Source organism: Sciurus carolinensis, chromosome 1 (assembly GCF_902686445.1).
Source record: "Sciurus carolinensis chromosome 1, mSciCar1.2, whole genome shotgun sequence".
NCBI classification, from domain to species: domain Eukaryota; kingdom Metazoa; phylum Chordata; class Mammalia; order Rodentia; family Sciuridae; genus Sciurus; species Sciurus carolinensis.
In genome coordinates this window covers 197582147-197718238 of record NC_062213.1, presented here as the reverse complement: position 1 = coordinate 197718238, position 136092 = coordinate 197582147, and the positions used below count along the sequence as shown (strand labels likewise).

The 136092-nt window shown below is 56.4% G+C and overlaps 6 protein-coding genes across 20 annotated transcripts in view; 3 read left to right on the top strand and 3 right to left on the bottom strand.

The window, feature by feature from the left end:
* Szrd1 (SUZ RNA binding domain containing 1) overlaps positions 1–7402 on the top strand; it is a 25435-nt gene extending 18033 nt beyond the window's left edge. The window contains exons 2-4 of one of the 4 annotated variants that reach the window (XM_047525569.1): positions 1947–1996; positions 3521–3775; positions 5028–7402. In XM_047525569.1, coding sequence (XP_047381525.1) covers positions 1947–1996; positions 3521–3775; positions 5028–5130 — 408 coding nt within the window. In that variant the 3' untranslated portion in view covers positions 5131–7402. The remainder of the gene's footprint in view (positions 1–1946; positions 1997–3520; positions 3776–5027) is intronic. The other 3 variants (XM_047525578.1, XM_047525590.1, XM_047525584.1) reach the window with 3 other exon arrangements.
* A 1343-nt stretch (positions 7403–8745) lies between these two features.
* Positions 8746–36174, bottom strand: Spata21 (spermatogenesis associated 21). Its single transcript, XM_047527723.1, has 13 exons — positions 36046–36174; positions 33410–33564; positions 30052–30277; positions 28369–28658; positions 27963–28011; positions 23214–23683; positions 22877–22965; positions 20925–21062; positions 18808–18879; positions 18571–18688; positions 10267–10442; positions 9291–9468; positions 8746–8803 (listed from the first exon to the last, which is right to left on the bottom strand). Exons 1-13 carry the CDS (start codon positions 36172–36174, stop codon positions 8746–8748), a joined length of 2148 nt encoding a protein of 715 aa, XP_047383679.1.
* A 7701-nt stretch (positions 36175–43875) lies between these two features.
* Necap2 (NECAP endocytosis associated 2) lies at positions 43876–57404 on the top strand. 2 transcript variants are annotated; one of them, XM_047519336.1, is made up of 8 exons: positions 43876–44002; positions 46753–46853; positions 49322–49426; positions 49509–49590; positions 50403–50511; positions 52744–52918; positions 56323–56407; positions 57218–57404. In XM_047519336.1, exons 1-8 carry the CDS (start codon positions 43911–43913, stop codon positions 57264–57266), a joined length of 798 nt encoding a protein of 265 aa, XP_047375292.1. In that variant the 5' UTR covers positions 43876–43910; the 3' UTR covers positions 57267–57404. The 2 variants fall into 2 exon arrangements, with proteins under 2 accessions (XP_047375292.1, XP_047375287.1); XM_047519331.1 differs by having other exon boundaries at positions 56320–56407.
* A 7143-nt stretch (positions 57405–64547) lies between these two features.
* Positions 64548–106735, top strand: Crocc (ciliary rootlet coiled-coil, rootletin). Of its 6 annotated transcripts, none has more exons than XM_047555862.1 (37): positions 64548–64562; positions 69666–69807; positions 71444–71598; positions 75771–75956; positions 76045–76128; positions 76200–76261; positions 76343–76508; positions 76984–77090; positions 79710–79946; positions 80357–80453; positions 80934–81017; positions 81352–81585; positions 82221–82420; positions 84880–85062; positions 86078–86222; positions 86764–86910; positions 87236–87466; positions 88153–88346; positions 88591–88718; positions 89907–90076; positions 91616–91795; positions 92417–92551; positions 92907–93050; positions 93343–93581; positions 94031–94190; positions 95750–95917; positions 97022–97412; positions 100443–100612; positions 100712–100832; positions 101092–101255; positions 102319–102534; positions 103093–103317; positions 103940–104089; positions 104364–104543; positions 104645–104776; positions 105415–105573; positions 106253–106735. In XM_047555862.1, the coding sequence occupies exons 3-37, from the start codon at positions 71464–71466 to the stop codon at positions 106337–106339; spliced, it is 5811 nt and encodes a 1936-aa protein (XP_047411818.1). In that variant the 5' UTR covers positions 64548–64562; positions 69666–69807; positions 71444–71463; the 3' UTR covers positions 106340–106735. The 6 variants fall into 6 exon arrangements, 5 of the variants coding, with proteins under 5 accessions (XP_047411818.1, XP_047411801.1, XP_047411792.1 ...); XM_047555845.1 differs by lacking the exon at positions 64548–64562 and adding an exon at positions 65190–65315; XR_007109126.1 differs by lacking the exons at positions 64548–64562; positions 106253–106735 and adding exons at positions 69071–69196; positions 104853–105023 and having other exon boundaries at positions 105415–105552.
* A 764-nt stretch (positions 106736–107499) lies between these two features.
* Mfap2 (microfibril associated protein 2) lies at positions 107500–113335 on the bottom strand. 4 transcript variants are annotated; one of them, XM_047555887.1, is made up of 9 exons: positions 113205–113335; positions 110917–110991; positions 109850–109936; positions 109627–109653; positions 109455–109535; positions 109298–109342; positions 108519–108606; positions 108233–108306; positions 107500–108032 (listed from the first exon to the last, which is right to left on the bottom strand). In XM_047555887.1, exons 2-9 carry the CDS (start codon positions 110957–110959, stop codon positions 107929–107931), a joined length of 549 nt encoding a protein of 182 aa, XP_047411843.1. In that variant the 5' UTR covers positions 110960–110991; positions 113205–113335; the 3' UTR covers positions 107500–107928. The 4 variants fall into 4 exon arrangements, with proteins under 4 accessions (XP_047411843.1, XP_047411828.1, XP_047411829.1 ...); XM_047555872.1 differs by lacking the exon at positions 113205–113335 and adding an exon at positions 112972–113029; XM_047555873.1 differs by lacking the exon at positions 113205–113335 and adding an exon at positions 112820–112954.
* Positions 113336–115763: 2428 nt separating this feature from the next.
* Positions 115764–134115, bottom strand: Atp13a2 (ATPase cation transporting 13A2). 3 transcript variants are annotated; one of them, XM_047561718.1, is made up of 29 exons: positions 133940–134115; positions 127612–127706; positions 127347–127529; positions 127204–127262; positions 126934–127048; positions 126608–126687; positions 125582–125659; positions 125342–125411; positions 124613–124747; positions 124466–124532; positions 124259–124390; positions 122824–122979; positions 122220–122330; positions 121929–121975; positions 121651–121839; positions 120436–120642; positions 119907–119999; positions 119668–119827; positions 119452–119572; positions 119228–119352; positions 118470–118630; positions 118253–118369; positions 118082–118161; positions 117762–117914; positions 117586–117682; positions 116776–116999; positions 116545–116696; positions 116264–116433; positions 115764–116183 (listed from the first exon to the last, which is right to left on the bottom strand). In XM_047561718.1, exons 1-29 carry the CDS (start codon positions 133947–133949, stop codon positions 116046–116048), a joined length of 3525 nt encoding a protein of 1174 aa, XP_047417674.1. In that variant the 5' UTR covers positions 133950–134115; the 3' UTR covers positions 115764–116045. The 3 variants fall into 3 exon arrangements, with proteins under 3 accessions (XP_047417674.1, XP_047417682.1, XP_047417689.1); XM_047561726.1 differs by having other exon boundaries at positions 116264–116359; XM_047561733.1 differs by lacking the exon at positions 116264–116433.
* Positions 134116–136092: the final 1977 nt, after the last annotated feature.

The window sequence follows — 136092 nt, the reverse complement described above, 5'->3', positions numbered from 1 at the left end:
ATTCTGACCAAGCTATACAGTGGGCACAGATTCTCTGTGTCTGTCAGTCAGTTCACAGAAGCATCCAGGTCATTCTGTTCTCCTACTTGGTGAACCATGCTCCAAGCTGGAGTAAGAGGCTTCGCTGTGGTGCCTCCCCAGCCATCCACAAACTCGCGATGCCCTTGGAGTCTCGTGTGTTGTGCTTGCCCAGATAAGTCTTAAACCTAGCTCAGCACCAATCAGGATGAGTGTCAGTGAGGCTGGATTCAAATCTAGCTTCGTATGATTCCTTCTGACTTCATGTTGTTTATAAGAGGTACACATAAGAAGATGGAAAGGTGTTATGACCAAACTAATGATAAACCATTTAATTTACTAGAAAGAATAATTTTTCCCACAGTCGTTGGCTCAAATGAATCAGTAAAAATTTAGGAGGTTTGACTAGAGCTAGCAGCTTGCAATGTACCTGTGAACTGTAGAATGCAGGGATTTGTAGGACTTAGAGCCCTCGTGGAAACCGGCCATGAAATGGATCCCAGCAAATCTCAGGACCTTCAACCACACTGCTGAATGTTTTGCAGGTGGTGGACTTCTTTGAAAATCCCATGTATCTTGCCAGTCAGGGTTTCCCAGCCTTAGCACTATTGACTCTGGGGGCTAGTTAATTCCTCGTCGGGGTTGTCCTGTGTATTATATGAGGCTTAGCAGCTTCCCTGGCCTCTACCCAATAGCAGTTTCCTCTGGTAGTGACTGTCAAACATCTTGACTTTGCCACTTATCTCCTGGTGGGTGGAACCACCCCTGGCTGAGAGTTACTGCTCAGAGATTGGCTATCCAGAGAAATCCATGATTTTGCTTACAAGTTCTTCCGGTTGCTCGATGATTTTGCCCCCAGTGAGTAGGACATAAAGAAAAGCAGTGGAACAGCCAAGAGCTGGGAAGTTTGGCCTTTGCCCTGTGTGTAGTGTCCCCCCAACCCCCATACACGTAGGCTTCACAGTTCCTGTGCTGGGGCCTGTTGCCTCAGTTTGCCAAGGGTACCTACCTGTGTCCTGTTCATGACCGGAAGTTAGGCCTAGCACGATGGGAGTTCAGGACCAGATGTTTTGTCCTTCTCAGCCTGTCTTTTCTCTGCTTTTTTCTAAAGTGGTGGTGTTGTGTTAATTGGGACCTGCCAGGCTCTAGTTCCAAGAGGAATCCTGTCGTCCCTTCTCCTGGATGCACTAGGAGACTTATGAACTTCAGTTCTATAAATACTAGGCTTCTGTTTTACTGTAGGCCTTTGACTAGGTGCTGCTGTCACAGCAAAAGTTCATAGTCCATACCAGTAAAAAATAGATTATTCATAGTTGATATATGTGACCATGAAGGAAAGTGACAGGAACCGTTTACCCCCAGGAGCTGGTGATTAATTGTGCTGGTGGGATCAGAGGACACTCATAAAGGAGAGGAGACATTTGGGTTTTGCAGGATAAGGGGAAGCTTGCCAGGGGGGAGAGCTTGGCAGCCAGGTGGAGCAGCACCAGGTTCTGGGTTGTAGCAGCTCGGGACTGCCGTGGTGCAGAGTGGGAACAGGAGACAGGAGGTGTGGGCGAGGCTGCTCCGAGCTTAGATGTGGTCCCACAAGCAGCTGAAGGGTTTTGAGTGGGGAAGTGACATGATCACACACATTTAGAAAGTTGATTCGAGTGACTCTGAGGGATAGGGCAGAAGTCTGGAACCTGTGCAGAGAGCCCATCTGGACAGTGTCTGGAATCATCGCTGTGGCCATGGACTAGGAGATGGACCCACAGAGGCAGACAGGAGCCCAACCTCTGAGCCTAGTGTATGCCCGTCATCTCAAAGGACACAGTCATGTGTCCCTGGCTAGAGAGAAGACACTGCCCTTAGCTCTGAAAATAAAGACATAAGTTTTTATTCGAGAGAGATTTTTTCCACTTTTTATATACATTTTTTTCCTCTAGGAAATAGACAGACGATTGGAAAAAAAACTGAAGATCACACAAAAGGAGAGGTAAGGCTGCTGTCTGGTCTGAGGACTTGTGCTCTCTGCCGAGGAGAGCTGAGCAGTCGGCGCTGTTCTCTGGCTGGCTGTTAGGTGTAGCAGGCCAGGCTCCCGGGCAGCAAACCCTTCCCTCCCAGTTGGAGACCAGGGCATGGTGACTCAAGGCTTTGGGAGTGAGGCTGGGGTGTTGCGCCTGCCTCTGACCTCATTAGTCCCCTCGCGTGAGGTCATCTGGTGGACAGTTAAGGTGATAAGTTGCAACATTTAAGTTTTTAGGCCTGGCTGTGCCCAGTTGCTCCGAGGTTTGGGGTAAGTCGTCCCTTCTGGACATCAGTTTCTTCCTCTGTGATATGAGTAGTTTGGACAGTTGATTTCCCTTGGGCCGTGGTGATTTGGCAGTTGAGGGCATCCTGCAAGGAAAGTGTCTAGGAAGTTGAGAGACCTTTAAGGATAGCTTTGTTCCCTACCCCAGAGCAGAGGAAATGGGTTTCCAGAGCAGATGACAGTTGACTTTGGGCTTAGGTAGCCTGTTGGTTTTTCCCAGGGACAGGTAGCCGGAAGGAGGGTAAGACTTTGGATTTGCCCAGTAGGCTGCACAGTGTTCCCCAGGGGACTCTGGCTCCTTGTCTGTCTCAGCAGGTGCACTCCCCTCATCACAGGCCCCTGTCCCCATTGTTCCTGCTGCAGAGTTCCTCTGGTCCCTACCCCTCCTGATAGCCCTCCATCTGGAAAAGGCCCCTGTGGGCCTGCTGGTTCTGAAGCTAGTTGACAGCTTTGGGAGGGTTCTGGTGGCTGGTGTGGGTGGTCATTCCTGCCTTTGTTCCTTCCCTCCCTGTGCTGTTTCCCCTGTGTGCCAGTTTCACCTCTCCCTGTGGACACGTGGCCTTGATGTGCATCCCCAGCTTGGAGCAGTGCTTCTCTTTTGAGCACTGCCAAGCCCTGTCTAGGTTCGTCCTCCTTCCCAGCCCCGCCGCTGTCCAGCAGGCCAGAGCCCTGGTGAAGGAAGTTTCTCTGCTCAGCTCCTTGGGACGACTCAGTCGTCTGGTGTATTGGTCTCTGGGAGACAGGTGGCTCTCAGCAGAAGGCTGAGGCAGTGTGGTGCAGGCTCCGGCAGTGTATGGTTGGAGCCCATGTGGTGGAGACCCAGGCTGGCCACCAGCCTCTGACACTGCCCTGCACAGGGAGGCTGGGACTTTAACTGGTGTCATTGGATTCTGAACATGGAATGTTTTGCCCCAGGGGTCAAATGGTGTTCGCTATACCCGTGGTAGACATGGAAGTCCCAGGTTGAGGAAGCATTCTGGCCCCTGGCCAGGGGTTAGGGCTAAGCAGCAGTTCCTGGGTACTGCAGAGCTGGTGACAAGGTGGCTTTCTTGAGATCCTTCTTGAGGGTAATTTGACTGTCTGGTCAGAAGCCAGAGACTGATGAATAGAGTTAGTGGGGAGAGGGAGGAAGGTTCCAAGGTGGGCATGGGCGTGGAGGGCCTTCTGGTCAAAGGTAGGATTTGTGAAGCTGTGTTTGCTCTTTGTCAGCAGGAAATCCAAATCTCCTCCCAAAGTGCCCATTGTGATTCAAGACGATAGCCTTCCCACGGGACCCCCTCCACAGATCCGCATCCTCAAGAGGCCCACCAGCAACGGTGTGGTCAGCAGCCCCAACTCCACCAGCAGGCCAGCCCTTCCTGTCAAGTCCCTAGCACAGCGGGAGGCTGAGTACGCCGAAGCCCGGAAGCGGATCCTGGGTAGCGCCAGCCCCGAGGAAGAACAGGAGAAACCCATCCTCGACAGGTGCGTGTGGCTGTGCACCCCAGGGGCAGCAGCAGCAGGGCTGGCTGTGCGCAGAGCAGTGAGAGGCCCGCGGGCCCGCTCAGTCTGCACTGCAGTGGCCCGGCTGGCTCTGGAGGCTGGGCGGGTGTGGTCGGCGGTTGCTGGCATGCTGCCCCTGCAGTCTGCAGGCACAAGGGCAGTGCTGCGCAGACTGCAGGCACAGACTTCGAGTCACAGTGTGCCACTGGAGAGCCACTAAACCTGTCACCTGATCTTGGTAAATCCCTGCCTCCCCAAGTCATCACGCACGTGTGTGAATGAGCAAGTTGCCAGAGGGTGCTGAGCCCTGCATGGCTGTGGGGAGCCCCCAGATAGGTGCTTCTGTGTTATAGTCTGGGTCTCCAGTAGCCCACTGTGTGAATTTTTAAATTCTTTTTTACTCTCAGCTGTTTTTTTCCTAAGTTTGTCACTTCCTACTAAAGCAGTATTTGTTCAAATGGTCTAACTTGAAAGGGCCTCTTTGATGACGTGGTATATTGGGATTTGAAGGACTAATCTTTGTACTTTTTTTTGGTACTGGGAATTGAACCTAGAGACACTTTACCACTGAGCCCCACCCCGGCCTTTTTTTTTTTTTTTTTTTTTTCTTCTTCTTCCAGTTTTGAGACAGGGTCTCACTAAGTTGCTGAAAATGCTCTCAAAGTCTTATAGTCCTCCTGCCTCAGCTTCCTAAGTCACTCAGGATATAGGCATGCACCACTGTACCTGGGCCCTGTCCTTACTTTGAAGTGACATCTGTTATCTGTTTTCTCCTCTTGGCCCTCACCTTCCCGTTTCCTTCATCTTCTCTAGTAATATTGGTGAGCCGCTAACTACATGATTTAGGGAGAGGCACAAGGCAGAAAGCTGGCTCACGCTGAGCCTGTGGCTAGGGGTCTTTACCTGGCCAACACTGGAACGTCTATGCCAAATGGTTCTGTGGAGGATGTGCTGTTTGTGGCCACTGCCTCTGGACAGCACAGGCTCCTGAGCAACCCCCTGCCTCCAAATGGGGAAGAATGCTGTGGCTGCTGAGCATGGACCACCAACCCTCCCCACCCAGACCTCCCAACTAGAAGATGCCCCAGTCTGCTTGCCAAAGAGCAGGCTCATGGAACCAGAGTTAGCTGATAACCACTGTGACTTCTGCTCTAGCCGCAAGCATGATTGATTTTTATGATTTGGGGGCATCTTTTATATTTTGCTTCAGTCCTTCCTCTGATCTTCCCTTCAGGCCAACCAGGATCTCTCAGCCTGAAGACAGCCGGCAGCCCAATAATGTGATCAGACAGCCTTTGGGTCCTGATGGGTCACAAGGCTTCAAACAGCGCAGATAAATGCAGGCAAGAAAGGATGCCGCTGCTGCCGCCGTCACCACCTCCTGGGTCGTCCGCCACGGGTCGCACTGCCGTGGCAGACAGCTGGACTTGAGCAGAGGGAACGACCTGACTTACTTGCACTGTGATCCCCCTTGCTCCGCCCACTGTGACCTTGAACCCCATGCACTGTGACCTCCCCCTTTACCCCCCTTCCCACTGTGATTGGCACATCGACAAGGGCTGTTCCAAGTCAATGGAAAGGGAAAGGGTGGGGGTTGGGGGAGGGTTGGGGGTCCCACCAAGGACTCAGAGTAGAGAGTCATAGACAGTGCCACTTGGCCACTTGGGGTAAAGCCAGTGCCAGCAATAACAGTTTATCATGCTCATTAATTTGGGATTTCAAAACACAAATGAGAACTCCCACCTACCCGCCCCCAAGTGCATGTCTTCATCACTTAAAAAGTAAGTTCCATTTGAAAATATCCTTTCCTTTTTTTTCCTTCCTATTTTTGTTTGTTTATACAAATATCTGATTTGCAAGGAAAGTGCATGGGAGGGGTTTTAGCAGTTTAATGAATTTTTAATTGAGAAAGGGTAGTTCGATAGTCTACTTAAAAATGTTTCTGGGAAATTTGCTAGAAACATTAACCAATAGGATTTTGGTGAGCTTAGCTTCTGTATTCCTACTGCCGCCCAGAAAAGGGGCAGGGCTCTGCAGCCCCAGGACAGATGAGCACCCCATGCCTTTACCTCCCTCCCCAGCTAGGTTCCGGGCCTCTTGGCCCTGCCTGGAGACAGGGCTAGCTCTATAGGCTCAGAGAGCCTGGGGAGGGTGCCAACCCCACCTCTAGTATTTTGGGAGATAGGGAAAGTGACAGACTTCCCCTTCCCCTCCCCCTCAGGGTGGCTTCCTACCAGCCAGGCTTGCTACTTCTAGAGGAAAGCAGGAAGCATCAGAGAGTGAGGCAGAACTCCTGGCTTAGGAGTAAGGGATGTGAGGCTTGTCAGGTGTTTAACCGCTGTCAGCACAAGAAGACCAGGAGAGAGTCTGGCTCCAGGACTTCGGGCCATCTGCTCAGTGTGGTCAGTAGTAGATGGACCTGCCCCTCCAGCAAGGACGGAACTCTTAAGGTCTGTGAGCGCTCCATCTCCATTGGTGGCCTCAGCTCAGTACCTACACCTGGTATGTTTCCCGTGTGAAATCAGTACCTTGGGAGCAGGCCGGTCTGAATAAAGTTGGGAGAAGAAGCATTGCAAGGATGGATGGCCAACTAATTCCCAGTGGCCTAGGCGTTCTTCACCCCTATTTCCAGAGTGAGGACTTGGAATGAAGATTGTTTTTCCTCTCCCTGGAGCCTGGAAAATTGCTTTGGCTCCTTGGGCAGAATAGGCTAGAAGGCAACTGCCCAGAGAGCATCTCTGCATAGCCTGGCCCCTCTCAGGCCCTCTGGTCTCTCCCAGTGCACTGCACCTTATGCCTCAGCCAGCCAAATGGCCTCCCCACTCTCGGCCAGCAGGTAGGGTTTGGAACGGTTGGCATGATTTTGGATTAGGGCATCTTTTGGCAGCCCCGATGGCAGGCTAGATTTTCAGGCTCATGCCACCTCAGTTCATGTGGTCTCAGCCTTGCCCGTAAGTGGTAGGCCAGGCCCAAGTGTGTCCCACAACATCTTCCCCTCAGGAGGAAGGGCCAGCTGTCAGTTGAGTCAGTGACTAGTCCACGGCACAGCCTTAGAACCGTGGGAAGCCAGGAAGTGTCCGGGAAGGGATGAGAGCAGAGCTCAGTCGCAGGAGGAGCGGTCACCTCCAGGAGTGGACAGGAAGAACACTGGCTGCTATCTTAATGTGCACTGCCCTGACCAAGTGCCCACCTTCTAAATGTCCAGTGCCCATCCTCAAGTAACAGTGATTTCTGGCCCACGGTGAGACTGTCCTTTGAGTGGGAGAAGGGTGCAGAGGTAGTCCAGGTGGGAAGGCCTGCAGTGCCGATTGCTCAGCCTCTTGTCCTGCCTGCTCCAGCAGGAGCCGAGGGTGGGCTGGCTGGTGGGGCTCTGCAGATTAAGAACCTGGCAGGGACTGGTGCTCCCATGTCCCTCTGGCCAAAGATGGGGCTGTCACCCACGTGCCTGTCACCACAAACCAACAGTCACACTTTGGCTTCCCAGGTGGAGAGGTGGCAGGCAAAATGAAAGAAAAGAAAAGAGGAGACTATTGTGTCGGGGGAGGTGGGAGGGACAATGGGAAGACGGTTTGGATTGTGTGTGTGTGTGCGCGTGTGTGTATTTTTGGGTTCGTTTTTTGTTTTTGTTTTTGTTTTGGTAGTTGTCTTTCATTAAGTGCTTTTTTTTTTTTCTTTTCTTTTCTTTTTTTTTTTTTTTTTTTTTTTTCTTTTTTTTTTAAGTAAGTTGCAGGCTTTGGCTTGGAAATCCCCAGGGGGATGAGGGGCAGGAACCTGAAGGTGCTGCCCCTTTATCTGCCTTCATGGTACTGTCCCTTCCCCCAGCTCCTCCCAGACCCCATGAGCCAGGCCACAGCCCTTCCAGCTAACCGCTTCCCATGAGCCACTACTCTGATGTCAGCCTATAACCAAAGGAGCTGGGGGTCCCGGCCTGGTGACCAGCCCTTCTCAGCCCACTCAATCAGGGTGCTCCCCACCTGCAGGCAGGAGGCAACACCCTATCTGCTACCATCAGCCCCTTCCAGAGCCCACCTGCCCCGCCCAGCCCTGCCCTGCCCAGCCATACCCTGCTCTGCCCCATCTGGGGGTGCTCTGCTCAGGGATGGGCCGGCAGGGCTGCACCCAGCCTCCCTGGTAAGCAGAGACTCGAGAAACCTCTGGGGTCCTGTTTTGTGGTCACGTGATCCCAGGGGTGCACATGGGCCCCTTGGGTGTCTGAACAGAAGGGAATGGGAGGGAGGGCTGCACCCTGCAGTCTTGCTCTGCTGATGTAGAGGGCAGCTGCCCACCCCCACCCCACCCCACACCGCGGGCTCCTGAGTCGGCAGATTAAGCATTTTATAAATTGTATTTTAAATACATGTTTTAAACTTGTCAGATCCTTGTCCTCATTGAAACCCCTGGCCTGCCTTCTTCATGTGGCTGTTTATTGAACCCTGGGAGGGGCTACCTCTGCTCAGTCCCAGGGAGAGACTCGGTTGGGGGAAGGGGCTTGGTGGCATGTGGATTTGGGAACAAGGGCTCCATTTCTTAGTGCTTCAGGGAAGGAGACCCTGCGTCCTCGGGCTCTGTCAGGAAGATGGTGACTGATGCTGCTTCCTGCTCTTCCACAAGGCCGTCATTGCCTTTGTGGGGCTCTCAGTCCAAAGGGGCGATACGAGTCTGAGGAGGACCCCACTCTGCATCAAGAGTGGACAGAAGGCCAAGACTTGACATGCCCAGGGCACCTGCAGCAGGCCACGCCTCGCCTCAAGCCTGAAGGGGACTGGGGCCCTGCACTTGGAGGGCCTAGTAGGGAGAGGAATATCTGGGGACCTTCCCTGTAGCAGGCATAGAGGCTGAGGTTCTTGGTGTTTATTGGCTTACCAGGCCATAAAAGCCAACTCCAGTAGCCACCCTGCCTGATGGCCCATCTGTCTGCAGGCCTTGAACTGCTCCATCAGGACTCCAGAGGGTCAGTGGGTTCGAGCTGGCAGAGAGCCAAGCCACTTGCCACTGTCGGAGCTGTGTTCCCTGGGCAGGGGGGTGGGACAGAAGTGTGACAGGGAGGTATTTGGTTCTCTGCACAATCCTGCCAGGCTCTGTTGTCCCTGCATGCTCAGGGGAGAGACCTCCTGGAGGCGATGGAGCCCGCTGTTGGACTTGGGTTTAAGTCCAGGGTCCTTTTTCCTCAAGGGGACCCCGCCTCGTTGCTAAGCCTGCTACTCATGATTTGGAGCAAGGCCTTGGAGAAGAGTTCAAAGTCAAGTTATCCTGTGTGGAAATGGGGTGGTGCCAGCCCAGGAAAGACAGTGGCTGTCACCGAGTCCTGGGCACAAGGAGGCTTAGCGCCCTCATCCGCCTGGTCGTGGCTTCCCTCCCATTCCTCTCCCTTCTGCCTGGAGCAAGCCGTCCCCAGACATTCCCTCTTGGATGGTTGGAGTCCGCAGGTGTTGGGCCAGGGGCCTCTTGTGGGAGGAGGTAGGTGGGCCTGACAGGCCCTGGCCCTTTGGACACCCACCTGCTTCCTTGAGGTCCTGACGGGAAGAAGAGGCTGCGGATGTCTGGGCTTAGGCTGGTGGGAGTGCACTGGTCCAGCACATAGTGGTTGCCCTGCTTCCGCCGGACCGTCTTCTTGTCCAGCCGGGGGCAGAGCGGGATGCAGGGCACCTGGGCATAGGGGCTCTGCAGGTTGGCAGCTGGTGAGGAAGTGGGCAGGAGAGGGAATGCTTTAGAGCAAGGCCGGCTTGGGAGGCAGGCAGACCCAAGTAAAACGCTGGCTGCCACGTAGCTGTCTGAGCCTCTAGGCCAGAAATGCCCGCAGTAGCCAGCTCACAGCTGATGAAGGTCAGAGGTGACATCTGCAGAGCATCCAGCTGGCCGGGCATAGAGTAAGACTGTGCACAGCTTCAAAAGGAGCAGATGTGCTCGCTTGTGATGGGTCCTGGCGGGGATGGTAGGCGTGCTCTAGAAAGGCTGCAAAACTCACTTGTCACACTATAGGAGCCTAATAAGTGACACCTGGGCAAAGGAGGCAGCCTTGCCTACTGGAAAGAGCACAGGTTTGGGGATCAGGTGTGGGTGTAAATTTCCCTTTCCAACATGCTATCTGGGTGGACTTGGGCAGGTGCTTAAACTTCCTGTTTCAGTTTTATTCTCTTCTGTAAAATGGGGCAAATACATGTCCACAAGGATTAAATCTTGGCACATCTGCAGGTGGCCTCTCACTGTGACCGACTGCAGGTCTGTCAGTGCTGGGCTGGGATTGCCAGTCTCCACACTGCTCCCTTCTCAGTCCTGGCTCTTAGGGACATCCTGTGCTCAGGGCTAAGGTAGGAGGGGAAGAGTCCAGAGCAGGGCTCGGGGCCAGGGACTGATTATCTGTCCATTTACTGATGCACGTAGTTAAGCCCAGAGTAGAGAAGCAGACCTCCCAGCTCCCTGGGGACATGGGCAGAAGAGGCCGAGCCCCTGCTCCAGTGGGCCCAGGCCCTCACCATAGTTCTGTTGCTTTATCCGGCTCAGGATCCTGAGGACCTTCCGCTCTGAGATTTCAAAGCTGTCTGCCTGCGGGGCGTTGCAGGACAGCTTCCTGCGTGCCCGCAGCCGGCCAATAGCGGATTCTGTGTCTCGAGCTTTGCAGGTACCTTCTTTCAGCTTCTTCTGGTAATAGCTGGGGAGGCAGTGTGGTTAATTCACCCCACTCCTCCTGAGCCCTGTTCCACCTGTCCAGCTCTGGGACAGGTGCACAGCCCAGGAGTTGGGAGACCTGGGTTCTGGTCCTCGCTCTGCCCTTCACTTCCCATGTCCGTGAGCAGTACCACCCTCTCTGGGCCTCAGTGCCCTGGCAAAGCGGGGAGATGGTTGTATACCCTGTCACTACAGGTCACACGAATCCTCTGAGCCTCAGGTTCTTCCTGGGTGCACAGAGAACTTGGAATGTTACTCCTGAGTTACCCATGATTTTGGCCATATTTTTACCATGATGTGCAACTGCACGTAATGGAACCATGCAGCCAGCTCCTGCTCGTCTTCCAGATTTCAGCTGAAGGGCCATCTCCTCCAGGAACCCTGGGTCCTCCACTCTGCTCCTGCTCCTGCTGTAACTTACCTGCCAGAACCGCAAACCCTCTTTCTCTATTTTTTTTTTTTTTTTTTTTCTTTTTGGTACTGGGGACTGAACCCAGAGGCACTTTACCGTTGAGCCACAAATCCAGTTTTTTTTTGTTGGTTTGTTTTTGTTTTTTTAATTGTAGAAGAAACTATCCAATTTTTTTTTTTTTTTTTTTCAGTACTGGGTATTGAAGTTGGGCACTGGACCACTGAGCCACACCCCCAGCCCTATTTTGTATTTTATTTAGAGACAGGTCTCACTGAGTTGCTCAGCACCTCACTTTTGCTGAGGCTGGCTTTGAACTTGAGATCCTCCTGCCTCAGCCTCCCAAGCTGCTGGGATTACAGGCATGCACCACTGTGCCTGGCTACAATATCTTTATTTATTTAAAATATTTTTGTAGATGTTGACAGATGTTTATTTTATTCATTTGTTTTTATGTGGTGCTGAGGATCAAACTCAGTGCCTCACATGTGCCAGGCAAGCGCTCTACCACTGAGCCACAACTCCAGCCCCAGTCTTATTTTTTTATTTTGAGACAAGGTCTCACTAAGTTGCTAAGGACCTTGCCAAATTTCTGAGGCTGGCCTCAAGCCTGCAATCCTCCTGTCTCAGCCTCCCTAGCCTCTGGGATTACTGGCCCTATTTCTTAATTCTCTCTCTTGGCTTCTCCCCCACTACCCTGCAGCACCATTCATTCAGCAAATATTCACCAAGTGTTCATTGTGTGCTGGCCACCAGAGTGGTGGAGGAGGCATACGGGGGGGTCCCTGTGTCCTCGTCTCAGCCCCACCTGTTATTCCAGCCACACCACCACAGCCACTTCTGCAAAAGCTTGTAGCTTTGCACAGGGGCCGTCCACAGAGCCACCTAAGTCATGCCTGGGCTTCTCTGACACATGTGCAGCCTGCAGGTGCAGGGGAGGTAAACACCTGGTGGCCACCCTTGGCCAAAGGAGTCGGTGGCCAAGGTATAAGACTTCTCCCTTTCTTCCCCTGGGCCACCATTCACAGTTCCCAGGAGATCCGGGGCACACCTGACCCAGTAACATGTCCTCATATTGTCTCCCTCTGCTGCGGTCAACCCTTTTCTTCCTCCTTTCCCTGGAAACACTTCCCAAATCAAGGACCTGGACACAAGCCTAATGGGAGAGGCAGATCATTAACAAAGGAAAACAATGCCTCGCGCAGCGGGCGCTTCAAGGGAACGGGAGAGGGTGGGGTCGATGCTCAGGGTGGTCAGTGAAGGTCTCAGATGACATTTGGACAGAATAAGGGAGGGACAAAACCAATGGGCTCCTGGCAGAGGATGGCCCACGGAAAGGCCAGGAGATAAGAAAGCTCAGTGAGCCCTGGGATGGCGAGGCGGCCAGGGGCTGCAGCCTGATTTGTGGGCATGGGAAGAGTCGTGGGCAGCAGAGTGGCAGGGCCACGTCATCTGGCTTTGGGGGCAGTGGTGCCCTTAATGCTTCAGTGTTGGGAAGGCCTTATGATTGGAGTGGCGGCTGTGCTAGTCCCTTGAAACCTGGACTTGGGGCTTCAGTGAGCTTACAGAAGATGGGAAGCCAATCCCAGAGCCTCTCACGGCAGCAGTGTGGGTCTAGACACCCGAAAGGCACCTGAGCAAGACGAGGAGCTACAGAATAGCCACCTCACAGGAGCTGACGGGACCCGAGCAAAGTGCAACTTTCCCAGCCACCAACTGCTCTCAATTTCTTTTCCCCTTCTGTGGGCTGGAACTCAGATGTGGCTGGTGAGCTGGTTTAGCATTGACAGCAAATGGTAGAACAATAAATTGGCAAGAAAGTGGGAGCCGAGCAGCTCCGCTCCCTGCGTGCTGCTTCGTCCAGCTGTCAGCATAGAGAAAGGAGCTCCGTCTCACTCGGACTGTGGTATGCTGGGGCCTGTTCCTTAACCAATACACCAGCCTTGAATTCTATACCCAGCTAAACTACGCAGTAGATGTGAGAGCAGAAGAAACAAGGGCATAGTCATAGGAAATTTTAAACTATGCTCCCCATGCATCCTTAAGAAGCTGCTGGAGGATATGTGCTTCCAGAATGAGCACAAAAACCAAAAAGAAAGGAACAGTCTTCATTTGGAAGACAGATCTGATGCAGGAGAAAGCAAAGTGGAAGGAAGACCATGAAGGGAAATCCCACAAGGGCAGTTCAAGGGCCATGAGGAACAGCCAGTTCAAACTGCATCACTGTGGCTTCAAAGAGAAATTTCCAGGGCAGTATTCTTCAGTGTCTTTCAAATCCAAGAAAAGTATGGGGGAAATGTGTTCCTTGTTAAAAAGGAGGAAGGAACATGTCAAGAAGGATATTCAGAAAACGGAGAATCCAAAACAGGAAAAGAAAATGTCAAGGGTGCACCAGAGCCCCAGGAAACCAGCTCCAGAAGGCCGAAGATGCAATTTCTCCAGAAACAAGAGGAATGGCGCTTTTTTTTTTCCTCTTTTGACTGTGAATTGAACCCAGAGGCACTACCACTGAGACACATCCCCAGCATGTTTTATGTTTTATTTTTAGACAGCGTCTTGCTGAGTTGTTGAGGCTGGCCTTGAACTTGCGATCCTCCTGCCCCAGCCTCTCTGAGTTGCTGGGATTACAAACATCCACCACAGTGCCTGGTTAGGAGGAGAATTCTTTAAAACATGATTTGAAGAAAAAAAAAAAAAAACTCCAGGAAAAATGTTGGAAGATTACCGATGGGTACAAAGAAAAAACAAGGTAATTGTCAACCGAGGAAGTTAAAAAAAAAAAAAAAGAAATTAAATCATAGTACAAGAGGAGCATCCCTAATCCAGATATCCAAAATGGTCCAAAATCTGCAACTTTATGAAAGCAAGTATGATACTACACAGGGAAATTCCCACACCTGACTTCACGCAGCAGGTCACAGTCAAGACAGGTGCACCAAAAATATCATGTAAAACTGGGACTGGGGTGTACTTCAGTGGTGGAGTGCTCGCCTAGCATGTGCATGACCCTGGTTCCATCCCACACCACCTAAGAAATAAGAAGTCCCAACAATTTAATGGTAAGTGTGATCCTGAATTTAAAAAAATAAAACACAAGAACAAAAAAGCTGCAAAGGACATTGGTGGGACAACTGGAAAACTGGGCTGAGGACTATGAGTTAGATTCTACGTAGGACCGTATGTTCAGTTTCCCAGAGTGATAAGATACTGTGAATATGTATGAAAATGCCATGATTATTAAGAAACATACTGAAGTGATCAGGGGCAAGGGGACATAATGTGTTCAGCTTATGCTCAAAGGGTTGAGAAAAACAATGTATTTGAGAAAGAGGATGAGAAGGCATTTGTAGCAAAACGTTGACTCTTGGTAAATCTAGGAAAAGCAAACCTTTCAGTTTATAAACAAGTTTACGAAAGTTTACTGTAGCTGAACACAAACCCTAATAGAAGAACATTAACTACAGGTCCAATAGAGCTTTGAGAATAAAGGAATATTATAAGACCCTAGACCAATACATATGAAAACTAGAAGAACTAGATGAATTCCTATAAAGATGTAAATTACCAAACCCAGCTCAAGAAGACATAGAATACCTAGTCATATAATCACCAAATAAAGTGAATCAATAATTTGATTTTATAGCAACTTATTAATTATTTTTGTGGTTCTGGGATTGAGCCCAGCAACACTCTTAGCACTGAGCTTATCCTAAGACCTTTGAATTTTTTTTTTTTTTTTTTTTTTCAATATAAGTTGTCACTAAGTTGTCGGAGCTGTCTTGGAACTTGGCTCCTCTGACTGCAGCCTTCCTAGTCACTGAGATTATGGACATGAGTCAATGATTTTACATCTTGCAGGATGCAATGGCACGCACCTGTAATCTTCGCACTGTGTGGGGTTGCTTGGGCTTGTAGAGAGCCTTACAAGGTTGAGAGCTGAGGAGAGATACTCGAGGGTAACTAGGTTCCAGTTCAGTCACAGTAGTAACCTCAACTGAATATCAAGAGCACACCAGAGCATCCAGCTGAGATGCCAGAAGAGCCACATCACAGGAGGAAGCACCATGGTGCAGAGCAGCACTTGGCAACTTCTCTAAAGGACAGATGGTAAATGTGTTTGGTTTCACAGGTTATACGGTCACAGTTACCCAACCCTTGTCACGGTAGCTTGCAAGAATTCATACCTAGATAATAAACAAATAAATGGGTTGGGTGTGTTTTTTTTTGTTTGTTTTTTTTTTTGGTTTTTTTTTGCGGTGCTGGGGATTGAACTCAGGGTCTTAGTGCTTGTGAGGTGAGCACTCTACCAACTAAGCTATCTCCCCAGCCCCGGGTTGGGTGTGTTTTGATAAAACTTTATAAAAATGGAGTAACCTGGATGTGGCCAGTGGCACGGAGTTTGCTGACCTCCTGCCCTAGCATAAGGTCTACTATAGACCTTCCTAACAAGGTCGAAAACCAAGATCCACAGGAGAAAGTTTGGAAGTTTAGTCTTATCCATTAGAGGGTCTAGGAAACATCTGGGTTTTCCACAAGTAGGTTCTGATAAAGCAAGAAACCAAACCCACACAAATACTTATCAACCAAAATGTCTAGAACGTGGTCAAAAATCACAAAACATCCATTTCAAGGGAAGAAAGTATCAGAACTGTTCCTGAAAAGGAGCTGATGGCAGACGTACTAGACAGACTTGAAAACAAAAGTCTTACAGATGCTCAAGAAATAGAAGAAGGTCATAAACATCAAGAAAACAATGTACAGCCAGGGGCACACACATGTAATCTCAGGGACTCAGGAGGCTGAGACAGGAGGACTGCAAGTTCAAGGCCAGCCTCAGCAATTTAGTGAGACCCTGTCTCAAAATAAAAAATAAAAAGGGCTGGTGATGTAGGTCAGTCGTAGAATCCCCAGGGCCAAAAAAGAAAAAAAAAAAAAAATGTATGAACAGAATGGAAATGTCTCTGTGTGGATGTTTGCATGAAGGCCACAGAACACCGGTAGAGTCAGAGAGGTCCCACTGCCTGGCATGGTGAGGCATGCTTATAATCCCAGTGGCTTGGGAGGCTGAGGCAAGAGGATCATGAGTTTGAGGCCAGCCTCAGCAACTTAGCAAGGCCCTAAGCAACTCAGCGAGACTCTAAATATAAAAAAGGGCTGGGGATGCCACTCAGTGGTCAAGTGTCCCTGGGTTCAATTCCCAGTAGCACAAAAAAAAGCCATTTTTATTTGAAAGAACAAGTAAAAAGTTGGGGCTGGGGTGTGGCTCAGTGGTAGAGCATGTGCCTAGCATGTGTGGGGTCCTGGGTTCAACCCCCAACACAAGAAAAAAAAAAACCTATGTCTATTCATCCTTAAGTATTAGCCTATATTTTTCTTTATCTATCTAATATATATATGTTATATATATGTACATATATATAATATATATATATATATATATTTTTTTTTTTTAGTTTAGGTGGACCCAATACCTTTATTTTTTATTTTTATGTGGTGCTGAGGATCGAACCCAGTCCCTCACCCTTGCAGGTGAGTGCTCTACCACTGAGCCACCACCCCAGCCTGATATTTTAAAGTAAGTAAGCCCATCACTTCAAGTTAAACGACTGATAGCATTTGTTGCTTATAATGACATTTGCATTTCTGATTAAAATAATTTTTGAAAATATATCCACAATCATAACATTCATACACATAATCTTTTATAGTAGTAAAAATGAATGAACTACGCTGGGGCTGCAGCTGTGGTAGAGTGCTTGCCTCGAAGGCTCAAGGCCCTGAGTTCAATCCCCAGTACCAGAAGAAAAAAAAAATGATGCACTATATCCACACATAACATTTTTTTTTTTGATGAGCTTTGCGGCAATAGTAATACTTACAGATACAGTACATAATTATAATGAAATGTGTCAACATTTGGAATATACACATTTTCCAAATGCCCGATGCATAGGTCACAGAAACATTCTGGGGATCTATCTGCAAGATAGATCAATAGATTTTGATTTAAAAGGGTAAGAAAAGTTCTCCAATACCGATTCAGACTCCACACTGCAACTAACCTTTGGTGCCCCACCCATCAAGTTTGGTGTAGTGTCAAAAAAATATCCACACGGTATGTGGCCGTTAAGTGAAAAAGCTATTACGAGCCTTCCTTTTTCAGTTATATTTTGCATGAAGTCAGATTTTCTCCATGTACTTAACCAAAACAAGTAATTGTGACAATTTTTTTTTTTTTTTTTTTTTTTTTTTGTATCAGAGATTGGCTCTTAACCACCTCCCCAGCCCATTTTTCCTTTTTTATTTTGAGACAGGGTCTCACTAAGTTGCTTAAGCATGCACTAAGTTGCTGAGGCTGGCCTTGAACTTGCCATCCTCCTACCTTAGCCTCCCGAGCCACTGGGATTACACCATACCTGGCCACAGAAGCAGATCTGCATGCACTTGTTGATATTTGAACATTGAGTGATAGCTTTACTCAGTTGACTGGGCCACAAGGTGCTGATATTTGCTTCAACATTATTTCTGTGTGTGTCCGTGAAGGAGCTTCTGGATGAGATTAGCATTTTTTAAAATACATTTTTCGTTGTTTATTTTATTCATTTATTTTTATGTGGTGCTGTGCTAGGCAAGCACTCTACCACTGAGTCACAACCCAGCCCCTGAGGTCAGCATTTGAATCGGTGGGCTGAGTAGAGGCAGCTACCCCTTCCCCGTGCGGTGGGCCTCATCTAATCTGTTGAAGGCACGAATAGACTAAAGAAGAAAGAATGCTTTCTCTGCCTGTTTTTGAGTTGGCCAAGGGTCTTTTCCTGTCTTTGGACTTTGTTCTCTTGGCTCTCAGGTTGTCACTTGTGTTGAAGAGTTGAGGAAACAGGTCTCTATTTGATGAGCAAACTGAGCCCAGGAACAAATCGTTTGCCCAGGGCTACGGAACCAGTGAGCTGCACAGGAAGAATTCCAAAGCCTTTCTTCCTCGCGCTAGATCCCAGAGTTTCCTCCAATTCAGTTTTTAAAACCGTGGGGATCAGTCAGCAAAATGATTTTTGCATTCTGATCTCATTTGATCCTCACAACTGCCTCTGTTTAAAGTTAACATTTATTGAACATCAAGTATTAAAATATGTTCATATTTAAGATGAGAAACAAAGGCTCCAGCCAAAGCTGGTGTTTGGAGATCAAGGGAGGCATCCCGCCTCCAACCTTTCCTTCTAGCCTTGGATGTTTGTGCTGCTTTTGTCTGTGGCCATCTCCTCCTTAAATGCACCACTCCCTACCCACCCTCCTTCCCTGGAGACATGCAGAGGCTATGACCTCTGGACCCAGGCAGTGTCCATCTGATTCCTTTGCTGAGATTGCTAAATGGATACTGCAGAATTCTTCCTGCTGAAGTCGCTGAACTAGGAAGGTGTGAGGATGGGGCTGCCAGTCACCATTCTTCCCACGTGGAGAGAGCCTAACTCAGCTTGAATCCATAGAAATGGAGAGATAAAGCCTTACCGATAACATCTAGTCTCCTGGATCCAGCCATTCCTGAAGGTCCCACCAGTTATTTGAGCCAATACATTCCCTTTTTGCTTAAGGCAATTTTCTTTGGCTTTCTTTCACTTCCAACTGAGTCTTAACAGAGCCTTCAACTGCCAAAACACTAGATGTCACCTTTGTGTCCCCGCACTCCACCCCACCAAACAGGCCCACTCACTTTGTGATCTCCTCTAAGACTGCCTCCGGCAAGGCCAGCATCTCCACCAGCAGAGACAGGATCTCAAAGAGCAGAGTGTGGGGGTTCGGAGGAGCCATGTTCGCCAGGGCATTCTGTTCTGGGGACATGGGATGGTGGCTGCCATTACCACTGGGTGGCCCTGGATGCCACCCACCACCACGTCAGCCTCTTGGCCCCTTCTCCAGCTCCGCCTGCCCTGCGCCCATCCCTACTCACCCACGGAGCAGAAGAAGCGCCTGGAGTCTGTCATCACAGCCAAGAAGTCTTTGAAGTCCACGTGACCATCTCCTGTGAGGGGCGGGCATGGTTACTAGCACGCACTCACTGGTCTGCTCACAGGGGTACTGTACGTCAGTGCCTGGGGTGCGTGGTGAAGCAGAAGGCTGCAACGAGCATCTCCCGGGTCAGAGGCCACCGGACTTTGTGCCTCGGAGGCAGTGGTCCAAGTGCATATCCCAGGGTGACCTCTTCCTACCCATGGGACCTTGGCTAAGTCTCTTAAACCCAGTAACTTTTGTTTTCTTATCTATAGAGTGGAATTATTAGGACACCTGTCTCATGGGCCATAAAAATGAGGTCACATGCTTAGAGCAGGGTCATGTGTGTATTAGATGCTCACTGAATTTCAGTGACTATTAGTGTTGTTACTGAGTGCTCGTTACTGAACAAGAACACTCACCCACAAGACTCCCCCTGGGCCTTCAAGTCCCTGCAGGATCCACCTGTCACCTGTGTCCAGCCTCACTCTGTGCCAAGCTCCCAGGCATGAACCTTTTCCCAGGGAGCCACTTTCTTCCTTGCACAGGGCCTTTGCACATGCCGCTTCCTCTGCCTGGAGTCCTCTCCACCACCCTGCAACTCTTGTAAACGCCCTGCGCCTGCTCCCACCTCATCACTGCTTCCTCAGAGGTCCAGACCAGGCCAGACCTGGCTCCCCATCAAACGCTGTCAGAGACCCCTGTATTTCAACAACCCGCTGTGAATCCAGATTTAATGGAGGTTCTGGGAAGCCAGGGCTGCTTGTTAGTTATGTGCTGTGTCCTCAGGGCTCGAGACGTGTGTGCTTAGTTGACGCTCTTAACAACTGAGGAGTCCAGCACTTAAGCACACGGGTGGGGTTCTCGGTACTCTGCGTGCCTCACAGCTGAGGCCGAGGCTGAGGAGAGGAGGCCCTTGCCTAGGCTTCCTCAGGGGCGGCGCTGGGGGTCAGTCTTGTTCTCTCCGTTGTGCGGTGCTGGGGATGGAACCCAGGGCCCAGGCAGCCGGCAGGCGCCCTACCGTGGAGCTGCAGCTCTTGACTGGTGTGAGGCTCCCCGTGGGCACAGGGCAGCTTCCCGCTCCCCGGCAGCACTCCCTGCACTGGCCACCCACCCCTCTGCACCGCGGTCTCTTCCCTCTGTGCTGGCTGCTTCTGTCACCAGGAATCTCTGTCTTCCACAGCGGCGCTCAGGCTCATCTGCCCTGAGGTCCCTCCCTGGACTCTGCTTCCAAGCCTTTTTTTTTTCTTTTTTTAGTACCAGGGACTGAACCCAGGGGCACTTACTCACTGAGCCCTTTTTTAATAATTTATTTAGAGACAGGGGCTTACCGAGTTGCTTAGGGGCTCAATAAGTTGCTGAGGCTGGCTTTGAACTTGAGATCCTCCTGGCCTCAGCCTCCTGACTCGCTGGGCTTACAGATGTGCGCCACCTAGCTATGTTAAGTGCTCCTTCTATTGACACCTCTTCACTTATATCGGCCCCCTGAGGGTGGCAAATGTGTCCTGCATGTCTCTTGATTCTCAGTGCCCAGCATAGAAATGGGCGCACAGTAGGCATTTAGTAAGCGCTTCCTGGATGAATATCCCAGTGGTTGCTCGCCCCCATACACCGTGTCAGTCCTTGGCCTGGACTGTGCACTCCATCCTTACAAAAGCCTGATGAGGAAGGTACTCTTCTCAGGCCCATTTTACAGATGGAGAAACCGAGGCTTAATGAAGTTCAGTGACCTGGCCAAGGTCATGCAGCTGGTAAAAAGGGAGAGACTGACTGATGCGGGAACACCTGACGCAGCTTGCGTGGGAAGCTGAGGGCAGGGAGATCCTCCCCACCTTGGGGTCAGGAAGTGGGTTCCAGTCCTCTCTGGGTCCCCAGAAGCTGGCACTGAATAGGGATTCAAGGAACCAGGACCTGCTACATCATTTGTGGGACCCAGGGCACAACGAAAATGCAGGACAGGGTCCCCTGCTCGGAAGGTATTGAGAACCCCTAGATCGTGAGAGCGGCGCATCAAGCCAGCGCCGATCCTTCAGGAGGGGCCCTGGCCACCGGGCCTCCCCGGCGGCACCAGCTCACCGTCCACATCCGCGCTCATCAGGGCGTCCTCCACCTGCGCCGGCGTCAGGGAGAAGCCCACCAGGAACAGGATGTTCTTCAGGCTCGGCGCGTCCACCTCACCAGGGCCGTTGAAGATCTCAAAGTAACTGCGGAAGGCTGTGAGGACAGTGGGTTACCTGGGGATGGGGCACCTCTCTTCTCAGCCACCCTCCTGCCCCAAGGCCCCCACGACCACGCCTGCATGCAGGACGGAGATAGTTAGAAGAGCGGGGCGCACCGCGGTGCTCGCCGGTCATCCCAGCCACTCAGGAGGCCGAGGCAGGAGGATCAAGAGTTCAAAGTCAGCCTCAGCAACTTAGTGAGGCCTTGTCTCAAAGTAAAAATGGCTGGGGACTTGGCTCAGTGGCTAAGCACCTCTGGGTTCATTACTGATACTACGAAGCCAGGCCAGCAAAAACTGGTCCCACCGGTGACGTATTTGGTGACAGAAGCACCCCTACTTCAGGCACCTTATGCCATGCCTGGCATTAGGCCAAGCGCTTGCTAGCCAAGTTCTCCATCCTTACGATTCTCATCCCTGTGGGAGCGGAATTCTTACTGCCCCTGTAAAGATGGGGAACCTGGGGGCTGGGAGGCGTGGTGGCCGGCCAGGTCTCTGGACTCTGAGTCTGTGCCCTTGAACTTGTTGTCTGCAGCCTCTCCTTTGCGTGGACCTGGCTTCCAGGGTAGCATCAGTGTTCTGGGCCAGAGCAGAGGACAGGAAGTCTGCCGAGAGCCCTGGAGCAGCCCACATTAACAGGAAAGCCCGAGGAGTGGAGACGGGCAGCCTCGGAGCCTCCGCCTGCAGCGAACCCACTCAGCGGAGCCCAGTGACTGGCTCTGCCATTTAATAAGCCGGGTTGCTGCTATGGCTGAACCATGTCCCCAAACTCAAATGTCGAAGTTCTGACCTTCATAGTACCTCAAATTGTGACTCTACTTGGAAACAGGACCTTTAAGGAAAGGATTAAGTTAAATGAGGTGATTAGGGAGGCTCTGATCCAATCTGATTGGTGTCCTCAAATAGCAAAAGGAAATTTGGACACATGGCGGTACCAGGGATGTGCACGCACAGATAGACCGGTGGGGCCATGGCAAGAGGGCAGCCGTCCGCGAGCCAAGGAGAGAGATGGCGGAGACACCCACCCAGCCGGCCCCTCGAGCGGGAGCGTCCAGCCTCCAGGACTGCTCGCCAGCCAGTCTGTGGGGACGTGGGTTTGGCGGCCCGAGCTGACTGACCGGTGCAGTTCCACAGGCAAGTGCCATAGTCCTGGGACTGCACCCCGCCTCTGCAGGACGGGCATTGTCCGCAGCAGCCCACCTGGACCTCCACGTCCAAATGGCATGTTGCTCCCGACAGCACCAGGGGGCTGCTCTGTGCCCAGAAGAGGACCCCTGCCAAGCAGCCTGCCGGAAGGACGGGGCCTGGCGCCCATGAGTGCCTGCGGGAAGGCGGGCCGCGCTGTCCAGGGGCCGGCGGGACCTCAGGGAGGGCGTGGGGCCAGCCCCAAGGATGGGGAGAGCGGAGGGCACGTGCCTCACCCGGCGCAGAGGCCATGGCTTTTGATTTTTTGGTGGGTGGAAAGCAGTGGGAGGTGGGGACCCGTCTGGGGCTGGTGGCCTTGTCAACGGAGAGGGACCATCTAGGATAGGCGGATAGGCGGGGCTGGGAGCCCTGCGGGCCCACAAGCTTCCACAAAGAGGACAGCAGAGCAGCCTGGGCGGGGAGGCAACAGCCTCCAGAGCCCCCGGACCCTGCAGGACCTGGGCCCCTCGGGAGCCGGCAGAGCCAGGACCTCGAGTCAGAGGATCCCGCGGGAGCAGGTGCGGGTCCGGGTCCACCTCCCGCGCCTCCTGTGCCCTGGGCCAAGGGCAGGCCACGCCGGGGCCAGCGCGCAGGGCAGGGGCTTGGGCAGCAGTGCGGGTCTCACCTTCCTCCTGCCGCGGGGTGAGGCGCTCCTCCGACCACTCCTCGCAGCCCTGGGACAGCTTCAGGAGGCCGCGCTCCTCCGGCTCCGGCCTGCGGGGCACGGGATGCTGCCCACCTCGGCCGGGGCGCCACCCTGGCCACGTGGTGGGGGAGCCAGCCCAGGGGCCCTCTTGGGAATAGCCCTGGGGAGGCTCCCTGGGGCTGGGGGCAGCCATGAGCGACAGGAGAGGCGGACGGGGGAGGACGGGGCGGAAGCCGGAGAGGAAGCAGACCAGGGGACAGGGCTGGGAAACGCGGAGGGGTCGGCCCAGGGGGACCAGGCTGCAGGTGGCCCCTACCGTGCCTTGGTGTAACTCAGGCTCCGGTCGTTGCTCTGGGACAGAAGCTCTGGCCGCCTCCAGCCCAGGTCCAAGCTGGGGCCCGGCAGGACTGGGCTGGGCACTGTGGCGGGGACCAGGGCTCCCATGGGGACCGGGGTTGATCCAGAGGCCATCGCCCGGGCCCATAGAGGGACTGTGGCCGGGGCGGAGGCGGGGGCCTGCAGCAGGGTCAGAGGCAAGCCTGGGGTGGAGCTGCTGGCCGGGGCTGAGCTGGACACAGGGGTTAAGGTCCTCGGGGACTTCCGGGGGGTCAGAGCCCGGGCCCTGGCGGCCCTCCGGTGGATGACTTCCTCCTCCTCCACCTCCAGCAGGCACTTCATGAAGCCCTGCCAGGGGTTCCCAGCGATCTGGGCCGCCGCCAGCTCAGGCTCCTGCAGGCGCTTCTGCACGGGGCTCGGCTCCCTCCTTTCGTCAATGTCCCTCACCTCCTGGGGACAGGGGAGGAAGCCGGGAGGCCTCCAGCTGGCCAGACTGTCCCCCAAAGCTGCTTCTTGCTGCCCTCTCCTCTCTGAGCCCCTGAAGGAGGTACCCCAAACCTCCCATGTGCCCCACGAGGCTCCTAGCTGTGTCCTCCCCTGAGCCTGGCCTGGTCCCTCCCTGGGCCTCCACGTGGTGAACCTCCTTCCCTGCAGGCGGCCTCGTTCCCGCCCACTGACTCCCACCCGACCAGAAGGGAAGCAGCTCAGAGCTCCCAGCCTCTCATCCCTAGGGACCCAGCACCGGGCAGGCACTAGCCATTCACTTCTCTTCATTCAGCACAGCCGGCCACCCCCTGCATTGGTTCCCTCCCTCAGTCAGCAGAGGCAAGAGGTGAGGGCTGTCCCCAAGGCCATGCACATGTACACCAGCACCAGCCATCCTTACGCTGAATCGAAGGCCCTGCTCGTTTTTCCTTTGGTACTGGGATTGAGCCCAGTAGCACTCCACCACCCAGCTGCACCTCCAGCACTGCCCCCTCCTTTTTGAGATAGGATCTTATTAAATCATTGAAGTTGGCCTCTAACTTGTGATCCTCCTGCCTCAGCCTCCTGAATGGCCTGGATTACAGGCAGGTGCCACAAGCTTGACATTCTAAGGCCCAGTCTTGCCACTACATGTTTATTCTTTAAAAGTGGCAGCTTTACTTTCCCTACCGGACTGCCCTCTCCTCAGCATGTAAATGCATTATCTTCCTTGTGTGTGTGCAGGGCCGGGTGCACGCTACCTACCCTCTGTCACCGAGGGACACCTGTCTTCCTTCTTTCGCAAACTCTCCTGACGCCTCAGTCCCTCCAGCTGTGGTCCCCACCCTCTGCTCCTCTTTCACAGCAAAATTACCTGAGGGCGTTGACTGCCCTGATCTTCGTTGCCCCTGCTCCCCTAAGCTGCTCTTGCAAGGCCGTGGCCAGATCTCCACCTGTGTCTGAGGGGACCCCTCAGCAGCACTGGACCCAGATGACCACTCGGTCCTCAGTGGACACCTTCTGCTCTGGACCCCACTGCCCCCTGGGCTGTTCTTCCCTCCTCCGGCCCTGGCTCCGCCTGGCACCTGCTGCCTCATTCAGACCTGTCCCTGCCCAGCTCAGGGCCCCCCTCCCCAAGCGAACACCCCCGAGACTCTGCTCTCTCACATCCACAGCCCCAGTCTCTACACCTCTGTCCTTCCTAATGTCATCCTCTTCCTTGACATCCTTGAGTGTTCTAGAGCAGGACCAGAGTGGACGCCTGGGCATCCCTGCCCCCCCTTCAAGACCCCACCTGCTGCTTTTTTTGTTTTTCCATCTCCTTTCAGCGATGGGGATCCAGCCCAGGCAACCACGCATACTAGGCAGGTGCTCCACCTCCGGGCTGCACCCCAGCCCTGCCCCAACCATCTTCAAGGGTACCGTTCAATGACATTCAGCACCCTTGAACATGCAGCCGTCACAACCATCCATCCCAGCACTCGTTTCACCTTGCAAAACCATACCTGTTAAACAATTCTCAGTACTCCTTCTCCCAGCCCCTGGAAATGACCATTTGGTGTCTGTCTCTATACCTTTTCTAAAGTACCTCACATAAGTGAAACCAGACATTTATCCTTTTGTGAGCCACTCATGTCACCTTGCATAAAGTCCTCAAGGTTCACTCACGTCGTAACATGTATCAGAATCTTTCCTTTTTCAAGACTGAATACTATTCCACTGTATGAATGTGCCACACTTTGTTCTTTCCTGCACTGACTACGGATACCTGTGTTGCTTCCATATTTTAGTTTTTGTGAATAATGATGCTATGAACATGAATTTACAAATAAGTCTTCGAGACCCTGCTTTCAATTCCTTGAGGGGGTAGATTGCTAGATCATATGGTAGTTCCATTTTTAATTTGTGATGGCACTATTTTTTAATTGTTTGAGGGGCGTCATGCTGTTTTCCGCAGTGGCTGTGCCATTTCACATGCCTGCCAACAGCGCACAGGGTTCCGATTTCTCCGCATCCTCGCCAACACTTGCTATTTTCTGTTTTGTTCTGTTTGGGATACTAGCATCCTGGTGGGTATCAGCCAGGAGTCTCTTCTGATTCCTCTTTCTCCAGCCAACTCTTCCGAGCCCCTCAGCAAGCCTTGTCAGCACCACCTCCCAAACCCCATGTGCTTTCTGCCATCTCTGCTGCTGCCACCCCAGTCCGAGTCACACCGCTATCGCAGTGTGTTGCCATGGTCTCTGCCCTTTGACCCCTACCCAAGTTCGTTATCCAGCCAGCTGCTCCAACTGTGTGGCTCCAGCCCAGAGCAGGTCATCTCATGCTCTTGCCTGAAGTCTGTCAGTAGCTTAGCTTAGGCTTAAAATGGGCTCCAAACCTTCACTCTGGCCTTAGAGACCCTGCAGGGTCCAGACCCACAATGCTCCTGACCTGTCTCCCTCCTGTCCCGCTCCAGTCCTCCTTTCCTGCTGAGCCTGACCTTGATGAGCCCATTTCCATCAGGGCCCTTGACTGCCACCACCTGTCCCCAGAATGATCTTGTCCCTTATCTGCGTGGCTTGCTCCTTGTTGTCATTTGAGTCTTGACTCAGAGGTCACCTCAGGGGTCTCCCAGCCTCCGCCGCTTCTCAGGCTGGACTTGCCCGGACCATCCTGTTTCCTGGTGAAACAACTCTGTTCCCATCGGTGGCTCCTCTCCAGCAACTGGATCCTGGGCTCCTTTCACCATTAAACCCCGTGTCACAACTGGTGGATCGTCCTCAACAACTTCTAACTAAACACTCTGCCTCACTTTTCTCAGTGACGTCCAAGGAGAAAGGCCAAGTCTGAATGAATGAATCACTGAGCCCAGAGGACGCGGTGGCTTCTCCAGGTGGCCTTGGACAGATCCAGTTCTCCCTGTTCTTAGCATGCAGTTCTCAAAACTAGCTATGGAATGTGCTGGGAATGAAGGGTTCTGAGTAGGGGCCTGGCTGGACAGCCGGGCTCTGTTTCAGTCCCTCCTGGAAATAGACTGCTTTAGGCCAGCTGGTCCCATTGTCCTGGGAACCTGACCCAGGGGAGCGACTGGCCGGGGCTCTTCAACCAGGGAGGAGCACAGAGAAGAGGCTGCGTCCCCGGCAGCTCTCCCAAGCCAGGGGGACCTCGTGGGACGGCCTGCCTAGCTTTGCCGCCACCCCATCCACTACGTCCACTTTGCTCTCCAGGAGGTCCCTCCTCCCAGCGGCGCCCTCGCTCTGGGTTCCTCCTAGTCTCTCCTCTGCCTGTGTTGTGAAGCCTCCTGGGCGCCCTTTCTACCCGGGGCTCTGTCCACACTCCTTCCCTGCATGGCCTCCTATGGGTCCTCTCTCTCCAAGACGCCAGGGGATGGCCCCAGGGCTCCTTCCCTGAACGCCTGGGGCTACCCGCCCACGACCTCTCGGGTCCCAGGACTCTGCTGGTCCTGGGAGCTCAGTCACCATCCCTGGAGCCCTGGGCAGCCCCCGCCCTGCCTCCTGGCACAGAGCCTGGCGGGCCACAGACACCGGTACACACTGTGGACTCAACCCAGCTCTCTCCTCCGCTCCCCTCTGCTGTCCACAGGGTCCAGCCCAACAGGGCGTGGGGCAGGGTGGGGAAGCAGAGATGCACCGCAAGGTCATTTCCTCTTTCCCTCCGATTTCTCGCTGTGCAGAGTCACATGGTGTTCCTGTCCTTTCGTTTTTCCAACAAATTCAAACTGAGTCCCAACCAGGTGCTGGACGCTGTTTTAGGCTCAGAGCTACTTTATAAAGAGGAGTGGCCATGCTCCTGGAGCTGACATTCTGGCGAGTAAGTAGGTGGACACATCAGTGTGACCCTATTGGGCAAAGAAAGTGCCACAAAGACGAGAAAACCAGACACTGTGCTAGGGGACTGTGGCCGACAGGCACCTTGAGATGCGTGGGCCAGGCAGGCCTTGCTGAGAAGGCGACGTGAATGCTTCCTCGGAGTCAGCCATGAGGATGTGTACCGGAAGGTGACAGGCGCGGGACTTCTCCAGGCACGGCCACGAAGGAGCTCACTGCCCCGTGCGTTCACACCTTCCCCTGGACTCCCAGAAGGCTCCCTTTCTGACTCCGCCCCTTCCTGTCTCCGCCCCCTTCCTGTCTCCGCCCCCTTCTGTCTCCGCCCCATTTCTGTCTCCGCCCCTTTCGGTCTCCGCCCCTTTCGGTCTCCGCCCCCGTCCTCCTCTGGGTCCCCCACGGGCTCGCCAAGCCTCCACGCCCACTCCGGCCCTACTTACTGGTGGAAGAAGAGGCCCCGCTGCTGACTGGGTCTCCACGGCTTCGCCTCTAAATAGAGGAGAAATTCCCCCGTGGGGGAGGGGCTCAACTTGAGACCTGTCCCTGGACCCCTCTCAGGCCCCAGGACACTCAGTCCCACCACCTCAGCCTCACCCCTCAGCCTGCCTTCTCATGCCAGTGGGACCCTCTGTCCTTCATCTTCTGCACACAGGCCCACAGGACAGAGCTCAGCTGGAGCAACTGTGCAGACCCAGCTGTACTGAGACCCAGAGGGGCATGGCCTGCCCAGAGGCCGGTAGCAGGTGGGGAGCAGCTGGGCAGGGGTTCGCATCCCCTGTGACTCCACAGAAGCACACCCTGCGAGGGGCGGGAGGCAGGGCCAGGGTGGATTGGGGGATGACTCACTCTTCTTTGGGGGTTTTAGGTCTTGGTGTGGATGGAAAAAGGAGGATCGCTGTCTTTTCCTCTGCGGTGGTCAAAGGCAGTAGGAGCATCGCTTCCTGGGAGCCGTCTTCGAGATCCTCTGCACTGGGCTCGGGCACGGCCTCCTGTGGGTCGATGTGTGGGATGCCTGCCTCTTTGGGGGCATTGTCTCCGGGTGGCTGCCCACAGCAGTCCAAGGAGCAAGAAGGCTCTGTTGGCTGCACCACGTCTGACGCATTTGCTGCCTGGTGACCTGGTGACTCCAAGTCCGGCTGAAGACAAAGAGGCCAAGAATGGGGCGCCCTCTCCTGGTTCCCAGGGGAGCCGAACCCTCACAGACACCAGTTCCCACGGGCCTCCTGCTGTCCAGGCACGGTAGGACCTTCCTTCCCTCGGTCCTCCCCGACCCCCCAAGACAACAGATGAGGAAACTGGGCCAGAGAGGTCACGGCCACCCAAAGCCATGATCCGTGCCTCCCTGTGAGGTGGAATGGGACCCATCTGTGACCACAGCATCTCAGGAGGCTGTGATTGGAGGATCACAGGTTCCAGGCCAGCCTGGGCAACTTAGCTGCTCAAAATAAAACATAAAGAGGGCTGGGATGTAGCTCAGTGGTAGAGTACTCCTGAGTCCAATCCCCAGTAAAAAAACTCAACACCTCAATAATAAGAAAACAAACTACTCTTTTTTTTTTTCATACTGGGGATTGAACTCACATCCCCAGCCCTATTTTGAATTTTATTTAGAGATGGGTTCTCACTAAGTTGCTGAGGCTGACTTTGAACTCCCGATCATCCTGCCTCAGCCCCGGAGATGCTGGGATTACAAGCGTGCACCACCGTGCCCAGGTCCACTCAATTTTTAAAAGAGGTGGGAGACAGAGATGGAAAAGACAACCCACAGAGTGGAAGAAAAATTCCATTAATCATACATCTGATAAGAATCTAGTATCCAGGATTTTAAAAGAATGCTTTCAACTCAACAATAAAATACTAATCAAATTAAAATAATGAAAGCCAGGTACACTGCCTCATGCCTGTAATCCTAGCAGCTCGGGAGGCTGAGGCAGGAGGATCTCCAGTTCAAAGCCAGTCTCAACAAAAGTGAGGTGCTAAGCGACTCAGTGAGACCCTGTTTCTAAATAAAACACAAAACAGGGCAGGGGATGTGGCTCAGTGGTCAAGTACTCCTGAGTTCAATTCCCGGTACCTACCCCCCCAAAAAACACAACAAACAGCAAATTGTGTACTAGAAGCACATGCAAGTGTATGTCAATTATACCTCGCTGAAGTTGTTAAAACAAAACACCCTACATCTTAGAAATAAATAGAAATTTTGTTTAAATAAGTTTGGAAAAACAGCATACTCTAAACATGTCTTGCAAGATACAGCAAAACCCAGCAGCTCCTGGGTCACCCTGATGTACGACAGCATGGGCTTGCTGTCAAATCCAGTGTGTCTCCATATTATCTGCATCTAGAACCCCCACCTCTGCCCCTGCCACTGTGACACGCTGCGGACAATCTGGGATCAAGACTTAAACTCTCTCTGTGCAGCTCCCGGAGGATCCCAGCCAGGGCACCGAGGGGAGCAGACAGGGCAGGAGAATGGGGGCACCCTCGCCTCCCTGCAGGTCACTCATCCATGCCTTCGTCCTGGGTTACCTGTGACGTTTCGCACCAACTCCCAGGGGTCTGATCCTCCACAGGGCTTGGGGTCTGTTCTCTCTCCTGCTGGGGCTCTGTCTCCACCCCAGGCTGCAGCAGCCCCTCCGGTGTCACAGGAAGCCTGGAAGGTGGCTGCCCCAGGTCCGTCTCTGGCTTGACTTGATGGTGGCATGCATGCAGCTCCCCGGGCCCTTCGGGGGCTGTCCAAGACGATTGGTTCTTCCTGGGGAGGACAGACAAGGGGACACCTCGCCTCCCCAACCCAAGCATGGACTTCTAATGTTTCTTGATAGTTCCAAAGCACCTGCACAGGGCTGGGCACACCACAGGTGCACACTCAATGCTGGGAGAACCCACGAAGGATGGACCTGAATTCCCCAAGTCACATACGCTCTGACATCAGTGATAAGGGGAGATAGGATTTGACAATTTTTAGCATTATTTTTTGTTTTGCAGGGGGAAGAAAGGAACATAAAAATCAGAGATTGAGAGAAGGGGTCGGGGCATGAAGCTAAAGATAGCAGTTCAGCTTGGGATCCGTGTCTCTCCAGTCTCACCTCAACACTCTGTGGTTTCTCCTCTAGCCTTTCCTCCGTGTGTGTGTGTGTGTGTGTGTGTGTGTGTGTGTGTGGTATTGAGAACAGAAGCGAGGGGCACAAGGCAAGTGCGCCACCACCAAGCCACGTCTCCAGTCCTTCTCTTTTTTTTTAATTAATTTTTTCTTAAGATGTTGATAGAGCTTTATTTTATTCATTTATTTATATGTGGTGCTGAGAATCGAACCCAGTGCCTCACACTTGCTAGGCAAGCGCTTGACCGCTGAGCCACATCCCCAGCCCCTACTTATTTATTTATTTATTTATTTATTTATGGTGCTGGGGATTGAACCCAGGGCCTCCAGGCAAGCACCCCACCAAATGAGTTATATCCCCAGCCCCCGAGTCCTTCTTATTTTTCATTTCAAGACACAGTCTGGCCAAGTTGCCCAGGCTGGCCTCCAATTTGTAATCCTCCTCCCTCGGCCTCCTAGTAGCCGGGATTACAGGCGTGCACCACACCTGGCTCCTCTAGGCCTCTTTTGCATATACATATTATTAATGGGGATTTTAAAAATTGCTGTCCTCAAATATATGCATATTTTACATAGTTATATTGCATGTATGGTTTCTTAATCTATTTTTTTAGGGTTTTTTTTTCCATTTTTAACATTATAACCTAAACTTTCCCATACTAAAATCTTTCATAACCTTTTTTAATGAAACTATAAAATTCTGTATTTTGAAATAATTAGCCATAAGTAACCATTTTCCTCTTATGTGAGCATTTAGGAGATTTCCTTTTTTTTAAGTATTTAAAATAACGTGACAGTGACAATCTCTGTGCTTAAAATTTTGCATGTATCATCTATTTTTTTCTTAAAGCCTAATTTTGAGAAATGAATGAAGAGAAAGACAGTCTTTTTTTCCCCCTCTACCATCAAATGACAGTATTTTACTTGAAAAGTTTCTTTTTTCTTTCTTTCTTTTTGGTACCAGGGATTGAACCCAGGGGTGCTTAATCACTGAGCCACATACCCAGCACTTTTTTTTTTTTAGTTATAGATGGATACAATACCTTTATTTTTATTTATTTTTATGTGGTGCTGAGGATCAAACCCGGTGCCTCCCATGTGCGAGGCAAGTGCTCTACCACTGAGCTACAACCCCAGCTCCTCCCCAGCTCTTTCTGTTTTTTTATTTTGAAACAGGGTCTTGCTAAATTCCTTAGGACCTCACTAAATTGCTGAGGCTGGCTTGGAACTTGCAATCCTCCTGCCTCAGCCTCCTGAGCTGGGATTATAGGCGTGTGCCACCGAGCCCAGCTTACTTGAAAAGTTTCTATATATTACACAGGTATTAACTGCCTCTCATCACTACTCCTCCTCGCAATTAGAAAGAAAGACAGGGGGTCCTGGGAGTGTGTTTCCACTATTCCCACTTGATCTACCATTCTTTCTTTCTTTCTTTCTTTTTATTTATTTATTTATTTTTTGTGGTGCTGGGGATTGAACCCAGGACCTTGTGCTTGCGAGGCCAACGCTCCACCAACTGAGCTGTATCCCCAGCCCTGATTTACCACTCCTGTGCCCTGGCACACTCAGTCAGAAAGAGCGTTTGCCATCTAGCCACTGGGTGTGAGCAAGGGTCACAAAGAACTGGTCGCCACTGGTGTCTGGCCCCGAACTGGCCATTGTGAGAATTCCAGCCCCAGGGAACTTCAGGTCTGGATGCACCACCACGACCTGTTGGGTCACCACCCTAGACCATGAAATCTTTGATTATTCTATAGGATTTGGTGCCATCGTAGTAGCTTCAACAAGCCAACTCAGCAAAGTTCTGACAGGCCTTTGGTGCATGCTTCCAGTATCGCTCCAGCACAATGGTCCCATGCTGGTCTCCAAGAAAGTGCTAAGTGGCTGCCAGGAATCTGGGGCAATGGCTGCCAAAGTGACCAGGAAAGACAGTTTTAAAGCAGTTTAAACAAGTTGTCAAAACAGATATGTTGAAATGGTTTGTATTTCCACCAGCATGTATGCTGTGCTTCCGTCAGAGGCCTCTAATCTGATTAGATTTCTCTCTTAAGTTTCAGGGACAGGAAGTTATTTAAGAAGTTTTGGTTATGCAGTGGCACACTCCTGTAATCCCAGTGACTCAGGAGGCTGAGGCAGGAGGATCGCAAGTTGGAGGCCAGCCTCAGCAATTTAGTGAGGCCTTAAGCAACCTACCCTGTCTCAAAATTTAAAAAAAATGAAAAAGGGCTGGAGATGTGGCTCAGTGGTAAAGCACCCTTGGGGCCAATCAGATTTAAATCATAACAGCCCATCTTTACTGTTCCTATCACTAGGTCTTCCATTGTACCTCTGTGGCCCTCTCTTGATTTTTTTTTTTTTTTTAATTTAGAAAAATACATTCTCACTCTAGAAAAGTTTCGGAATATTTACAATATTTGGAAAATAATAGTGATGGCATCATGTACACCTTTGCGGGTTCCTGTGCCTCCTGGGCTCTTTTTTTGTTCATTTTTCTACTCAGTGACCAAGCATCTACTGTGTGTGTCCCAGGCATGCGAGGGGTTGAGGCTGGACAAGTCACAGAAGTGCCCTTGAACAAGACACAGGGCGGAAGTCTGCGGTAGAGGGCAGCTCAGACAACCCATCCACACAGAGGACACCTAGTGCCACCGGTGCTGAGGCGCCGGGCGGGGCTTGGGGCTGACCAGCTCTGCTTGGTCAGGGATCTCGGTCCTCTGTCTCTGTCCCAGGAGGGTGACAGGGGCTTCTCTCTGGGGCCCATTCTCTGGGAGGCCCCCAGCTCACCCTGAACTTGCTGGAAGCCTCTGCTCCTGGGTCCCTAGCTCCTCCGAAGGCCACTCCTCAGACGCTTCCGTGTGTCCGGGCTCCTGCTCCGGCCCTCCTGGAGCAGATGGAGGCTGCATCCCACTGTCGGTGACTGCGGCATCCGGAAACACCACCTAGAGCAGGGTCGTCCATGGCGCTGGCTCGAGGGCTGGCCACGCTCCCGGCCAGCAGAGGTGTGAGTCTGGCCACTTCTCCCTGAGTGCCCTCCTGGCTAACTGGGGACGGCGTTGGGGAGAGGTGAGGAGGCCCAAAGGGGCGGGAAGAGGGGCTGAGGTGCAGGGCCAGGCCCGGCTACAAGCTGTCACTCAGCACTGAAGTCTCCCTCATGAACCTGGAGTCCAGAGGAGCAGCTGAACCAAGGCGAAGGCCGAGGGGAGCTGGTGAGAGCACCCGTGGACTTCAAGACCCTCGTGGGGCCCGAGAGGGGCCTCTCACAGCCGCCACCGCTCTGGGTCTGTGGCTCTATCACATCTGGGTGTCTGCGAGCCCGTGACGTAGACTAGCTCCTGGCCTCACGAGGGTCAGCAAATTCCAAATGACTGACTCCATTAGTCAACTGATAAAATCTTAGTGACTAAGATTCTGATGGGAGCCAATGCAAATGGTGCTCAGCGGGAGGCAGGGCCTGTACCACAGAACTTGCAAGGATTTAGCTCAGGTCGCCTGTACCACCATATGAAGCCCATGAGGTCAAAGCGTGCCGTGCCGTGCCCGTGGTCATGCAGCTACGCAAGTGGCAGGACCAGAATCCCATCACTGTATTGAACAAATGAATAAATGGGCAGGTGAAAGAAGCCCAGAATGTTTGTCCCGGGAGCCACCATTGCAGCAGAGGTTACAGGGAGAAGGAATACTTCACCCAAGGCAAGTTTTTTTCTTTTCTTTTCTTTTCTTTTTTGGTATCGAGGATTGAAATCAGGGGCACTCGACCACTGAGCCACATTCCCAGCCCTATTTTGTATTTTATTTAAAGACAGGGTCTCACTGAGTTGCTTAGGGCCTCGCTAAATTGCTGAGGCTGGCTTTGATCCTCCTGCCTCAGCCTCCCAAGCTGCTGGGATTACAGGCATGCACCACTGCCCATGGCCACAAGGGAAATATTTTTGATGGTAACTTTGCAGTGCTAGCAATTGAATCCAGGGCTTTGTACATGCTAAGAATGTGCTTTCCCACTGAGCTTCGCCGCCAACCCTACTATGACCTTTTTAGCTCTGAGGAGATGGGATTTAGAGGAAGATCCGTGAGTCCCCAGTTCATATCACTGGACTGACGCTCTCTCTCGCTCTCTCTCTCTCTCTCTCTCTCTCTCTCTTTCTCTCTCTTTCTTTCTTTCTTCAGTGGGCTCTCCATCCCTCCCTCCCTCCCTTCCTTCCTTTATTATGGGAAGGGTTTTGGAGATTTAACCCAGAGGCACTTTACCACTGAGCTACACCCCCAGTCCTTTTTGTTTTTTATTTTGAGACAGGGTCTCAGTAGGTTGCTAAATTGATGAGGCTGACCTTGAACTTGCAATCCTAATGTCTCAGCCTCCCAAACTGCTGGGATTACAGGCATACACTGCCACACTCGGCCAACTGGGCACTTTGAAAGAAACACATTTGGTGGAGAGGCTGAGGGTCCTGCTGGAGGCGGCTGTGGTTTGGAGAGAGCCAGGGTGGCATCTTGGGGGGAGCTTTTAAAAGTGGGGCCTAGGGAGGTCTTCAGGTCATTGAGGGTGTGCCCTTTAAAGGGAGAGTTGGACCCACCCCTTCCTCTTCCTTTTCTCTCTGCTTCCTGGCATGAGATGAGTGGTTTTGCTCCACCACACACTCTCTCCACCACTGGTTTAAACCACGGGGGCCAGTCCATCGTGGATGGAAACCTCTAAAACTGAGCCCAAATCGACTTTGATTATCACAGGCGTTTGTACAGTGGTGGAGAGCTGAATAACGCAGACGTGCAGGATGCAGGCAGGGGCTGGGGAGCAATGTGGAAGACCTCAAGTAACTGCCAAGGGAATAAAGCGCGGAAGGGGAGCTCAGGGCCATGAAAGCACCTACAAACAGGCAATTTGTTTGCTCACCCTTCCTTCTCCATTGGAGCCCTGGGGTTCCATGGAGCCAACTTGCCCCTCTGTCTCCATTGTACCAGGACATCCATTCCACTTCCCACTGCCATGGTGACTGGTTTAGGGAGGAGCACGTGACCACAATCTGGGCCAGTGACAGTAATACCAGAGACTTGTTTCAACTATTGTAAAAAGGCTCTCTTCCCATTGGGGATGCTAAACCAGAGGATGTAAGATGGGACGATGGTGACCAGGGAATCTCTGCCATCTCAAAGGGAAGCCCTGCTTGACAATGAATCCAACAAGGAGGGCAGAGCCAAGAAATACTCATGCAGCACCTTGATCCAGCCATACCTGAATTCTACAAAAGGATCTGTTAGCTATTCAAGTTATTATATTCTCATTCCTGCTTAATCCAGTTTGAATTGGGCTTGGTGTTATTTTAATAGACTCTTAATTCAAGTAGTTGGGGAGAAAGCCTGGGCAGGGAAAGGGAAAGGGGCCAGATGAAAGTGGAGGGGTTAGAACATGAGGCGAAGGTCCCCACCTGGCTGACTCCTGATGTGGTGGGCTCAGCATCAGTCTCCTTTCCTGCGGAACTCAGACCAGGACTTGGCTGGACCCCTGGAGCCTTGGTCCCGTCCTCCATGTACACCTGAGTGTTTTTGTAGTCCATCGTGCCCGGGCCAACAAGTGTGCCAAGTGAGGGGCATCAGCACTGGGTTGCCGCAGAGAAATTCAATGAAGGTCCCACCACGCACTTGTCCCCACTGCTGCCTCAGCAGCCCACATAGCACCTGTAGTGTAGAGGGCCTGGATCAGGGAAGAGGCAGGGCCAGCCCAGGCAGGACGGGCTTGCAGGAAAACCAGGAGCTGGCCCCGTGTAAGACACCCACATGTCTTCCTAATTCTCACAGTGACCCTGAAGAAAAGGAGGCTCCGAAAGGCAAAGAAACTTGTTCAATACCTCCTAGGTCACAGAGCAGGACTGGAACCGTGGCCTGTGGGATCCCCAAACCCATGCCCTTTCCCCTACGGCGCCACTTCCTATAAGTTGTTCTTTGGAATTCTGGTCCCTAAAGATGCTGCATGAAGTTTCAAGCGTAAATGGGAAGTTCAAAATGAAAGAGCCTCTTTCTTGAAGACCTTCTCAGCGTCTTTTGAATACAAGCATGACCAGGTGCCGTGCTGCAAGCTTGGCGTCCCAGCAACTCAGGAGGCAAACGCAGGGAGATGCAAGTTCAAGGCCAGCCTCAGTAACTTAGCAGCTCCCTCAACGACTTAGTGAGACCCTATCTCAAAATGAAAAATAAAAAAGGGCTGGGGAGGTAGTTCATGGGAAAGCACCCTGGGCTCAGTCCCAGTACCAAAAAAAAAAAAAAAAAAGAAAAATAGTGTACACTTTAAAGAGTCCATGAATGAATGTCATACCTGCTGCTGCTGCTGTCACAGAGGAAGATGCCACATTTTATTATTATTGTTATTATTTTTTTTTGGTACTGGGGATTGAACCCAGGGGTGCTTAACCCCTGAGCCACATCCCCAGTCCTATCTTGTATTTTATTTAGAGACAGAGTCTCACTGAGTTGCTTAGGGCCTTGATTTTGCTGAGGCTGGCTTTGAACTCTTGATCCTCCTGCCTCAGCCTCCTGAGTTGCTGGAATGACAGGCATGAGCCATGGTGTCCGTCCCCAGCTCTTTTTATATATTTTTATTTGGGGGCAGGGTCTCGCTAAGTTGTTGAAGCTGGCCTCGAATTTGCAATCTTCCTGCCTCAGCTCCCCAAGTTATTGGGATTACATGTTACTGGGATTACAGACATGCACCACCATACCCAGCTAAACTCCACATTCTTAAATGCAAGTAAGGCACAGGAATTGGGACCATCTGTCTTTCTGTCGTGGGGGCCCCATTTACAATCTGTAGTTTGTCGAAGACTCACACACCCTGTCCTGGACACACCCTTTAATAAAAGCTTTCTGGCACTGGGCGAGGTGGCACATGCCTGTAATCCCAGGAGCTCGGGAGGCTGAGGCAGGAGGATGGTTAGCTCAAGGCCAGCCTCGGCAAAGCGAGGCACTAAATAAAATACAAAATAGGGCTGGGGATGTGGCTCAGTGGTCAAGTTCCCCTGAGTTCAATTCCTGGTACCAAAAATAAATAAAATAAAATAAAATAAAATCTTCCTGGGTCTCCTGCCTCTGCCATGCAGCCTCACTTCCAGCCGCACTGCCAGGACCTATATAAACTAGGTTAACTCGTTCCCAGGGCTCAATCCCACCCAGCCCTCAGGGAGATCCATGACCTTGAAAAATCTTGATGATGCTTCTTCCACTTAAAACCAGAGCAGGCCAGCCACCATCCATGGAGCGATTTTCTCTTTGCTGGAACCTTCTCTTCGTGAGTTGTATTCTCCTTAATAGGCCCGCGAGGTCATGGTTCTTTAAAAGTAAGGAAACTGAGGCTCAGAGTCGCCCGCGTCTTGCCCAACAGCACTCGGCTAGTCTGCGGAGGAAAGGGGCTAACCCAGGCTCACGGGCTCCTCAGGCTGCTTACCTCGCCACACCGTCTTGCCTGGGAGGGGGCTGGGCCGTTCCACTCCTGTGACCGAGAGCATGTGCCCGCGCGACCTGCCATGACAGGCCTGGGGGTCCCCGGCTTCACAGGGACCCAGAGGAGGTGCCCCGAGAGCTCCTGGCTTTCTCCAGCAGCTCCTTCCTGCTGCTCCCCCTGCACCCCAACAGTGCACAGAGCTCCCAGGTGACCGCCCACCCCAGAGACATCTCTAGCCTCCCACAGGACCCAGGCTGTCCCCTGGCAGAGAAGTCAGGGCCGTGGCCAAGTCCCTGCCCCTTCCCCTGGAGTTCCCCCGCCCCATGAGGGCTCCCCTAACCATCCCGCTCCCCTCCCAGAGGTGGGTGACCCGTCTGGGCAAAGTTCTCCTGGGGCCCCTCAAACACCTGCCCATTGTCCACTGTCTCCCCCTGAGAACGTGCAGCCTTAATCTCAGAATCCTCAGGCCCTGATATTCCACAGGCTAAAGTTTTAAGGGGGCAGAGACCCCAGAGGAGGCCCAGCTCCACCCATGGCTAACTGAGGAGTTTGACCAGAAGGGGACACCCCAGCAGAGGGGCAAGGACAGAACTGGAGCAGGGTGCGGCAAACACAGGCCATGTCCCCTTTCCTTGGTATCATTTCTCCTTTAACGACTTTATTGAGATATAATTCCCATACCATAAGAGTCACCTGTTGGAAGTGTACCATCCAATGGCTTTTAGCATATTCAGATGTTGTCCACCCGTCATCAAAATTTTAGGACATTTTTATCACACCCCCCCAAAAAGAAATCACATACTCCTTGGCCATCCCCACTCTTCTCCTACCTCACTTCTGCCTAGGCCACCATTAGTCTACCAATGTGCTTTTTATTATTGGGACCAGGGATTGAACCCAGGGTGCTTACCCACTAAGCCACAGCCACAGCGCTTTTTATGTTTTATTTTGAGAAAGGGTCTCACTTAGTTGCTTAGGGCCTCACTAAATTACTGAGGCTGGTCTCAAACTTCAATCCTCCTGCCTTAGCCTCCTGAGCTGCTGGGATTACAGGCATGCGCCACTTCACTGGGCCAGTAATCTCCTTTCTGATGCTGTAGATTTGCCTACTCAGGAGATTTCATATAGGTGGAATCATACAATCTGTGGTCCTTGGTGAGGACTTCTTTCACTTAGCATGGTGTTTTCAAGGTTTATACATTTTGCAGTACGTATCAGAATTTCATTCCCTTTTACATCTTCTGGGATGCAAGGGTTGAACCCCAGTCCTCGCACATACGAGGCAAGCTTCACGCCCAGTCCCTGTTCCTCTGAATGGATGCACTATAATGTGTTGGTCCGCCATTCATCAGTTGATAGACATTTGCCTGCTTTCGGCTTTGTAGCTGTTATGAATGGTGCTGCTACCGACTATTCAGGTACAAGTTTCTGACTGGACAAGCCTCACTTCTCTGGGGTACACACCTGGGAGTGGGACTATCGAGTCACTGCCAGACCATTCTCCCACGTGGCCACCTTGTTTTCCTTTCCTGCCAGCAGCACACGTATGTCCCTGTTTCCACAACCTCGCCAACACTTGTTATTACCCACGTTCTCTTAGCGTGGTCATCCTAGTGTGCATGGGTGGAGGTTGTTATTGTGGTTTTGATGTGCATTTCCCTGACAGCTCACGATGTTGGACATCTCCGCCTGTGCTTATTGGCTATCTGTCTCGCTTTTTTGAAAGGTCTCTATTCAGAGCCTTTATCCATTTTATATTGAGTTGTCTTTTAATTGTTTCACAATAAGTGTTCTTTGTAAATTCTAGATACCAGTCCCGTAGCATATGTATGATTTGTGAAGATTTTCTCTCGTTCTGTGTATTGCATTTTCACTTGGTTGTCCTTTGAAGCACAATGTGTTTTAATTGTGTTGAAGTCCCACTTTCTATTTATTCTCTCTTTTGTTTCTTGTGTTTTTTGTGTCACATGTAAGAATCCATTAGATTCTTCTAATTGCAACAAATCCAAGCTTATGAAGATTTTTGCCTATATTTTTCTGCTAGCTTTTAAACCTAGGTCTATAATCTATTTGGGGTTGCTTTTTATATGTGGTGTGAGGTAGGGATCCAACTTCGTTCTTTTGTCCGAGGGTATCTTGTTCTAGCATCAGTTATTGAGAAGACTCTTCTTGTGGAATAGCCTTTCCATCTTTGTGGAAAGTCATCTGACTGGAAGTGTGAGGACTTAGTTCTGGATTCTTAGTTCTATTTCATTGTATATGCCTACCCTTATGCCGGGCTGCAGTCTTGATTATGTAGCTTTGTGGCAAGTTTTGAAATTGGGAAGTATACATCTTTTCCAAGATGGTTTTGGCATCGAGTGCCCTTTTGCAAGTGGTACTCAATGCCGCTGAGAAATGTTGGTATTTCTCATAGAAACGTGTAGACAAATACAACAGAATAGTCAAATCACTCAAGAGGTGCAGGCAGGAGACACTCAAGTTCAAGGCCAGCCTGGAAACTTAGTGAGACCCTGTCTCAAAATAAAAAAAATCAAAAGGTGGAAAGGTGGTAGAAATTCTGCTTAGCATGCGTGAGGCCCTGGGTTCAAAGCCCCGTACTGAAACACGCACACACACACACACACACACACACACACAGAAAGCTAAGCCACTCCCATCTACCAGGCTTGGCCCTGGACCTACCAGAAAGCAACTGGCTGACTCACACACAGGGCGGCCTCCCTCTGAGCCTGTTCTCTGCCTGTTGGTTTGAACTGGACTTGTTTGCTGAATATCAGGAAGTCACACAGGATGTAGATGGTAGGTCCAATTAGTCACAGCCCAGAGGGTTAGAAATGCCTTTCGGGAAGTCTAGCCATTGGCTAGGGACCGTCTGACCTCCTTCAGCCACAGGAGAGTGTCCTCCCCCCAGGCTCATCACTGCCTTGGAGGTGCTCACGACACAATGAGGATGACAATGGCTACCCTGCCTACCTCACAGGGGGTATTATGTCAAGGTGACCTCCCCCAGGGAGCCTGTCCTGACGGCCCCAGGCCCAGTGGGGTCTCTGCTCCCCTGGGCCTCTGTGGCTTTCCTCCTCGTGGTGTCTGTCATCCTGCATTGCAGGGGACTGGCTTTCTTCCAGCCTCCTTCGTCCGTGAACTCCATGAAGGCGGGGGCACTGGCGCAGGTAGGTGTCGACCTTCAGGCCGGACAGGAGGGCAAGTGCTCTGAACGCCTTCTGCGACCTGGCTGCCCACGCTGGGAGAGGATCGCCTTTGTGACCCATGAAAAAGCAGGTTTCCTACTGTGGCAGCTGTGGGCTGAGACCCCCCTGCACAGTCATGGTGGGTCACCTCCACACAGCCCGGCTTCCAGAGAGGAAGAGATGGAACTGGGGCTGGTGGCGATCACGCTCCTGCAGCTCGTCTCTCCTCGTGAACGTTTCTCTGACTCAGTGGGTCCACACGCTTTACTCTAGGGTACCCCTCCTGGGAGACCCCATTTTCCCCTATGCTGTTGGATGCATCTGATTCAAGATGTCAGATCTAGAAAGAGGACCTGATGGCTCTGGAATGTAGCCAGTGGCGTGCACACACGCCTGCTCTGTGGCGGCCCCGTGCTGCTGGACACAGGGTTCAGAGGCGGCAGGGACGGGGTCCTGCGCTCAAGAGGCCCACAGTCGAGCAGCAGAGCAGACAAATCGGAGCGGCAGCGGGAATGTGAGGGACAGGGCTTCGTGTGTTTCCGTGTCCTCTCACCTCCCCTCTGCTCTAGCCTCTCTCCTCCACCCTCTAAGTTCTGTCTGTCATTGTAGGAACTTCAGAAAATGAGAGAGGACCAGAAAACCAGGAGGAAGAATTCCCATTTTCTGGGCAATTGAGTGAATCAGGGAATTGAGTAAAGTCGAAATTAGAGGTGAAATCAATGCACGTAGAGTTAAAAAAGAGGTTAACTTCACACGCATTATGATGCTATTACGTATACTTCTTAAAATATGGGAAATTGCCAGTGTCGGCAAGGATGTAGAAAAACGGAAACCCTTGTATATTGCTGGCAGGAATGAAAAAACGGCCCCACTGCTGTGAAAGACGGTTTGGCACCTCCTCAAAAATAGACACTTGGACATTTGTGCGCCAACGTTCACAGCAGTATTACAATAGCTGAAGGTGGTAATGTCCAAAATGTTCACCAACAATGAATGAAGACACAAAATGTGGTATCTACGCCCAATGAAATATTATTCAGCTGGTAAAAAGATTGAAATTCTCTTTTTTTTTTTTTTTTTTTGCGGTGCTGAGGATTGAACCCAGGACCTCGTGCTTGCAAGGCAAGCACTCTGCCAACTGAGTTATATCCCCAGCCCAAAAGATTGAAATTCTGAGACATACTGAAACATTACATGAAGCTCATTACACGAAATAAATGCAAAAACAAATACTGTGCCAGGTGGGGTGGTGTGCACTTGAAACCCCAGTGATTCAGGAGGCTGAGGCAGGAGAATCACAAGTCTGAGGCCAGCCTGGACAACTTAGTGAGGCCCTGTCCCTAAATGAAAAATAAAAAGAGCTGGGGTGTAGCTCAGTGGGAGAGCACCCCTGGGTTCAATGCCCATCGGGGCAGGGGTGAGAGGGAGCAGTGTCCTTTGATGCCACTTGTATGAGGAACCTGGAATAGGCAAATTCATAGACACAGAAAGTAGAACAGAGGCTACTAGGGTCTGGAGAGGGTTGTTATTGGTTAGTGGGACAGAGTTTCTATCGGATGATGGGAACTTCTGGAAATCACGATATGGTTGCACAACATTGTGAATGTCTGCAATCGCACAGGCTTGTACACTGATGATGGTTAAAAAGACAGAGGGTGTATGTAGCTCAGGGGCAGAGCATGTGCTCAGCATGGGCAAGGCCCTGCAGGAAGAGAAAAGAAAGTAAAGGTATGTTTTATATGATGTATATTTTACCGCGATAAAAATGTTAGGTTAGCTCAATCCTATACTAAAGAGCTTATGCAGAGCAAAAAGCAGGGAGAGAGGAGGAAATTTGAGAATATTCAGTGAGTCACAGATGTGGGATCAGAGGTTACCCCATGGCAGGGCTGGCACACTTTAGACACTGGATAATGTTCATGGAATGAATGGGAAAATGCAGGGGGGAAGGGATTTGAGAATTTGAGACATGGTATTCCCTAAAATGTTCTATGAGAAATTCAAGTTAAGCCCAGAGACTCCGGCAGGAGGATCGCAAGTTTGAGGTCAGCTTAGCGAGACCCTGGCTGAAACTAAAAAATTAACGGGAAGGGCTGGGTGTGTAGCTTAGTGGTAAAACTCCCCTGGGTTCTGTCTCAGGTACAAAAAAAAAATCAATCAATTATGTCACTAAAGTTCACTTCTTCGAATACAATTCCTTCCTGAGCTGGGCCACGAAGGGCCCGGACCTGAGGTGGTCAGGCGGCATTTCGCCAGAGGCCTGGGCGAGCCTTACAGGGTCAGGGGACGGAAGGATGTTTGCGCAGAGAACAGCAGAGGCAAGGCGCTGGAGGAGGGAGAAGCTTCAGGGCGGGCTACACTTTGCATATCAGCAGCTAGGACGCTGCTGAGGTCCAGGCGGCCGACGACCCACAACCAGCCCACGGATTAGGAGGGCTCTGTACTGAAGCTGCCTGAGGCCAGGGTGCCTGGTCCTCCGCTAGTCAGCGCAGGTGTCCAAACGCCGCGTGTCCTGAGCCAGGGCCTCCAGCAGAGGGCGCGCGGGCGACGGGGTGCTGAGGCCCGCGAGCTGCCGCTCTAGCCAGGGCCCGGTGATAGAGCCGCGCTGCTTCCGGTCCCGTGGGGGCGGGGAAAGGAGCCGGAAGTCCGGTGGGCTCCGGGCGTCGAGATGGAGGCGGGCGAGTACGAGTCTGTGCTGTGTGTCAAGCCGGAGGTCCACGTCTACCGCATCCCACCGCGGGCCACCAACCGCGGCTACAGGTGACCTCGCGCTAGCCTGCCAACCTCCTTCCCCGCCGCCCCACCGCGGGAGCCGAGGCCGGCCTCCCCGGTTCAGGGGCAGGGATGTGTTACCTCGGCTTCTCCCAGTCCGAGACCGGACCGAGCAGGGGCCCGGGGTTGGCCCGTCTCGGAGGGACGCGGGGGACTCCTGGCCGCAGGGAAGGCGTCGGAGCCTCGCCCTGGGGGACCCCGGTGGGCCGCCGGGTGTCCTGACGTGGTCAGGCGGGTGTCAGACCGCGCCAGCCGATGGCCCCGAAGGGATCCTTGAAAGCCTGAAGCGGGGAGGGGACCTGTCACTGGCGGGGATCCCCGAGGGGCGGGGAGTGGTGCAGCACCGGCCAGGGACCCGTCCGGGGGCTTCGAACGGAGAGCCGAGCCCAGCGGCCCTCTGCTGCCGGCGTCTTTCGCACGAATTTCAGCCTCGATCGCAGCCTGGAGTGGTCGGGAGGAACTATGCGCCCTGGGCTCGCGTGACCCTCACGGTGCGCTTGTGAACCTGTAGACGACTCCGGGAGGGACCAGGAAACAGCCCTAGGGTGGGAGACTCGACGTGGCTCTTGTGCTGTTTGCATTTTATTACCTCGCGTCTGAATTACCTAGGCAGATAACCTGGCTTGTGGCTGTTTGGCTGGAGGGGCGGACAGAGCTGAGGATTGAACCCAGCGGTGCATTACTCCATCCCCGGCCCTTTTTATTTTTTATTTTGAAACGGGTCTAGGTCCAAATTGCTGAGTCTGACCTCGAACTTGGAATCCTCCTGTCTCAGCCTCCAGAGTTGCTGGGTGCCACTGTTTCTGGCCATGGAGTGGCTTTTTTGTTTTTTTTTATACGTGCTAGGGATTGAATCCAGTGCCTCATGCATGCTAGGCAAGCGCTCTACCACTGAGCCACAACCCCAGCCCCTAGAGTGACTTTTTTTGTTGTTGTTGTTGTAAATGGACAGAATGCCTTTATTTTATTTATTTTTATGTGGTCCTAAGGATCGAACCCAGTGCCTCACAGATACTAGGCAAGCGCCCTGCCACTGAGCTATGGTCCCAGCCCTGGAGTAGCTTTTGACTCAGTGTGTGTAAGTTATTTGAAGATACAGGATTGACCTACAACACAGAATGATGGATATCTGTCCTCTTGTTACTTTGCAGTTGTGTCAACGATGGCTCATGGTGAACATCCATGAAGTAATTTAAAAATAACTTGAAAATATTTTCTTCTTATTTTTTTTTGGGGGGTGGGGGTGGGTACCAAGAATTGAACCCAGGGCCACTCAACCACTGAGCCACATCCCCAGCCCTATTTTGTATTTTATTTAGAGACAGGGTCTCACTGAGTTGCTTAGCACCTCACCTTTACTGAGGCTGGCTTTGAACTCACGATCCTCCTGCCCCAGCCTCCCGAGCTGCTGGGATTACAGGTGTGCACCACGACTCCCGGCTGCTTTCTTTCATCTCACTGGAGATGGGCTACCAACCAGGCATGGTCATCTGCCCTCCATCCCCTGTTGGGTCTTCGGGAGGGTGGGTTTGGTCCCTCTTCATCCTGCAGACAGTGAAGTTATCAAACATCAGGCCTAGCTGGTTTGGCATAGAGGAAACCGCCAACCCTGGCATTTTGACCTCAAGACTCTCCTTCGTCTGAATTTTAAGGCTAAGGCTAAGGCTGAGTAAGGGGAACTGAAACTGAGTCTGCTGACTTGTGAATTGAGCATCTGTATTTGTGTGGTCTTCAAAACAGCTTTCATCCGAGTTCCTGAGAGCTGACCTATGCTTACGAACTTCTCAAGAAAAGTCTCCTGGAAACACCCGTGGTTCTTACTGCTTGGGGGTTTTACTGAGCTGCTTCTTAGAACTACAATGTGAAGTTATTGCTTTAAAAGTGCCCAACGAGGGACTGGGGATGTAGCTCAGTGGCAGCTGCTTTCCTGGCTTGCACAAAGGCCTGCGTTCAATGGTTCAATTGCTAGTATCACAAAAAAAAAAAAAAAAAGGAAGAGAAAGCAAGCCAAATGAGATTGTCACTGTAGGGCCATGGTTTCCTGTGTTTCTTTCTGCCTTTGAGAATTTCCTAAACATCTACTTTTCTCACACATGATTTCAGGTTCTAGTGTTCTTCTTTTCTTTTTCTATAAATGATTGTACTTTTCCTTCAACATGGTCTCAGTGGTCCCAACTGGTCACTCTGACCACCATGGTGTGCAGCTTCTTCCACTTCAAGGCCAGATCAAGAAGGGGATCCAGAGTTGGGGACTTATCAGTAGGACAGGACTTACACAGGAACTTACACAGCTGCTTCCTCTGTGGAAAGGAAACTGGAAGGAAATCTCTCTTGGGAGAAGGTCTCTAGTTGAGAACGGGGTTGGCAAGCTACGACTCACTGTATTTTTGAATGGCCCACAAGCTAAGAGTGGTTTTTACATTTTCAAATGGTTGGGAAGAATTTTAAAGAAGATTATTTCCTGCTGTGAAAATTATATGAATTTCAGATTTCAGTTTCTGTGTAATTTTATTGAAATATAGCCATGCACCATAAAAAATATTTGCTTAAAATATTTAAAGCACTAGAATGGTCTAGTTGTGACAGATGCTGCGTTGCCTACAAAGCCAAAAATATTTACAGAAAAAGTTTGCCAGCCTCTGGGTCTAGAGCAAACAGCCCTTCCCATTCATGTCCCCAGCATTGGAGGAAGGGAGCAACAGCCTCTGGCAGAGGCTCAGTGGTTTTTGTCCCCTTAGGGCCTCGGAGTGGCAGCTGGACCAGCCATCATGGAGTGGCCGGCTGCGGATCACTGCGAAGGGTCAGGTGGCCTACATCAAGCTAGAGGACAGGACCTCAGGTAAAGGCGAGGGAGACTGTGTTGGGCTGAGGTGCCATATTTCCCACTGATGGAGGGAGAGGCCACCTGGGCCTCGCCAGGCCACTCAGGGGCTCGGGCTCTGGGAACCTGTCCTGTGAGTTGGAGACCCAACTGTACCTTTCAACTGCCTTTGTCCCCAACCTTAATTGTAGAAACCGCTGCCCCCTAGTGTATAAAGGAGTGTTTCTTGTCAAGCATCTGTTCTCTTGGGGGTCCTACTAATTTGGAGGCCAAGGGGAGGAGACTTTCAGGGTGATCCCAGTAGGAAGGAGGAGGCCCTGGAGCTTGCCTTGAGGACAGACTGCTTAGCTCTGGTTCTCACTCGGAATCCCGTCAGTCAGCTGAATGGGACTCCCCAGAGCCATCGCCCCTGAGTGAAGGAGCTGGAAACTCTAGCAAGAGGATAAGCCATGTCGGGGTCAGCTGGCAGACTTGGCTCTGTGGAAATCTCGCCAGAAGTCCTGGGCCACCAGTGCCTCTGGGTGAGCAGTGGAGGGCGGCATGCTGGAGTCTCCCAGCCTGAGACCCTGACGGGGTTCAGCACAGCGCTAGCTCAGGCGCATGGCAATCATCTACTGGTTTCTAACACATGGAAATTTCCCTTCGTGGAGCAGAAGAAAAGGCAGCGCTCTGGAGGCAGAACTGGCTGCCTCTTCTCGGAACTGTGCCACTTCTGTCTGAGATGTTGGGCCACATGTTCCCCTCCTAATGAGGATCACACTAGTTCTTCCCTTGCAGAAGTGTTGGAAATAGGAAGTGAGCATATAGTTTGCCAGTTGCTTTATGAACTGCAAGGCAGCTCAGCACAGATCTGTTCCTCTGGAACATGGTGTTGTCAAGGTGAGTATTGGCTGCCTTGGCTAGGTCAGAGGATTTGGGCCCAGTTGGTGTCACTAGGGTGTGGCAGTACCTCTGTTTTTCTGGGAAACTTGGGAACTGTGACTTTAATGTGACTGCCTAATGTGACAGCCACTGCTTTGGGCGAAACCTTGCCTTTAGGACCCACGCTGAGGGTCTCAGCTCAGGGTCCTGTTACTCTCACCAACGAGCTCATGAGCATGTCGTTCCCTGCCAGGCTTTCTCAGCCTCAGCACTTTTGACTTTTGGGGCTGATGAGTTCAGTGTGAGATATTTAGCAACATCCTGGCCTTTACCTGCCAGTTTCCAATAGCATCTCCCAAATTGTGACAACCAAGAGTGTTTCCAGATCTTTCCAGATGTCCCTGAGGGGAAGGAGAGCAAAATCACCCGGTTACAAACTATTCCTCTAAGCTAAAGTTATCCAGGTGGGTCTAGGCCCAGAGGTTCCAAACTTGGATGGATAAATTGACAATAATTGCAGACTCCAGGGCCATCAGTTTTTTGTTTGTTTGTTTGTTTTGTATTGGGGCTTGAACTCAGGAGCTCTTCACCACTGAGCTCCATCCCCAGTCCTTTTGATTAATTAATTAATTTGGTAATGGTGATTGAACCCAGGGCTGCTTTGCCACTGAACCACAACCCCAGCCCCTACTTATTTATTTTTGAGACAGGTTCTTGCTAGGTTGCTGTGTGTCTTGCTCAGTTGCCCAGGCTAGCTTGAACTTGTGGTCCTCCTGCCTCAGCCTCCTGAGTCCCTGGGATTACAGGTGTACACCACCCGTGCAGCTGAGCCATCAGTTTTGATTTAGTTTGGCCCTTTTCCCACTTGCCTCTAGACACAGGACTCAGCAGAAAATGTTTGGTTAAGTGCTGAAAGTGCAGGTGAAGATGGCACTTGAGAACGTGGAACCACATAGGTGATCACAGATTCACGTGCTGCACTGCAACTGTGGAGCGCCGTGCTCAACGGGGGGTGCATTTCACCAGGGAGCCTTTAAAACAAATCACTCTTTTGCCCTGTCTGAGCTTGAGTTAAATTGCCCTGCTTTGGAATCTGATGGGTGCAGACACTCTCTCCTTTCCACAGGGCTCCCTGGCCCCTCTTAGAGTCCTGCCTCAGCTGCTGGGCCTTTGCAAAGGTGTGATCCATCTGAACCAGGACTCACCTGTGCCAGGGCCCTCAGGCTCCTGTGAATGGGGAAAGCGATGGAATGAGTGGGTCACGGCTCCAGTTCAGCATTCTCGTGTAGGACTGGAGGCCTGGCATCGGTAGAGCATTTTATTTTAAAAGAAGCCAGAAATCTGGATTACTTTACACGTAATCTGATTTTGGAATGTTTGGCAGTTGAATAAAAAAAATATTAAAACAGTGCTGGATTTGACCTGTAAACCACTGACTCAAACCTCTCCTTAGTTATATTCCACATCTTTCCTTCAGCAAGAATGGGTTTGATTTGAATCCAGTGTAAGGTTTGCCCATCTGCCTCAGCTTGCCAGAGATGCCTTGCAGGAGAAAGACCCCTGCAGTGCGATAGGAACACCAGGCTTGGAGGGGGCTCGGGGCTCACCCCAGTCTGTGCTTTCAGGGGAGCTCTTTGCCCAGGCACCAGTGGACCAGTTTCCTGGCACAGCCGTGGAGAGTGTGACAGATTCCAGCAGATACTTCGTCATCCGCATCGAGGATGGAAATGGTATGCGTGAGTTTGGGTGCCCCTCTTGAGAAAGGTGTTCTCTGCCTCTAGAAGAGTGGGATTGACCATGTGCTGTTTCCAGGGCGACGCGCTTTTATTGGGATTGGCTTTGTGGACCGGGGTGATGCCTTTGACTTCAATGTGGCCTTACAGGACCATTTCAAGTGAGTGTTTCCAGGAGACCCGTGCTCACGCCTCCTCCCCTTTCCCCGGACAGAATAATTTCCCAGGTTAGGAGACCCAAGTGCTATGTGTGGTTTATCTGCTGGCAGGGAAACTGTTCTTCCAGGCAGCTGCCTTTTCCTGTCCACTGTGAAGTCTTCTTTCCCCAAAGCCACTGGCTTTACCAGTGCTGTTGTCTGACCCAGCCTTTGAAATATTCCATCTCTTCCACACCAACCCCTGAACAGCCTGAGTCCTTGTCAGTCTCTTTTGGCCTCTCTGGGCCTGCTCTTCCATGAAGTCATAAGTGGCACTTGGATTCCCAGGTCACTCAGCCGATGCCCTGGTGTTCTTTATGAAAGAGACAGCAGGAAGGTCCATCTCCACCACTGACTGCCAGCAGGTTGGCCCCTGTCACAGGTGGCGTTGTGTGGAGGATGGGGACCTTTGTAACACTCTTCTTCTGACCATCTGTCTTTCTTCACCCCAGATAGCCATTTGGGGTGCACACAGACCACACCAAGGGCTGGGGAGGACAGGGCCAGACGCTTGTGCTTCCTGGAGCCCAGTGCCCAGACCCTCTGCATAGGGGGTCATCGAATTCTCATGGCGTCTTTATTGGAACTGTCAGTTGTGCTGATGAGGAAACTGATGTGCCCGAGGCTGCTGAAGTGTCAGGGCCAGGATTGAATTCCTGACCCCAGCAGCCCACCTCCCACCCTACCTCCACACAGGCCTCGCTAGGCCGCGGTGAGTAGGAGTGAATGCAGGGCGCTGCTCTCTTCCCACCTCACCTCTTTCTCCTTCTCCCCAGGTGGGTGAAGCAGCAGTGCGAGTTTGCAAAACAAGCCCAGAACCCGGACCAGGGCCCCAAGTTAGACCTGGGCTTCAAGGAGGGCCAGACCATCAAGCTCAACATTGCAGTGAGTCCCACTCTCGCTTAGCTGTGTTGGCCGTGGTCATGCAATACTCGTGGCCACCTGGCCGAGAGCCACTCTTCTCACAGATGAGTTCCGTCCGGGGTGGCGGTCATTCACTGAACAGCTGCCTGCTGCTGGCTTGTCCGGGGTGCACAGAGCCTTTGCTCATGGATCTGGGTTGAGCTGAGCAAGCAGAGATGTGATCCCCTGGCAGGAGAGGCCCTGCCACCAAGGATGCCCGGTGCTGTGGGCTTCCCGAGGAAGGACCCAAAGCCCATGACTGGGGGACCCAAGGAAGGCTTCCCACAGGCAAGGGACGGGACCAAAAGGTGGTTCAGGCAGAGGGGATAGCCTCTCAGAGCCTGTGAAGGAATATGAGTTACTTGGTGTCCTAGCTGTCAGAGGGGGTCAGGAGCGGGTCAGTGTCCTCGTTTCTTTTTGTGTCGGGGCATTGTGCCCTGAGTAAGGAAGAGCGGGGAGCTCTGGGCCAGAAACTGTCAAGGCAGGGCTGGGGTACGGGCAGCTTCTGTCGGCCGAGTTGTCCTGGCCTTTGCATCTTGGTTCTGAGCAGCTGTGCATCTGGCTTTCCCCCATCAGCTCCTGTTGAATAGGAACAGGTGGAGTGGGCTGGGTTCTTAAGACTTGGCTTTACCTGGCTAAGCCGTGGAGGGGGGGGTTCGGAGTTGTGATTTGGGGACACCAAGGACTAAATGGGTTCAGCTTTTGAGGGAAGTTTATAACTCTAAAATAATGCTTTTCCTCTTTACTTACCATCTCTTTCTCCTCTTTTCTGCTTCATGCTGGTGATGATTTGGGACCCTTGGAGTTGGCCAGCTGGCCCTTAAGAGAAAATTCAGTGCAGTGGACTGGTTGGGCTGCGATTCTTTCCCTTGCTTGGAAGAAACTAACATTTAATGATCATCACCTGGGGGCCAGGTAGTGTTTTTTTAGGCACTTCTCATATAAAACTAAACCTTCTCCCCCTTTCCAAAAGGCCATGGTGTCCAGGTGCAGGAAGGTGAGGAACTCTCGGGGTCTTAGGACTGGAGGTGACTGACCCAGCTGGCCTCACCCTGAGGGCTGGAGGCCTTTCGCTGCAGGCTGGGCTCCCACTTGACTCAGCTGCCTCACAAGCAGCGGGCCACGTCGTCCTTATCTGTGTCGCTCGTGCTAGCTTCTGGCTCACTTGCTGCTCGGGTTTTTGGGTTTTTTAAAAGTTTTATTGAAGTATAATAAACATACATAAAAGTACCCAAATCATAAATGCAGAACCCGGTGAATTTTCAAAAACTGAACTTAAAAAACAGAAACTTGCACCCAGGTCAAGAAGCAGAAGACTGAGCACTGTGGAAGTCCCTCCTGGTCCCTTCTAGGAACTGCCCACCTCGACTTCGGTCCCTAGGCTTTGTTCCTAACTGTAGTGAGTGGAGTTGTATGCTTTGTTCTCGTTTGTGTACGACCCTGCTCTTTCCTTAGGGTAAAGTCACCCTTGGGAGAGTCACCATGTCAGTGCTCCTGCTTGATACGTTCCTGTGGTTCCTTGTGGGGATGTGTCCAGTTTGTGTGTGCTGGTGACTAATAGTGCTGCCGGGGATGTCCCAGCTCACGTCTCTGGTGCGCGTATGTACGCACTGCTGTCAGGGCTGTACCTAGATGTGGAATGGCAGGGCCACGAGTTCCTGTATGAAACTTATAGGTTCTTTCAAATAATCTTTCAGAGCAGTTTCACCAATTCGCACTTCCACCTGGAGTGCATGAATGTTCTGGTTGCTTCATTTCCTTGTCAGCACTGACATCTGACGCTGTAGGCTTCTGGTGACTGTGAGATAGCAAATCATTGTAGTTTTGTGGGGGGCAGTGCTGGGGATTGAACCCAGGAGTGCACCTCTGAGCAACATCCTCAGCCCTTTTCATTTTAAGACAGACTGTCCTTGAACTTCTGATCTCCTGTCTCAGGAATTATAGTCATGTGCCACCGAGCCTGGCTTATTATAGTTTTGATGTTCAGTTCCCTGATGATGAATGAAATTAGATACTGGGTTTTAAAATTAACCACATGGTGATGGATTGAGTGTTGTGATGTGTTGGATACAGCTTATAACAAGGTGCTGGGTAAGGACCATCTTTCAGTTATATAGATGTTGGGGTCTGAGGGTGCCCTTGGCCCTCCTCATCAGGTTTTTTGAGGCATTTGGGCTCCAACAGAACTGATTTGCATTCCTTTTCTCCATTTAGAACATGAAGAAGAAGGAAGGAGTCGGGAGTCCCCGCACCCGGCCTGCCAGTGCAGGAGGGCTGAGCCTGCTTCCCCCTCCCCCAGGGGGCAAAACCTCCACCCTCATCCCACCCCCTGTGGAGCAGTTGTCTACAGAGGGGTCCCTTACGCAGCCAGCAGTTGCTCTCGGTTCAGGTCAGTGGATCTGCACCTGTGGCTTCCTTTTCCCCAGCAGCCGGGGGCTTGTGGCTTCCCTCCTTCACACTCAGTAATGTGTCACTTTGTACCTGTCGGTGTCAGGCTAGAAGGAGGGCACCACAAAGTGGACCCTGCACACACCGAGGGGTCCTCAGATCCCCTAACACCCTCTGCTTTCCCCTTTAGTGCGTCTGTCCTCCCCTGATAAGCAGGGACGGTGACTTGTTTGTTTTGTGAAATCATCAGCATACAGTTCCTGGTCCACGGTGGGTGTTGAGTGGGTGGGCGATGGAGACAGGTCTGTGCTCACATTTAGTGGGAGGGATAAGTCAGGCATGGAGACCAAATGGATGTGGCCCAGACTCACTAGCTTCCAGCATGGTCTGGGGAGGCTTCGTGGAGGAAGTGGCACGGGACTGAACCATGAAGGAAGGAGATTGGGGCACGTGTTGGTGTTCCAGGCAGAGGAAGAGCGTGCCTAAATGCCACAGGCTCAGGCATTTAGATGCCCTGTGTATTCAGGGAGGCGGGTTCCAAGGTGAGCAGGGGAGTTCAAGCTGGAGGTGGAGTTTGGAGCGAGCTCTTCAGCATGCTGTGGGGTTCCAGGAAGCTGAGAGACAGCTACCCCAGCAGGCTGTGCTGATGAGCCCTTGAGAGGCCCCATGACTCCTCAAGTTCTTAGTGCTGGGGTGCCAGCCCATTCCCTCCACTATAGGGTTTCTTCCACCTCCAGTGTGGGTGAGGAAAGGGTTTCTGTCGAAGGGATAAGCTGTCTGTAATCACTAAGAAACTTATTTAATAGAATAACCACAGGAGACAATTATCTTGTGTGTGTGTGTGTGTGTGTGTGTGTGTGTGTGTGTGTGTGTTTTAAACATTTATTTATTTATTTTCTTTGACTTTTTTTTTTATCCGGTACTGGGGACTGACCCAGGGCCTTAGTGCTTGCAAGGCAAGCGCTCTACCAACTGAGCTATATCCCTAGCCCGTTAACTTCTTTTTTGACAGTGATAAAGACAATTATCTTTTTTAATTCAAAGGTGGCATGACGGATTGAGCCATGCTAAGATCTGGCTCTAACAAAATGGAGGAGCCTACCTTCCCTTTATTTATAGTCATACAGGTAAAGGGGGGCCAGGAAGAGCTTCTTCTGTGAGGAACAGGATGGGTGGAGTTGAGGAAGCCATTTGCTCTAGTGGAACATCCCAGCAGGACCAGCATATTCCAGGCGGTGAGCCACTCTGCACGGAAGCCACACATTTCAGGCGATCGGGAACAATCTCTTAAATGATTGCTGGTTCCTGGAAGCCAGATTTCCATGTCTGACAGCTCACCAAGCCTGGTTTTAATTGCTGGTCATAAATGGCTCCCACACTCCACCACAGCCCCACACTGCCTTGCCAGCGTGATGCTCCTGGCCTTGCCCTGGGTCCCCAGCCCCCTTTCTACCCCACTCCTGCCCAGTTCTTCAGGGCAGCATCCAGGCAGGAAGCCTTCCGCCTTTCCTGGTCTTGAGCTTCCCTGACATTGGGTGCTTTATCTGCAGGTCAGACTTGGAACCTCTGTCCTCCAGGGATACCTCAACAGGAGTGTGACAGGAATCGCAGTCAGGGAGCCCTGCGCTGGCACTGTTTCTCCAAGTGGGGCCCTGGGGCCATAGAACCATTGCCAAGGGCAGGGCAAGAATCTTTCTTTGTTTTTTTTTTTTTGGGGTACGCGGAACTGAACCTGGGATCGCTTAACCACTGAGCCACATCCCTCACCCTTTTTATCTTTTGAGACAGGGTCTTGCTAGGTTGCTGAGGCTGGCTTCGAACTTGCAGTGGTTCCGCCTCCGCCTGCTGATCTGCTGGGACCATAGGCTGTGCCACCACCCGGCTCACTTACATTCTTACTGAGTGCTCACCAGTGACTGGGAGCCACTGCCTTAGGCCTTGCCTTGGTGCTGATAATACGGAGCACCTGACACCTGTTGTAGCGTCTTAAGCCCTGGGGACACTGCAAGGGCAAATACTTCTTGAGTTACGATAGATGGAGTTTTGTCCTGGCAAACCCATCATAAATCAAAATTATCATAGGTCGAGGATGTATTCAATATATTTAATAGACCATTACCATTACTAAGTTGAAAAATTCTGCGACTGTCATTAAGTCGGGTACCGTTTGTACAGCATTGAGGTCCTGCTCTGGAGGGCTTCGGTTAGCTTGTCTGCAGCAGGGTGGGCTCAGTGGCAAGTCATAAGTAGCTGACATCCGTGGAGCACTCACTGTGTGCTCCAGAATCAGACCGGCTGAGTTCCAACTCCAGCCCCATCGTGCAGGGGTCAGCAAATGGCTGACTTCTCTGTGCCTCGGTTTCCTCATCTCTAGGATGGGGGAGCAGTGATGCCTGTAGTTACAGGGAGGATCAAGTGAGCTCACCCACACACAGCACTTAGAGCCACGTCTAGGAGACTGAGCGTACCGGGAATGTCAGCTCGCATTTCACTGACGTCATCGTTCACGCCACTAGGTGCTGAGCGCGTCTGGAGTTCCAGTGTGTAAACGCACTGCATTCTCTCAGTGTCTTGGGAAGTAGTCGTCATTACCGTCCCCATTTTAGAGATAAGAGAACTGAAACATTAGTGACCCACACAGAGTCACACGGCTAGTCTTGACTGTGGTCTGCTGCTTGCCGTGCTTCAGTTCCCATGAGTAGCGTGTGATGAGCACTCGGCAACTACAACTGCACCACCGCGAGCCCTGTGTTATCCGTCTCCCTGCTCAGAGCAGATGGGAAATAGCAAATTAGTGGGAAGGCAGAGGTGGCAGATAGGGAGTGTTTCAAAGGGACAGTTGGCAGCATTGCAGGGGCAGCAGCAGAAGAAGGTGCTGCAGCATCTCCTACCCCTGCCGAACCCCTGGAGTCACCTTTTCCGGATGGGTCTCCCTGCCCACCGAATGGCTGGGGGCTTAAGACTTGGCCCACGTCTTAACACGTAACCTTGGTTGGTTGATGCAGACCTGCAGGAGGCTTCACATGAAGGTGACCTTGTGGTCTAGGTGGGCATTCTTCATGCAGGTAACCAGGGCAGGATAGTCAGTTCAAACAGATTCCAGCGTACCTGGTGGGAGACATCCTCGGGTAGTCATGATGGTCAGGTGTGCTCACTTACTGGCCCCCTCCTCTGCCTTGTCTGTGACTTTCTGCCCTTCCTCGGAGCCCCACAAGGACTCATGGGAAGATGGTGGAAATGTGGCAGCTCCCTGGTATTTGATGCCCCAAATCTCTGTATTATTCAGCCACCTAGAATCATGAGGCTGAGCACCAGGTCTTGTGATTTGATTACTCAGTCACCAAGGTCTCTGATTCCCTCTCTTTCTCTTTTCTCACTACCTGTTGGACATGGGGACATCAGTAGGAGGTGCCACTGTGTCCTGGCCACAGCCCAAGCCTGCCACTGCTGCCACTGCTGACATCTGGGGAGACTTTGCCAAATCCTCCGGGTAAGGAGTGCCACATTCTCTGGTGTGGCTAGGACTGGGGCCATTTTTCTAGAAACCTAGGATTGGTCTGCATGTCTCCTGGTCCTGGGAGCCTCTGATCTGGTTTGGACACTTGCAGGCCAGCCAGAGGACAGAGTGCCCCAGAGTGCCTGCTATGTGTGGCATGTTGTTCTCCGCCTCTCTGAAAGTTTTTCACTGTTCTCCACTGCCTGTAGCCACCGTTGGCAAATCTGTTAGGGTGTCTGGATCCCCTCACCAAGTGCTTTGGCTTGTCCCGGTACCTCTCTTTGCCCACTGTGTCCAGTTACCCTGGAGTACTGGACTGAGAATCCAGACCTAGGATTTAGTCTTCAGAGACCTCTGACTCTCAGATTCCAAGCTTTCCCTTGGGGTCAGGATGGAAAGACAAATTCCTGTCGCACCAGGTTCTGTGCACAGTGTCTCCAGACGTTTTCTCTAAGGTCCAGGTGGTGGATGGTTAGACTGGGCTGTGTGGTCTCCGTTCCTGGTACTTGGTCCTGCTGTTGCTGCACTAAGGCAGCCACAGATGGTGTAGACACGAGTGGGCATGGCCAGTAAAACTTTATTTCTAAAAATGCCACAGGCACGATACAGCCAATTGAAGAGTTTTTTATAAATAAAGTTTACATTAACCAAAAGCACACAGATTTGGTCCCTGGCCAGTGCTTTGCTGGCCACTGCTCTGAACCACTTAGGGGTGGACTGCTTAGAGTTCTTTCTGCCCAAAGAAAAGCCAACCTGTATTTGCTTTCAAATAGCTGAACTCCCTCCCCTGTCTTTTCCTCACAGGCCGGCTTCCAGCCAGACTCAGTCTGGCACAGGCTGGGTCCAGTTCTGACCTGAGCACATGCCCTGTTTCCTCCTTTGACTTCTGGAGCTGCCTCATCTGGGAAGGAGGCGAAGCACTCCCTCGCTGGCCCCTGGACCACTCTCCCTTCCTTGCCTGCCTCTCTTGACAGACTGAGCATATGAGGCAGTAAATCAACACCATGTCGCATGGTCTCCTGGGATTCAGTATGCAACCGGAACATGGGAGAAGAAATGACCCAGAATCCCTGTCCCCCTCTGTCTCTTGAGACGTGCAGGAGACTCTGAGACTAGCCTTCCTTCATCACAATGACCCGAATTAAACACAAGCCCCCAAAGCAACAGAATGGATTGAGTTTGCGCCTGGATTCAGATCAGTCCTCCTGGGGTTGACAGGTGTTCTGGATCTCTGTTGGGTGGGGGGCTTTCTGCCCTCCTGTTGGTGGTAGCCACTTGAGTCAGGGTACCTTCCAGAGGAGGGACTCTTTTCTGATTTCTGCCAGATCTTTAGGCTATAGCTTGAACTGGCCATCAGGGAGATGTTGGAAAGATCAAGTGGCTTAAAAGAGATTTTCGTATTTTTTTTCGCTGTTGCTCTGATCCGCACTAACTTGTCTTTGCAGGAGGGACCATTCTACCGTGCAGGTGCGAGAGAGGGCCTCTGAAGGCACTCCTCACTGCCAGCCAGCTGCCTGAGTGCCAGGTAGCAGCGTTCATCTCTGCCCACCTGCCTGGTTTCTATGTCTTCCAGCCTGGCTGGCAGCGCGGGCTGAGGCAGGTGCTGGAAGCCAAGTGGGATGGGGCTTAGGCAGCAGGGTCAAAGCTGTGCTGCAGAGCGGTCAGGCTTCTGCCCACTCTGCTCCTGGTGGACTTGCATTTTCTCTGTGGTGATTTCTGAAGTGCCTTATCTGCAGACAGCCTCTCACTTTGTTTTCTCCTTCAAAGAGTATGAAATGACAGAAGGAAGAAGAAGCTTGGCGAACTCGGAGTCCAGGGTGGTTTATCTGAGTGCACCTCTGATATTTCTTTATTGAGTTAACCTTACCTCACAGTTGAAAGATTTCTTTTTTTAAAGGTCAAGAGTATCGACTGAAAAAAGTATTGGCCTTTTTGTGGGACCAGATTTTTAAGATTAAAAGATAAATAAATATTTTTACTTGTGACAGTGTATGTCAAAGCCCAGTGTGTTTTTGGCAGCATGGCTGCTCAGCTCCCCAGGATGCCGTAGCTGGACTCAGAGCCACCCCTCAACACTGTGTGTCCAGATCCAGAGCCCAGGGCTAGGGCCTCAGATTGGCCTCCATGGGAAAATTTGACTCTGTTACCCTGAGGTAATCAGTGACATCTCTCCTAGGTGTCTAGAAGAGTCTGTCCCATCCTTGGGACGTTGTGAAAGTAGCTGACTGAATTCACTTTCTGGAAGGCTGGTTCTGTCATGGAACCTTCATGGAAAGGGCTCTGCTGGAGGGCATGGCTCAGGGAAATCTGCCTCTGGAAGCATCTCCCCAGGTTAGGAAGGATGCCCATATGCACAGAGGTCAAAGTCAAATGGCCATGCTTCCTGTACCTGAAGATTCTGTAAGAAAGATGGGGCACTGGACTTGTGGCTCAGTGGTAGAGTGCTTGCCTAGCATGTGTGAGACATTGGGTTTGATTCTCAGCACCACACATAAGTAAATGCATAAATAAAGGTCTATCAACATCTAAAAATTATTAAAAAAAAAAAAAAAGGACAAAAGATGGGTATTAACAGAGTGTGGTGATGCACATCTATAATCCCAGCAACTGGGGAGGCAGGAGAATCGCAAGTTTGAGGCCAGCCTCAGCAACTTAGCCTGGCCCCAGCACCCGTGCTTTTGATCAGGCCTGTCTGCTCTTAAGGAGTGCTGTCTGCTGGGCCTGCCTGTAAGGTCCCATTGCAGGAGTGCCATTCCCTCCTCTAGGCTCAGGGTTGCACACCTGTAATCCCGGCTACCTGGGAGGCTGAGGCAAAAGGATTGCAAGTTCAAGGCCAGGCTGGGCAACTTAGACCCTGTCGCAAAATAAAATTTCTTTCTCTCTTTTTTTTTTTTTTTTTTTGCGGTGCTGGGGATTTGAACCCAGGGCCTTGTGCCTGTGAGGTAAGCTATATCCCCAGCCCGCAAAATAAAGAATTTTAAAAGGTGGTGGTGGGGTGACGGGGGACATGTAGCTCAGTGATAGAGTACCCCTGGGTTCAGTCCCCAGTACTGGGGGGGGGAAATGCTGTTATTGGCAAATACTGAATGACAGGCCAAGGCATGGGGTTCCATTCCACTGGTGATTGGAATCTGCTGAGATGCATCCTGGGCACACAATGGGTACTCAATAGTTGTTGATTTCTCTGAGCAGGGAGTGAGACAGATGACATACTCTAGGCAGAGGAACTGGTTTAAGGAAAAGACCAATTTTGCCTCCCAGCTTGAATGTAGACAGATCTTGAAAATTTTGTGGCTTTTTTTTTTGTCTGGGGATGTACAGCTTGGTGGTTGCTTATGAGGTCATGGGTTTGGTCCTTAACAAAAAACTAAAAGACTTTAAGAATTGATATCTTTCTTTTTTTCTTTGTTACTGGGAATTGAACCCAGGGGCACTTAACCCAGTCACATTCCCAGCCCTGAGGCTGGCTTTGAACATTCATCCTGCCTCAGCCTCCTGAGCCCCTGGGATGTGCCACCATGCCCAACTTAAAATTTAGTACTTTTTATGGTTACAGATATAATACAGATATGAAAACAAGAACACGATATTAGAATCATTTGTGATATTGTCAGGAATATAGGAAATTCCTCATGTCTGTATTTGCTGTTGCTGTGTAACACTTGTCCCAAAATGTAACAGCCTAAAATGACCCCTGGTTCTGTGGGTTGGAATCTGGGTGCAGCGTAGCTGGGTCCTGTCTCAGCATCTCTCACTGGGGGTAGTCAAGGTGTGTCATGGTGTCATCCAAAGGCTCACTTGGAAAGGAGGGCCCTGCTTTTAAACTCACTCACATGCTGGTTGGCAGGATGCAGTTCCCTGGGGCCACTGGGCGGGTGGCTCTCACTTTCTTGCCAGTGGCCTCTCTGGAGTTCACAGTTGGCAGCCTGCTTCATCAAAGTGGAAAGCAGGAGCTTTCAGCAGAGAGCAGGTGTGATTGGAATCTCAGAAGATCCAGCCCCCTTTGCTAGGTCTACCAGGGAGGAGCAAGTCACAGGTCCCGCCCATTACTGAGGGGAGGAATTTACACCAGGTGTGGACCCCAGGAGGTAAGGACCACTGGGGGGCTAGCTCAGATGTTGGCCTACCTACTAGTTTCCAAGGGCTGCTGTAGCATCTCCACAGCAGGTGGCTCAAAACAACAGAAACCACTGGGAAAGTAGCTCAGTGGTAGAGGTTTGTCTACCACGCACAAAGCCCTGGGTTTGATCCCCAGCACCAAGAGATCTGGAAGCTGGAAGTCTGAAATCAGCCCTTTCAAGGACTCTAGGCTGGAATCCTTGCCTCTTCCAGCTGCTGGTGGCCCCCAGCACTCCTTAGTGTGAGGTAGCAGAGCCCCCAGCTCCTGGGGGCCGAGTCTCTGTAGTTTCTTTCTTTTTTCTTTTTTTTTTGTGGTGCTGGGGATTGAACCCAGGGTCTTGTGCTTGACAGGCAAGCACTCTACCAGCTGAGCTATAGTCCAGCCCTGTAGTTTCTTTTTTGTTATTGGCAGGAGGTCTCACTGTTGCTCATTCTGAACCTCTGGGCTCAAGTGATCTTCCTTCCTGAGCCTCCTGAGTAGCTGGAACTACAGTTAACATTTTAATGTCTTCTTATCTTTTTCCTATTATATTTATATATAGAAGGTACATATGTATAAATTTTCATTTACAAATATGGGCTTATTCTTTATCACTGTTCAGAAACCTTCTACTTAAAATAATTGTACCATTACATAATTTTAACATTTCTCCAGGTATTAATGTTCTGTACCTTTTGGAATGAACTCATAGTATTCCAAATATGTGAAGAGCAGTGATTTATGAGGCCAGTCTTCTATTGTTAGACATTTGGGTTTTTCTAATTTTTTAAAACTTTTACATTGTTTTTATTTTGACAGCTGTTTTTATTTCAAAAGGCATAAAGAAGTTACTTTTGACAGTTGGCATTATTTTTAAAACCAGGCATGGATGAAAGAACTCAAAGTGCCAAAATTTTGAGCTTAGAAAGAAAAGGTGTACATAATAGAAATGAACCCTCAGGGCTGGGCAGCAGAAGGAAGGAGTCGGTGGGCAGTAGGCTGGCTCTGGGCTGGTGGGTGGTGGCCCTGGGCTCCTCAGTGAAGGCTCCTGCCGGTGCCTTCCTCCCAGCCTGGGCTGCCCTCCTGGAAACGCTCACTGGGCAGCAGTGTCAATGGGTCCTCGCTTGCAGCCTCTTCTTTTCTGCTCTCTGCCCTCCTACTCTGATGTTTTGTGTTGTCTCACCTCCTGGCTTATTTTCTCTTATTTCCTTGTTTTTTTGTTTTTTTGTTTTTTGTTTTCTAATTTTCTTGTTCATTGTCCCTTGTTTTTTTCTAATTTCTTGCTATTAAAAGTCAGGCATTACAGCAATATTGATAGCAGCTCAATTCACAATAGCTAAGCTATGGAACCAACCTAGATGCCCTTCAACACATAAATGGATAAAGAAAATGTGATGCATATACACAACGGAATATTACTCAGCCTTAAAGAAGAATTACGGCATTTGCAGGTAAATGAGTGGAACTAGAGAATATTATGCTAAGTGAAATAAACCAATCCCCAAAACCAGAGGCCTAATGTTTTCTCTGATAAGCAGATGCTGACCCATACTTGGGGGGGATAGGGAAGAGGGAAGGAACTTTGGATTGTGCAGAGGGGAGTGACGGAGGGGTGGGGCAGTGAGGATGGGAAGGACAGTAGAATGAGACAGACATTATCACCCTATATACATGTAGGTTACACTACTGGTGTGACTCAGCAGCATGTACAGCCAGAGGAATGAGAAGTTATGCTCCATTTGTGTACAATGTGTCAGAATACATTCTACTGTCATGTACAACCAATTAGAACAAAAGAAAAAAACAAAATTAAGCAAATAGGAAAAAAAAATCAGGCATTGTAGAAAGATTTGGCAAGTTAATCATCATATGCCCAGCATATCCATTTAACCAGGATGCCCATCCTCTAAGCCTCCTAGTTAATGTGGTTTTGCTGGTGGTGGGCAGAGTCCACCTAGCCAGCAGCCAGGTTTGGCAGGCACTTGGCTTTGGGAACCTGCAGTTGTGACTCCAGTCATTTGTTTACCTGTTACTTAAGCAGCAGTTTTGGAACCCTTCCCAGGGAGCAGGTGAGCACCTGGCCCAACTCCCTTCAGATGACTGGTCCCCGGGGCATCAGGGTAGGTGCCACCTGGTTATGGGGCAAGGTGACTGGTGGGCAACAGCATTGGGGATTCAAGTGACTGCAGTCCAGGCTGAGCTGAGCCAAGCCACCGAATCAGCAGGGGACAGTCTTCACAGATAGGGGAGCTAGAGGCTTCCCTGGTGTAGGTATGTGCCTCCCTGTTGTAGGCTCCCAGGGTTACAAGATGGAGAAGGTCAAGGAGAGAGGAGGTGTGTTTGCTGTCCCTTTCAAAATCTTAAGTGAGGCAGCATTGTGTACGGGAGAGAGCATGGGACCGGAAGCCACAGAACCTCCCTTCTGCTGTGTGCCTTGGGCAAGATGCTGCACCTCTCTGGACTTTAGTCTCCCCTTCTGTAAAATGAAGATTTCCTAGACCTCTTTCACAGAAGTTTTCAGAGGGGACTGAGGACAGAATGAGAAAATATAGGCAGAAGCAGCCACAGTGTGGTTTGCAGCTAATGTAGGCTGCCTGGGAGGTACAGGTACTGGTAACCAAGGGAGGCCTAGTGGCAGCAACAGGCAGGTCATCTGGAGGAAGGAGCAAGGAGCAAGCCCCCAGTGCTGAGGAACACTCTGGAGTGGACTACACAGGGGCAGGCAGGACCAGAACTGGACTCATGAGACTGCCAGGGCCTGGATCAGGACTCAGCAGGACTGGGTGCCCAGACAGGATGACAGACCTGGGGTACCTGGTGGCCAACTGTGCTTACTGGCAGAGTTCGGTCAGTCTTCTCCTAGCTGGGCCAGGGACACCTGAACTGTGACCTTCCCCTCCAACCTGTAGCCGAAACCTTAGGGGTGGACCCAAATCTCCCCTGACCAGTTGCTCTTGCCTTGACCCAGGTCACAGCTTTGCCGGCACCAGGCTGCACAGTGGCAGCCTCTAGTGCAGATTCTCAGACGTTAAAAGCAGGTTTCTTTTTGATAAAGATTAAACTCCCACTCCTCCCCGCTGCCAGCCCTGAAATGCAGACCCCTCCTCATGGGCCTGCTGGCTTTTCTTTCGGGGTCCTTACTGTTTTCCAAATACAAAATCAAAATTAAATGTGCTTTCTTAAGCCAAGCGCGTCCCCGCTCAGTCCCACGGAGTCAGACCTGCCTCCCCCTTTTGGAAATGAATTTTTTTTTTTTTTTTTTTGGTATGGGGAATGAACTTAGGGGTACTGGACCACTGGGCCACATCCCCAGCCCTATTTTGTATTTTATTTAGAGACAGGGTCTCACTGAGTTGCTTAGTGCCTCGCCATTGGAAATGAATGACTGATGCAGTTCTTGGACAACACAGGGAGATGAGGCCTGGGGAGGGGATGGAAGGAAGGGGCTGACACTGTACAGATGAACGTGAGATGGGCACACATTGTTTCTTCTGTGATGTTGCCCCATCCCATTTGGGGAAGCACAGGGACGGGACGCAGGAGGGGAGAGCAGCAGATGGGATATCACTATTTTACAGGTGAACAACCTGTGGCCAGGACCCTATTGGGAGTGCACGGCAATCGGGAAAAGAAGGTTCTGCCCCAGGGGGTCAGATCACTGAAGCCTAGGTGTTGCTCCCGGGCCCTGAGGGACCGGCAGGGGGTGCCCCCTCTGTCTCGTTGGGCGACGGGGTCGCTTTTCTTGGCCAGAGCCTTGGGGTCTGACGCCTTTAAGACCGAGCCAGACCGCAGCGGGACTCTTCAGCTGGATCTGGACGGCGAAGCCTTGGAGACGCGCTTCCCCCCAGCTTTTCCGTTGAGCGGAAGGCGGCGGTGATGCGTGTGCTGGTGGCGAAGGGCAGTACCTGCATTCGCTACGAAAAGCCACCAACTCAGCGCGGGCCGCACGGGCGCTCGCTACGGAGCCAAGCCCCGCCCACGACCACGCCCCGCCCCACCCTACGCCCCGCCCACCGGCCCTGGCGGCCTCGGCAGCGGCGGCGCGCGCAGGTAGGGGCCGACGGTGAGCGCGAGCGCGTGCGCGTGCGCGAGGAGGGGGCGGGCGCGCGCGGGGCCGGGGTGGCGCCAGGGGGCGGGCTGGAGCCGCGGTCCGCACCCCCGGGACCTGTGGGCGCCGTAGGCTCGCTCTGCGCCGCCCGGCCAGAAGGGCGCGCCCCGGGCTCCGCGCTCCCGGGCCGGGTTCCCGCGCGCCGGCCGGGCAGCGGGGTCCGGCCTGCCCGGGCGCCGCGGCCTGCAGGCCCCACCTGCGCCCCCTGCGGGCCGCCTCCGGGCCGGTTCCGCCGTCCCCGCGAGCTGCGCACCGCGGCCTCGGGAGCCAGGCCCCGGCCCTGCCCGCCCCGCGCGGGCTCCTGCTCGTCGTTGCGGCCTGCAGAGTCGAAAGTGCCTCCCTGTGCGGACCAGCAGTTGAGGCCCAGCGCGGTCACTGGGCTGCGCTCGGTGGCAGGGCCGCAGGAGCCTGTGCTTCCACCCTGGGGGCTTCTGAGGCCCCTGCACCCGTCCGTGTCTTTGAAGCTGGTATTTTGAAGTGGCTCCCGCGGTTTTCTGCTTTTCCTTTTTTTTTTTTTTTTTGTTTGCAAACCCAAGCCTGCCAGTCTGAGCGGATGCCTTCCTCCTGGTGACCACAGCTGCCCAGCCCCTGGGAACCGGACTTGTCAGGAGTGCGGCGGGGCAGGGGGGAGCGGCAGGAGGAGACCATCTGTTTACAGCTGAGATTTCCTGTTTTTCTTGACCGATCTCGAGCAGGTGCCCGATAAATAGCCCCATGCGAGCAGCAGAGCAGAGGCAAAGGGTGGGGACCCCCGTCAGGAAGGTTGGGGAAGACCCCAGCAGCCAACCCCACACATTCCTTTCCGCCCGCCTCTCCAGGCTTCCTAGAAAGCCTTTGGAAGGTAGGCACCCTGTCCCCAAGAGTCTTGTGTGTAGGTCACTGCCTGGGTGGTTTTTTTGCAGGGGGGTGTTTACCAGGGATTGAACCCAGAGGTGCTTACCCACGGAGCCACATTCCCCAGCCCTTTTATGTCTTATTTGGAGATAGGGCCTCGTCAAATTGCTGAGGCTAGCTCCAGCCACCGCACCAGGTCATTGCCTGGTTTTTAACCTAACTCCTGGAATGGCACAGGTGCTGGATATGTGTTCATTGGTGTCTTTCCGTGACCCCAGGCGGTGGTCACCATGCCTGATGGAATGTTGTCGCATTGACCCCAGCCAAAGCCAAGGGAGATTGCTTCCTTTTCTATTTCTTTTTTTTTCCATTTAATTTCCTCTTCTGGTTGAGTATCCTTTATCTGAAATGCTTGGGAGAAAAAAAAATATTTATGATTTTGGACTTTTTTCAGATTTTGGAATATTTGCAAATACATAATAAGATATCTTTGGGATCAGACCTAAGTCTAAACACAAAATTCACTTACGGCATGCAGTGAGCGTTGTGTAATAGTAGTCATTGCAGTTATTGTTTAAAACTTTGGAACTAGGCAGAACTGGGTCTCTGCTGTGGCTTCAACTCTTCATGGCTAGTGAAGTCTGAGCAAATGATTTCACTGAGCCTTAGTGTTGTCATCTCTTAAGTGGGTAGAGCTACCATCGTATGTCACTGCCAAGGAAGGGAGACTAAAGCATCCTAGGGCCTGGCTCATAGTCGTTCAGTATTTTTGTTATGATTTCTAGTTAGCAATTGGAAAACAGAGAAGGGGTGAGTGGTAAGAGCAGCTAGTCTGTTTGCAGCTCAGGAGTGACAGCAAAGGACTTTTTGGCCAGCTTCTGCAGTGAGGCCTGCTGGGCCACTGGGAGGGTGGGCAAGCCACACCAGGAATGACACAAAGCACCTCTCCTTTGTAGTCACTCACCAGACAGGCACAAAGGCCTTAACTGGGCACCAGCAGTACAACTAGTAATTCTAATGAACAGTAACGATAATAGCAACACTAGCCAACGCTAACTCTTGTTTTAAGGCGACACCAGGTGATAAGATGGTGTGACCCTGAGATCGGAGGTTTAACATGATAGAAACTTATTTCTCACTTGTGAAAAATCCTGTTGGGTATTTGGCAGGTGCCTTTCTATGGGGTGAGCTAGGGACCAGATCCTGTCTATCTTGTGGGTCCAGCATGCCCTATGACCTTGGAGTCATTTCCTTCCAGTTGGTGGACAAGGAAGGAGAGAAACGATTCCTCTGGGGAAGCTCTTATGGGCTGAGTCTACAATGGCACACATTCTTTCTGTCTTTATTGGCCAGAACCTGACCCCATGGCCAGATCTGACTGTAAGGGAGTCCGAGAAACATCTGCTAGCCATATTTCAAGAGAGTGGGAAATGAATTTTCGCTAGCCCACAGCAGTTTCTGCCAAAGCATATCCAAGCATACAACTAAGCCTAGGACATCTTATTTAATTCTTATACTATTTTTATCAGGCATTAATATCCCATTTTACAGATGAGGAAACTAAGGTTCAGAGGAATAAAGTGGTGCAGGGTCATGCAGCTGATGAGGAGACAAAGCCAAGATGGTAGTTAAGGTGGTCAAATGCTGTCTTAGTCCATTTCTGTTGCTATAACAGAATATCTGAACCTGAAAATTTTATAAAGAAAAGAAGTTTATTTAGCTTACGTTCTGGAGGCTGGAAGTCCAGCATTGGGCAGCCACATCTGGCAAGGACCTTGTTCTGTGTCATGACATGGAGGAAAGGCAGAGGGCAAGCAGGCAGGTGCAGAAGAGAGGGGGAAGGGCTGGGCTGGCGGTGTAACAGCCCACTACCCAGAGAAAGGCAGTAATCCCTCTTGACCTAATCCCCTCTTAAAGGACCCCCACCTCTCAACACTTGAACTGGGGTCCAGAGTTCAGGGTGAGTTTTGGAAGGAGGAGGAACCACATTGGAGCAGAGCAGACACTGAGGCTGTAGCATTCAGATTTCTCTGAGGAGTGCAGTCATTTACTGGAGAATCAGATGGGATCTGGGGAGGTCACAGCAGTGCACAGCCACACGGGGTTTAGCTATGATTTCTTGGGACCCACAGAACCCAGAAGGGCTCTGGGGGGAGAACTTTGCAAGCAGAGCCCAGGGTTGAGGTCACCCAGCGCCCAGTGCCTAGCATCTTGCTCCCCTCCCCCGACATCTGACTTGCTTGGCATACCATGTGGCACTTACCTTGGCCTGGTGGGCCTGGTTCCTCGTTGTCCACTTGCAGGACATGTTCCACAGTGGGGCATGAGGGACCCAGTCTGGATGGATGTGCATTTATATAGCACTTGCTGCATTCCTGGGTCTGCCGTTGACGGTGGTAGAGCCTTGACTGACCTTGCCCTCCAGACACCCATTGGGAGCTGCCTGGCCCGGGTGAGCTTTGTGCTTCTTGCTGCCCTGTACTATGTCACCTTGAACAGGTGAGAACCCCACCTCCCTGAGTGCCAGTTTCCTCATATGGAAATGGGTAGATATATCTCCTTAAGCAAAGGGCAGCAGGAGGCAGCAGGAGCCCAGACGCAGGACGCTAATGAAGACAGAAACTGCGGCTGCCATGGATAACCGTTTGCTACCTGCCAGGTGTGGTTCTTAGTATGTGGTAGGCACTGTTGTTCCCATTTTAGAGATGAGAAGACTGAGGCTCAGAGAGGTCATTTGTCCAAGGGCATACCATCAGCACCAGCACCAGTGAGCCAGGTCTCAGGTGCATCCCCTGGTCAGAGACTGACTCCGCGGGCCTAACTGCTGTGCCGAATGGCCTCCTTGCTGCAGAGAGAGTGCAGTGGAGGCTATGGGTGGACCTCTGGGCTCAGCCCCCCCACCCTCCAAGGACGGTACATTTAGGATTTTCGTTCATCCAATGGTCGCCATGTGAGCCCGGTGTGGTGTGCTGGTGACGCACAGGCAGCATTTGTTTAATCCCAGATGACTCCATGAGGCAAGTACCAGAATTCTCTGCATTTTACACGTGAGGACACTGAGGCTCAGAGAGGCAAAGAAGTTTACTCTGGGCACACAGCCAGGGCAGGGTGGGTGAAGGAGGACTCAGTCCCTGCCTGGTCTGAGCCGTGCGCAGCCACTACCCTTTGCCCTGCCCTGCTTTGAAGAAACATCACCCCAGAACCCTGCGGATACATTTTCAGCCAGCCTTGCGAGCTCTGTTCTGGATCAGCAACGATGATCGGGACTCTGGCCTTTCCCGCCTGCAGGCTGCTGTCCCCACCTCCTGGGCTTGAAGGGCTCTAGGACCCGGCGGCCTGGGGAAGCTGGGGAGTGTTCGTGGGGGGGTCCTTCCCTCAGCTGCGTCCTTTCTGTTCTCCCTTCTTTCCTTCTCCCCTCTACCCCCTCTGGCTCTGCCTCCCGCTTCTCCCCTTCCCGGGCTCTCCTTGGCCGCTCTGCGCTCCCTCCGCTCCTTGCCCATCGTCTCCAACCCACTGGCTCCGCCCTGCTCCGCCCACTGCCCTGGTCACGTGGGGGCACCGCCGGATTTAAGCTTAATCTGCCTGGTGCTCAGCTCAGCGGCCTGGCCTAGGGGTGGGCTGCGGAGCTAGCCTCGGGGCCCCGGAGAGGGGGACGGGGGAAGTGCCCAGAGCCTCTTCCCCCATGAACTTGGGGCTGGCGGGGTCGCTGGAAGCCCAGCTGGCACTGGAGACGGTTATTCAGGTGGGTGCTGGGGGCTGCGCCCACCCTGTCCAGTGGTGAGAGGTGGGTGCATCTTGAGGGTCAAAGGGAGGAAGAGGCGTAGTGGGGGCGGGGCGCACAGGCCCCAGCTCGCAGCTCCTGGCGGGACTGAGGATTTAAAGGCACCCAGGTTGCAACTGCTGTGGTTGCTTCCTCCCAGTGCCCTGCGTGGAGGAAGGGGCTGGCACGCAAGATCCTCACCCCTCTAGGGTCAACTGGATTGGAGCCCCTAAAGCCTGCGCCACTGGGGCTTGTGACTTCACTGTGGGATTTGGTCTCTTCTCCCACTTTGGGCAGGGCCTCCCCCGGGGCCAGGGCACACACAAGAGCCTCCCGGTTCTGAACCCTGGGCTTCGCTCTGCTCTTGGATCACAGGACTTTGTTACCCTCTCCCCTCAGGCCAGGAAGCGCAGGGTCCCGGGTCCTGAAGACCCTCTCTCTTTTCCCACAGACACTGGAGAGAAGTGTCCTGGGACGGAGGCAGGAGAAGGGCCTGAGCGTGCAGGACCCTGCCCTGGACTCTCAGCACACCAGCTTGCCTGCCTGCATCAGGGAAATTGTCACCCGCAACCTTTCCCAGCCTGAGAGCCCAGGTACTGCGGCCTGCCAGGGACCCTGCACGCGCAGACCCTGCCACGGGTCGTTCTCACATCCCCTCTGCAGTCAGGGTCGAGCGCCCATTTCCCCAGTGCTCGAGTTGAGGCAGGCGCACGCCTGGGAGGGAAGGGCCATTTTGCAGAGGAAGAAATGGAGGCTGGGAGGTGGAATCTGCCCAGAGTTACTTACCCCTGTTTGATGCCGAGCTCCCTTCCCTGCCGGCCTGCAGAAGCACAGCGCCTTCCCTCCCAGGGCAGGCAGTGTGGCTCAGACCAGGGTCTTGCCTGGTGGGAACGCCGCCGGCGCCTGCTCTTCCTGGTGGGCAGCAGGCACAACCCTTGTATCTGGCCTGGGGGTCTGGGAATGGCACGTGGGGCAGCTGTGAGCCAACAGCTGTGCTGTGGCTGTTTTGGGACCCTTGCCACAGTTCCCATTTGGCTGCCAGGCTGGGGATGGGCCCTCTCCTTGGGAGGACCAGGGATGTGGGGACCCTGGAACCCCGATGAGGGGAGACTTTCATCGCCCTCACCCCAGAGGAACAGCTGCCTGAGGCCCAGGCTCAAAGGGGAACCCACAGGAGGAAGACAGTTCTCTTCTCCCCCCGCCTTTCTTCTTTTTTTTTTTGGGTGCTGGGGATCGAACCCAGGGCCTTGTGCTTACAAGGCAAGCACTCTACCGACTGAGCTATCTCCCCAGCCCCCCCCCCCCCACCTTTCTTTCCTCCACTCTCTTCCTCCTCCTCTTCCTCTTCCTCCTCCCAGCCTGACCTACACTAGCTGAAGCCCTGGCCTTAGGACTGAGGAGCGCTGCCCTTGAGTGAGGCTTTCTGCTTTCCTGGAATGGTCTGGTACTGTTCCACCCACTTTATGGATGAGCAAGTGACACCCTGAGCAGGATAGTAATTGGAGAAGGAATTGAGACCTCAGAAGCTGGGCATGGTGGCCTGCACCTGTAATCCCAGTGACTCAGGAGGCTGAGGCGAGAGGATCACAAGTTTGAGGCCAACTTTGGCTATTTAGCACAGACCTGAGCAACTTAGGAAGCTCCTGTCTCAAAATAAAAAATCAAAAGGGCTGGGGTTGTAACTCAGTGGTAAAGTGCTTTGGGTTCAGTCCCAGTAGTCAAAAAAAAAAGGACTCAGGGCTTTGCTGGGCACTGTGGTGCCTGCCTGTAGTCCCAGCACTGGGGAGGTTGAGGCAGGAGGATCACAAGTTCAAGGCCAGCCTCAGCAACTTATTAACTTTTTGAGACCCCTATTGAGAGGGTTGGGGACATAACTCTGGTAAAGTGCCCCTGTCCTGCAAAACAAACAGAAAGACTCCCCAGGGCTTCACTCCAGGCTCTGAGCCCCCAGATGGGACAGGTAGAGACTCCCCTGACACCTAGACTGAGCCCGCTCCTGCCCTTCCTGGGTGTTCAGGACCACACTTAGCTGTAGGCGCGTCTGAGGTCTGGCCAGCCCCGTGCTGTTCCTCTGCTGCCTGGTCCTCGGGCCTGGCGTTGCCGCCACTCCTACCCGGCTCCCCTGGGGCCTAGTTGATACTCCTGCCTCCGGGATACGTGGGCATCTGTCAGGGGAGGATGTCCCACCAGACCAGGCAGAGCCAACCACGTGCCTGTGGCCCCTTCCAGCCCCGCTGCCGGCCCCAGAGATGGCATCGCTGCTGTCGCTGCAGGAGGAGAACCAGCTGCTGCGGCAGGAGCTGTCCCGCGTGGAGGACCTGCTGTCCCAGAGCCGCGCTGAGCGCGATGAGCTTGCCATCAAGTACAGCGCGGCCAGCGAGAGGGTGGGTGCTGCCCAGGGCTGGGCCAGAGCAGGGAGGCGTCCAGGCCGGGCACCCCTGGGAGAAGGAGGGCCCTGGGTCAAGCCGGCCTGGGACCACATTGTGGCCCTGCCAGCTTGCAGGATCCTGAGCGAGCGCTGCAGTCTCCAGCCTGTTTTCTGGTGCGGGGGGCAGTGTGACAGCCGCTGCGTAGGACCGTTGAGGAAATGGAACAAGGGGTGTTCTGTTCCCACCTGTCCTAGGCCTGCCGAGTGTTGGGCACAGAGAACAAGACCCCTAGGGACCCTTCAGCCCCTAAGGCTCTGAACATCTCCCCAGGCTCCTGTTTCCATGGCGTTGGGGTTGAGGCCGTGGCTGGATGCTGGGAGGGGTGGCACAGGCACCCACAGAATTCTGTGAGCTGGTTGGGGACAGCGACAGACCTACCACTGCTCCCTGGGGTTGAGGCCTGGGCAGGGAAGGAGGAAGCGAGGCCTGTCTGCACATCCATCACCAGGCACTGCGCTCTGGCTCACGGGGGCCTGGGGGTGGTAGGTGAGGGCAGGGGCAGGACGTTCCCGGTGCACTGTCTGTGCTGGACCTCCAGGCGCGTGGCAGGTGACCCTGGGAGTCGGTGGTGACTGAAGGCTGGTGGGAGTTGCATGAGGGCTGGAGTGGACATGTGCAGTGGGGGGTTGTGGGCAGCAGGACAGCTGTAGTTAATAGTAGCTGCCGTTTATTGAGTACCTACTATGTGCCAGTAACAAGTACTTTACATTCACTGCACTGCTGTCAGGACCATTGTGCCATTTAACAGAAGAGAAAGTGGAGGCTGAGAGGGAAAGCACCATACTTAGGGTCACACAGCCAGTTTAGACAAGAAGGGGTCTCCTGGCTCCCAGCCCAGAAGTCCTGACTGTGAAAAGAGCTGACTGGTCCCTGGAAGCTGGAAGGGACCCAGAGGGCCGGATTCCCTGTGTGTTAGTAGAAGGGCCAGGTTGGCCCGGGGCCCCTGAGCTGGGCCTGTCTGTGCAGAGGTCTGTGCCGTGGTGGAGAGGGGCTGTGCATTTCTGGTGTAGTCACGGGCGATCCCGTGTCCTGGTAGCTGCCGCCTAGACAAGCCCCCAATGTGTTGGGACTTGCTGAGGTGCAGGGTGGGGGGCCTGGTGGCCCCTAGCTTTTGGGACAGTACGGAACACATTTTCCTAGTGTCTGCAGGGTAGTGTGTGGAGGGTAGGCTGCCTGGGTACCACATTGTCTGTGGTGACAGCCCCGGGCACAGGGCCAGGCCCCCAGGGGCTGCCTTTTAAATGCCAACTTCCAAATGACAGCGAAGTCAGCCCCGCCTCTGGTTGGCAGAAGGATGTAGAGGTGGGAGATGGTGGGTCCCTTCCCTGCTGGGACACAGCGGCTGGGACTGGGGCTGCAACACCAGGTGGGGGTCTGAGTTAGTCTAGAAAGTTCCCTCATGTGGCCTGGGGTGGTGTGACTGAATAGCATGCAGAGAGAGCCTGGTATTGTAACTCTCCTGTGTACCACACAGTTTGAGTGAGGGCCCGTCTGGAGGCGGGGATTGGACTGGAAGGATTTTCAAGGCCTTTCCTAAAGGGGATCCTCAGAGGACATCAGAGCCTGGCAGTCACCTTGCTACAGGGGGGGAGCTGAGGCCTGGAGGGGGCACAATAGCCCCAAGGTTGGTGGTACGGCAGGGAGGATCCCTCGGTCCTGGGTTCTGGGGTCCTGGGTACCCTCCCCCTGCAACTCATCTGTCCTTATGCCTGTGGGTGGCAGGGCCTTAACTGGGTTTGGGGCCATCAGCAAGGTGGTTCTGATCCTTCAAACCCACGACACTCCTGGGAGGGTCAGGGCCCATATCCTGTTAACTGCATGTCAGGCAGGGAAGCTGAGGGGGGCTTCCCAGCGAGAGAGAGAGAGAGAGAGAGAGAGAGAGAGAGAGAGAGAGAGTGTGGGAGGGAGGGAGGGAGAGGAGAGAGCGTTCAGAGTCCCCAGGGAGCAGCTAAGGGGAAAGGAGGGAGTGGCTTTGCCCCTTGGCTCCAGAACATAACCCCCTGGTCTTTCCCAGTGTCCATGGCAACCTGGACAGAGTGAACTGAATGGTGGCATCAGTGCCCCAGTTGCTAGGGGGACACAGTAAACTGCTTTGATCCCTGGCCTGGTGGCAGCCACCTTCCTTTTTGAATTGCAAGTAAAATTGAAAGGCTTTGTTGGAGGCAGAGTTTGTGGAGAGGGTGGAGGTGTGACCAGGGAAGCGGGGAGCCCCTGGTGACTACCGAACCCTCCAGATCACAGAAGCACAGGCTGGGGGCACACAGGTGCAGAGCACAGTCAGACCCCACGGAGACGGGACGCGCAGAACGCTCCCACGGACACACCCAGATTCACGGCGTGCGTGGCATAACCCGCAGCACGGCCACAGCCAGGCCCCAAGCCTGCCCACAGGCACAGCCAGCCAGGCCGATACGCTAGACCGTCCCACCACCACCAGACACCCATAGCGCAGGGACACAGCGCATGCCTCACATCTCCCAGATGCACAAGACAGACGACGCACGGAACACAAAACAGCCCCCAGTCAGCCAGCTCTGCAGAGGCACGCAGACGCCCAGAGCACCTTGTCACCAGACACGTAGGGCCCAGTCTCTCCCAGGCCCCACACGGAGTCACGTGTGAGCTCGTGCTGATACAGACACCGGGCCTGCAGCACAGCAGACCAGAGGCCACCTCACCCAGGTCCACGTGAAGGCCCGGACACTCCAGTGTCGGCATGTACCCAGCACACGTGAAGACGCGTGGTAGGCCCACCCCACGCAGCCAGCCAGCCGTGAGCTTGCCCATGCACGACGCACACGCCTTTCAGGCCTACCTCTGTCACGAACCGCTGTGGACCCTGCTCAGTGCCCACTTGGGTGGACTCCCCACAGACACTTGCCACGGGTCTGCAGCCCCTGTCCAGGCAGAACCCCCTGCTGCCCCCTTGCAGCCCCTTAGCTGCGTTCCTCCCACTCACGGCGAAGCCTCCAGGCGGCTAAGGCCAGCCCTCCCCTATTGGTGTCTCTCCAGTGGGCCTCACCTGCCTCCTGGCTGCCTTGGAGGGACTGGGTGGAGAGCAGCTGTGCTTGGCCTTGTGGCTGCCAGCTTCCTGTGACCAGTGTGGCTCCACACGCATGGCATCTCCCCTGCTGAGCTGTGGCAGCCCAGGGCCAGGGGACGTGGGTGGTGAGTGGGGTGGCGTCAGTCAGTGGTGCCAGCTCATCCCATTGTTGTCCTCAGGCCCCCGTGTGTGCTCACTGCCCTGCGGGGTCCGTGCAACTCAGCCCTCTCCTCCCTCACCTCCTTCCTCCTAAAGGCTAGAGGAGGCCGAGGCCAATGTGACCAGCAGGCGCCTTAAGGACGTTGACGGGGTCCTATCGCAGTGTGGTGGCCTGAGCTGGGCAGGCATGGTGCACGGCCTATAGGGGTCTGGGCATGAAGGGGCTGCACGCCACTGGGGGTGCAGGGCCGCAGCAGCAGAGCCCCCCCCGTAAGGTGGCATGAAAGGCACTGGATAGGGCGACATCACATAGCACCACGTGCACTGGGGGGACGTGTGCACGTCTGTAAGCTCGGCTCTGCAGTGTGAGCCAGCCCTGCGCCTCGGATGGAGTCACATGTCCTCGTGCCATTTGTTGGTGGTCTTTAATATTTACTGCAGCTGCGTGTGAGCCATGCCACTCCATGGCTGCTAAAACACATGGGAACAAATAAAAATTAAAAAAAAGAAGAAGAAAAGATACAACAAGGAACAAACATCCATGTTTTCCTGAGTTTAGGAGGTTGGGTGGGGGTGGGGCACAGTCTAATCCTAGAGCATAGCAGGGGTGAAGTGCACTAGGGCTGCTGGTCACCCCAGGTGCATGCCTGTGTTGCACGCACATGGTTGTGGATGGCTCACTTGCATGTACCCATGCATGTCTTGTCTGTGTGTCCATGCGTGTCCCGTCTGTCCATGCACGGCTGCAGTAGTCTGTGCGAACATGCACTGCATCTTGGGCTTGCCCACATGTGTCTGCTCCGTGGGGTGCAAGGCTCTGGACTGGCAAGGCATTGTGGGTCCTGGCCCAGCCTGGTGCCCCCTGCAGAGGCCTGCGCTGCCTTCCCTGGGGGCCCAGGCCTCTCACCCAGGCCCTTCCCTGCAGCTGGAGCAGGCTATGCGGCTGGAGTCTGGGGAGCTGGAGCCACAGGAGCCCCCGGGGCTGGTCCGGCAGAGCGTGGAGCTGCGAAGGCAGCTGCAGGAGGAGCAGGCCTCCTACCGGCGCAAGCTGCAGGCCTACCAGGAGGGCCAGCAGCGGCAGGCCCAGCTAGTGCAGCGGCTGCAGGCCAAGGTCAGGGCCACCTCTCCCGCTCCTGCCCTCACTTTCCTTTGCCTTGCTCCCCCGCCTGGGAAAACCACTGCTTCCCATCTGTTCCCAGATTCTCCAGTTCAAGAAGAGGTGCTCGGAGCTGGAGCAGCAGCTGCTGGAGAGGTCTACAGAGCTGGAGCAGCAGCGGCTGAGGGTGGGTGTCAGGGTGGGCAGGGCAGGCCTTCCCTCTGCCTGTCCTGTCTGATGCTGCCCCCTCCCATCCAGGACGCAGAGCACAGCCAAGACCTGGAGAGTGCACTCCTCCGCCTGGAGGAGGAGCAGCAGAGGTGAGGTGGGAAGGAGGGCACAGGGCTGGTGGTGCACCCCACGGGTAAGCAAGCGCCCACTGGCCCCTGCGCCCTGCCCAGGAGCGCCAGCCTGGCCCAGGTGAACGCTATGCTGCGAGAGCAGCTGGACCAGGCAGGCTCAGCCAATCAGGCTCTGAGCGAGGACATTCGCAAGGTGACCCGCGACTGGACACGCAGCTGTCAGGAGCTGGAGCAGCGGGAGGCTGCATGGAGGCGTGAGGAGGAGGTGCGTGGGGGCCACCCGACGGGTGAAGGCCCGGGAGGAGCGCAGAAATGGGAGCAGGAGCGCGGCTGGGCGCCGGTGGGCAGAAGTCACGGTGCTCGGAGTAGGGGGTTGCGGTTTGGTTTCGGTACTGTGGGCGCTTAACCACTAGCCACATCCCCAGTCATTTTTATTTTTAGAGACAGGGCCTTGCCAAGTTGCGGAAGGCCTCGCAAAATTGCTGAGGCAGACTTTAAAATTGCGATCCTCCTGCCTCGGCCTCCTGAGGTTACAGATGTGTGCCACCCAGCCTGGCTGGAGCTGGCATTTATTACACAGGCTATGTGCATTTTCTTTTATTCTTCATAAAAACACCGCGCGGGGGCTGCTGTCGTCCTTATTTAAAGAAGGGTTAATTGAGCTTCCTCCCACAATGGGGGGGGGGGCGGCGGGGAGGAGCCAAGCGCCCCGCCCCCCACGCAGCGTGTCTTCCCTCCAGTCCTTCAATGCCTACTTCAGCAATGAGCACAGCCGCCTGCTGCTCCTCTGGAGGCAAGTCGTGGGCCTCCGACGGCTGGTCAGCGAGGTGAAGATGTGCACAGAGAGGTAAGGCCCTCAGTTAAGGCGACTCAACTTAGCACATCTACTGTGTGCCAGCCCCTGCGGAGATGCAGAGCAGCTGGCGTAATGCCTGTTAACTGGCAGTCAACACTTAACTAGGGATTACCCAGAGCTAGGCTGTTTGTACTTGTTATTTTACCTGATATTCAGTGTCCTTGTTAGTAGAAACTATAATATTTCCCATTTGACAGATGAAGATACTGAGGCTCAAGAGAGGTTGCGTGACCTTCCCAAGGCCACACAGTGTATCAGTTAAGATTTGAAGCTCCTGCTTTAAATCCACTAGAATACTCAGTTCTGCTACCAAAGACCTTGCAACATCTCATGGTGTAAGATGGACTCCTGCAAAGATTCTAGATCAAAGAAGCGAGTGCTCATGGACTAAGGGATGTCCTGGAAGCTCAGAAGGATGAGAGGGTGAAGTCAGAAGGAAGTGGGAGTTGCAGGGAGCCCTAGGAGTGGGCAGGGTTGTAACCAGCAGAGCCAGGTGCTCCAGGCAGAGGGGATGGCATGAGCGAAGGCTCGGGGGGCTGAAGGTGGCCACCAGGTGGGAGGAATTGCAGGGAAGGAGAGGAGAGCCCCACTCAGCAGGGGAGCCTGGCCCTGCCTGGCCTATGGTCATTGTGGAGGTTGACCAGACGCAACTGGTCAGGCTGTGGGCTGCACCCCAGGCAGGAGACTGAGGTGTTTCCTATTTTACATAAAAATTTTAAAATATCTTTTCTTAATATCATCAAGTAGTCAGTGTCTCTACTTGCCAGTTAACTCAGAAATGTCACAGCTTGTTTCCATTTTTCATCTTTATAGTTGGTTTGGATCAGGAACTATGAAAATCCACTGTTGTTTTTGGTCTTTTAAGTCTCTTAAAGTATTTGTTTGGGCTGGGTTCTGTGGCACCCGTCTGTAATTCCAGTGGCTCTGGAGGCTGAAGCAGGAGGATCGCGATTTCAAAGCCAGCCTCAGCAAAAGCGAGGTGCTAAGCAACTCAGTGAGACCCTGTCTCTACATAAAATACAAAATAGGGCTGGGGATGTGACTTAGTGGTCGAGTGCCCCGAGTTCAATCCCCAGTACCCAAACCCTGCCCCCAAAACCATGAATTATTTGCTTGGGAAACTGGGTCAGTTGTCCTTAGAGATTCCCATAGTCTGGATTTTGCTGGTCGCATCCCTGAGGTGTCATTTAACATGTTCCTCTGTCCCTTGTATTTCCTGTAAATTGGATGCTGGATCCGAGGCTCAATCAGAGGCAGGTTGGCGTTTTTGTTTCTCTGGCAAGGCTCCGTGAGTGGAGTGCTCTTCCATCAGGAGGCCCCTTAGCCCCTTTGGGTGAAGCTGGTAGTTCTTGAGCTCCAGACCCTCTCCGAGGCTGCACAACTGCAGCATTCTCTCTCCTTCATGCACTCCAGTGAGGCGCGTCCTCTCTGCTGCTGATACCAAGCCATCAGTTCATTCACAAAAGGAACAGATTTAACCTACATTATGGGTTTAACATAGACTTCAATTTTAATTAGGATTCTCAAGGATCCCATTGCAAAAGGGTATAGAGTGGGAAATCTCCCTCTACCTGACCCCAGACACTTCCCTCCCCTCCTCAAGTTGAGCAATGTCACCAGTTTCCTAAGTGACCTTTCTTAACCAGGTGCAGTGACATATGTATGCAGTACCAGCACTCAGGCGGCTGATATAGGGGGAATCTCTTGAGCCCAAGAGTTTAAGACCAGCCTGGGCAACATAGCAAGATTCTGTCTAAAAAAAACAGTTCCTAAGTGACCTTCCAGAATTATTCTATACAAGCAAAACAAGCAAGTCTCTCTCTCTTTTTGTCCCTTTCACACACACACACAGGCACACACTTTTGGGTATATACCATACACAATGGATAGAATTTCATCTTTGCAGTTCTTGAAGATATTTCTTCACCTACTAGTTACTCCTGGGAGGTGGCTCCATACCAGTCTAGGAGGAGATTCCGCCTTGGTTTTCCTCGGCTGCAGAGTTGGCCACTGAATGGATGTACTATCATTTATTTACTAGCACTCCTCTTTTGTTGGATACTCAGGTTGTCACCAGTACTTTTTTTTTTTTGTTTTGGTACTGGGGATTAAACCCAGGGGTAATTTACTACTGAACTACATCCCCAGTCCTTTTTATTTTTTATTTTGAGATAGGGTCTTGCTAAGTTGCAGAGACTGACCTTGAACTTGATCCTCTTCCCTTAGCCCGCCGAGTCACTGGGATTGCAGGCATACATCACTGAGCCTGGCATCACCAGGATATTTACAGGGGCAGTACAGCAGACTCCCTTGTGTTGGGGTGTCTGTATGTGTTGGGGAGTCAAGGAGGCCAAAGCACTATATATTCATAATTTTCTGAGCTCTTCCTGGTTGGTCTCCTTTGTGGTTGTACCCCCTTACCTTCCTGCCAGCTATTTGGAGGAGGGCCTGTTTCCCCACAGCCTCACCCATACTGAGCATTATGTAACTTTTTTTTTTTTTTTTTTTTTTTGGGTCAATCTGATGGTGACAAGTGGCATCTCGGTATGGTTTTAATTTGCATTTGGTGGTCACCTCCATTCCAGTCCCATCCTGTGCTCTCTCCCCCAGGGACCTGCGGCAGCTGGGAGGGGAGCTGGCTCGGACATCACGGGCTGTCCAAGAGGTGGGCCTGGGGCTGAGTGCAGGCCTGAAGCTGGCGGAGAGCCGGACCCAGGCAGCCCTGGAGAAGCAGGCACTGCTGCAGGCCCAGCTGGAGGAGCAGCTGCAGGCCAAGATGCTCCGAGAGAAGGACCTGACCCAGCTGCAGGTGCAGAGCAACCTGGACAAGGCTGAACTCAGTGCTAGGTGGGTGGCGGCAGATGCTGTTCAAGGTCAGCTTCCTCACAGAGAGGCACTGGAGACCCGGGATGGGGAGCTTGTGCCCAGCCAGGCTTCCCAGGCCCCTGTTTGGGGCTCAAAGGGCTCTTTCCCAGGGCATATCACGAGCAGTTCAACCTACGAGGACAGGACACGTGTCCCTAACTTCTGCCTCCTGGACAAATCCCAGGTTACTTTCCCATGAGACCCAGCCAGTGTGGATCTCAGTCCCATTTTACAGGTCCAAAGTCTGAGGCTCAGAGAGGAGGAATGACTTGCCCAAGTTCAACAGCTAGGGAGGTGGATCCTGGTGGCCTTGCTCAGGTTTGGGGAAGCATTGGGTTTGAGGAGAAATGAGGCAGGTCCCCCATTTACCTCTGTTGCTTCCCTGCCTCCAGAGTGACAGAGATGACCCTGACCATGGAGCGCCTTCAGAACCAGAATCTGGAGAAGGAGCAGGTCAACAAGGCCCTCACTGAGAAGCTAGAGGCCCTGGTGAGTTATGGCGGGGTAGACGAGGGACCAACCAGATCCATGGACACAAGCTTAGGACTGGGCTTCTCAGACATCCTGCTCACCCCGACATCATGGGCCAGGATCAGAGTAAGAACAGTCCCCTCCTGTGTCCCTTTCCACCCCCTCAGCAGCCTGCCTCATGACCGTACTGCACAGATGGGTCTCCAATCCAGTAAACAAGGGAGCAGGGCTCCAACTCCTGCCTGAATTCCCACAGGGAGCCTCCCACAGAGGGATCCTCCCCAGGGCACTGTCTGGATTGGTCACTTTCTATGTGGGGCTGAGCCTGTCTCTTCTCCAGTGACTGGGACAGGCAGGACATTGCCTCTCTGGGCCTCTGAGGGCAGTGGCGTCTGCTCCCCGGCCTATCGATGGCCATAGAGGCCACCTGAGGGAGGGAGGGGAAAGTGAAGTTTCACACTAGGGCAGAGCCCCCGACCGCCCTTTTTTTGTCTCCAGGAGTCTCTGCGGCTACAGGAGCAGGCGACCCTGGAGATGGAGGACGCAGAAGGGCTACAGCAGACCCTGAGGGACCTGGCACAGGTGCGTGAAGGGAGCTCTGGGCAGGTCTGGCCACGCAGGCCTGGGCCTCGGCTACTCCCTGGAGCGACCTGTGGCTGAGCTGAGGTGAGTGGGGGCCCTGGCACCCCACTAGCTCACCTGGCTCCGTGCTTTGAGCCCGCAGTCTCAGAGAAGCTGGGCTCTTTCCAGCCACCTGCGTGAACTGACGGATGATGTCTTTGCAATAAAATGAGAGCCTTGCTGGCGAGCTGTGGGCTGAGCGCCGGTGGAGAGGGGGCCGAGGCTTCCCGTAAGGACTGTGTGAAGCCGCCTGGCCAGGGCCTGGCCTCCCTCTCCCGCCTCCTCTCATCCCCAGGCTGTCCTGTCAGACACAGAGAGCGGTGTTCAGCTAAGTGGTTCGGAGCGCACCGCAGACACCTCGGACGGCAGCCTGCGGGGTCTCTCGGGCCAGCGGACCCCCTCCCCGCCACGGCACTCCTCGCCTGGCCGCGGCCGTTCCCCGCGCCGAGGCCCGTCCCCGGCCTGCTCCGACTCCTCCACGCTAGCCCTGATCCATTCAGCCCTGCACAAGCGGCAGCTGCAGGTCCAGGTAGGAAGGGGCCTGAGCGTCCCCAGCCACAGCCAGGGTCCCACCCAGGCTCCCAGGGGAGGGGCTTGGATGCCTTGGGGGCGGGGCCGCGCACCTGGGGCGGGGCCGCGCACCTGGGGGCGGGGCCGGCAAGATGTCCACCGAGGGATCAGGTCCCAAGGAGGTGTCTGAGAGCTCTGGGGCAGAATTCGAGCCCACGGTGAGAGGTGCTTAGACCGCCAGGGTGGAGCCTGGGAAGGGAGGAGGTCCGGGCAGAGCCGGAATCCTGGTGGGGCAAGGACCCTGGAGAAGGAGTCCGCTGGGATCCGAGGAACTTGGGAGCAGGGGCAGTTGAGCGCTCCACGGGTGGAGCCGGAGTGCGAGAGGGCGGAGCCTTGGGGGTGGAGTCTGAAACCAGAGGAGGAAAGATGGTCGTAGACTTCCTGGGGACCTAGATCCGAGTTGCTTGGGATCCCCGGGAGGTGAGGGCTTACCAGAGTGGTGAGGGCACAGAGTGGGCAGTGCAGACCTAGTCCTGGGGGCTGAGGCCCCCTCTCCTGCCGCAGGCCAGGCCCAGGCCTAGTCCCAGACCCAGTGTAGGCTGGTTTGCTTCCCCGGAACCAGGCTCCCCAGACTCAGTGATTCTTATTCCCCAGGACATGCGTGGTCGCTATGAGGCGAGCCAGGACCTGCTGTGCACCCTGCGGAAGCAGCTTAGTGACAGTGAGGGTGAGCGTCGTGCCCTAGAGGAGCAGTTGCAGCGCCTGCGGGATAAGATGGATGGGGCTGCTCAGGCCCAAGAGGATGCCCAGCGTGAGGCCCAGCGTCTGCGGAGCACCAATGAACTCCTGAGCAGGTGCCTGGGAGGTCAGAGGTGGAGGAGGGGGCAGAGGATAAATCAGTGTCTGAGCTTCAGGCCAGTCCCGATCTTTAAATGGGTTGTGCTGCAGTAGTAGGTCACCACTGGCTGCGTGTCTCTTCAGTTTTAGATTAATTAAAATTTTACAAAAGTTCATACTTGGGCTGGGGGTGTAGCTCAGTGGTAAAGCGTTTGCCCCTACTGCTTCTGCTTCAGGATCTGGGTTCAGTCCCCAGTGCGGCACACACACAGGTAAAAACTTCATTTCTCAGTTCCATTAGCCAACTTTCAAGTGCTGTAGAGCTATACATGACTGTAGAACATCTCCGTCTTCTCAGGAAAAAAAGTTGGTTTTTTTTTTTTTTTTTTTTTTTTTTTTTGGTACTGGGGATGGAATTCAGGGTACTTTACCTCTGAGCTGCTTTGAGACAGCTCACTAAGTTGGTGAGGCTGACCACAAACTTGGGATTACAGGTGTGCATCAGGGCACCCGATTTCTCTGGGAATTCTTTTTTTGGTGCTGGGGATTGAACCCACTGCCTTGTGCTTACAAGGCAAGCACTCTTCCAACTGAGCTATCTCCCCAGCCCCTGGGAATTCTTTTGACAATGCTATTATGAGACTCTTTCCTCGAGGTTTTTTTTTTCCCTTGTACTGGGGATTTATTCCAGGGACACCCTTTATTTAATTAATTAATTCAAAAAATTTTTAAATGATTTTTTAGTTGTTGATGGACACAATACTTTTATTTGATTTATTCATTTTTATGTGGTGCTGAGAATTGAACCCAGTACCTCACACGTGCTAGGCAAGCACTCTACCACTGAGTCACAACCCCAGCCCCCTCCTTTCTTTTTTTAATTTTGAGACAGAATCTCACTGAGTTGCTTAGAGCCTTGCTAAGTTGCCCTTGAACTTGTGGTCCTCCTGCTTCAGCCTCCCCAATTACTGGGATTATAGGCATGTGCCACTATACCTGGCTTCCTGGAGATTATTTTTTTTTTGGTACTAGGGATTGAACCCAGGGGTGCTTAACCACTGAGCCACATCCCCAGCCCTTTTTATATTTTATTTTGAGACAGTGTCTCACTAAGTTGCTTAGGGTCTTGCTAAGTTGCTGAGACTGGCTTTGAACTTGACAATCTTCTTGCTTCCACCTCCCGAGCTGCTGAGATTACAGGCATGCACCACTGCACCTAGCTTCCTAGAGATTTTTAAGAAATCACCTTTTAGCTACCTGGTTGTATTTGTTTTTTTCTTCCTGATTAGAAGTGTTTAACAAAAAGCGTGAAGGATGGAGGGGTAATCAAAAGGTGGGACCCCCTCACGGCCTCGCCTGCCCATCTTAACCCCTACTTTTTTTTTTTTTTTTTTTTTTTGTAGTGCCAGGGATTTGAACCCAGGGCCTTGTGCTTGTGAGGCAAGCACTCTACCAACTGAGCTATACCCCTGGCCCTTAACCCCTACTTTTACTTCCGTTATGTTTCCTGGCAGTGGGGTGACATATGAGGGGCACTTGTACACCCACTGTGTGCCAGGCTGTTGGCCAAGTGCTTCATGTTCTGTCTGGTGCCTGCAATTTGAAACTCATTGTACTGAGACCAAGAGACTTGCCCAACCTCACACGGCAAGCGTGACAGGATGGCGGGGTGGAATTGGAATTCAGGCCTGTCAGGTAGCAAGTGCATGATTTCCCTGCCTGGGAGAGAGACAGCCTTTTATGTAGTGCTGCTCAGCAAGAGCCCGTTTTGCATTCTGCTATTTTTACTTAATGTCATGTCACGAGTTTTTCCCCACTCCCGGCCAGCATTAGTATGTAGCATACTTAGGGGCTGGGACTTCGAGGAAAAAGCGGGGAGCCCTAAGCTTGAGCCAGAAACCCCAGCTGGCTTGGAAGGAGGTGTTACGATCAGCCCCCTCCCCCTGCTGGTGATTGCTAGAGTCGTGGAAGATGGCAGCTCTCTGCGAACCTTCGGGATTCCCAGTGGCTGTCACTCCCTCTCCTGCCGTAGCTGCCAGGTGCTATTGTTCTGTCAGCCCGAAGTGTGTGAGCTGGACAGATCCAGCTCTATTGGGCTTGCTAGGATTGAGGGTGAGGGGGTACCATGGGGGCATTTTCTGTCCACATGGATTACCAGAACTGGCAGCAGACTTGTCTGTGTGTCCCAGGAGCCTGCCCCTGGCCTTTTCCACCAGGGGAGGTGCTCACAGGTAATGCACACCTTCATCCATCCCACTAGACCTTCAAGTGGGCAGGCTGGGGGAAAGCAAGCCAGGCCCCTTCTGCTGGGTGGTGCGGTGAGCTGAGTCAGCTGTGGGAGCAGCAGAGCAGGCTTCCTGGAGGCAGAGGCCTGGGAGCACAGGACGGGGCTCGTGGCCAATGGCGCAGCCCAGCCCGCTCTGCTGGGGAGAGCAGCCCTAACGGCGCCCGCTGCTGCACTGCCCCTGTCCTGCAGGGAGAAGGGCAGCTTGGCCCACAGCCTACAGGCAGCCCAACAGCAGGCTGAGGGCCTACGGCAGGAGCTGGAGAAGATGCAGGCTGCCCAGGAGGAGCTGCGGCGCCAGCGGGACCGGCTGGAGGAAGAGCAGGAGGACGCGGTCCAGGATGGCGCCCGGGCGCAGAGGGAGCTTGAGCGCAGGTGGGCAGCTCCTCGCCCCTCTGTCCTCTCCGGAGGCCTCCCAGGGAGCCTCCGGAGCTCACAGCTCGCCTCTGGGCCCCCACTGCGTCCTGAGCTACTCCGTCCGCAGGAGGCCTCTGCACCGCCCGGCGCCCAGCCTTCCAATCAGCCCCACTCTGCCTGGGCCAGTGGACCTGTCCTTAGGCAGTGCCGTGGCCTCGCTCTGCTGGGAGGCCACCATACCGATGCCAAACTTCGTGAGGATGCTTGATGAGCATGGTGCCCTGCCCGGCACTCCTGGGCTCAAGCCATCCTCCTGCCTCAGCCTCCCGAGTAGCCGGGGCTGTAGGTCTGTTCCATTGAGCCCTGCTAACCAGCCCCGCTTTGGGAAATAGAGACTCAGGGAGGTGAGTCACTTATCTGGGACCAGAGAACAGGTAGGAGGTAGAATTTGGATGTTAAGAACAATAACAATTAAAATTAAAGTAACAATAATATATTGAAAAAATTTAAAGTTATTTTACAGTAATAATATTAATACTAAGTGCCAAAGACCATTTTAAGCACCAAGATTCTCTCATTATAATGCTGTGATGTAGAAGATATTATCTCCATTTTGTGGTTGGTGAAACTGAGGCAGAGAGGTCATGAAACTTGTCCCAGGGCACATAGTAGAAGAGCCAGGATATGAGCCTGCCCTGTTCGTCTCTAAGACACAGGTTAGGGTGATGTTTAGTACGTGGTGGTAGTGGGTGCTGTTCTTGCTTGGGAAGATGTGTCAAGCACCATTTTAAGCATTTCCTACATAGTAAGCACATGTATTCTGACAACAATTTCATAAGGCAGATATCGCCCCATTTTACAGATGTGAAAACTGATGCCCAGAGTCAGAGAGCTAACAGGCAGTGGACTTGGTTGTCCCTGTAGGTGAGGCTTTTGCCCCCGAGGCCTGGCTCTTGGCCCAGCATCCTGCTGGTTGCAGATGGCTGAGGGCAGAGAGGTGACATGAGGCACCTGCCTGTCCTCTGTCCCACAGCCACAGACAGCTAGAGCAGCTGGAAGTGAAGCGCTCAGGGCTGGCGAAGGAGCTGGTGGAGGTGAGGGAGGCGCTGAGCTGTGCCACGCTGCAGCGGGACGTGCTGCAGGCCGAGAAGGCAGAGGTGGCAGAGGCACTGACCAAGGTGAGTGCCCATTTGCCACACGACTACAAACCTACCTCTGACCCTGGGTCCCAAGTCTTCCGCGTCTGGCCACAGACTGATCCCTGGCTGACATCTGAGCCTGGTCACAGACTGACCTATCCCTCTGGGCCAGGCTGACTTGTGACCCACAGGCTGACCTCTGTTAGTGGCCATTTTTCTGCTTTTTCACATGCTCCAGGGGATTGTACCTGGACAGAAGTCCTGGGTCTCGGGGAGCTGGGGTCATGGTCCAGAAAGTCCTCAGTGGATGCCTGCCCCTTTCCCTGCACCCTGGGCCCTGAGAGGTGCCGCCCTGAGGCCCTACCTAGGGAACCCTGGTCCTCAGCCCCGTGCTCCAGCACCAGCTGGGTCCTTTCTCCCGCCCAGCCCTGCAGTGCAGTGGCCTCCTCCCTGGGCAGGATTTTCCCACGTGTCTCCTGCAGCATCCCCGAGGTCCATCTCTGCGCCTGTCCCTGTCTCTTCCCACTCACCCATCTCTCTCCACCCGACTGGCTCTGACACATGGTCCCTCACCCTGCAGGCCGAGGCTGGCCGCGTGGAGCTTGAGCTCTCCATGACCAAGCTGAGGGCAGAGGAGGCTTCTCTGCGGGACTCCTTGTCCAAGCTAAGTGCCCTCAACGAGAGCCTCGCCCAGGACAAGCTGGGGCTGAACCGCCTCGTCGCCCAGGTGCGTCCCGTCTTTGGGCCCAGCTGCCTGGTCCTCCTGTCCTCCCCATCAGGGAGACCCAGTGAGGCATCCCAGGCCCCCACACGCTGGGTGGTCCCTGCCTCTCCTGTCTCTGTCATGGTCTGTCTCCAGCCCTTCCCTCTCACGGTGTCAGGGGGAGCTCCACAGTCCTTCATTCTCCCCCCTGCAGTGTCCACACACCCAGAGACGCTGCCCCTTTCCCCAGACCCTGTCCCAGCTGGCTGTGGTCAGTGGGTGAGTGGAGGGCATCCCTGGTCCTGGGAGGGAACCCTTGCTTACCTCCCGTGCCCCGCCTTCCCTGCAGCTGGAGGAGGAAAAGGTGGCCCTGCTGGGCCGGCAGCGGCAGGCAGAACAGGAGGCCACCTTGGCGCTGGAGGAGCAGCAGCGGCTGGAGCAGCTGCGGCTGGAGCAGGAAGTGGAGCGGCAGGGCCTGACTGGCGCCCTGCACGCGGCGGAGCAGGCCCGGGAGGCCCTGGAGCAGCAGCTGCCCACACTGCGCGGTGAACGCAGCGGGCTGCGGGAGCAGCTGGCCCAGGTGGGCTGAGCAGACGTGGAGCGGGGCCCAGACCTCGGAACCCGCTTCTGGGCTTAGATGTGGCCCACCTGCTAGCCACAGACCTTCCCACACCTCAGTCACCCGGCCTGTAACTGGGACTGGGAGATCCGGTTGCAGAGTGTCATGAACAACAGGCGAGGAGACCCTCATAAGCGCCTGGCAGAGGGACCTGGCTGAGCCGGCCCTGGGCACAGGTGCAGCACACGGTGGTGCAGAGAGGCCCGTAGAATTAGCATCAGACGTTTTGGGATGTTACAGCTGGAAGGGACCCTGGGGCTTCAGGGACCTAGGAATTTGATGTCCTAGAGTGAGTGCTTGGGTTGCTGGAGGAGGGCACATGGGGTGCCGGAAGCGGCTGCTGCTCTCGGCTCTGGCCAACAGAGCAGCCCCTTGGTCTGTTTTATATATTCAGTTTCTCTGCAAGTTTTGAGGTGGAGAAAGGGTTGTCGCCCCAGAGCTGAGTGAGGGGCCATGTTTCTACACCCGTGTGCACTGCAGTAGAAAGGGTGATTGGCCCAGGGCATGTAGCACAGCAGGGCAAAGCCTGGGCCCCAGCCTGGGCCTCCTGCTGCCAGGCGAGAGCTGGGTCAGACCCCGAGTTGGAGTGCTGCGGGCTGAACAGGCTGGGGATTCTGGAAGTGGTGCTGAGAGTCCCTGGGGGGCAGATCTCCCGGCAGCTGAGCGGGCGGGAGCAGGAGCTGGAGCAGGCCCGCCGGGAGTCACAACGGCAGGTGGAGGCACTGGAGCGAGTGGCCCGGGAGAAGGAGGCGCTGGCCAAGGAGCGGGCTGGCCTGGCTGTGCAGCTGGCGGCAGCAGAGCGCGATTGCCAGACCCTGTCGGAGGAGGCCACTCGCCTGCGGTAAGGCCTTGGGCTCTGCCCAGCACCCCCAGGGCTCCGCCTGGGGTCACATCATGCCCAGCCATGCCCTGGTGTTGGCCCACAGGGACGGTTACTTAGGAGCCTGACTTGCCAACATGTCCTTGCTGTGGCCCAGCCAGGCAGGGAGGCTGGCACTGGGCCCAGGGCTGACTACTTACTCCCTGAGCGCCAGCTACCTGGGCTGGCGAGGCTGAGTCCCGTGGCCTCGGCTTGTGTCCTGCAGCGTGGAGAAGGCAGCCTTGGAGAGCAGCCTGTTTGAGGTGCAGACGCAGCTGGCCCAGCTCGAGACTCGCCGGGGGCAGCTAGAGGCCGATGGACAAGCCCTGCTGCTGGCCAAGGAGACCCTGACTGGTACGAGGGGCCAGGGAATGGGGACGCCAGGTCTGGACTCTCCCAGGCTGGGAGCACTGACCTAGGAGATTGAAGCTCCCCCAGAACAAGCCCCTCCCTCTGGGCCAGATTCCTGCTCTGCTGGCATCAGCGTGAGAGCACCACCTGCTAAGCCCTTGCCAGCTGCGGTGAGAGGAACGGGCGGAGGCCTTGACCTGGCCTGAGTCAGGAACCGCTGTGGCTTTGCCGTCAGCAGGGCGGCAAGGGGTCTGAGTCCTGCAGAGCCCTCGGCTGCCTTTCCCAGGACACTCGCCTCCCTGTGTGTCCCCTCCAGTCTCTAGTGCACAGGTTCTTCCCGCGCACTGAACATTGACTCAGCACTTACCTGGGTCGTGGAACTCGATTTTCCTGTCCACATTCACCTGCAGCAGACAGCCAGGAAGGGGAATGCTGGCGGGTTCCCCGGGAGGTGGTGTTTGGGTGGTCCATGGTAGGGCGCGCTTGCACATCGTCCTCTGAGTGCCCACGGTTGACGCTTGACTAAGAATGTCCACATCACCAGTCAGAAAAGGGGATGCTGTATGTGGAGCTGCACAGCATCGGGAGATTGCTGATCTGTGTCCTTAGCTGTAAATGAGGATGATGAGGATGAACTCACTAGGCACATTATGAAGATGAGATGAAATTATGAATATTACCAGGTGCCTGACCATGGCGTACTCAGTCAATAACAAGAGTGGTGTAGCCAGGTGCTGTGGCCACGCCTGGCAATCCCAGCAATTTGGGAGGCTGAGGCAGGAGGATAGCAAGTTCAAGGGCAACCTGGGCAACTTATTGAGACCCAAAATAAAAATGAAAAGGGCTAGGAGTGTAGACTTAGCATGCGGGAAGCTGTGGGTTCAGTCACCAATGACATACATGTGCACAAGCACCCCAAACAGGAGTGGTTGTATTTTTGACATTCTTTCCATTTGTGGGGCCCCCTTTCGTGGTGTTCTAGGTAGGTGGAGAGGGAGACAGAGCCAGTGGACCCATGTAGCAGATGGGAAAACTGAGGTCTAGAGAGGAGGGGCCACTTCTCCAAGGAAACCAGCCCAGATGCCAGATGAACCCTCTCCCCTCCAGGCTTCTACCTTGTGGCTCACCTGGCTGGACTTGCTGGTCCAAGGGTACCCCACCTTGTCTTCATCCACCCTCCCTCTCGTGCAGGCGAGCTGGCGGGCCTGCGGCAGCAGATGATAACTGCAGAAGAGAAAGCAGTTCTGGACAAGGAGCTGATGGCCCAGAAGCTGGTGCAGGCTGAGCGGGAGGCCCAGGCCTCCCTGCGGGAGCAGCGGGCAGCCCATGAGGAGGACTTGCAGCGGCTGCAGCGTGAGAAGGTTTGAGCGCCCGAGGGCGGGGAGCTCTGAGCCACTGTCTTCTCTGTACCCACAGAGGAGTCATCTTGCTCTGCCTGTCTCCATATCTGTGAAACAGGACTTCGTTTCTACTATGGAAACTCTAGGGGCGGCTAGTCGGGAAGATCCATGAGGGTGAGGGTGCAGATTCCCAGACCCCAGATTAGTTCCCACCCTGTGATCCTGATGCAGAGGCCAACATTGCCGGGCACCCTGGCCCACTCCTGTAATCCCAGCAGTTCAGGAGGATCTCAAGTTCAAAGCCAGCCTCAGCAACTTAGTGAGGCCCTAAGCAACTCAGCAAGACTCTGTCTCTAGATAAAACATAGAAAAGGGCTGTGGCTCAGTGGTTAAGCACCCATGGGTTCAATCCCCAGTGCAAAGAAGGCCACCCTGATATACAGCAGAGAAGTACTGTGATTTGCTGTGATACACTGTTTGTAGTTCCCGAGTTTGAATCTGCTCTTGGTCACACGCTGGCGATGCTGAGGTCTCTGGTCGTCACTTTCCCATCTGCAGGAATGGGGATAGAAGTGGGAGGGCCTGGGAGGGCGAGGTGAGGTGATCCGTAAGGGATCAGCACAGTGACTGGCAGTCCTTAAGGCCTCATGAATTGTTGCTACTGGCACGGGGATGCTCTCCAGGGTGACTGTCCAGACAGGTGCCCTGAGCCGCCCAGCCTGGGAGGCTCATTGCAGCACTTCCAGGCTGCGGCTGTGAGACGCCAGCTGGGCGCCCTGGGTGTCCACGGCTTTGGCGGTTACCAGCACCCCTCCTGGGGTGGCAGCCAGCGTCGCCTGCTTTTTCCACAGTTCCAGCGGCCAGTGCTGTGGCTAGGCACCTGCCCTCGGCACCCGTGGGCCCTTCTCGGCCCCCCACCCAGTGCCTGGGGGCCGCATCCCTCCGACCCCCTTGCTTTCCGACCTTGCTTTGCCTGCCTGGCCTCCTAGTTCCCAGCCTCTGCTCCCTCCCGCTCCTCTGCCCCAGCCCACAGCCCTTCATTCCCCACAGCCTCACCCTCCCACCCACCCGGTCCTCTTCCTCGGTTGTCGGATCAGACCCCTGATCTAAAGCTCAGATTGCTCCACGTCACCCTGGCTTGAGGCCCCCATGTCCCCCACAGTCCTCAGAATCCCTGCAGCCTCCTGGTCTGACCCAGCCTGGCTGTTGGTGGGGAGTGTAGCCCCCTGGCCCACAGCAGCCCCATTGGTTCCTCATGTCCTGCTTGCTCTGTCCTGGGGCCTTGGTGGCTGTGTTCCTGGGCTGGCTCTCTTTTCTCTCTTTACCTGGCTGGCCACTGCCCCACCCTCCTCCCGAGAACGTTCTCTGACCCGTCCGGGCCACTCCTGCTCCCTGGGGCCTTCACAGCCCCGACCTGTCTGGGTCAGGCCTTACTGCCCGCCTTGGTGAAGTGGTCACCTGCCCTGTCCCAGCTGTGGGATCAGACGGCCTTTGCTGCCTCGGTGGGAGCGAGAGGCTGCTTAGGCCCCTCTGCGTCTCATGTGCGGGCCTGACCCCCAGGAGGCAGCGTGGCGGGAGCTGCAGGCCGAGCGGGCCCAGTTACAGGGCCAGCTGCAGCAGGAGCGGGAGGAGCTGCTGGCCCGGCTGGAGGCGGAGAAGGAAGAGCTGAGCGAGGAGATAGCCGCCCTGCAGCAGGAGCGGGACGAGGGCCTCCTCCTGGCCGAGAGCGAGAAGCAGCAGGTGCGTGAAGGCGGTGCGGCCCGCCTGGCCCCCACTCGGCCACCTGGCATCCGGAGGCCGGGGCAGGCCACTTCCTCTCGGGGCCTCAGTATCTTCACCTGCAGGTCGGGAGGTTGGAAGGGTGTCTCTGAAGCATCGCCGAACCCCGTGCCTGGCACACAGCGGGAGCAGGTCACGGCCCTGGGAGAGCCGCTCCTCATTCTCCTGTCCCCCACCCTACCCCACTGGGCCAGGTGTCCCCACAAGGTCCACAGGCGGCAGCCGACCCGCCCCGGAGAGCAGATCCCTGGCTTTCCCGTCGTGTCAGCGACAGGGCAGACTGCCATCTGACTTTGCTGGGGCCAGTCGCTGTACCTCTCTGAGCCTCTGTTTCCTTGCCTGTAAAAACGGGAACAGCGAAAGACTTTGCCTCGGGTGGTGGGTTAGTGAGATCTGTGACTAGGTTCACGCCCAGGGTTCTTGCTGATGGCCAACCCTGTCGCAGGACTGCGAAGGGGGTGAACACACACGTGACTTAGGCCACCGAGCCCCGGGACACACTGCCCAGGCAGAGTGGGGGAAGGTCCAGAGGTGCCCCAGGGCCAGCCAGTGCCCCAGCCCTGTGCTCCTCGCCTCGCCCAGGCCTTGTCCCTGAAGGAGTCTGAGAAGACGGCGCTGTCAGAGAAGTTGATGGGCACCCAGCACCGCCTGGCTGCCATCTCTCTGGAGCTGGAGCGGCAGAAGCGAGATGCGCAGAGCCGGCAGGAGCAGGACCGGGTAGGTCGGGTAGGGTAGGGCAGAAGAGCGGTGGGACCTTCAGACGGGAGGCACAGCTTGGCCAGAGGAGGCTGTCTCGGGGCAGGCGTGGCCCTGCCCTGCGGAAGTGTCCAGGCTGGGGAGGCCCAGCGCTGCCTTCAGAAATCCCGTGAGGGATGTGGTACACGACCTGCCCTGCTGAGTCCCCTTGTCCAGGGGAGAGACCAGCCGTGCCCACTGGGGGTCAGGGGTGAGCGGGGCCTGGCAGGCCAGTGGGAGGGGCTGTGTGGAACCGAAGTGGACAGTTCAACCAGCACACTGGGAGTCACTTGGGGCAGGTGAGGGGACCCTGCAGGACCAAGCCCTTCTGCCCCAGAGCACCCTGAATGCCCTGACGTCCGAACTGCGGGACCTCCGGGCCCAGCTTGACGAGGCCGCTGCGGCTCATGCCCAGGAGGTGAAGAGGCTGCAGGAGCAGGCCCGCGACCTAGGCAAGCAGCGGGACTCCTGCCAGCGCGAGGTGGGTCTCCTGCCCCTAAAGTCCGCCATGTGCCTGTGGGGGCTAGTCCTGCGGGGCCAGAAGGCACAAGATTCCTTCCTGCATTCAAGGACAGATGGACGGCAAGCAGCTGCTAAGCCCCCGATTGTGATTATTTCAGCCCCAAACACCGCTGACCGGGGCTTGCCTCGCGCTAAAGCATAACGCACAGCTTGGGTCCAGGTCTCTGCAGAGGGCCTGGGCAGGCGCCCCTGGTCGGGGATGGCGGTGTGGACCAGCTCCAGGGGCCCTGACCCCTGCCCTGGGCTCACAGGCAGAAGAGCTGCGGACTCAGCTGCGCCTGCTGGAGGACGCCCGGGACGGGCTGCGGCGGGAGGCGCTGGAGGCGCAGCGCAAGGCGCGGGACATCCAGGAGGGCCGCGAGGCCCAGCGCCAGGAGGCCGAGGAGCTGCGGCGCAGCCTGAGTGAGGGCGCCAAAGAGCGCGAGGCCCTGCGGCGCTCCGGCGAGGAGCTGCGGGCGGCAGTGAAGAAGGCCGAGAGCGAGCGCATCAGGTGGGCCACGAGGGGGCGGCCCGAGCCCTTGGCCAGGCCCCCTCCTCCCATTGAACCTTGTCCCTGGAGCCTGACTTCACCCCATGGGCCACACGCAGGTGGGGGTTCGTGGGCCCCTAGTCACAGCCTGGCATGTGAGTCATTTTCGGTGGCTTTCCTGTCCCAGAAAGGGGACAGGAGGCAGTGGGCAGGGTTGGGTCCAGACCCTGCTTGCTGTCATCACCGTCAGATCAGCCCCGCCTCGGAGTTACTGGTGTTCTAGCCAAGGGCCTGGCCCAGCCCTGGAGGCTCAGCTGAGGGGTGCCACGGGGCAGGCAGCACTGGGAGGCGCCACGGTCAGCCGGATCCACGCAGGACAGGACTCACGGGGAGGGCGTTTTGCACACCGCTGCAGAATGTCCCCTCCCAGCAGCCCAGGTAGACTGCCCTCTGCCTTCTGGCCTCTCTAGCCTGAAGCTTGCCAACGACGACAAGGAGCAGAAGCTGGCGCTCCTGGAAGAGGCTCGTGCTACCGCGGGCAGGGAGGCTGGGGAGCTGCGTGCTGGGCTGCAGGAGGTGGAGCGTTCCCGGCTGGAGGCGCGCAGGGAGCTGCAGGAGCTGCGGCGGCAGGTGCTTGACTCTGAGTGTCAAGGCAGGGGCTTGCGCTGACCTCGGTGTTCATGGACAGGCTTTGAGGGGTCTTCCGTCCTGCGCAGTGGCACGTGCTTGTGACCCCACAACTCGGGGCTGGAGGACAGCGAGTTCACAGCCAGCCTGGGCCACTTAGTGAGCCCTGTCTCAAAAAAAAAAAAAAAAAATGTGACTCAGTGTCGGAGCAGCCCTGGGCCCCGTCCTCCCCGGCTCGGGCAGGGGTACAGGCTCATTCATTCATTCATTCCTTCCCCACTTGTCTGGCCCCTTGGGCTCTTAACTGCCCTGCTGTTGGGGTGAGTGCAGCTCAGAAGTCAGCCCTCGGATTCCATCCCGGGCTCCAAAAACAGGAGGGGAGAGAGAGAAGTGGCCGGGGAGGGAGTGTGGACGAGTGGGCGTGTTCCAGAAGGCCTTTGTGGACACTGAAATCCCATGTGATCTTCAAGTGTCGAGAGCTGTTTTTCTTTTGACTTTTTCCAGCCATTTAGCAACAAACCGTTTTTAGCTATTTAGAAACTTAAGACCTGTCCTTGCGCACAGCTGTGCAGAACAGGAGACACCGGATTTTGACCTCTCGCTGACCTCTGGGAGCTTGCTGACCCCTGAACTAGTTGATCTCCCTACCCATCAGCAACAGCAAGCACTGCACAGGCACCTATTGTATACTCGGCGTTGCCCTGGCACTGCAGGTCCGAGGGCTCAGGCTCTGCTCTAGCAGACTGAAGAAGCCGCCTGCTGCCCCAGGCTTCCTCCCACGGAGAGAGATGTGGTGTCGATATACGCAGACACCCCGAGATGGGAACCGCTGCTGAAAACCTTGTCCTCTGCCCACGCAGCCCCTCTGCCCAGGCGCCTCCTGAGTAGCCACAGGAGTACCCAAGGGAGCCGACATTTGTGTGCCCGGCTTGTGCTGGGTGCTGGCAGGCTACCGCGCCCTGTTACCCTCCTGGTAGCACTGTGGGGTGGCAGGCATCACCCGCTCCTGCGGGGGGAGCAGGCTTCCACCACAGCTTCACCTTCCGCTTGCCTGGGGTCAGGCACTAGTCTGCTGCTCGTGGGCTGTGACACCTCAGCCAAGTCACTTGGACTGCTCCTAAGTTCTCTCGTCTGTAAAGCAGGGATAACGTTAGTACCCACCCCATGTTGGGCCGTGTGACGATTAGATGAAGTGATGTGGGTGAAGAGCTTGGGACAGGGCTGGACATGGTGAGCATCCGGAAATGCTGCTCATTGCGATTGAGGGGAACGTGACCAGGGCAGCAGTGGTCCCTGCCCTGTGGCACTCCTGGTCTGTTGAGGATTCTACCCTCCCTCCTGCTCTGGTACCCAAGAGAGGTAGTTGGGAGGCTAGGGATTAAACGGCAAGCCAGCCACGAGTGCTGGTGACCGATGTGGCTGGACACAGCGAGGCTGTCCAGGGCTGCTCCCGGTGCCTGGAGTGGTGTTTGACGCCGCTGTCCCTAGGCCATGCCTCTGGCCAGGACCAGGTCCTGCGTAGGGCAGGCAGCTGAGCCTCCTGCTGCTCTGCTCTCTCTCAGATGAAGGTGCTGGACAGTGAGAACACCAGGCTGGGCCTGGAGCTGGCCGAGCTGCAGGGCCGCCTGGCCCTGGGTGAGCGGGCAGAGAAGGAGAGCCGGCGGGAGACCCTGGGCCTCCGGCAGAGAATGCTGAAGAGCGAGGCCAGCCTGGAGGCCATGCGGCAGGAGGTAAGTGGGCAGCTTTGGGGCTGCCTGGTGGGGAGGGCCCTCGGAGGTGGGCAGCCAGTTCTGTGCCTCCCCCCTCCCTCCAGTGGGAAAGGTGGGTGCTCCAGAGCTAGAGTCGTAAGAGACCTCTCCCTGGGTCTCCTCGTTCCTGACTACTCCTGGAAACTTCCCCAGCTGTAATAACAAAACCCAAAAGAACTGTGGGCCTAATGTGTGCAGGCACTGAAGGTACTCTGGGCAGGGGGCTCTGTGTACAGAACCTTGATTCTCCCACAGCTGCATGGGGTAGGGACTGTTAGCCCCACTTCACAAAGACGTTGAGGCTCAGACAGGTCAAGGGATCTACCCAAGATCACACAGCCACCCAGGCCAGACTCTGAAGCCAGCACTCTTCCCACTCTGCCTTTTCTGGTTGTTTCTATTGCCATCTGCCCTGGGTCTACTGTGTGATCTTGACCGAATTGCTTAACCTCTCTGTGCTGGAGGGTGTAGGAAGGCACCGCTGCAGGTTCTAGCAACCAGATAGTGCTCTGTAGATGGGGTTCCCATTGAAGTGACCACTGTGAGGGTGAACTCAGCCTCTAAACCAGAGGGACGTTTTGTGCCTGTGTGATCATGCACCATCAGTAAATAAATTTCTAGGACCTCCCCTCCATGGTGTGCAGATTGATTCATAAATTATGTGCACTGAGGGACAGTGTGGTCTAATGGTTGAGAGAACAGTCTGGCCAGACTTGAGGATCATGCCTCTAATCCCAGGTTCCTAGGGGGCTGAGGCAGGAAGATCGCAAGTTGGAGGCCAGCCTGAGCAACTTTAGACCCTGTCTCAGAGAAAAAACTAAAAAGGGGGTGTGGCTCAGGATCCGGAGGCCTAACTTTGCATCCCAGCTCTGCCATACGCTGCCTGTGTGACCTTGGAGAAGTTAATTAGCTTCTTTGTGTTTCAGTTTCATTCTCTATAAAATGAGGATGATTAATAAGTAATAGAGTGTTTGGGGGTTTATTTTGCCTGGCACTGTTTGGGTGGAAAATACTAATGGTCGATTGGGGTGCTGGCACCGGGCTGGGGGAGGCCTTGTGACACCCCCTCGCTCCTCGCCGTCGCAGCTCCAGGGATCCCAGCGGAGGCTGCAGGAGCAGGAGGGCGAGTTCCGTGCCCGCGAGCGCAGCCTGCAGGGCTCCCTGGAGGAGGCGCGAGGTGCAGAAAAGAAGCAGCAGGACCACGCCCGCGGCCTGGAGCTGAAGCTGGAGGCAGCGCGGGCCGAGGCCGCCGAGCTGGGGCTGCGTCTGAGCGCCGCCGAGGGCCGGGCGCAAGGCCTGGAGGCCGAGCTGGCCCGTGTGGAGGCGCTGCGGCGCGCAGCGGAGGCCCAGCTGGGTGGTCTGCGCTCCGCCCTGCGCAGGGGCCTGGGCCTCGGCTGCGGCCGCGCTCCCAGCCCCAGCCCGAGCCCCGGCCAGCGACCCGCTGCAGCCTCCCCGGCCCGCGACGCGCCTCCGGCAGGTGAGCACCCTGCCCACGCACCGTGGGCCGGCCTGGAGGCACCCACCTTTGGGGCGCACTAGCCCCGCCCCTCACCGAGGCTCCTCCCGTCGCCCCACCCATGCACCTTCGGTCCTCGGAAGAACCCGCCCTCCGCCGGTCACGCCCTGTGAGGCCGGCGTAGCCCCGCCCCCGAGGGCCCGCCCCTAGCGCGCTGCTGTTTGGAGGGAAAGGTTGTAAGTGCCCCAACTCCTCTTCTGGGTCTTTGAGCCCCATGCTCTTACCGGTCTGCGCCCCCTCCAGCCTGGCGTCTCCGCTCCTCACTGCACATGAGGCCTGTGATTCCGAAGTCAGGTAGGCACAGGCAGGCCTGGCCCCCTTCCGGGTCTCACTCATTCCTAGTCACTCCACTTAAGCATCTAGTGTGTACCCAACACAATGTAAGCACTAGGGATGCAGCAGGAAAGGAAACTGACAGTCTAGGCGGGAGCGGCAGGCAGTTAACGCGATGACAAGATGTCGACTGTCGTGGCGGTCAGGGCTGGAAACGTGGGGAAGATGAGACGGGGGACATTGCTGAGTGGAGCAGACCGCGTGGAAAATAGCCCGGCAATTCCTCAAAAATCCGAAATTAGAATTACAGTGAAACTCAGCACTTCGACTCCTAGATGTACGCCCAAAAGAATTGAAAACAAGGACTTGAACAGTTATTTTTACTGAACTTCATTACAACATTATTCACTATAGCCAGAAGATGGTGACATCCCAGGTGTTTATTGACAAATAGGTAAAAAGAAAATGTGGTGTATCCATCCAGGAAAATACTGTTTGGACTTAAGGAATGACCATCTGATACATGGTACCACACAGATAAACCTTGACAATGCTATACTAATTAAAATAAGTTAGTCACAAAGGGACAAATAAAAAGGATCGCTGGGCATGGTGGCACACACCTGTAATCCCAGCAACTCAGGAGGCTGAGGCAGGAAGATGGCAAGCTCAAAGCTAGCTTCAGCAACGTAGTGAGACTTTGTCTCAAAATAAATAAGGACTGGGGATGTGGCTTGTTGGTTTAGCATCCCAAAATAAATAAATAAAAAGGATCTTGGGGGGGGGCGCGGTTCAGTGGTAGGACTTTTGCTTTGCATGTGCCAGACCCTGGGTTCAATTCCCAGCACTGCAAAAAAACAGCATAGATGAGAGGACAAATATAGTATGAGTCTGCTTACCAGAAACGACTTGAATAGACAAATTCATAGAAACAGAAAGCAGAAAAGCAGGCGAGATTATGAGGACGGCGGTGCTGGGAGTTCTTGTTTTAAAACTGCGAAGTTTCTGTTTGGGATTGTCTTAGTTGGCCAAGGGCTGCTGTAGCAATGTATAGTCATTCCCAGTATTCATGAGGGATTTGTTCTAGGCCCTTTGCCCCACTAGGGGTACTGGAATCCGAAGATGCTTAAGACCTCATGTAAGCTGGGCACAGTGGCACATCCCTGTAATATCAGCAGCTCAGGAGGCTAAAGCAGGATTGCAAATTTGAAGCCAGTTTAGGCAACTTAACAAGACCCTGTCTGAAAATAATAAAAAGGGCTGGAGATGCAGCTCAGGGGTAAAACGCCCCTGGGTTCAATCCCTGGTACCCCTCCCCCATGATCATGTATAAAATAGCCTAGTATTTACATGTAACCTACACACACCAGCTGGCTTTAGATCCTTTCCAGATTCCTTACAGTACTGAATACAAAGTAAGTGAAAGTCTCATGGGATTAGGGCCCATCCCTAATCCAGTGCGACCTCATCTTAGCTAATCACATCTGTAATGTTCCTCTTCCTCATCGGGTCACATCTTGGTGTAGTGGGCTTAGGACTTCAACATAGACAGTTGGGGGTGGTGCTATTCTTCATCATGGGCATGGGAAGATGTGGAGTGGACAGCGGTGATGGCCACCCAGTGTGAGTGCAGTCCGTCCCACTGGGTCACACCCTTAGAATGGTCAAAAGACACATTTCAAGTTACGTGTATTTTGACACACACATAAGGGGGTGGGTGGCCTGATGTGGGGAGACAGCACCTTGCTGAGGAGGAGATGGGGAAGGGAGGGATGTGGGTATCCAGGAAGAGGGGACATGTAGAAAGGTCCTGGTGAAGTACCCTGTCCTGTGACCAGGGCTTCAGAGACCAATGTGACTAGCAGAGACCTGAGGATGTAGGGACAAGGCCTGCCCCAGTAGTCCTTGCAGGCCACTGGAGGGCACTGGCTTCTACTCCAGGGATGGGATCCTCCAGTGGTGGAGGCCTCTGGGGACCTTTGGGTGGTGATGTGTCTACTGGGCAGTTGAGGTGTTGCTTGGCCTAGGCAGGGGGATGCTAAAGGCAGGTCCTCCCATCCTGCAGTTCTGCTGTTGGCCTTCGGGCACTGTCCTCCCTCTGCCCTGCCCTCTGCCCTTTGCCCTCTCCCTGTGACCTGTCATCTCCCAAGCCAAGTCCGAGGTTTTCCTTGGGGCACCAGCTTGCCTAGGTTGAAACTCTGACTCTCAACTCTGAGCGCCACTTGTCAGCACTGGGGTGAGCTGTCCTCACCTGTCGGGCTACTGTGAGGAAGGAGGGTTGACACAGGGAAGGCACTGTAAGCACCCAGCCCAGGGAGATGTTGAGGTGAAGGAGTGACCCTCATGACCTTGACCCTGAGGGTAGGTCAACCCAGCTGAGGCCAGGGAGCCTCTGAAGAAGTGACCTAAAGGATGGACCTGGCACAGGGAAGCCATGAGAAGGGACAGCATGTGCCAAGGCCCCAGAACTGGAATGGGGAATGTTCTGGAACATGGAAGCGAGGGCGATGCAGAGTGGCCAGCTTGCACAGGAGGATGCTGGGTGGCTCAGTTTCTAAGCCATGGCAGAGAAATCGGGCTAGATTCTGAGGGCCAGGGCATCTGGGGAAGGGTTTTGAGCAAGAGGGTAGGTGATCCAGTTGTGCTTTGTGGGCAGGGACGGGATGAGCGTGGACTGTCCAGTGGCCGCTGCATCCCTGGGTATATCTTCTCTTCTAGGAAGCAGGGAGCTACCTGGCGGCCCCAGCCCCTTGGAACGCAGCCCAGGTTCCCAGCCCCCGTCCCCCGGATCTGCCACCTCCCCAGTCCCTCCAGACCTTGACCCAGAGGCAGTGCGGGGTGCCCTCCGGGACTTCCTGCAGGAGCTCCGGAGTGCTCAGAAAGAGCGGGTGAGGCCGGCAGAGTGGCTGGGCAGGGACGCCCGGGGCCCTGGAGGGACCACACATTGTCAGCAGGAGGCTCCCCTTTGTCCCACGTTGAACCTGTAGGACGAGCTTCGGGCCCAGACGAGTACCCTGAGTCGACAGCTGGCTGAGATGGAGGCTGAGCGAGACAGTGCCACCTCTCGGGCCAGGCAGCTGCAGAAGGTGATGGCCGAGAGAGAAGAAGGTGAGTTTGGCCCTCGGGTCCCTCTGTTCTGCCATGCTCGGAGCAGAAGAGGTGGGAGGCTGGGGTTGGCCCGAAGGGCTCTTGAGTCCCTGCCCTGCCCTATGACCTGGTTGGGGCTGTCTCCTCCTGCGTACCCTCCCTGGTCAGCACGCCCGTGTCCAGCCCTGGGGACCCTCTCGAGTGCAGACAGGCAGACTGAGGGTGGGTGAGGTGCAGGGCCAGGCCTCTGGGGACCTGATGGGCTGGGTGGTGGCCACAGCTCGGCGCAGCGTGGACGGGCAGCTGAGCAGGGCCCAGGCTGAGCTGGCACGGCAGGAGGAGAACGTGCGGCGCGGCGAGCGGGAGCGCAGGGCCACGCTGGACCAGCTGGCTGCCCTGGAGAGGAGCCTGCAGACCACGGAGAGTGAGCTCCGGGCCAGCCAGGTGGGCAGATGCGGGGCCGGCGGGGCGGGGGCGCGGGTGCCACCCCACTGCTCTGGACCCTCCTGAGCTTCCCGCCGAGAGGGCCCGTCTTGGCCTCTGTCTGTAAGGCCCAGACTCAGCTGCAGCCCATCAGCTCGGACTCTTGGTCTCCCCATGAGCACCAGGGAGCGCGGGAATCGCCTCACAGGCACCAGGCACAGAGCCCCTGACCCACAGCTGGTGTCCAGGGGCCTCCTTTTTGTCTGTGAGGAGCCACACTAGTCGTATTCTGGGGGTTCTGTGTGTCTGGGACGTGTGTACCCCTGGGCGCTGCACGTCTGGTGGCTGGGGCAGGGTGAGCAGGGCCTGGGGTGCTAATCCAGCTGCCGAGGCCTGGAGTCTCTTGCAGCCAGAGCTCCCCTGGCCCCTGGCCCCTCCCAGCCCTCCACTGCTGCCCTGCAGCCCACCCGCTGCCTCTGGCTGAGGGCCGAGCTGGAGCTGGATCGTTGGGTCTGCGGCTTCAGCTCTGGCCTTGGGCCCACGGCCACAGGGGCCCAGGAGGAGGCCTGGAACAGAGCTGGGCAGGAGCCAGAGTGGGCCCTGGGCCAGACAGAGCAGGACTGGGCTCTGAGCAGTCGGAGGGGGACCAGGCTCAGGGCAGAGTGCGGGGAGGCTACAGTGACGCCCCCCGACCCGTCCCCCGGGGTGGTCACGTGGACCGAAGGAGCGTCCGTGGAGCAGGGAGGCCCTGGGCTTCCTTTGTGAGCCCACTCCCGGGCACCCAGGATGTGGCACGCCTGGGCCAATTTAGTCCCCTCACTATTCATAGGTGAAGCGGGGCCAGAGAGAGGGTAGTCCTGGGTCACAGAACCTGCTGGACTCGGCCCAGGCTGAAGGGTGCTCTGGAGTCCTCACGTCTGCGCAGCCGCGGATGCGTGGGGAGGCTGAGGCCCCCAGAGGCCCACAGGGTGGTCCCAGGTCACACGGTCTTCAAAAGCTGCCCCCAGTCTGTCCTGAGGGTGCTGGGGGCGAGGGGAGCGGGGCGGGGCCCGGGCATCCAGGGCCTGAGCCTGTGCGCCTGCAGGAGAAGATCGGCAAGATGCGGGGCCACGAGGCGAAGCTGGAGAGTGACCGGCGGCGCCTGAAGGAGGTGCTGGACGCCTCGGAGAGCCGCGCCGTCAAGCTGGAGCTGCAGCGGCGTGCCCTCGAGGGGGAGCTGCAGCGCAGCCGCCTGGGCCTGAGCGACCGCGAGACTCAGGCCCAGGTCCTCCAGGATCGCGTGGACTCCCTGCAGAGACAGGTGCGCCCCCGCCAGGCCGTCCGCAGGCCCTGTGCCGCTCGGGTCTGTGAGTCTATCAGCGCCATGGGGGAAGTGCTATTACCGCCCACTTTAGGGACGACTAGCGGAGGCTCAGAGACGTGATGTCCTTGTCCGTCACAGGTAAGAACAGAGCCGTATTAGAATCCAGGACTGATGACAGAATCCGTACTCAGGAGGCCAGGACAAGATGGGGATGTGGATTTCACTCTTTTCCCTTTTCGTCTTGGCCGTTAGGGAGCTCAGCTCTAGTTGGAATGTTCAGCTGCTCGGTATTCCTACACCGACATCCACCAGAGTCAAAACCAGGAAATGGTGGCTTACGTGGTTACCCTTTTCTTCCATAGTGGGAGGAGAAGGGAGCGAGGACAGGGAGGAGACAAGGGACTCACACTGGCTTTAGCCAGCGGCGGGTGGGGCCCAGCTGCAGAGTGCTGGCCCACAGCACTGCCTGAGGACAGTGGTGTCAGTGATGAGGCCCCCAGAGGTGGCCAAGGCTAGTGGGAGCCAAGCCCGGCAACCCGCCTGTGTGTTTGCCAGGTGGCAGACAGCGAGGTGAAGGCGGGGACCTTGCAGCTGACGGTGGAGCGGCTGAACGGGGCCCTGGCCAAGGTGGAGGAGAGCGAGGGTGTCCTGAGGGACAAGGTGCAGTGCCTGACGGAAGCCCTGTCCCAGAGCAGCGCCAGCCTCAGCAGCTCCCAGGAGCAGAATCTGAACCTGCAGAAAGCCCTGACTGCCTGTGAACATGACCGCCAGGTGCTCCAGGTGGGGTTTTGGGGGTCCGGCTGGGGAGGGGCCAGAGTGAGTCAGCCAGCAGTAGACCGAGAGGCCCTGGGAAAGAGCCAGCCGGTGGGGCTGTCGGTTGGGGATCTCAGGAGCCAGTCCCTGAGCGTGGGCTTTGAGGGGGCTGGGGGCAGTGCAGCATCGGCCATTCCCAGGAGACTGGGCGTGTGCCCAGTGAGAGAAGGAGCCTGCTAGTGTGGCTTGTGGGGACCCAGGTTCAGCGTTCATGGGGGCAGTTGGGATGTGATGGCTGCCCCTGTACAGGTCAGTGGACAGGCTGTGGCTCATCCTCCAGGCAAGTGACTACCTGTTGCTGGACACGGTGGCACACACCTGTAATCCCAGCGCCTCGGAGGCTGAGGCAGGAGGATTGCAAGTTTGAGGCCAGCCTCTGCAACTTAGCGAGATCCTCAGCAACTTAGAAATAAAAAGTTGAAAGAACGGGATGTAGCTTAGGGGTGGGGTGACCCGGGTTCAGTCCCCAGGACACACACACACTACCTGTTGTATGAACTGGGAACCTTCCCAGAGGTACAGAGCAGAGGGGAGCCCTTTGCCCTAGGGCTCTTCGGCTGGCCTGGCACCATCCGTCCCTGTTCCCCAGGAACGACTGGACGCTGCCCGGCAGGCGTTATCTGAAGCCCGGAAGCAGAGCGGCTCCTTGGGTGAGCAGGTGCAGACGATGCGGGGCGAGCTGGCAGACCTGGAGCTGCAGCGCGCGGAGGCTGAGGGCCAGCTGCAGCAGCTGCAGGAGGTGAGGCCCGCGGGCCACCGCTGTCCCCAGCACTGCAAGGCCCTTGGGATGGGGAGGGACTCCACCCCTCTCAGCCTTATCCCCAGGCCTGGCCAGCCTCCCGTGAGGAAGCGGGGCTCGCTCGGCCCCAGCCCACTGTTCAGGCCTGGAGACGTGTCAGCCCCAGTGACAGTCTCAGCTGGGCCCACAGTGGCCTGCCGCCAGGGGCACGCCGGACCAGCGTCATCTGCAAGCCAGGCCCCAGGGGACGAGGTCTTGCCTGCGTGTGCTGCAGGCGCTGCGGCAGCGGCAGGAGAGCGAGGCCGCAGCTCTGCACAGGGCCCAGCGGCTGCAGGAGGAGCGGCGGCTGCTGCAGCGAGCCCTGGCCCAGCTGGAGGCTGAGAAGCGGGAGGCGGAGCGCTCGGCCCTGGGACTGGAGAAGGACCGCACGGCCCTCAGGAGGACGCTGGACAAGGTGGGCTGCCCTCACTGCCCTCGGGGTCTGGCGCGGTGGTCCTGGCTGCACGCCGCGCCGTCTGCCGCCCCTGGTGAGCCCCCGGCGCGCTCCCCACCCAGGTGGAGCGGGAGAAGCTTCGCAGTCATGAGGACACCGTGCGCCTGAGCGCAGAGAAAGGCCGCCTGGACCGCACGCTCTCGGGGGCTGAGCTGGAGCTGGCCGAGGCCCAGAGGCACATCCAGCAGCTGGAGGTCTGGCCCCTTCCCGCCGGCCCAGCCCTTCCCCCCGCCAGCCCCCTCCCGCGCCTGAGCGTAGCTCCTGTCCCAGGCGGAGCTGGGGGCTCAGCCAGCCCAGGGCTCTCAGCCCCCGCAGCCCAGGAGCCCGAGGCTCGGGGAGGTGCCCCTGCAGTCCTGGAGGGAGGTCTGTCCCCATGGAGGAGAGAAATGACACTGAAGGCCTGTTAGCAGGGGACTGTGCGGTCAGGCGTGCTGTGGACAGGTGGGGAGACGCGAGTGTCCGCGGGGTTTTCTTGTGCATGTTGCATGAGTCTCATGCACGGATGTGGCACGTGGCCAACGTGCTTGTGGTGTCTTCACGTATCGGTTATGCGCGAGTGTGGAGTGTTGGCTTACACACGTGCATCTGTGGGACGAGGATGGGTATTGACACGCTTGCGTTCGTTCCTGTGTGTGTGGGCCAGTCTCCACCTTTGGTAGGTCTGTGTGCCCACGTGGGGTTTCTGGGTACCCTGACCCGGGATTGCAGGCTGTCAGGCCGTGAGGCAGGGGACAAGCCAGGATTTCCCGTGTCTTCTGCCTTACTGGCCGTGCCTCAGGCAGTGACAACACGCAACTGTGCCCGAACCCTGAGGAGCGGTTCCTCCCCACAGGCCCAGGTGATGGCCCTGGAGCAGAACCAGGGCCCGGCTCAGCCAGAGGCAGACGAGCAGGAGCTGGAGCGCTTGTGCAGTGCCCGGGCACAGGCGGAGCGCACCCTGGAGGCCCGAGGGTGGGCCCGTCGCCAGCAGGTGCGAGGGCTGGAGGGGCAGGTACGTGGGCCTCCCCTGGGGAAGAAGGGGCTGGAGGGAAGCCTGGGCTGGAGCAGAGGGCTGGTCACAAGCTGCTGTTGGCCTTCTGGAACTTGGAAAGAACGGGTGGGTCAGGACGGCAGCAGCCATGGCTGGCCAGGGGCCAGGGATGCTACTGGGACTCAGTTCCTCCCTGCCAGCTCTCTGGCTCCAGCCCAGGCAGGGTCCCTCCCTGAGTGGCACAGGTGGCCTCAGCAGCTCCAGCCTCAATTTCCCCTCAACACCCTGGGACCCCAGGAGAGAGGAGTCTTCTTGCTGGGAGCACCCACAGAAGTTCTGGACTGGTCCTTGCAGGTCACCTTAGCTCACATGGCCCTTGATGGCCACATCTGATATAGTGGTGTCTGTAGGGCCCAGCTGCTCTGCTAGGCCCAAGTCTGAGCTACGACCAGGCCCACCCTAATGACAGTGGGGATGAAGGATGGAGGTGCGGTAGCCCCTAAAGATGCTGAAGAATCAGACACCCGACTGTGCTCCAGGGGCAGAACATGAGGACAGGCCTGGCTCTCAGTGACACCAGACCTCTCCTGCAGCAGGCAGCGCTGGGTCCCAGGTGGCCCGAGGGCCCCTGCTCCGTCTTCTCCCTTTCTCTGAAATCAGGCAGGGCCCGGGCTGCCCGGATCTTCTTGTTCCTCCCCAGGTGTCCACACTGAAGGGGCAGCTGCAGCAGGAGCTACGGAGGAGCTCAGCACGCTTCTCCCCACCCTGTGGCCCTCCAGAGAAGTGAGCCCCTTCCCGGCTGGCACCTGACAGCGGCCCTGTGCCTGGGGCAGGAGAGGGGCCTCTGCAGCAGGACCTGCCAGGGCCTGGGCCGAGGGTGGGAGGGAAGAGCCGGGAGGCAGTGCTGGGGCCACACCCACCCCAGGCCCCAGGCCCCACCCGCAGCGGCTCCACTCCAGCCCCTTCTCCAGGGATGGCCACTCTAGATGGCACCAGGTCCCCCAGAGTGGCAGAGCCAAAGCCAGGGGTCAGGGAGAGCCCTGGTCCCCGGTCCAGGGCTCAGGGGAAAGAGGCGGTTTCCCGGAGACCTCAGCCTTAGTTCAGTGTCAGGAAATTCCTCAGAGAGCTCGGAGTCCTTGTATTTTTGTACCTTTTTATATAATGTGAATTGTTGAGAGCTGTTGTCGTTTGTGACAGACCCCGCTTTCTACCCTTGGTTTGTACAGCGGTGCCTCCCGCCTCTTTTTTGGGTATCAGGGATTGAATCCAGGGGCACCGAACCACTGAGCCACGTCCACCGCCTGGGGGGATGGGACGGAGGGCGACCGAGGAGCCTGGGCAGAGGGTGGGGCACCTGGGGAGAGCTGAGAGGCACAGGCCAGTGGCGCGTTAGGAGCTGAGCAGGTGAAGGACCAGCCCTGCCCACCTAACCGCTGGGGCTGTGCTGCTCAGCGCTGGCTCTTCCCAGCCCAAGCTTTCTCGTGTCGTTCTCCAGCCCTCTGGGGGACAGTGAGGCGTGATGGACAAGGGCGGGCTCGGGCGTGGACGCGGGGTCTTGCTCTGGCTCCGCCAGCGATGCTGGGCAAGGCTGCCCGGTGGGCTGGCCAGAGGAGGTTCCTGCAGGGCTGCTCGGTGGTGTCTCCAGGAGAAGCCACGCACCCTCCGCCGGCTGCACTTGGGGCTGGTAACTGCACCCTGCACGCAGGCCTGCGGGAGGGCTGAGGAGCAGCGAGCTGGCCCGCTTCTGCTCTTGCAATGGCACCAGCCTCCCCTTGGGGCGCAGGTCCACCTACCTTGACCTAAAGCTGGTAGGCAAGGCGGCAGGGCAGGAACTAGAAGCAAGGTCACCTGTCACCCACATATCCCCTTCTCTCCAAGGGAGCTTCTCCGTGGGGACAGGCAGGGTTGGCGGCACCAGGCTCTCCCCTCTTGCTCTGGACTGAAAAAGTGACTCTGGAACGTTTGTAAAAACTCGTTTTTAATTTTGTATAAAACGAAGATGGTCCATGCCTGGGGGCTGTGGGAAATCCAAGCAGACCAACTGGGGTGAGGGGCACAGCCTGCCTCTGGGGACTGTCCAGGGGAGTTGTCCTCAGAGGGACTGACAAGGCACATCAGGGCCCAGGGCCCACTTAGAGACCTGGATGCCCCACCTAGGGGGTGGAGGCTGGGCGGCAGGGGTCCCCATTGTGCCAGGGGGTGGCCACAGGCTGGGGGCAGGGCCTGGGGCAGCACAGCTCGGGACCCCCAGGGCTGCAGTCCACTAACTTTTACAGAATAAGAGGGAGGTTGGAATGGGAGGAAAAGCACCAGGTCAGGCAGGGCCCGAGGCTCCAGGCTCTGAACGGGTTCAGGGCTCCGGATGCCAGCTCTGCCCTAGCAGCCCCCGCAGCTCCTGGCACATGAGGCTGCCACAGACTGGCACAGGCCACTGCTGGCCATCACGCCGCATTTGGAGAACTTGTCCCGACATAGGTCAGCTGTTGGAGAGACAGGAAGGAGGAGAGTGAGGGTGGGGTGTGTGATGGGAACTGCTGTCCCCAGATCTGGTTGGGGGGTTCTGGGGATGAGAAGTGGGGAGGGGAACCCCTGGTGCCCTGCACGGGAGTCTGGCGTGGCCTCCGGGGACGAAAGGGGGGCGGGGGTGGACAGTGGCCAGAGGATGAAGGGGGGCTCCTACCTCGGAGGAGCTCCTCGTGGGCACAGACCGTGCGAACGCAGATCTCCTTATTGACCACGTACACCCGGCGGAGGCTGAGGGGACGACAGGCCAGGGCAGGTCTCAGCCCACTGTCACCCATCCCCAGTGGGACAGGCGGTGCCAGACCTGGCCAGGCCCAGGCTCGCCCTCAGAGTTGAGCCCTATTGTAGGATTCCGGGTCCCCAAACTCCCGCTCGGCTGTCCGGAGCCGCCCTGCCCTGCCGCCGCCCTGGCCCTCGGTCCCGGGGCTGCCGCCTGTGCCCACCTGTAGAAGCAGACCTCGTTGAGACACTGCTTGCAGGGCTTGTGGATGGAGTAGAGGCGGGTGCACGGGTACTGCTCCTCACGGCAGTCTCGGGGACAGACGGGGCCAGATCTGAGGCTCAGCTGGAGGCTGGCCCCCAACCTTGCCTACCTGAGAAGAGCTCGCAGGTCGGGGTACCCCACGCCCCGCCCGGCCCAGCCAAGTACCCACGCATGCTCAGTGTGCAGGGGTGTGCGGGACCTTCCTGGGCTGCTCCATTTTACATAATGGACATGCAGCCTCAGAAGCACGAACTCCAGCGCACAGCTCCACACCTGCCCCTGTGGGCGCACAAGTCCACACCAGCTCAGAAGCAGACGCGCACGTGCTCACGGACCGCACTCGGCGCGAGGAGGAGGCTGCCCCGCCCCCACGGGGCTGGGCTCATGGAGTCTCACGGCATCTCAGGCTCTTGGCTGGACACTGCTCAGCCAGCCTGGGCTCCGTGGCACCACCCCGTCCCTCCACTGGCAGGAAGCCCCCTCCCGCACACTCCCTGCCCCTCCCAGCGTCTGAGGAGAGGGCCCCGCCCTAGGCTGCTGCCAGCCCAGCCTCTAGCCAGGCCCAGGGGCACTGGGAGCCCCCCAGCACTGCCAGGGGGTCTGGAGACAGACTGAAGTAGGGGCACAGCTGCTGGCTTGCCCCCCCACATTACCACCAGCAGCCCCAGGGCCTAAAGGAGCGAGTCCTACCAGCACCACCCCATGCCTTCATTGCTCCACCTTCTAGAAGGCTCTTACCAAGAGGCCCCGGCTCCGTGGGCTCTGTCTCTGCGTTTCCGGGTTCTGGTGTGGAGAGAGGCAGGCAGAGTCACTGGGAGGGGTCTATTCAGAGCAGGGGGTCACCTCAGCTGGGCGCAGGCACCCCCACTCCCAGGTTGGCAGGGAGCTGGCCTACCTGGGGTGGGGGCGGGGATGACCTCCTGTTGGACTTGCTGCTGGGACTGGAACTGCTCCTCAGGGGGCCGAGGACTCACCTCTGCATTGGGATGAGCAGGGCATCTGCTCCCTCCTTCCCCTCCTGGGTCCCCAAGGGCTTCCCCACCCAGCTGCCTGCCCCTCCCCTGTACCTTGATAATCATAGTAGTCTGGGTTGTCTGAAAATGAAAAGGAATGTGGAGTTGGTGCAGGTCAGACTAATCCCCTGCCCCAGGAGGTCACAAAGAGCCACAAGCCAGACCTGAGGGTCCCCATGGGCCTATCCCACCCAGCCCTGGCTGAGCCATGCATATCTGGGGAGCCCACTGGTGCCATGGCAGGGCTGGGGGACACCGCGGGAGGCATGGCCCTTACCGATCTGGTCGCCGTAGTGAGTGTACTGGACATGGTCCGGAAATGGGGGCAGAGGGTCCAGGTCATATTGGCCCTGAGCCAGCAGGCCTGGTGAGGAGGCAGAGCATATGGGTGCCCACAGGAAGGTTGAGGGGCTCAGGTGGAGGTCACAGGGCACCTCAGACTCGCAGGACTCAAACCCCTTCCTTGACCATAAAGGCCCTTAAGCACCTTGGTCCTGCGCCACCTCCCTGACCTTACTCTGCCTGATGCCCGCATTGCCTCTGACTGCTCCTGGGACGTCACATTCTCCTACCTGCCTCAGAGCCTTTGCATTTGATCTTCCTGGGCCTTTTCTTCCTTCAGAACTCACCTGAAATTTCAGCTGAACATAATCTGAAATTTACTCCATTTACTTGGTTACCATCTGCCTGTTCCCTGGCTTAGCTGAATAAGGGCAGGGATCTGTCTGCCTAGTCCAGCGCTGTCCCGGGGGCCCAGCCCAATGCCTGCACACAGTAAGAAACCCACGTTTATCAAGTGAGTGAATGAGTGGTAAGACCTGGCAGGGCCTTGGTGATCCCCCTTGATAACCATCTGACCGGCACCCCTAAAAGGTCAAGACTAAATGAGGTGGGAGACCAAGTGCATCTAGAACCCAGGTTTCTGGATTCCCTGCCTCAGTGTCCTCTACTCGGCCAGAGCCAGTAAGTAAAACGACAATCCTGGTGTCCGGGTGTCTGGCAGGTGCCTGTCCTCCAGAACCCGGCCTGCCTGATGCTGTGGAAGGTTGGGATGCAGAGTTCTGGCCACAAGGCATGACAAAGTCTCCCTGGGAGCTCCCTTCACGACCTCACCCCCAGTGACTTGGAAGGCTGAGTGAGGCAGGAGGATCACCATGTTCAAGGTCAGCCTGAGAAACTTGGACCCAGTTGTAAAGTTAAAAAAAAAGGGCCAAGGATGTGACTCAGTGGTGGGGCACCCCTGGGTTCCATCCCCAGTACAAAACCCCAAACGAGGAAAAAGCCAACCCTAACCCCACTGCGCTCCCCGCACGGGCAGCCACCCCGCCTCTGGTGGGCACTCACCAGGCAGGCACAGCAGGAGGAGGTAGGCAGCTCTCATGGCCATGGCGTGAGGAGACGGGTGGTTTCAGAGGACAGCTGCGGGGACAGGAGAGGGGAGCTGCACCCAGGCTTGATAACCCAGGGCCGCACAGCCAACTCTGCCCCAGAACTCAGCCCAGAGAGGGAGGCACTTAGAACAGAAGGAGGCATCTGGAGGACAGGGCTGGGGGTGGGGCTGCTTTGGAGGGACCTGTGTGGCAGGGCGGGAGGGGCTTCCGACCTGGCTCCAGGGCTGATCTTGACAAACGCACAGACCCCACCTTGCCTTGTGAACTAAGGGGACATTTCTAAAGCCACTCCCACCCTACACAGCCTGGACTGTTCTCTCCTTGGCTGCACCCACCCCACTCCCAGGCCCAGCACCCCCCTGGGTGTCTGAGGCATGAATCCTGGACCCCAGGCGCATGCAAGGGGCACAAACCCTGCCAGCCAGCACCACAGCCCCCGCCAAGCAGCATTTGCCAGGTCCGCCACCTGCTCCCAATTAGCCCCTGGGCCCTGTGCATGTTGCTCAGCAGGAAACCACACGCACGAGGGCCTGAGGGGCCCCCAGAGCAGCCAGGGCTGGGCAGGACTCCCAGCCCCCAGAAGTCTCCTGCCAGGATCCCGGCCTCCCAGACCTGGCTCTCTTCATCCCAGACTCACGAGACTGAGGTCTATTTGACGCAGCAGGAAGCACTTAGGGAGGAGCCTGAGGAGGCTCTCTGGGTATTGTGGCACTGGAGGGGCGGTGATGTCACCCAGCCCAGGGGTTCTGCATCCCCTGACGTGCAGGACAAATGTATAATCTGGGGGGCGAGGGCATTGGCCCCTGGCTTTCCTGCAATCCAAGTGCCCGGGAGTCCAGCCTCCAGTCTAGGTTACAAAAGAGGACTTGGTGGATCCTCCAGGTCCCTGTGTCCAACCCCAGTTCTGTGGAGGGTGACCTCAAAACTCAGCCTGCTGCAGGACTGTGGAGAGACAGGGCACTGGCTCCTCCATCCAGCAGGGCCCCCTCCCCACCCAGCACAGGAAGTTCTTCAGACAGCCAACTGGAAACCTGAACTAGCTGGATATTCCCCTTGGAAAAGGCAAAGAAAGGGACAGAAACAGGGCCTCTGCCTAGTCTCCAACCTGGGGCTTCTTCGACCCCTCAGTGTGTCACTGGGTGTCACTGGGCTGGGGTGAAATGGGGGCCAGCGGCAGGACTCGCACCTCCCAGCTCTAAAAACCCTGGGCTTCCTCGTGGTAGGGGGCCCACCATCCCCACCCAGGCTGGTGGCAGCCAGGCCAGCTGGAGTTGTCACCTCTCGGGAGGAGTTCCTGAGCTGGGGCATGAGGAGGCCTCAAGAGGTTGGGAGGCCCCTGCAGGGAGTCCTTCCAGGACAGCCCCAGGCCCAGGCTTATGGAGGGAGGAGAGCCGGCGGGCTAGGGACGGGCGTCAAAGGAGAGTAACGGATCCCTCGCAGGGACCCCGTCTCCAAGCGCTTGGAGACCATGGTCTGGGGCGCGGGGGGCGCAGAACCTGCCCAGCAGGCTGCCACCCCTTCCCCTTCCCCGTCGTGCAGGGGTGCGGGGAGCAGGGGCCCCGCGCTGGTTCAGGCCCCGGGAAGGCTCTGCCGGCTGCGGAGGCCGGGCTGGGGTCCTGGCGGAAACCAGATGCTGCGGCCCCGCCGCACAGCTGGGAACAATCAGCCACGGAAACCGGCCGCGGCGCGCGCCCCGCTCGGCGTCTCTGGTCTCTTTGTCTCTGAGTCTCTGTCCCGGCCGCTCCCGCGACCCCCACCCGCCACATTCCGACCTCCGCGGAACAAAAGCCGCGGGTCCCCGACGCCCCCGCCTCCCCAAGCTCCGGCCCCCAGCCCTCCCCATCGCGCGTCCTCACCCGCGGTGACCCCAAACTTGCCAGGTGTCCAGACCCGCCCCGGAGGCCCGGGGCTCCGGGTCCCGGGCGGCCGCCCCCGGCCCGCGGCCCCGGCGCCCGCCCCCGGCCCGGCCCGCCGCGCGCCACGAACCCCGCGCCAGCCCCGCGCCTACCTGTCCCGGCCACCGCGCGCGCTCCGAGTGCGGCCGCCCGCGCCCCCCGCCCGCCCCGACGGCCCGCGCCCGCCTCCAGCCCCGGAGCCGCTGGGTCCTAACGCGAGCGGCGCCGCCCGCCGCCACGCAGCGCCCTCGGGGCTCCGGCCCCCTTCTGGGGAGGCCTGGGGGCGGAGGCGCCCGCCGAGCCGGCTCACGTCGGGCCGGCGCCGCATGCCGCGCAAAGCACCTACGCCTGGTCGTCGCGGCTCCTCGCCGCGCAGGGCCCCGCGGGGTTACCCAACTTCGCAGAGGAGGAAAGCCAGCCTCCGCGAGGGGTGAGCGGAGGCCAGTTTGCTGGAACGCAGCCGGGCGCTCCCGCTGCTCCCAGGACGCCGGCGGACTGGCCTTCCTCCCTGCCCCCAGCACGGCCCGCGGGTCCCCCGGCCGCCTCCTGCAGCAGCCGGGCTCCGGCGGCCCGAGGCACGCTCTTCTGACCGGCATTCTGCTCAGCCCTGACCGAGCCCTGGTGTCCCGCTGGCTACGGGCCGGGAATATCCCCAAGGCGCGTCAGACTCACAAACATCCAAGCCCAAATTCACGACCTTCCAACCCTCCCCCAGACTTGCCCCTGGAAGGTGTTCCCAGTCCCAGGGGCAGCCCCGGCGGTCCTTCCATTAACCAGACTTCCGCTGTCTCAGCCCGGCTTCTAATCCAGCGCCCAACCAATGCCCCCTCCTACTGTCCTTCCCTGCCCTGTCCTCTGTGCCATCACCTCTTGCCTGGATAGCCCATCTCTCATCTGGGCCTTCCCTCCCACCTTGGCCATGGCCCCCTTGTACTGAAAGCCTTTCACCAGCTTCCCACAGTAACTTGGATGCTGACTAAGCTTCCCTGTGGCTTCCCAGGTCCCGGCCCTTCACTGTGGTCGGCCTTCTCCCCCTCCTGCCACTGGGCCTTTGGTCAAGCTCTTCGTTCTCCATGTTACCAACTGCTTCTCCTCCAGGCCGGGGAGCCAGCCTCCTCCACAGGAGCCTCCCCTTTCTCCTCTGGACATGTCCTCACTACTCCACTGCTTCCTGAGGTCTGGCTGCCCTGTGTCTTGTCCCCCTCCCCGTGAGCCGTCCTGGGCCCGTGGAAGCACAGATGAAATCTGCCCCGCTCATCTTCAGTTTCTGCTCGCTGGGCACCGGGCCAGGCTCAGAGCAGCAGGTCAGTGAACACTGGGAGAGAGGGCTGGTGGGGGGATGGGGGTCCTAGGTCCCCTGCCTTCGGGAGGCCTAGGCCTGAGCAGCAGTGACAGTTGGGGTGAGCGGAAACACCCTGATGGAGACCCTGGCGACCCTGAAGGCCCATCCTATCCTGTTGGGCCCATCCTCCCACCTTCCCCTTAGCTCCTGTTAGGCAGGGACTAAATGCGTCCTGCCTGGCTTGTTCCCAATGCTCCAGGGCTGCGGACCTATGCCCTGCCCTGTGTGCATTACAATGTAGCAGGGGCTTTTGTCACCTGGACAGCAGAGGTCCCAGCCCCCCCTGGCTTCCCTTACCCCTTGGCTACAGTCAGTCCCCATCCCTCCGAGGTAGGAGAGGAAACCACCCACCAGTAACACTGCGCCCATGCCCACAGGCTGGGACCTGGGACCGTGCTTATCTTAAGGGGAGGGGAGGCACTTGATCTCAGGCCTCTACGTCCGCCCATCTCTCCTTCAACAGCGTCTTCCAGCTGGGCACAGTGGTGCACCCCTGTAGTCCCAGCGACTTGAGATGCTGAGGCTGGAGGGTCACAAGTTCAAAGCCAGCCTCAGCAACTCAGTGAGGCTCTGAGCAACTTAGTGAGACCCTAAAAGGGCTGGGGGTGTGGCTCAGAGGTTAAGCACTCCTGGGTTCAATCCCTGGTACCAAAACACAAAACCAAACAGAAACAAATGGCCTAGTGGCTCAGGGGCGGAGCGCTTGCCCAGCGTGGGTGCCATTCTCAGCACCCCACAAAAATCAATAAAGGCATTCTGTCCACACCCAACTACAAAAAAAATCAAAAACAAAAACAAACCCAGCATCTTTCACCCTGAACTGCTGCTGGCTGGGCACTCAGCACGGTGCAGAAGACGGGCACGTGCCTGCCCCTGTCACCTCTCCACGCCCGCTCCTCCTCCCTGGCTGGACTCAACGTTCCAGCTCCCACTAGGGCAGGCCTGGGGACCGCACCAGGGGTTCCAGTAACGGGTCTGGCAGGGGCCTCTGGAAGGCAGGAAACGGCCTTTCTTTCCTGTTCGCCCTGCCCAGATGAGCCAGGCCCAGCTGCGTCTCCAGAGCAGAGGGGCTTGGCCAACGGCCCGCTGGTGGATGAGGTCAGACCCACCCACCCTCCCGGGGGACAGTGTGTGTTTCTGGCGGGGGGACCTGGGCTTGGAGCCTGGATTCTGTGAGGGAGGAGCTGGACCAGGATCACCACCAGGGATGTGGGGGCGGCAGGCGGGCCGGAGGGGAGGAACTGCCCGTCTCTCCTCTTCCCCCGCAGGAGGGCAGGCGGTCAAGAGCCTGCTGGAATCCCGCGCGCTGGTCCCGCTTCTATGACAAGACCTCTAAGCCTCAGGTCCCTCGTCTGGAAAGTGGGGACAGCACCTGCCGCGGAGGAGTAAATGGAAATGTGTAAGGTGCTCAACGCGCACCAGCCCGGGCTGCACACAGAAGACCACTGTCGGATGACAGGCAGCCCAGCCAGGGCTGTCCAGTGTGATCTGGGCACAGAGGGGCCACACAGCTTCTCCTGGGCAGCAGGAAGGTCCACGGTGCTCAAGCGCGAGCCAGGCTTGGCCGAGCCAGGAAAACATCATGACTTTATTTGCTAAATGACAGTAGCTCCTGGTAGAGTTGGTGGCTGCTGTCTACACAGCATGGTCTAAAGTGGGGGGCAACAGTCAGCACTTCCTGGGGGGAGGGTGCAGGGAAGGCCGGGCCAGGCTCTCTCGCATAGGAGTGTGACAACAGCCAACCTCAGGGCTGTGGGAGGTGACGGTGGTGGCATCTCTAGAGACGGGTCCAGCTGGTGGCTCAGAGGCAGGGAAGTCCAGTGTCCAGCGCGCCCACGGCCCGCACTACCTCACGGCGCCGGCGGCCAGCGGCGGCCAGGGCTGCTCAGCCAGCTCCCGCTCCAGCTGCTTGAAGCGCTTCTTGGAGGCCCGTTTGGGTCGGAGCCGCCGCAGGCAGGCGGGGAGGCACTGGTCCAGCACGCTCTGCAGGGGACAGGCGGGGTGTGAGCGGGCTGCCGGCCGAGCCCCACATCCCCCTAGCGCTGCACCGCGGCGGGCCCCACCTCCAGCATGAAGGCCCCCACGAGGTTGAAGGCGACCAGGCCCAGCAGCAGCAGCTTGAAGCAGGTGTCCGCAATGTTCCTCAGTCCTAGTGGCCCCTGCAGGAGGCCGGGGACCAGGATGAGGCCCACCAGGACAGAGCCCAAGAGCGCCAGGGCCACCAGGAAGGGCACTGGGGGTGGGGGAGTCTGTCAGCAAGGAGCCGTGCCCTGGACGCTCGCACCCACGCTCCCCTCGGGCCGCCCACTGCCCCGGCCGCACCCGCCCCACCCCGCAGCAGCACCGTTGGTGTAGAGCGGCCGGCGGAAGGGCGCCCCCTTGGACACGGCTGCGGCCAGGATGAGGTATTGGAAGCTGGACAGAGAGAAGACCACGGTGTTCTCATAGTTGGGCAGGTTGTCGGGCGCGGGCAACGTCTTGTTCAGAGGCACGAACCTGGGAGTTGGGGTCCGGTGAGCGTGGTATGCAGGCGACGGGGTGACGGGGGGGGGGGAAGCCACCCTGCTCCACTCACCACGGCTGGGCCACGGCCAGGAAGTAGCCCCCGAGCTGCACGCCAGCCACCAGGGCCACCTGCAGCAGCAAGCTGCTCAGCACGGGGACGCTGAGCAGCGCCCCTGGTGGCCGCGCCCGCCCCAGCGTCAGAGCTGGCCCCGTGCGGCTCATGAGGACCGCGATGGTGGTGGTGATGACCAGGTCGATGGCCAGGAACTGCACGTCCCCCAGGTTGGTGTTGATCTGTGGCAGGGGAGGGAGGGCAGAGGGGCTGCTGAGATCTGGCCTGGCCCAGCCCCGGGGCAGCCCCAGTGACAGGGACAGGAAAGGCACAGGCCCTCCCGTCTGAGGGGCCAGCGTTTGCCCAGCCATAGGGAAGCTCCGGCCTGGGGAAGCAAGGCCCCCAGTCAGACGCGGGGGCACCGTCCTAAACCTGAGGGAGGCCTGGGCTCTGCCGTGTGGCTCCCAGCTGTCGGGGGGACGTGGGGACGGACACAGGTCCGAGGTCTGCACCTCCCCTGCACCTGTACTCCCGGGGAGCAGGGCGGCCCCCTGCCGAGCAGGGCGTGGCACAGCTGCCACCTGGGGCAGTCAAGACCCCTGCCCCACTCCTGCCTGGCTCTGCCTGTCTCCCCTGCAGACGGGAGCTCCTGGAATTAGGGGCAGGTTGTTAGCACACGATAGGGCTACATGGCTGAGGCCCTACTGTGTGCTGGGCCCTGTGCCCAGGACCTCCATCTTGCTTTAGTCTCACTGCCTGACTCGGTGGAAGAGGCGGCCAGTTCCAGAACGTGCGGTTCCCAGCTGCTCTGCCCGGGGCGGCGCTCACCGTGTAGAGGATCAGGACCGAGATGAACTGCGTCAGGCTGTACAGGGCCATGTACTTGAAGACGCTGAACGACGTGTCCAGGGAACAGCGGCCTTCCCTAGGTAGCAGGCCTGGGCATGAGGGCAGGCCAGCGGGCAGGGTGGGCCTCACGCCGCCCACCAGCCCTGCTGCCTCACCTGATGACCATGGGCACGCACTCGATACTGGCCACGCTCGAGGTGAAGGGCGAGACGACGGAGGCCTCGGCCTGGGAGAGTGAGATGCCCACGTCGGCCGCCTTCAGCGCCCCGCAGTCGTTGGCACCGTCCCCGCACATGCCCACGCAGTACCTGATGGGGAGGGTGTGTCGTGAGGGCACCTCTTCCCTCTGCCAAGGGCTGAGCAATGCCCACCGGTGCCCACAGTGGCTTCCGACACAGCAGACCCAGGAGGGCTTCCAGTGCCCGAGACGGCAGCGCAGGGACCCCGCAGGCCAAGCCCCCCGCCTGGCACTCACTGAAGCCTCTGCAGCTCGCACACCAGCTCCGTCTTCTGCTCAGGGGCCATGCGGGCGAAGACGGTGCCCTGCACCAGGACCTGGAGCACAGCGAGGGCAGGGCTGAGGAGCCGTCGGGGCGAGAGCAGGGCAGAGCGGCAGGAGTGGGTGCCAGGCTCAGGGCAGCCCTACCTTGGGCAGCAGCTGGGGGAAGTGCTTCCTAAGGACATCAAAGGTGGACCCACCAAGGGCCAGGTGGCTGGGCCGGGGTTCTGGCTCCACAGTGTAGCTCGCAGCCTGGACAGGATCCTGGGGGCCCAGGAAGCTCGGCTTAGCTCCCCTGCCCCTCGGAGAGCTGGGACCTGGGTCAGGTGCCACAGCCGGGGTCGTGGTGAGGGGTCAGCCTTACCCTAGCCCCGTGCGCGGCTGCGGAGGGCTCCACGGGCAGGAACTGCAGGGAGGCGGGCTGTCCCCGCTCAGGGCGGGTAGCGTGGATGAGGACCAGGTGCTCCTGGGGGCCTACCATGCCACAGCTCCGGGCCACAGTGACTGCTGTCTGCAGGTTGTCCCCTGGCGGGAAAAGGGCAAAGTCAAAGTCTAGTCCTGACCAGGGGCCACCCTCACCCTGACCCCCAGGTCTACAGGTCAGTCACGCCGTTGGCCCTGTTTCCTCTTCAGAACTAGGCACTGAGGGGCTTGGAGGAAGGGGCCTGGGCTTGGGTCCCTCAGGCTTGTGGAACAGCGTGTGGGTGCGGCATGGTGACGGCCGGGTGCCCAGGGTCGAGCTGCTGCCGTCTCCCCCACTTAGAATCTCCTCTGCCCATGAGCCCGGCACAAGCTTTGAGGCCACCACCATCACCCCCGCTTCTCAGAGGTGGAAACTGGAATTCAGAGGTCACCCAGCAGGTGAGCAGCTGGGCTGCAACCCACACTGTCTGACACCAAACCTGGGCTCCCAGGAGGTCATTCCACTGAGCCTCAGTTTTCTCATCTGTGAAGTGGGGGTGGCAGTTACGTTTGTGAGTGATACTGTGAAGATCCACGAGATGTTTCAAGATGGCCTGGCCCCAGAAAGGTGACCCAGGAGTGGGCATCGGGCACCTCTTCCTTCTGCCAAGAACTGAGCAGATTCTCCCCTCCGAAGCCAGGCGCTGCGGGCCACGGTACCTGTCACCATGACAGTGCGGATGTGTGTTCTCCGCAGAGCCTGGATGACTGGCGTCGTCTGTGGCTTGAGCAGGTTCCTCATGACCAGCAGCCCCAGGAGGCTCAACTCCTGCTCCACGGCGTCCCTGGGCGTTGGGAGGACAGGGTCAGAGGTCACAGGGTGTGGGCCACTGGCAGTCACTGGCAGGGGCGTCTTCCCTGGGCGCCCACCCAGACGGGCCCACCTCGTCAGCTGCTGAGCGGCCTCCAGGTTGGGTGCAATGGGCAGGGGCTTGCTGGCCAGGGCCACGACGCGGTAGCCAGCGCTGGTGTAGCTCTGCAGTGTCTGGGTGAAGTCAGCGGGCACTGCGGGAGAGGGCGCGTCACGGGCACAGAGCGCAGCACAGGCAGAGGCTGGAAACCCAGCCGCTCTGTGCCAAGGCCCAACCTGTCCCCTTTACCCGTCTCAGGGCTGCAGAGGCCTGCCACTAGCTCTGGGGAGCCTTTGACGTAGGCCTCGGGCTGAGTGGCCCCTGGCCAGGCCACCACCACGTCCATGCGCTGCAGAGCTGAAGAGAAGGGGAAGCGGCAGAGGACGCTCACTGGCACTGGGGGCTCCTCCTGCAGGGCAGGGGGCAGTGAGGGGCTGGCTCTGGAGCCCAGCCCTGGGCCCAGGCCACACAGGCACCCCCCAGCTCACCGGTCCCTGCAGCTGGGAATCCTGAGGTGGTCTCATCACTGCCAAGACCTGCGTCCCCAGTGCCGAGTCTGCTGCCGGCCCCTCCTCCAGGACCTGGGAGGCAAGCAGAGAAGGCTGGCACCTAGGGGCCTCGCCCATTGAGACAGGGGGACTCGAGTTAGACTCAGAGGAGACTTCCTTCACAGGGGACGGGTGGTGCAGGAGTTAAGAGCATGGAGTTTGGAGCATGGGCACGGGTAGACTCAAATTCAAACCCGGGCTCTGTTGCCTCTAAGTTGTCAGGTGACCCCAACAAGTTATTCCAAGTCTCCATTGGCCTGTTGGCCCCCTGGAAGGCAGGTCTCAAGTGTGCCTGCTGGGGCTCGGGGAGGAACCAGAGACAGGCCCCAGGGCCAGCACGCAGCCGGCCCTCCGCACAAGGCCCTGCCAGTACCACCCACGGGACAGACAGACAGAGAGCACCCAAGGGACCAGGCGTGAGGACGAGGTGGGACTCAGGCCCAACTGCCCCGGGACACAGCCTCCTCACCCAGCCAGTAGACTCCACCATCTTGAGGTCCATGGGGTCGCCCACCGGGGTGCCCTGGAGTTGGCTGAGGGCGTGGCAGGTGGCCAGTGCTCGCAGCAGGGGCCCCATGGGCAGGTGGCGGGGCTCGGGGACCAGCGGCAGGAAGGCCTGCTCCTTCAGGGGCACCACCCCCATCACGTCCAAGCCATCTTCGGTGAGGGTGCCTGTCTGCGGGGGACAGCCAAGAGTCCTGTCCTGGGATGCGCTGTGCCCACTGGGTGGCACAGTCTGGCAGTCCCATGGGAACCCAGGAAGCCAGAGCTGGAGACACGGAGCCCTTTCTTGCCCCCGGGTCTCTGCTGGGGCCGCCCTGGTCCCTGGCTCTCTGCCTGGCGTTTCCTCCCAGAAGCCTCCCCTGTAACTGCCCAGAATCAAGGAGGGCAGGCAGGCCTTGCCACGGTGCCCGCGGGTGGCTTCTCTGCTCCCCACCTGCTCACGGGACCGGAGGAGCAGCTGGCCACAGGCAGCACTCCGTGTATTTGTGCGTGCCCGCCCGTGCCCTGCCAGTCCACCTGCCCGGCTGCAGGCCCGGCTCCTCACGAGCCTGGGCCTGTGCGCATCTGATCGCATTCCCCACTTAGGTTTCAGCCCCTGACACCCTCGGAACCGGGTCGGACCTGCTGCCTCTGCTGACCAGGTGCTGCCCACCTGGTCTCGCCACTGCTCACTGCACCCAGGTTTACCGTCCGCCTGTCCCTCATGCTGCTCCCACCTTGGGGTGTCTGCCCTTGCCCCTCTCCTGCTGGCCCCTCCCCCCAGTGAGGCCACGCACGCCATGCTGGGAGGACCCTTCCCCCAGCGCCCTCTCTGGAGCTGCCCCGTTCACCCCCCATCAGGTACCCACACGCGCCCTCCCTGAGCCTCTGGCCCTCGGCATCTCCTTTGCTGGCTCTTATTCTGGTGGGGACACCAGAATAAGTCTGTGAGGATGTCTGTGCTGGTCACTGCTGGACCCCAGGCACACAGTAGGTCCTCAATGGATCCTGAACAGTGAGTAAATGGTTCGGGCATTCCATCTAGCAGACCATGGCTGGGAGGTGGAGCTGGGTGGGCCTGGGGGCCCCTGACACGTCCACCCCGATGGGACCTGGTGTCAGGCAGGCCGTGCCCTGGTGCCGCTGCACCAGGTGAGGAGGCCGGGCTGACCCTGCGCCCCCGCTCCAGCCCCCAGCCCACCTTGTCGAAGCACACCAGCCGCAGCTTGCCCCCCAGGTTGATGCGCAGCGGGTGGATGCAGAAGATGCCTTGTGCCCGCAGCCGGCTCTGGGCGTAGAGTGTGCACACGGTCATGGCGGCCGGCAGGGCGGGTGGCACTACCACCGTCACCAGGTCCAGAGCCCGGATCACAATCTCGTTCACAGGTACCTGGCAGGAGGCTCTGTGAGCACTGAGGCAGGCCCGCTGGACACGCCGGCCAGCCCCACCCAGCCCCGCCCAGCCCCGGCCGCGCCTACCCGGTTGCGGTGGAGGATGAAGATGCTGTAGATGGTGCCGAGCAGAGCTGGGGGCGGGAGTGGGGTTTCAGGGTTCTGCGGCTGGGGATGGGAACCCGGGCGCCACCGCCAGCCACTCCCCAGCACTTTTTATTTTTTATCTTGAGACAGGGTCTCCCTAAGTTGCTAAGGCTGGCTTTGAACTTATGATCCTCCTGCCTCGGCCTCCCGACTGGCTGGATTTCAGGCATGTGCCGCTGCACCATGCAGGTAAGTGGGGCACAGCAGGGTGGGGTACAGGGACGCACTCACCCAGCACAGAGAGGGCAGTCACGAACTTCATGCTGTGCTTGTAGAACTTGAAGTTGATGGGCCTCGGGTGCAAGATGGAGCTCACCAGGCCCCCTTTAGCCGTGCAGAACCCTGGGGAGAGGCAGGGAAACCAAGGCTGGAGAACTCGGCGGGCAGGCCTCCCGACCTCCCACCCCCGTTTCACCCTGGGTGCTGAGGTGGGATGCTCACAGGCCTGGCCCGGCCTCCTATGGGTTTTGGGTTTTTTTGTGGTTAAGATTGAACCCAGGGACGCTCTGCCACTGAGCCACGTCCCCAGCCCTTTTTATTTTTTAGACAGGGTCTCACTAAGTTGCTGAGGCTGGCCTTGAACTTCTGATCTTCCTGCCTCAAACTCTGGAGTCACCGGGAGGCATAAAGACACAGTGGACTCCCTCCTGCTTGCCACACCCCTCCCCCTCCAGCACTCGCTGCTCTGCCGGCTGCGGTGACACTGCAGCACCGACCGGGCAGCAGGGCAATGCAGAGCGGGTGTGGGGCCAGGGGCCCCGGGTCCTGCCCTGCCTGTGTCACCTCTCCTCCCAGGTGCTGAGCCCAGTTTTCTTCCCCACCTCCAGGTGTGTACCTGTCCGGGTCACCACCGCCAGGACCTGGGGTCCCACATAGGCCCGGGCCTGCAAGATGAGGGTCCCACAGAAGAGTGTGTGCCGCCGATGCGTCTCTGGGCAGTAGGGTCGGGGTCCCTCGGGCAGGGCCGTTTTCAGCACTGGCACACTCTCCCCTGGGGAGGGTGCGCTGTGAGCCCACCGAGGGCCCTCAGGCCGTCCCCTCCCCCACAGAACCAGGAACCGCAGGCGGAGTTGCTCCCTCAGCCCTGGGTCTCACTGAACTCTGTACCCAGGTGTGAAATCACGATCCCATTTTATAGAGAAGGACACCGAGGCTCGGAGAAGGCAAAAGATGTGAAGACGCGCAGCGGCCAGGTCCCAGGAACCAGCTCTGGGGGGTAGCGGGCCTGTGGGGCGCACGCTGTACCGAGGGCAGGGGCCTCTCTCCCATCTGGACTGTTCTCACAAGCGCGTGTCAGTTTTGTAACTCAGATCAACACAGTGACTTACGCAGGGGCGAGCCACAACCGCCACAGAGCGCCGGGAGGCTGCCTGGCAGAGTGGCAGTCCCTTACTGAGTGCCTGGGAGCATCTACTGTGTGCAGGTTTCTGGGAGGGACTTGGGGACAACCCAGGCTCTGGCTCTGTCCCCAAGAGGTAGGCGGAGGAGACAGGTGTGGACGGTTGGAGCAGGCCAAACCGAGGGTGCCGCGTCCTAACATGGCAAACAGAACTCCAGCCAGAACAACTCCTTGGCAAAAGTCACCACTCCGTGGTTTTTAATAAACTCTGTCTGGTGTCCGCCACCAAGACCTGACGCGTTGCAGACAGAAAAATCCCCAGGCTTAAGAGATGCACAGGACAGGCCACCATGGCGGCACCGTCTGTGGCTGCAAACTCGTATCCAACACTCATCGCTGCGGCCCAGAGTACCTGGGCACGACCCGCCCGCCCTGCAGCCTCTGGGTGGCAAGCACGCGTGCCCAGGACGAGTGTCACTCAGGAGCACAAAGCACACCAACGTGATCTCACGCCGTAAACAAAAGGGGCGAGCGTGCATCAGCGCGAGCAGGTTCCACAAATGCTGAGACAGGTGTGGAAGGACACCCGGAGCCCTTCACTGTCCCGCCCTGGGAGCGGGTGGTGAGCGGGACCCCCACCCGTCCGTGCGCCATGTTCTCCCAGGTGCCTTGGGGTCCACAGGCCCTGAAGGTGGACATTTCTTCACACACACTGGGAGCTTAACTGTGCACCTCCTGTCCAGGGGTGACCGTTCCCCTTTTACAGGAGGGGAAACGGGTTAAGCCATGAGCCCAGGGTGTGGGGTCAGCTAGTGCCGAAGCCGGGATTGTTACTTAAAGAAAAGGGAAAAGAAACCTCAAGCACACTCGTGACCCAGGCAGAGGATGGGTGGCCGGGAGCGGGCTGGGGCGGGGTTGGGGCCGGGCTCACCTGTCAGCGAGCTCTCGTTGACCACGCACTCGCCAGCCACCAGGGCGGCATCGCAGGGCACCAGCCCGCCCTCCGGGGGCAGCACCAGGCAGTCTCCAGGCACCAGCTGGCTGGAGTCCACCCATTCCTCCTCTGCGGGCAGGTAGAAGCTCAGCAGGGCCGCCGCCCCGGTCGCCGCCAGCCCCCCGCCGGGCCCTGGCTCCTCACCTCCTCCAGGTCGGCACACGCGCACCCGCACGGACAGCTTGACCATGTCCCTCAGCGTCTGGCTTTGCTGTGGGCACAGGGGCAGGAGGTGGGTGGGTGGCGGCCCGTGGGGACCATCTGCCGCCCCTGCCTGCCCCCGCCCCTCACCTTTCTGGTCTTGTAGAGCGACAGGCAGATGGAGACGCTGGAGATGAGGAAGATGCACAGGGCGTACCAGTAGTAGCGGTCGGCCAGCCACAGGGCGATGCTGAAGGCCTGGAACCCGTAGTAGGGGTTCAGTGCCTGGCGGGGGCGTGAGGCAACGTGAGGACCGGGCCCCCAGGGCAGCCCGGCCAGAGGCCAGGGAGCAGAGGGCCTGGGGGGCTCAGGAGGGCCGAGGGCAGCCTGCCATTTCTATCAGGCTTCCCGAGCCTGCCCCAGGGTCAGAGGCGGGAGGGTCACACTTTCCTCTAGGCGTCCAGGTCACGGGCTGCCCTTGTCCCTGAGTGACCCTGACTACGTCCTGCCCCTGCTCAGAGCTTGGCCTCCTTCTGTTGAGCAGAGGAGCCTGGTCTTACAGGGCTGCTGGAGAACGAGACGGTCACCCATGGAAGGCGCCAGGGGCCAGGGCACAGCCTGGCACGGGGCAGGGCAGCTGCTCCATGGGGCATCCGCCTCCCGTCTCCCCACAGGCAGTCCCACCGCCAGCCCAAACCTTGGGTGCAACCTCTGAGTCCTTGACCTGGCTTCTTGCCAGCTGAGCTGACTGCCGTCTGAGGGGACCAACAAGGGGACAACTGGTCGGGTCTGCCACCATCAAGTGGCGGGCGGAGGCAAGCCCTGGGTCAAAGACGCCCAGCACGTGTGCACCGGAGGGAGGGTCCGCGACAGCCCTACCTCATCCACCAGGAGCTGTGGGTAGGACTTGACTGGAATGCTGATCACATTGGGGCCGTACATGGTCTTCCTGTAAGAGGCGGGGCTGGCTGTCACTAGGGGCTGTGGCCGCCGGGCCCTCCTGCGGTCACACAGCTCCCCATTTTATACTGGGGAAGCCAAGTCCCTAGGAAGGCAGGTGAGCAGGGCAGGGAGGGCAAGGCAGGGCCCAGCCGGGAGCTCTGGCCCGGCAGCACCCACCTCACGGTCCGCTCCTGGGGGCTGAGGCCGGCGCGAGCACGGTGGATGTCGTCACAGGTGCGGCCACGGTCTAGCAGGCTGGACGGGGTGGGGAAAGGACCCTCGTGTGGGTGACAGCCCAACAGGCTCGGGACTTGGGGCTCCAGGCCCTTACTGAGCCCCATCTGTCACGCTGGGTGCCTGGGAAGGAGCTCCCTCAGGGACTCTGGGCTCAGTGGGCCCTGTTCCTCTGACGCGGCCTCCAGCATCTCACCAAGGAAGGACAACGAGAGATGACGGAGAGTTCATGGTGACCAGAGCAGCTATTACTCAGGGACAAGCACCATCTACACGGATACCTTAAGCGAGTCACCTAACTTATGAGCCTCAATCTTCTCATCAGCAGAATGGGGACAGTGACAGGGCTGTGGGCAGGTCACATGACGGTGGGAGTGCAGAGCGCTGGGAAGTGCCGGCACCCTATGCAGCACACATGCCCTGAGCCCTCTACTGTCCCTGTGGTGTGGCCTGTCCTCACGTGAGGACACCTGGCCCCAATGGCCCCGAGCACAGCAGTGTGCTCCCAGGTGCAGCCACGATCCAAAATGGTCAGGAGCTGATGGGCGAGTGTCCCCGCTCCCTCCCTCCTTGGGGGACAGCACCCCGAGGTGCATGCTCTACACTGGCTGGAAGAAATCCCCAGAGGTGCCTGAGGGGCCACGGCCTGACAACATCCCCTCCCAGTCCCGCCTGGGATCACCGTCTAGATCACTCCCTGCCCCTGCCTCATCTTGGGCTTTGCTTCCCAGAGACTCAAATTAGGACCTCTGGCAGGTGGGGACAGAACCCCAAGCGGATTGAGTCCAGGGCCCCCAGTCAGGTTCACGGCGGTGGCCAGATGTGGTGTGGAGCTTTACGTACACTTCACCTTCAAATGGCCCCAGGAGGCTGGGGTCACTTCCTCCCAAGGCCCAGAGAGGCTCGGTAACTTTCCCAAGGTTTCCCTGGGGAGCAGAGGCACCCAGACTGCTCTGGCCTGGCTCCCACCTGACTTGGTAGAAGGCTTGCTGGGTCTCCATCCAGACGTAGCGCTGGCCCTGGAACAGGTAGTACCGCAGCACCCGAGTCTGTTGGGAGAGAGGCAGGGTAGGAGGGGGCCCTGGTCCCATGGGGAGCAGTGTGTGGTGGCCAGGGAGGGCAGACGGGCCAGGAACACAGGCAGGGAGGCGGGGCAGGAGGTGGCACCCTCGGTGTGGGACCACAGAATCAGGAGGCTCATGGAGAACATGGAGCCCCACCTCCCACGGAACAGTTCAAGAAACTGAGGCCAGGAGAGGGGAGAGGACTCGTCCAGAAGCCAGCTGTCCACTCACCGCTTCCTGCTGCCTGTGGAGTGGAGCGGTGTCCTTCCATGTCCCCTCTGGTGCTGCCCCCACAGCCACCTGGTTCCGTCCATCCTCTGCCTGGGCCTGGGGGGACAGCTCCAGGCTGGGGAGGAGCTGGGGGTTACTCTGCAGCTCGGAGCTGTCCCCAGACCTCCCCAAACCAGAACTCGCGTCCCCTGCTGGGACGGAGGCATCAGAGCCTTGTGGGAGGGCGCAGAGGAAGTGGGGGCTCCTGGAAGGGCCACGGGGCTGCCTCACCTGCCCTCGCCCATGGCCTCGGTCCGCACCTGGACGGTGAAGAGCTGCCGGGAGCTATCCTGGAACGGAGGCGGGGCTCAGCCCTGGATGAGGCCCCGCCCCGCCTGAGGACCCCCTGCCTTGTGTCCCGCCCCGCCGCTCACCTCTTTGTCTCTTATTTCGATGACGAGTGTTTCGGCGCGGGCCAGGTTGCAGGGCTGGAAGCGCAGGCGCACCCCCCACAAGGGCTTCCAGCGGAACAGCAGCAAAGGGATCCCCGCCAGCATCCAGACCACGACGTGATAGCCGATGACTCTCCACGGACTGCCACAGTAGCCGCTGAGCCTCTGCGGGCGGAGAGGCGGGCTGAGGCCAGCGCGGCGCCAGGCGGGGCGGCCCCTGCCCGCTGCCCGCTGCCCCTGCACCTACCACGGATGAAACTGAGGAGCTGAGGGGATCGATTGATGTCTCTATCGTCAGGGTCCCGTAGCCGGTGGGCGTGCTCCCCACGAGAGGGCTGCTGTCTGTGGGCGGAAAGGAGAGGGTCTTTGAGGACTCTTTTCTGCGACGCTGGGGATGTGACCTAGGGCCCCACCGCCCAGCAGCACCCAGGCCTCCTCTTCCTTCTGTAAAAGGACAAGCTGTTTTAGGATTGCCCGATAAATCCAGTGGCCCCAGTCTTCCAGGGCCCGCAACCGGCTGTTCTGCTCGGGTTTTTGGGGTACCGGGGATTAACTCAGGGGAACTCGACCTCTGAACCACACCCAGCCCTTTTTTGTATCTTACATAGAGACAGGGTCTGAGTTGCTTAGCACCTCACTTTTGCTGAGGCTGGTTTTGAATTTGCAATCCTCCTGCCTCAGCCTCCCAAGCTGTGGAATTACAGGGGTGGCACCTGTCCTTTTTTTTTTTGTTTGTTTCTGGTGGTGGGGACTGAACCCAGGGCCCGTGCATGCGAGGCGAGCAGTCGACCAGCTGAGATACATCCCCAGCCGGTTTGTTCTGAATTGGCGTTGTATTTCCTCCTGTGCAGGCCACCTCCAAAGGACGTGACCCGGAACAGGAGGATGGGCCTGCTGAGTCCCTGAGCTCTGATGGCCAGCTGTTAGCCTGTTGGAACTCACTGTCCCTCTTTCCATCCTCATCTGCCCCACCCGGAGGGCGGGGTCAGGGCACATTCTCATTTGGTCCTGGTATCCAGCAAAGGCCTGGAGTAGCAGACAGGAGTCGGGACTGATGTGGGGCAAACAGGCTGCCACCGCAATTCTCTCCTGCCGCCCCTGCGGATGAGCTGTGCTCTCAGCAGAGCAGGTGGGCCCTGGGTGTTCTGCACCCCAAGCGGCTGGGCCTCTCTGGGTGCTGACCCCTGAAGGACCTGGGAGACACGTGGATGTTGGGCTCCTCCCTAGACCTGCAGGATCGGTTCCTCAGCAGGGTGGGGCGGTGCTGGGCAGCTGCCCACTTCACAAGGGCTTCTGGAAAGTTCCTTAAGGGGTTGGGAAAGTCAGGCAGGTGTGGGGCTCCCCCTCAACCTGAACTCCTCCAATCTGAGCCCTTCTAAGTTTCTATGAACAAGCTCAGAGTGTGCCAAACAGCTGCCAGGGTCCCAGTGTGCCCAGCCTCTCAGCTGGTCTGTCCCCACACCCTTGGGCTGCTGTAGCTTCCTGAGCCCAGCAAATAATCTGAAGAGGGGTTGAGGGTGGGGCTGAAAGGTACAGCACTCGCTGAGCACACCTGAGACCACACACACACACACACACACACACACACACACGTCAAGCTAGCCAACATTCCCCAAGGACTCAGCAGATACGGGGCTCTGCTCCTGGTCCCATCTACATGGTTAACACAATAACCCTGCCAGGTAACCATGATTATCAGTCCCATTTTGTACAAGAGAAGAGGGTCAGAGAAGTTAAGTAACTTGTCAAAGATCACTCAGCAGGTTCATGGTAATTCCAGGACACGAGCCCAGGCAGGCTGACTCCCAAGCTGGGTTTTTCTGGTTTTGTTTTTTAATTAAACAAGGGGTTTATTTGTCTGATGAAAGGAGAAGCCTGGGTGTTGGTCACCCTGGACTGGTGCAGCAGTGAGGGAACCTGGCTCCTTCCTCCTCCTGCCTGTGGCTGCAGACCTGTGCTCACCGGCCGGGGCAGGGGTGTCTGGGGGACATTTCACTTGGCTCATGGCCAGAATGGGGTCGCAGACCCCCAGCTGTGAAGCCAGCTGGCCAGGATGGGGGTCAGCTCTCATCTGAGGTGGTGGGGGGCCGGAGAGTGAGGGCAGGCTGGGCTCTGACCGGCGCTTCTGGGTCTGGTCCTCGCCTGGCTGCTTGCCTCTCCCTGGAGGCTGAGGTTCAGGGTGGAGACGAGCAGCCCTCGCTCACCCGCCAGTGTTCGGAACCCCTGAGAAGCAGCGAGGGTGGCGAACGGGGATTCAAAGTGCTGCTTCTTTCGGGACTGCGGCACCCGGGCCCGTGGACAGGTGGGCTTGAGATTCTCTCCCCAGACTGGCCCTCGGCACCGCTGCGCCACCTGGGCTCACCCAGCAGTCCAGCAGCCTGTCCTCCTGGACTGAAGGTACGAGCCACCACCATGGTGGGAGGACAGAAGGGCCGCTCACAGCCTCCGAGCCCCTGCGAATCTCCCCTCCTGGCAAGACCCTGTGGCGGACGCTGGCACAGACGCCCACCTGGGAGGGAGCAGCCGGGCAGTCAGTGCCTGATGGGGCTCTGGGGCCCACGGGGGTGCCATCAGAGCAGGACACGGCACGGAGCCTCCGAGCCTCTTTGAAAGGATGACTCAGAAACAGAGGGAGCCACAGCCCCACCTGCGGCGCCCAGGCCCTCTCCCAGCGCCGGTGACTCAGAGCAAGTGGCAGCTCCAGGGAGAGGCTGGTCTCCAGGGCGGACACACACACACACACACACACACACACACACCAACACACACACACGCACCAACACACACAAACACAACACACACACACACCCCAACACACACACACACACCCCAACACACACACACATAACACACACACACACACACCAACACACACAAACACAACACACACACACACCCCAACACACACACACACACACCCCAACACACACACACCCCAACACACACACACACACACACACACCAACACACACACACGCACCAACACACACAAACACAACACACACACACCCCAACACACACACACACCCCAACACACACACACACCCCAACACACACACACATAACACACACACACACACACCAACACACACAAACACAACACACACACACACACACACACACACACCCCAACACACACACACACCCCAACACACACACACACACACATACACACACACACACCAACACACACACACACACACATACACACACCAACACACACGCATGGGGCCGCGGGAAGCGCTCCACTTCCTTCCCTTCCGCATCTGCAGACAAGGAGCAGCTGGGGCCTCTGCTCTCCGGGGGGCCTGGGGTGGAACCTGGGGCGGGGTGGGGGGCACTCAGAACAGGTGTCTGCAGTGCAGGGCTTGCAGGTCCTCGGCCGCCAGCAAGCCACAGCCTTTTGGGCTTTGCCACAGCTCTTGACGCCCCTGAGACCAGCTCCAGAGTGGTGCAGGGCTGTGCTCCATGGCTCTGTGGCGACGGGGCAAGAGTGCCTCAGGTCACCAGGGCGCAGCGCAGCTCTGTGCATCTAGTCCTCCTCCCCACGTGCTGCGTCTGGGACACGAAGCCCCAGGGGCAAGGCCTCACATCTCCATGAGCATTTGCATCATAAATTGTGCTCCTGGGGCCAGGAGAGGTGTCCCATGCCTGTGATCCCAGCAACTCAGGAGGCTGAGGCAGAAGGATCCCAAAGTTTGAGGTCAGCCGGGGCAATTTAGTGAGGCCCTAAAGAAACTTAGTGAGACCATGCATCAAAATAAAAAATAAAAAGGGCTGGAGAAGTGGCTCAGTGGTAGGGTCCCACCCCGGTGGCTAAATTGTGCTCTTGGCTCCAGCCAAGCAAGCTGTGTTTCATAAGGCAGGTGCCTTGGCATCTCTGGCCTTCCATTTCCCATCTCTAGGTGACAATCCCAGAGATCCTGTGTGCAACTGGTTCACAGGAGAAGCAAGAGTAGTCACCAAAGCAGGTGCCTGAGGTTCCTGAGGCCTGACAGGTGGTGGCTCCCTGCCCAGGGTGTGTGGCTTCTTCTCTGGCCCACTTCCCAGGCAGACCCTTTCCTTCCCATCCCCCAGGCTGAAACCCACAGCTGTGCCCCAGGCCTGTTCACCATAAGCCGCAGCGATCCCAGGCATGATCCCAGGCAGGGAGGGAAGCGGGCTTGTTGATCGGACTCCATTCCGCACAGGCTCTCGGCTGGGCCTCCTAATTGCTTCACAAATGAGAACCCTGAGCCTGCCACAGGCAGCCTGTCCAGGGACGGTCCTGAAGCTGGGAAGCCCACACTGTCCACCTGCTGCCAGCCTCGCCCGCGGCCTTGCATGGGCTCTCCCAGGTCCTGCTCACGCCAGGGTTGGTAAACACTGAGTGAATGCAGAATGCACCCTGCAGACATGGCGGAGCCTGAGGCTAGGTGCCAGGAGCCACATGTCCATGTCCACCCAGCCCTGGGTCAGTCTGCTGTGAGGCGCACAGGCTCCAACCTCTTCCTAAAGGGCCTTTCTGTTCCTTCCCTCTGGGAAGTTCTTCCTCTGTCTATCCCATGCCCACCATTTCATCAGGATGCTTCCTCCTCAACCTTGGGGAAGGGGTGGGGAAGAGACTGCAGGAGTCGGAAGTCACACCTGTGGAACCCTAGTCCTGGCAAGGGTCAAGCCCAGGGCACACTGTCAGGCAGGACACCTGTCAAAAAATGGAGTGGGCCTGTTCATCCCTATTCACAGCCAGCAGCTCAGAGGCTCACGGGAGGTGTCTGAGCTCTTGCCAGTTCAGGCCAGCCCAGCGCGGGCCCTGCAGCCTGGGTGGGTGAGAACTGTCCAGGGCGACCACGACATCTCAGTGGCTCACAGTCGCCACACAATCCTGAGCGGGGACCAGCATCATCCCCCTTTTATAGTTGGGGAAACTGAGGAACAGGGTTCCTTGCCCAGCGTCATATAACGTGAAAGGGAGAAGGTGGAAATGTGGATCTGAACGAATACATTCTTCTTTTATTTAGTTCATCTTCACATGGAAAATATAGATTAGAACGTCCATTTAATGTGGTGGCGCATGCCTGTCATCCCAGCGGCTCAGGAAGCTGAGGCAGGAGGACTGTAAGTTCAAAGCCAGCCTCAGCAACTTAGCAAGGCCCTAAGCAACTTAGTGAGAATCTGTCTCCAAATAAAATACAAAAAGGGCGGGGGATGTGGCTCAGTGGATAAGTGTCCCTGGGTTTAATCCCTGGTATCAAAAAAAAAAAAAAAAAAAGAAAAGAAAAACCAGAATTTCCCATTTAAAATGAGGCCTGGGGCTGGAGGTAGCTCAGTAGAGAAGCACTTGCCTAGCACGCCCAAGGTCCTCGGTTCAACACCCAGCACCACAAAAAATTTTAAAAAGAGAATGAGGGGCTGGGATTGTAGCTCGGTGGCGGAGTGCTTGCCTCACACGTGTGAGGCCCTGGGTTTGATCCTCAGCACGATGTAAAAATAAATAAATAAAATGAAGGTATGTGCCCATCACAACTAAAAATATTAAGAAAAAAAATGAGAGAATGAGACCCAGAGATGTTGACTAACAGGTACAAAGTCATGCAGACGAGTGGCCAAGCCTGGCCAGGGTCTGAGCTCACAGCCTGGGGCAATGACGCCAGCTCTGTAGAGCAGAGGGGCTGCAGTCAAAACCATCTGGGAACGTCTAGTTTCCTGCGGAAGTCCCGGCTTCCTGCTGATGACCTGGCACCCGGCCAGGCGGCTGCCTCCCACCTCGCTGTGTTTCCCCTGTGGCCTGGAGCCCCTGTCCTCGCCAGGCCTGTGGGACTCTGCGTGGTATTTGGGTCTGGAGTCCCAGGGCCATTTTTCCTGGCTTCTCCTCTCCTCTTGCAGTGCTGGGGATGGAACCAGGGCCTTGCGTGCTGGGCAGGAGCTCCACCACTGGGCCGCACCTCAGCCCTTCCTGTCCCCTTCCTCACCTGGATACCCTCCAGGCTGTGGGCTGTGGAGGACACGGACAGAGGCAGGCTGCGGGGGCTGCAGCTGCGGCCCTCTGGGCAGGAGAGGTCCGTGGGCCTCATTCTCAGCAGGTGGAATTGGGCTCTGATGCAGGGATGGGGAGCTTGGAGGGTGTGGTCCTGGGGGGCCTGAGGCAGGGGATCTGGAGTGGTGTTTGTGCCCCCAAGACACTCAGCCAGTCCCCGAGGAGACCTGCCTTCCCGGGTCATTCATTCAGTGCAGAGGGGTACCTGCCCGGAGGCCCCGAGGGCCCCGGGTGGCGCACCACTTTCCCCACCGGGACACTGTCACTCGGGCTGGGATGCAAGTCAGTGGAAGGGGTCGCGCGCCCAGGGCCCCCAGGACCGTGGCACCCCGCCACGGTGTAGGAGAGGGGGCGAGTCGGCCATCGCGGCGCCATCCCGGGCTCCGGCCTCGCGGGGCAGGGCGTCCGTAGAGGGGAGGGGGCCGAGATCTCCGCCCCGGGCCGCTCCCACGGCTCGCAACCCCGCGGCGCGGGATGTCGCCGCCCCCGCCACTGGGAGATGCAGCGCGGGGCGGGCCCGGGGCCGCGCGGGGCGGGCGCGAGCGGGGCGGGCACCCACCTGCGCTCATGTCGGCTCCTCGCGCTCATCGCCGGCCGCGGCGTGCGCAAGGCCCCAGCGGGGCGCGGTGCTGGCGGCGCGGGCTGGGCGCGGGCGGCGCGGGACGCGGCGGCACCTGCGGGCGCGGCGGCGGCGCGGCTCTGAGCTGCTGCAGTCGGTCTGCGGCCGCCAAGCCCCGCCCCGCCCCGCCCCGCCCCGCCCCTGCGGCCCGCGTCCGCCCGCGCCGCGCCCGGGCTGCCGGGACTTGTAGTCCCAGCGCGCCTCCGCCGGGCGCACGCTCGGGGGTCTCCGGAGGCAGAGCGGCCCCCAGGCGGACGCACCGCCCCGGCTGCACACCGCAGTGGTCAGTGCTCACGGACTCAGCGTACTGGTTCACGCTGGCCTCCACCTCTTCCAGGGCGCGCGACCACGGGCAAGTCCCTTAACCTCTCAGGGCCTCATTTCCTAACCTGTAGGATGACAGTGACGTCAGCCATGCTTGCATATTGTGAAGATCAGACAAGAACATGCATGTAGAACCCTTGAAACAGTGTGGCACTGCTGGATCAATGTCAAGGATAGAAGGAATACACACCTGCTGGACTCCCAGGGGCAGATACGACCAGGAAAATGCACCCAGATGCGGGAAGACGCTGTGATGGCACATGGGAGGCCTAGAGAACGCCAGCGAGATGGTGAAGGTATACCCCAAGCCCAGAAGCCTGGAGGCGTGACCCACAGACACACCTGCACCGGTGGCATGCAGGGAGACCTGAAAAACACTGGAGATGTCATGCTTGAACACATTGGAGCATTGGCGCTCACTGCCCCAGAGTGACAGGTACAGAAACAGTATTCCTCTGACTCCAGGGTCCATGGCCTCTGTACTAGATCCATCCGTCTCTTGTCCGATTTGAATTTATGGAGTATCATGCACAGTTCTAGGCGTTGGAACATCAGGTGAACCAACAGACACAACCCTGTCCCCATGGTGCCTACCGAGCACTGGGAAGCAGCCCAAGGCAAGCAAAACAAAACTCCAACAATAACCTATTGTGGAAAGTACTAGAAGGATGCAGAGCTGTGGTGGTTGGAGATGGTGGGGTACAGGAGGCTTTGGCAGCAAGAGCTACATGAATATTGGGTACTGGAATGCTCACTGGCAGAACTTAAGGGTGGACAGGATGGGATGTGGAGGTGCAGAAATGTGTGGAATCAAAGATGTGCCCCTGGCAAGGTGACCCACACCTGTAATCCCAGTGACTCAGGAGGCTGAGGTAGGATTGCAAGTTGGAAGTCAGCCCAGGCAACTTAGGCCCTAAGCAACTTGGTGAGACCTTGTCTCAAAATAAAAAATAAAAAGGGCTGGGAGTGTGACTTAGTGGTAATGCATCCCTGAGTTTGATCCTTTATACCAAAAAAAAAAAAAAATGTACCCCCAAAATGTTGACCTGAGCAGCTGGGGACAGTAGAGTCATTTTCCAAGCCGGGGCACGCTGCTGGTGGAGCAGGTTGGAGGGTCCATTATTATTATTATTATTATTTTTTTCAGTGCTGGGGATTGAACCCAGGGCCTTGTGCAAGCACTCTACCACTGAGCTATCTCCCCAGCCCTAGGAGGGCCCATTTCTGTTGACCACCTGGGCATGGTGCTATCTTCACTAAGCCAGGACATAAAACTTTTTTCACCAGCAGGTGACACTTCCAGTGGGGACCGGGTGCTTAACTTCTCAGAGCCTCCGTGTCCTCCCACCAGGGCTTAGCCCAATGCCCAGAAGGCTACTTAACCAGCGAACCCAGACTTCCGGGGCAGCAGGAGGGTGGGGTTGGGAATGGCTCGCTGAGATGGCCTTGCCAAGAGACAGTGGCTCAGTGGCAAGGGGCTGGTCCCAGGCATCAGAAAGACCTGGGTGCATTGGTCGCTTTCTCAAAAAAGTCCCTTTCCCTTTCCGAGCCTCTCCTGCCCTGTGACATGGCAGCCTTTGAGAGGATGAAATGAGATAACAGATGCTCTGGAGGTCAGGTGCTTTCTTTCGATCCTGGGTCTGGGTTAGAAGCTTCCCAGAAGCAGGGCTCTGCCTTGCAAGGTTGCTCCCCATGTTCTCTCTGCTGCCAAGGCCGCCTGACATTCAAGAGGCTCCCTCCTGAGCCATCTGGGAAGGAGCTATACCTGC

Excerpts from the sequence above, each read along its gene's own strand:
- Necap2 (XM_047519331.1), top strand. The coding sequence starts at position 43,911 with ATGGAGGCGGGCGAGTACGAGTCTGTGCTGTGTGTCAAGCCGGAGGTC. Across the intron at positions 46,854-49,321 it reads GCTAGAGGACAGGACCTCAG|GGGAGCTCTTTGCCCAGGCA; the intron begins GTAAAGGCGAGG and ends CTGTGCTTTCAG. Across the intron at positions 49,427-49,508 it reads CCGCATCGAGGATGGAAATG|GGCGACGCGCTTTTATTGGG; the intron begins GTATGCGTGAGT and ends TGCTGTTTCCAG.
- Crocc (XM_047555826.1), top strand. The coding sequence starts at position 69,137 with ATGAACTTGGGGCTGGCGGGGTCGCTGGAAGCCCAGCTGGCACTGGAG. Across the intron at positions 80,454-80,933 it reads CTGAGAAGCTAGAGGCCCTG|GAGTCTCTGCGGCTACAGGA; the intron begins GTGAGTTATGGC and ends TTTTGTCTCCAG. Across the intron at positions 104,544-104,644 it reads TCAGGAGGACGCTGGACAAG|GTGGAGCGGGAGAAGCTTCG; the intron begins GTGGGCTGCCCT and ends CTCCCCACCCAG.
- Atp13a2 (XM_047561718.1), bottom strand. Across the intron at positions 126,688-126,933 it reads TCCACAGGCAGCAGGAAGCG|ACTCGGGTGCTGCGGTACTA; the intron begins GTGAGTGGACAG and ends CTCTCCCAACAG. Across the intron at positions 121,840-121,928 it reads TCATCCTCCACCGCAACCGG|GTACCTGTGAACGAGATTGT; the intron begins GTAGGCGCGGCC and ends GCCTCCTGCCAG.
- Mfap2 (XM_047555887.1), bottom strand. The coding sequence starts at position 110,959 with ATGGCCATGAGAGCTGCCTACCTCCTCCTGCTGTGCCTGCCTG. Across the intron at positions 109,536-109,626 it reads AGACTACTATGATTATCAAG|AGGTGAGTCCTCGGCCCCCT; the intron begins GTACAGGGGAGG and ends ATCCCAATGCAG. Across the intron at positions 109,343-109,454 it reads CATCCCCGCCCCCACCCCAG|AACCCGGAAACGCAGAGACA; the intron begins GTAGGCCAGCTC and ends TCTCCACACCAG.
- Spata21 (XM_047527723.1), bottom strand. The coding sequence starts at position 36,174 with ATGGACTACAAAAACACTCAGGTGTACATGGAGGACGGGACCAAGGCT. Across the intron at positions 18,689-18,807 it reads GCGCTTCTTCTGCTCCGTGG|AACAGAATGCCCTGGCGAAC; the intron begins GTGAGTAGGGAT and ends CCATGTCCCCAG. Across the intron at positions 9,469-10,266 it reads GATAAAGCAACAGAACTATG|CTGCCAACCTGCAGAGCCCC; the intron begins GTGAGGGCCTGG and ends CTTCCTCACCAG.